Below are 144,179 nucleotides of genomic sequence, written 5' to 3' on the forward strand. Positions count from 1 at the left end.
TGATAAGTGCATCCTTCGGGAGCACTAGACTGATGTGTGTATCCTTCGGGAGCACTAGACTGATATGTGCATCCTTCGGGAGCACTAGACTGATATGTGCATCCTTCGGGAGCACTAGACTGATGCGTGCATCCTTCGGGAGCACTAGACTGATATGTGCATCCTTCGGGAGCACTAAACTGATGTGTGTATCCTTCGGGAGCACTAGACTGATATGTGCATCCTTCGGGAGCACTAGACTGATATGTGCATCCTTCGGGAGCACTAGACTGATGCGTGTGTCCTTCGGGAGCACTAGACTGATATGTGCATCCTTCGGGGGCACTAGACTGATATGTGCATCCTTCGGGAGCACTAGACTGATGTGTGTATCCTTCGGGAGCACTAGACTGATATGTGCATCCTTCGGGAGCACTAGACTGATATGTGCATCCTTCGGGAGCACTAGACTGATGCGTGCATCCTTCGGGAGCACTAGACTGATATGTGCATCCTTCGGGAGCACTAGACTGATGTGTGCGTTCTACGGGATCACTAGACTGTTATGTAGGGTACCCCCGAATAGGAAGTTAACTGTTGACCCCTAACGGGCCCAGTAGTGGGTCCCTTACTGGGTATGTTTATACTCACCCTTTTCTCTTCCTTAACTTTTCAGGTAAGGGCACAGCGAGGGGCAGACCGACGAGAGGCAGGAAGGACGCGTGAAGGCCATATGGACGCGTCTGGTTTTCTTATCGCTTCCGCTATGTATTTTGTCAGAATATTTGACTTGTGCTTTGGAAACTAATGACTTGAGTTTTGTTGAGACTTTTTATGATTTATTTAAAATAGGGCTCGAAACTGTCTTTTTGTAATGTTTCTAATGCTTTTAATGACTCGTAACTGGTCCGATTTAAATTTTATGTTGAATGGTCGAGTTTTGGTATTTGGTAGTGACCTTAGCTTAGTCCGAAAAGTTGGGTCGTTACAGTTGGTATCAGAGCCTAAGTTTTAGGTTCTGTAGACTGGCTTATAATGTGAGTCTGTGTTTTGTGTCCTTATGGCTGAAACGATCCTTGCCGCTCGTCAGGTACGCTCCCATGAAAGTATATGTATAACTCTACATGCATTACCTTACATAAGTTAAACTGCAAATTCAATTACCATTTATGTCTAAAGGGATCGTTGGTGGTTGTTAGGGAAATGCCGCCAAGGAGAGGTGCACGTAGGGGTGGCCGAGGAGGCCGAGGAAGGGGAGCAGGACGCGTTCAACCTGAGGTGCAGCCTGTAGCCCAAGCCCCTGACCCGGCTGCGCCAGTTACTCATGCGGACCTAGCCGCCATGGAGCAGAGGTTTAGAGATTTGATTATGCAGATGCGGGAGCAGCAGAAGCCTGCCTCGCCAACTCCGGCGCCAGCTCCAGCGCCAGCTCCAGCACCAGCTCCTGCTCCAGCTCCGGCCCCAGTACCAGTGGCGCCCCAGTTTGTGCCGGATCAGTTGTCAGCAGAGGCTAAGCACCTGAGGGATTTCAGGAAGTATAATCCCACGACGTTCGATGGGTCTTTGGAGGACCCCACCAGGGCTCAGATGTGGTTATCGTCCTTGGAGACCATATTCCGTTACATGAAATGCCCTGAGGATCAGAAAGTTCAGTGTGCTGTTTTTATGTTGACTGACAGAGGTACTGCATGGTGGGAGATTACAGAGAGAATGCTAGGTGGTGATGTGAGTCAGATCACGTGGCAGCAGTTTAAGGAGAGTTTCTATGCGAAATTCTTCTCTGCTAGTTTGAGAGACGCCAAGCGGCAGGAGTTCCTGAACTTAGAGCAGGGTGACCTGACAGTGGAGCAGTACGATGCGGAGTTTGACATGTTGTCCCGCTTCGCTCCCGAGATGATAGCGACCGAGACGGCCAGAGCTGATAAGTTTGTTAGAGGCCTCCGACTGGACATTCAGGGTTTGGTCCGAGCTTTCCGACCCGCTACTCATGCCGATGCACTGCGCCTGGCAGTGGATCTCAGTTTACAGGAGAGGGCTAACTCATCTAAGACCGCTGGTAGAGGTTCGACATCGGGACAGAAGAGGAAGGCTGAGCAGCAGCCTGTTCCAGTGCCACAGCGGAATTTCAGATCAGGTGGTGAGTTTCGCCGCTTCCAGCAGAAACCTTTTGAGGCAGGGGAGGCTGCCAGAGGGAAGCCGTTGTGTACCACTTGTGGGAAACACCATCTGGGCCGTTGCTTATTCGGGACCAGGACTTGCTTTAAGTGCAGGCAAGAGGGTCATACAGCTGATAGATGCCCGTTGAGACTCACGGGGAACGCGCAGAATCAGGGAGCAGGCGCTCCACATCAGGGTAGAGTCTTTGCTACCAACAAGACTGAGGCTAAGAAGGTAGGCACGGTAGTGACAGGTACGCTCCCAGTGTTGGGGCATTACGCCTTAGTTTTGTTTGATTCGGGTTCGTCGCATTCTTTTATCTCGTCCACATTTGTGTTGCATGCCCGCTTAGAGGTAGAGCCCTTACACCATGTTCTATCAGTATCTACTCCTTCCGGGGAGTGTATGTTGTCGAAGGAAAAGGTGAAAACATGTCAGATTGAGATAGCAGGCCATGTGATTGAGGTAACACTGTTAGTTCTGGATATGCTCGACTTTGATGTAATTCTGGGTATGGATTGGTTAGCCGCTAACCACGCCAGCATAGATTGTTCCCGTAAGGAGGTAACGTTTAACCCTCCCTCGAGGGCCAGTTTTAAATTTAAAGGAGAAGGGTCAAGGTCGTTGCCTCAGGTAATCTCAGCCATCAGGGCCAGTAAACTGCTCAGTCAGGGTACTTGGGGTATCTTAGCGAGCGTGGTGGATACTAGAGAGGCCGATGTATCCCTGTCATCAGAACCAGTAGTGAGGGACTATCCGGATGTCTTTCCTGAGGAACTTCCAGGGTTACCTCCGCACAGGGAGGTTGAGTTTGCCATAGAGTTGGAGCCGGGCACGGTTCCTATATCCAGGGCCCCTTACAGAATGGCCCCCGCAGAACTGAAAGAACTGAAGGTACAGTTACAGGAATTGCTTGATAAGGGATTCATTCGACCGAGCGTGTCACCTTGGGGTGCGCCAGTTTTATTTGTTAAGAAGAAGGATGGATCGATGCGTCTATGCATTGACTATAGGGAGTTGAACAAGGTAACCGTAAAGAACAGATATCCCTTGCCCAGGATTGACGATCTATTCGACCAGTTACAAGGAGCCACAGTATTCTCTAAAATTGATCTTCGGTCGGGATACCATCAGCTGAGGATTAAGGATGAGGATGTACCGAAGACAGCATTTCGTTCCAGGTATGGACACTACGAGTTTGTTGTGATGTCTTTTGGTTTGACGAATGCTCCGGCAGTGTTTATGGACTTGATGAACAGAGTGTTTAGGGAGTTCCTAGATACTTTTGTGATCGTGTTTATCGACGATATCTTGATATACTCCAAGACGGAGGCCGAACATGAGAAGCATTTACGTATGGTTTTGCAAACACTTCGGGATAATAAGTTGTATGCAAAGTTCTCGAAATGCGAGTTTTGGCTGAAGCAGGTGTCCTTTCTGGGTCACGTGGTTTCTAAGGCTGGGGTCTCTGTGGATCCAGCTAAGATAGAGGCAGTCACCGGTTGGACCCGACCTTCCACTGTTAGTGAGGTTCGTAGCTTTCTGGGTTTAGCAGGTTATTATCGACGGTTTGTTGAGAACTTTTCTCGTATAGCTACTCCTCTCACTCAGTTGACCAGGAAGGGAGCTCCTTTTGTTTGGAGCAAGGCATGTGAGGACAGTTTCCAGAACCTTAAACAGAAGCTAGTTACCGCACCGGTTCTCACTGTACCTGATGGTTCTGGCAGTTTTGTGATTTATAGTGATGCTTCCAAGAAGGGTTTGGGTTGTGTTTTGATGCAGCAGGGTAAGGTGGTCGCTTATGCGTCCCGTCAGTTGAAGAGTCATGAGCAGAACTACCCTACACATGATCTAGAGTTGGCAGCAGTGGTTTTTGCTTTGAAAATATGGAGGCATTACTTATATGGTGAAAAGATACAGATATTCACGGATCATAAGAGCTTGAAATACTTCTTTACTCAGAAAGAATTGAATATGAGACAGCGAAGGTGGCTTGAGTTAGTGAAGGATTACGATTGTGAGATACTGTATCATCCAGGCAAGGTGAATGTGGTAGCTGATGCTCTTAGTAGAAAGGTATCACATCCGGCAGCACTTATTACCCGACAGGCCCCATTGCATCGGGATCTCGAGCGGGCTGAGATTGCAGTGTCAGTGGGGGCAGTTACTATGCAGTTGGCCCAGTTGATAGTACAGCCGACTTTGAGGCAAAGGATCATTGATGCTCAGAGTAACGATCCTTATCTGGTTGAGAAACGTGGCCTAACAGAGGCAGGGCAAGCGGTTGAGTTCTCATTATCCTCTGATGGTGGACTTTTGTTTGAGAGACGCCTCTGTGTGCCGTCAGATAGTGCGATTAAGACAGAATTATTATCTGAGGCTCATAGTTCCCCATTTTCCATGCACCCAGGTAGTACGAAGATGTATCAGGACCTGAAGCGGGTTTATTGGTGGCGTAACATGAAGAGGGAGGTAGCAGAATTTGTTAGTAGATGCTTGGTGTGTCAGCAGGTTAAGGCACCAAGGCAGAAGCCAGCGGGTTTATTACAACCCTTGAGCATACCGGAATGGAAGTGGGAAAACGTGTCCATGGATTTCATTACAGGACTGCCGAGGACTCTGAGGGGTTTTACAGTGATTTGGGTTGTGGTAGACAGGCTTACCAAGTCAGCACACTTTGTTCCGGGTAAATCCACCTATACTGCTAGTAAGTGGGCACAGTTGTACATGTCCGAGATAGTGAGGTTGCATGGGGTGCCAGTGTCGATTGTTTCTGATAGAGATGCCCGTTTCACTTCCAAATTCTGGAAGGGTTTGCAGACTGTTATGGGCACGAGGTTGGACTTTAGTACGGCTTTCCATCCACAGACTGACGGTCAGACTGAGCGTCTGAACCAGGTTTTAGAGGATATGTTGCGAGCGTGTGCATTGGAATTTCCAGGTAGCTGGGACTCCCACTTACATTTGATGGAATTTGCTTATAATAACAGTTATCAGGCTACTATCGGCATGGCACCATTTGAGGCCTTGTACGGCAAATGTTGTAGATCCCCGGTTTGCTGGGGTGAAGTGGGCGAGCAAAGATTGATGGGTCCTGAGTTAGTTCAGTCTACTAACGAACCAATACAGAAGATTAGATCACGCATGCATACCGCTCAGAGTAGGCAGAAGAGTTATGCAGATGTGAGGCGGAAGGATCTTGAGTTTGAGGTAGGGGACAAGGTGTTCTTAAAGGTAGCACCTATGAGAGGCGTCGTGCGTTTTGAAAGGAGGGGAAAGCTGAGTCCCCGTTTTGTTGGGCCGTTTGAGATTCTGGAGTGGATTGGCCCTGTAGCCTATCGCTTGGCGTTACCACCATCACTCTCGACAGTTCATGATGTGTTTCATGTTTCTATGTTGAGGAAGTACGTGCCAGATCCATCCCATGTAGTGGATTACGAGCCACTGGAGATTGATGAAAACTTGAGCTATACTGAACAACCTGTTGAGGTGCTTGCTAGAGAGGTGAAAACGTTGAGGAATAAAGAAATCCCTCTGGTTAAAGTCTTATGGCGGAATCACCGGATAGAAGAGGCTACGTGGGAGCGTGAAGATGACATGAGGTCCCGTTATCCCGAACTGTTCGAGGAATAAAACTTTCGAGGACGAAAGTTCCCTAAGGGGGGAAGAATGTAACGCCCCAAAATTTTCGAGGTAAACTCTTACCGCCTTATTTAATTTTTAGGGGATTTTAAATTTTGGGATTAATTTCTGAAATTCTCGAAGTTATTAGTTGTAAATTATATGATAATAATATAATAGTAACTATATTATTATTATTATTGTTATTATAATCTTTATATATATAAATTAATATTAATATTATCTTCTGTTTATTTTATTAATCTTATTATTATTATTAATTAATTAGGTAAAAGTTAATACATATATATATATATATAATATTTTATTTATTATTATTATTAATTAGGATTATTAAAAGTTAATATATATATATATACATTTAATAATATTTTAATTATTATTATTATTATTTTAAAATGTTATTATTATTATTAAATTCTTAATTTAATATATATATATATATATAAAAAAAAAGGAGAAGGGAAACCCTACCGCGCAGCCCCATCCATTTCGTTTTCTTCCGTGCGCCGCCGCTCACCCCTTCAACTTTTCTCCTTCATTTTTCCGGCAGCTTCCTTCTTCTTCTTCTTCTTCTTCTTCTCTTCGGCTTCTTCACCCGACGAACACAGACGCCATCCGTACGCCTTCGACGACCGTCCATTTTTCTCCATCCGCACCTCACCGACGGGAAGCCACAGCGACAGTCGTCCCCGACCATTCTTCTTCTGGGTTCCGCGTGCACTGCCAGCCATCGGCCGTCTCTGCCTCGGTGGTTTTGCGTCGGCTGTCGTCATCCCAGCATCGACGTAAGGGCAAGCCATTCTGCCATCGCCGCCGCGTGTGCCGCCGCCGGGTAGTGTGGAAATTAAACCGGCTCCAAACCGGCTGAGTGAGCCGAGCCGAATGAGCCGGGCGAGCTGAGCCGCGAGCCGAGCCGAGCCGAGAACCAAGCCGAGCCGAGCCGAGCCGAGAACCAAGCCGAGCCGAGCTGAGCCGAGTCGAGCCGAGCCGAGGACCAAGCCGAGTTAAGCCGAGCCGAGCCGAGCCGAGCTGAGCCGAGACCAAGCCGAGCCGAGCCGAGTTGAGCCGAGCTGTGAGCCGAGGCCAAGCCGAGCCGAGCCGAGAGTGAGCCGAGCCGTGAGCCGAGGCCAAGCCGAGTCGAGCCGAGCCACCTAAGCCTCCCTTCCTCCACTTCGGGTCACGGTGAGTCTTCGGTAAGGATTTGTCATTCGTAGGGGATTTTGCAAATAGAAGTAGTATACAAGCAATTGGGGCATTCTTGTGCTCCCTAAAACCCACTAGTAGCAAAAATATCATAAAGCTCAGTAGTGGAGCAACATTTCTTTGGTCAATATGGAATGAGAGAAACAACAGAACATTTGAGGAAAAAACAAAATTTGACCATCAACATATTGGAAGATATATCTAATTTTATCGGATTGTGGTCATGTAGAAACAAATTACTCTCAAATTAAAATTTGATTCAAATATCCCTAAACTTACAAGCTTTCGTTAAATAAGTTGTCTATATTGGACTTCACTCTAACCCCTTTCTTCGAACCTATACCACTTTTATAATATTCATATATTAGGAGTTCAATGTAAAACATCTTGATTCGAAGATGGATAAACACATAGATGTTTGTGGTTTCTTGCTAAAAAAAAGGTAGTAGATGAATGCTTTTGCTCCTAAGAAAATTTGGAAAAATAATTTTAAAAAAGGAATAATTTCACCAAACTTATTATAAACCATAAGGTTCTCCAAAAATTGTTATTTTTATTCATCTCCAAAAGCATCCTAAATGGATCCTTCTATTCATCTATTACATGAAGTGATTTTTGTTTATTCAGAGAATTTACATAAATAAAAGAAAATACAAAGTATGTACATTCTTCTATATAAAAAATATTGGAGGACATATATTACTTTTATATTATTCAAAAAGTATCCCTTAACACACTCAAATATTCACACGAGGAATCGTTTTCTTCATTCATTCTTTTTCGGCGACTTCATCATCTTTTTCCTTTATTTTTTTTCTGATCTTAGTTCATTTTTTTTTTTTTTTTGGTGGCATGGTCTCTACTTGATGATAACAGCGGCAATATCTCTCCACATCCATCACCAGCGGGCAAGTATTCCCATAGACAGTGTTTTCACATCACTAATAGAAATTGATATCTTTATGTTCAGTTTCTATCACTTAGGGCAAACGGTACCTACCTACTGGTTCTCAAAGATTAAACTCAAGACAAAGTTCCTCTTAGATGCCCCGAGATGAAAAACATAAAGGTGTACATAAGTCGGGTTTAAATATCATCTTCATCGTTTTTGACAAAAAAATTTAAAGCTTATTTATCTTCCTCATATTGGAGAATATCAAGATCGTTTAAATATCATTTTGATATGATCTAAATGATCGTTTACCATTGTCAACACAATCATTTAAATTTGAAGCCATTTTCTCATCGTTTAAGAAAAACTACATGATCGTTTTGATATGATCTAAATGATCGCTTACCATAGTAACCATGATCATTTAGCATGGTCAACATGAGTATGTTGCCAAGTATGAAAAGAAAAAATCGCGATTGATTTGGGTGATTTAGGTTTTCATGGGCTTTTTTGGTATTTCATCCTCTATTTTGGACTTCTACATAATGGGTTAAAATTTTGCTATGTGATGTAAATATTTTGCGTAATTATTCAATTTTTAAAAAATCCCTATTTATTTTTACATATGTTTCTTTTTTTCTAGTTAATAACATAAGTGAGTAAAAGATGTTTTTTTAAGTACATTAAAAGGTAATCTACCCTAAATAAATTTGTTTTTAACTGAAGTTGTGTTTATAGTAACTTTATTTATATTAAATGCTATATTTATATGGAGTTAATACGTAATAGATGAAAATCGTATGAAAAATGATTGCGTTAAAATTTTAATATGCAAATTTTAGGTAACTATCAAACTAAAATATTTGAAAAGTGAAAAAAAGAAAGATATTAAACATAGATATGAACGCACTCATATCCCAAACCCAGAAAAATCAATTGACATGGAGTATGATAATAATCACACATACTTTGTGGTTCAAATATACCCCTATCCTAAATTGTACTACACCATAAAGTTTCCAACTTTGTCTATTTACCTCCCATGAATTTCTTTGTTGAACTTATATATAGAATAAGATTATAAAAGTATAAGGTAAAAGAAACATTTTATTGAGTTTGACAATAAGTATTATGTCATTTTTTATATGGTCCCAAAGAAACTAACAAGTTAGTCCTTTTAACTTTTAAGACTTATTGCATGTCTGATTAAATAAGTTTAAAATTTTAGATGCATAGTAGAGACTTATATACCTAAGTATAAGGTGACCAAATATATCTTATATATTTGATATACTTTAGCTTGATATACCACTCATACATACTTGATATACTACTAATGTACACTTGATACACTACTGATATCCACTTTGATACACTTGATACAGTTGTTTGATATACACTTGATACCTTTCTACACTACTACAATTTTGAAGTTTCTTGGCACACACAAAATTTGATGTAACAACCCAACTTTTTCAAAATTAAGCTGAGGTCATTACTTAACCAAAACAAGTTTTCAAAAGTTAAAAATAATGCAAAAACCTATAATTTTATTGAATAAAATATAAATTTAAAACAATCTAAGAAAACCAATGCTTGACAATCCAAATAAAATAAAACTACTAAGAAAACATGCTTTGGGCCTTATCTAACTTTATAGAAAAATATAAAGTGTGTAAACTTTTAAAAAAAGAAACATCTATCAGTCATGACATGAGCAATCATCAAAACTCTAAAAACATGAAAAACAAAACATGAAAGCATTTAGCAGAAGCATGTGCACATATCCTCATATGGCATATCACGGGTCCTTTTTATCGTCTGCCAACTTGCCCTTGCCCTTACCTTTGCCTAGAAAATTAAACATAGAAAATGGTGAGCATATAAATATACCTAGTAAGGGACCCACAACTAATACTGCTAAATAAATTGTTAACTTTCTATTAGGCGGTACCCTAAGTCATATCAATTTTATGATCCCATATGAAGACAAATCAATAATAAAGTGAACTTAAAGGTACACTTACCAATTAAACAATCATCAGTATCAGTCTAAAGAGATGATGATCTTAGGGGACATCGTACATACAGGGTACAGTACTTGTCCCGTCTCGCCCCAAATGTCACTTTCTACGGTCAGATGAGGGACATGCCTCCTAGCCACTCGTAACATATCTCATCGTGAGATCATGCGATAAACAGCTAGTAAGTAGAACAACTTACTCCAACTTGTTTTATCGCAAGGCCTTCGTCTTGAACCTTAGAGGCTTAACTCAACACAGTGGAAAAATCTACAACCTTTAGACTTACACCATCACTTAGCAGTCTTGTCACAACAAAGAAGTTCTTTGTTAAGTAGTAAGTACAAACAGTAAGAAACTAAATAAATATAACTTCTCTTTTTATTAACTTTACATAGGGTTTAAGCTGAACGGTTGCATTCCTTTTCTCCTTAAGAACAAAAATTAAAACTGAGTTCTGATCCACTTTTCTTCTTCTACCGCCCAATTCTTCTCCTTGTGGCGAAATATTTAAAGGTGTAAAGACCTCATTTTCATCCTTTTCCTCGGTCCTAGCAACCATTTTAGGGACAATCGTCATGGCTTCCTTTCCCTAGCTCAGTTTCTTCACACTCATCGTGTTGAGCCTCTTCAACCTTAACGCGTCGGATGTCCTTCCTTCAATCTGAGCAAGAGCCTCTGGCGTTACCCACTGACTCCTTCAACGTGAGGTAAGATGACATGGCTTGGACACCGTACAAGTTTTCGTAACAATCCTCTTTTCCCTCATTTACTTGGCTTTTACGCCTAACCTTCATTCCTTACTCGGCCTCAACACCTAACAAGTTGGGGAGGAAAAACTTAAAACGTAAGTCAAAGACTTAGTGAGTGATGGGTTTAGGAAAACCTTTTTAGGAATACAATAGATTCAATAGTGACAATACCATAATAACAACAATGCCAATGTCCATAACATTAAGCTTTATAAACACAAGCTTTTTATCGAATAAAACACAACCCAACAATTAAAACAATTTCACAGGATTCAAGTTGTTAAAGCAACCACGACTCATCATCGGGACTTGGGATCCTTCCATCGCCTGGACCTAGGATTCACACTTATCAATGTCTTGCGATCTACCTAGGATTACCACCACCGTCTTGCAACATTCAATCTCATCTCAGACCTAGTGTTCACTTTCACCAGCATTTACTCTCCTAGACCTGAGATTCATGTTCTCCAGCGTCTTACGTCAAACCTAAGATTTTCACCAGCATCTCGTGATATATCAGTTATCATTACTCGTCAGAACACCAACATCACGTGAGAGCCGTTAGCTCAACATATCACTTTCAACACATAACACACAGATATGATACAACAAGTATCAATGAAAAGATTACAAAAGAATGTTATCATGCAACATTCATAAGATACTTGTCTGTCTATCAAGTTCATAAATTCCAATGCTTATGTGATAAAAAAAATATGCATTTATTTAGAAGGATATGAAATCATTTACAACTATTTGTTTTATAAAGATAATTCACAACAACACTTAGCCTCAACTCTTTCTTCCACCTTCCTCTTCTTGCCTCATGGTTTCCTTCAGTAAACTTTTCACCTTCAGTAAACTTTTCAAGACTCCAAAATTTACTCTTAACAACTCAGTAGAATGTTTAGTAAATGTCTTCCCTTTTTCCATCCAATCTTCGGTCTTATTTATAGTGACCTTTCACATCCAAGGATCATTTCCCTAGTGTACACGTGTCAACTTTTCATTTCGCTACGTTCTGCAGCTAACCTAAATTTGACTTATCTCCTTGGAAATCCAAACTTCTTTAAGTTTTCTGACTTTTTGCTCGGAAAACATCAGACTTTACTCTTCCTTAGAGGGTCATCCAATCATTTCAACAGAACACCTACTTCATCGCCATACTCTTAGATGTAGGTACTTTTTCCCCTACTACTACTCCAATCGCCTAGCCCTTGGCATTAAACATAACTTCTTCGCCAGAAGCCTCAACGCATTACCTAATTCCACGCAATGGCTCTTAAACAAATACTTCTTTTCGCATCACCATTTCTCCAATCGCATCCTTCTTTGCAAAATGATTCTCGCTACACTTGGTCGAAACAACTTATCTTATGGAGTTTGTCTTCAACAGAACTCCCTTTTAGATTCAGGGTCTCACAGCATTAGCTTAATAACTTAAACTAATAGCTACCATAACTCCAAATGCCTATTGCAATCAAACTCAGTACAAGAATGACATAAACATAATATGCATAAATCATCCGACAATCAGCATAATTATACATTCGGTCAAGTAAGACTTGCCAACACAATATTCTCAATTTCAGTCAAACCATTACATAATCCTATCAATGCATTTTAATTTCATGCATATTTAGTCAGACAATTCATATAGTACAACTTCAATCTTAAATCGAAGATCCGATAATAGAAATCCCTTACCTCAATTTATAATTAAACTCCTTTGAAAAACAATTCTCAAATTCAACCTATACATAACCAAAGTTAAATTAATAATTTTGCCAACAAGATTACCAATTTAATTTACCTTAGGTTTAGCACCAACAACAACAACATGTAATAAGGACTTATTTAACGCTACAGAAAAACTTGATTTGAAAAGCATATGGAGCAACAAACAATTCATTTAAATTTAACAAATAATATATTTGGGATAAGTACAAAGAGAGTTCTTGCAAAATCAAGGTCACTCCATGCATCCATGTGAGGTCACTCCATGCATCCATGTGGAGGCATGACCGCTTAAGACACTTAACACATATCTTCTCATGAGATAACACGTTGAACACCTAGTAAATGAAATAAACATAACAATCATTCTAAACATGTAATCAGGACTTATTTAACGCTACAGAAAATCTTGATTTGAAAAGCATATGGAGCAACTGACAATTCATTTAAATTTAACAAATATTACATTTGAGATAAGTACAAAGAGAGTTTTTGGAAAATAGAAATATACAAGTTGTTTCCCAAAAACAAACATTTTCTCTTCTCGCATAACTCTACATCTCACGTTTAAAGATTAGCAATAAGATGATGTGACACAATTATGGCACAGTAGGCGATTAAGACAACAAGTTAAACGCTGGATGTTCTTCATTACCTGGGGGAAAATAAAATAAAACATTTGAAGATTTGACAAAAGAGTCTAGTGAGTGGGGTCACCAGTAAATTTAATAAATAAATTCTCGCCATAACGCATTACAAAGTTCTTTTCACAATACCACGTGATATAAATAAGTATGCGTTTTAATAGAAATGTGAGTTCAAATTAGAAGATCATAATTAGAAGATCATTTCGCTACGTTAGCCAATTTACACGTTTAAATCTTATTAGCAAGTATTTATAAATCTCATAGAAACCTTTCCCTTGCAAAATCATTTCATCATAATCCATATCGCATAAGAAGAATATTTTCACATTATGCGTTTTGTATAACATAACGCAAAATCACTAAATTTCGTCTATTGTACCCTCCTTAGCTTAAGTGTCAACACACTATCATTGCCGAGTTGCAGCTCTGCGGAGTAATCTCAATGTATACATCAATTTTCATTAATTTCATTACTCATAATGTGTCTTCCAATGCTAGATCACACAGCAAGCAAAGGCCATCTTATACCATATCATAAAGCAAGTATAAGATATCTCATACCAGATCACATAGCAAGTATGAGCCATCATATTCCAAATCACACAACAAGAATAGAGCATCCCAAATCAGATCACGAAGCAACTGTGAGGTATCTCATCGTTTAGGGTACTAAAATTATTTCACAACAATAATCCAAATTCATTTTCAATTATGACTCATTTGCAAGCCAAGTCCATTTTCAAAATTTGAAAAAAAAACATAATAATAATTATTAAACTCAACGGTTCAAAAGTGAAATATTCAAGGATTTAAATGCAGTGGAAATTCATTTAGTTGGCAAACATTTTAAAGAGAACCACTCACAATCAGGTAAACGTCTTCTCGTTCGAGCTCTTAGCCGAAACCTTGTCGAATTTGAACTCGTGGCGGCTTTGAAATTCTTTGCAAACTTCTTCAATTCTCCTAAGTAAACACCAAATAAAATAATCCCTTAAGCTTGTCAGACTTCTCTTATATAGGCTTTTTTAGTGAGATTTTTCATGTTATAATGATTACCTCTACCCGACGGTGAGGTCATCCAATATCAAGACTCCATGTGGCTACTGGCACTTCCTTATCCTAAACAAAGTGGGCGACAAGGTCAAATCAGAATGTCGACCTTAATGCATAAGAATGACGTCAATTACCTCGTGGTGAAAGAAGCTCACATCGTCTTACATCTCAACGCGTAGCTCTTTCTTAACGCATAGCTAGAACGCCTTACACAGTTTGCCTTGTAACACTTCCTATTGCAAAATCTAATCACATACCGTAAATGCAGCCAATCTTTGTCGCGTGCGACCTTAACGAGTAGTTTTGCAATGCAATCAGGGTCTCACAATTATGAACATTTGTTCGTGAGGGATTATTCTTTGATTTGTACGAGTGAGAGTGGCCTAATTGTCGATTCAATAGGCCTATCATTTTAGGGACAAGACTGAGTGGGGAGCTAGAAACATAATCGCACAATATGATATTCACTCTTTCCTAACTTTAAGATAAGTAGATGAGTGTTCCCTTAAATGGTATCTTCTGAACTTGAACAAATGACCTTACCCTCTCTATGGCAAGAGAGGTGTTTCTGTTTATTGGTTGGACCATAAACATGTAGTTCATTAAAGGAGCATTGATATTAAGGACTAAGAAGTAACCTAGAGGTAAAATTATAATTTGACCCAATTGGTGTTCGGACACCTATGAAGGACTAATTTATTTTTATTAGTCTATATACGTGGACACCAAAATATATTTGCAATGACAAGAGTTTAATTGTGAGTTTTTAGTGGAGTGTGTATACATAGTTAACGAATATTGATAATGGGTTAATGAATTTAGCCAACTAATCTCATATCATTGTAGCTTCTGGTCGGTAGGTTCATTAGGTCTCATTCCTAGCTCATTAAGACTAATGAGGTTAATATATATTGAATGTAATTTGAAATGTTCAAATTTACTTAGAAAATTAATATAATGTATGATGATACATTATAATATAAGTCATACATTATAATATAAAGTTTATATTTTAATTAAAATTTATTATATAAATTTAATTTTGGGATATGATTCAAAATTAATTTATGAAAAAATAAAATATTTGAATAAATTCAAATGTTAATTTAAAGTGAATTAAATTAAGGTTACTTTACATAAATATAACAAAACCCAAAAATATTTGCAGTCCATATAACAAAAAACATAAAGCCCATGAAGTCGGTAAAATATTTTCATAATTTCTAGGTTTGCCCTTGCGTCACTTCTCTTTCTTATTTAGAATTTCTTCTTTTTCAGATTTCTTCATCTCCTCTTTCAGATTTTCTTTCTTCTATTTTTAAATGATTTATTCTTTTTTTTTTTAAATCTTCTATTTCATCTTTATCATTTTCGACAAGATTTTTTTAAGGTACTTCATCTTCTTCATATTCAAGAATATGAAAATCGTTTAAATATCATTTTGACATGATCTAAACGATTGTTTACCATTGTCGACACGATCGTTTAAATTGGAAGCTCTTTTCTCATTGTTTAAAAAGAACTACACAATTGTGTTGATATGACCTAAATGATTGTTTATCATGGTCAACAAGATAGTTAATTTAGATTTAAAATCATTTTTTCCATTGTTTAACAAAAACTACATAATAGTGTGGATATGATTTAAACGATCGCTTACCATAGCCCAACATGATCATTGTTTAACATGGTCAAAAAGAACTATACGATCGTGTATCATGACCTAAACAATCGTAGATCATTTATTTAGACTATAGTACATGATCATTTAGAAGAAGATTACTCATGCGTGCGTGTAATCGATTAATTGCGTGTTGATTGGGATACTTTTGTATTTCTCACTGTGTGTCTATGAGCTTTTTTCCATTTTTGAAAATTTTCTATATAGTGTAAATAATTTACCAGTTTGTTATATTTTTGAAAAGCCCCCATTAAATTAATATTAAAATTGTAGGTTAAAGTTTAATGCATATATGACACATTAAAATTATAGGTTATGAGAGAGATATAATTGAATATGATTGAAACATGAACTAAATTAGATGTTAATATTTAATTTAATAATAGTTTAGTTCAATTATATTTAATTAAATTTGATTTAATTAAGTCAACTAATTAAAACTATAGGTTACGTGAGAGATATTTTTTTAAATATGATTTAAATGAAATATTAATTAATAAGATTTAATTAAGAGTTTTATTCAAAAATATAATAAACCAGTTAAATATTTTTCACTGTATAGAACAATTCTAAAAACGGAAAAAGTTCACAGGCCCACAATTGAAAATACTGAAAATGCCCTAGTCAACACTCGATTTATCAGCCACATGCGCATGAGTAATCTTTTTCTAAATGATCGTGTACTACAGTTTTAATGAATAGTCTACGATCGTTTAGGTCCTGATACACAATCATATAGTTCTTTTTAACAATTGGAAGAAGCTTCAATTTTAAACGATCATATTGACCATGCTAAACGATCGTGTTGACTATGGTAAGCAATCGTTTAGATCATATCCACACGAATGTATAGTTCTTTTTAGACGATGGAAAAATGACTTTAAATGTAAACGATTGTGTTGATTATATGGTAAGCGATTGTTTAGATCATGTCAACACAATCATTCAAACGATGGGAAGAAGACTTTAAATTTAAATGATTGTGTTGACTATTGTAAACAATTATGTTGACAATAGTAAACGATCATTTAGATCATGTCAAAATAATATTTAAACGATCTTAATATTCTCGAATGTGAGGAATATGAAGTAGCTTCAAAGATCTAGTCGAAAACGATAAAGATGAAATAAGAGTTTTAAATAGAAGAATAAATCGTTTTGATAAATGAAAGAAAGAAAAATTTGGAAGATGAGATTGAAAAAATTTGTAAGAGAAAATGAATAAATCTCAAAGGAGAAGAAGAAAGAGAAAAGAGAAGTGATAAGTCATCCACACATATCTTCCCACAATATTCAATGGAATTTATGAAAATACTATACCGACTTCATAGATTTTTGCTTTTTGGTACACGGACCGTAAATATTTTTGTATTTTATTATATTTATTAAAGTTAATTTTTAAATAAATAGACTAAAAATAATTGGATAGGTTTTACTATAATCTGTACATAGTTTTTATTTTATTTTATTTTATTTCATAACCATTCATCTTTATTTATTATTATTACTAGTGTTAATCAAACTAAATGGTTCAATAATCCATAATTATCTCTATGCCACAATCCAACTAAATAAAGTTGTTTTTTTTTTTTTTTTAACTATTAGTATCTTTTATTTTTCAACAAAATGATTCTGACTTTTCATTAAATTCTTATCAAGCTTATCAAAATACTCAACCTTATCATTTAAATTGAAAATGCACATGGAACCTTTTGCTAATCAAGTTTTTTCAAAAAAAATTTAAACTCAAACATTCAATTAAAACGTTCTCTACCTGTAAATTTTATCATTTTGTTTGATTAAGCATGCTCTCTATTATATGAAGTTTTGGATGAGAGAGAAAATTACGTAAGCAAGAAAGTTAAATAGAAAAGGTTACCTCTTTCCAAATTAATGGACCCGAGACATGCTATGAACAAGCTTAGAAGAGATGCCAACGAAGATTGCAAGAATCAAGACCAGCAATTAACATGATTTTTTTATCATTTTTCAATGTGATTTATTTTTTTTTCCAAAATACAAATTCACCCTCAATACACATGGTAGGTGACAAGAGTAATTTTGTTGTCGACACTCTACAAATTCACCCTCATTTTTAACTTTCTTTCACCACCTCACACAATATTGTAAAGACAATTAATTGCCAAATTCTAAGAATCTCATCCTAAAAATGACGAAGGAGCACTAAGGTCCACATTTGTTCATCCATGTGTCTGCACTTTCAAAACCACTTGTAATTTTAGGTGAACTTTTCATCCACTTCAAATATTGCAACTTTGTTCAATTTTGGACAAAACATGTTATTCCAACCATATTGTACGCGTTGAGATAACTATGATTCATCTATATAAATATAGATCATGATCACAATATAGTTGTTAGGATAACATGTTAGTTTTATGTATCTTTATAATGACACACTATATTATCTACACATTCACTTTAATTGTACATGATTTTCATTTAGAATTTATTTTTCTCAAAAAAATTTATCTATCAACATTTATGTTATTATATTCAAAGGATTTTCATTTTTTTTTTTTTTTTGAAGATTATATATGTTATTGTATTCAAATGTTTGAGTATTTGTTATTAGTAGCTGTGTTACAAGCCCCAAGACTTAATTTTCATAGTCTAGCCAAATAATATGTGGTAAATTATATCACATGCAATACGAACAAAGATAAGGTGGACAAAAGAAATAATAATAAAATAACCCACTAGAAAAAGACAAAAACATGGTAACATGTTTATGGCCTAATAAATTTGATTCTCCAAGTTTAAAAATTATAATCTATACTTAAAAAAAAAAAGTTGCAGTGAATTATTCATTGAAATGTCAATACAAGTATAACTCAAATGAGATACGAATGAATTAAAAATAGAAAGTATAAAATTTTAAACAGAGACAAGACACACTAAGTAGAATATTACCATTCAATTATATATATAATAAATCAATTGAATTTTGAAAACTTTAAAATTAGCGAAAGACGAACTATTTAGACAAAAAAATATTGAAGGTTAGATAAGAAGTAGAATTGTAAAAGTTTGAATATTATCCCACCGTAACATATTGGCCTATATAAGAGAATGACACGTAATAGTGGTGCATGAGAATTGATGTGCCTTCCCGTATGTGAACAGAAAAAAGAAAAAAAAAAAAAAAGCAACATCCCATTTCGCTCTCCGCCATAGGCATTAGGAACAGCAAAGCCCACTGAGCTCACATCGTTCAATCCGCTCTGCTTCCTTCCGTTTCTCTTCATACTCCCAAAAGCCAAAAGCTCTGCCCCTCCTCCTGATCTCTCATTCCCTCTGGTCCTTGTCTTCTATACATCTCTCCACTTCCTTCTCTCTCTCTCCCCTAACCAATTTTGATTAGGATGGAAAATTTTGCGCTCCAATCTGTCTCCACTACCACTTCTTTTTCCCCCCATTCTCCCACTTCTCGAATTTCTCTCCTCCATCGCTCTAAACCCATTTCCCATTCCCTTTCCTTTCCCTCTTCCCTTCATCTTTCTCGCTCTATTTCGCTATTTCAATCCACCCCACCAATCTCTCAATCCCCTTTTCTCAGTTCTCGATCTTCCCTTTTCAATCCCCTCTTCAATCCCAAATTGCGTCGAGCTTTTCCAATGCGAACCAGTGCCTCTCAATCACCGGATAATCAACCATTGCCACCGACCCCACCTCCCCGACAAGGTGCTAAGCCAATCCCTTTTTTGATTTCTATAGCTATTGGCCTCATTGTTCGATTTGCTGTCCCGAAACCGGTTGAGGTTTCTGCTCAAGCGTGGCAGTTGCTCTCAATTTTCCTATCGACTATTGCTGGACTTGTTCTGAGTCCCTTGCCGGTTGGTGCTTGGGCGTTTCTTGGCTTGACTGTTACCGTGGTTACTAAGACTTTGACGTTCGCTGCTGCTTTTAATGCTTTCACCAGTGAGGTGATTTGGTTGATTGTCATTTCCTTCTTTTTCGCTCGTGGGTTTGTGAAAACTGGGTTGGGTGATCGAATTGCGACGTATTTTGTTAAATGGATGGGGAAGAGTACACTTGGTTTGTCTTATGGTTTGACGATTAGTGAGGCTTTGATTGCTCCTGCTATGCCGAGCACTACGGCCAGGGCTGGGGGTGTGTTTTTGCCTATTATTAAATCTTTGTCGCTTGCTGCTGATAGTAAACCGAACCACCCATCGTCTAGAAAAATCGGTGCTTACCTTATTCAGTCTCAGTTTCAGGTTTGTTGCTATGTTTTTGCATGCTCGGCCTTTAGCTGCTCTTTTCCATTATCTTTCTTGTTTTGTGTACAATGAGCTTACCATGTCAAATCTTCACCTGCTAATCTTGAACTTTTGAAATTAGCAAGTCACCATGTTTTGTTAGCATTATGTTTATGAATTTTGTATAATTTAATGCACCTTAATTTTTGAAGGATATAAACTTGGGAGAAAACAGGGGAGATATCTACACCTCACTATGGTCTAGCCTTTTTACTCTCCTCTCTTCGGCTATTAGTTCCAATTGGAGAACGTTTTAGGAGTTTGCTTTACTACTTTTCATGTCATTCATCTCATCAAAAGGAGAAAATAACGTGGCATAAGACTTCTCTCTGTGAAGTTTATTTAGCTACTTGTCAGGAAGTGATTCCAAGTGGAGCCTCCCTAACTAAAATTTTCCTTTGATCACAATCTTCATTTTAATTGTTGATGATGCACTACCGCAATTCTGGTTCGGGTGGAAGTGTGAAATCCCATTAAAGTTTGTATTTTTAGCTTTATGTAGTAAGTGGTTTTTTTTTTTTTTTTTTTTGCCACCACTCTTCGTGGAACTACAAAAAAGTTCTAGAGCTTCAATTTATCTAATCATTTTTTGTCTTGTGTTGTTTGAAAGGAAGAGGAACTTTTTATACAGCAAAATAATATTTTCAGTAACTTTTTAGAAACGCATACTTTTATTGTCATCTTAAATGGTGTAAATAATATACTCTACTCCTTACGGACATTATAGTTTAGACAACCTTTTCCCTTTGATTTAATTGAATGATCCCCCCCCCCCCCCCCCCCCCCCATTGTTGAATCAGTTAAAACTTGAAAGAAAATGCTCGTTCATGTTCCTTTCATGCTAGATTCAGAAGCCTCAGTAGCTTAACTTCTGATTATTTTAGTTATGTGTTCATTTGATATAAAATGGCTTATGCTGCCATCTGGTTGCATATATGACCATCTTGTTGTTGAACATTTTTCTACGATTATCAGTTTGCATAATTTGAATTCTCCGTAAATATTAGCTTTAATGACAAACTAGGAAACATGTTGATAAAAGCTTTCATGCTTGGGATCTCCAACATTTTGGAGCCCTATAGAGAAACTTTTAGGTTTTCAATAATGGCATCTGGTGATACACTCGGTAACTAACTACTGTCCTCTTATTTCTTGGTGACAGTGTGCTGGTAACTCTAGTGCCCTATTCCTAACTGCTGCTGCTCAAAACTTGTTGTGCCTTAAATTGGCTGAGGAACTTGGTGTTCAAATATCTAGCCCTTGGCTTACTTGGGCCAAATTTGCTTGTGCGCCAGCAATCATTGGTATCTTAGTAACTCCAGCAATTCTATACAAGCTGTTTCCTCCAGAAACCAAGGACACACCGGAGGCCCCAGCCATGGCTACAAGAAAATTGGAGGCTATGGGTCCTGTCACTAAAAATGAATGGATCATGGTCGGTACAATGCTTATTGCAGTCTCTTTATGGATTGCTGGGTATGTAGTATTACTTGCAATGAAGTAATATTTTTTTGATAATCATATACATCTTTGTTCAAATGATGTGATGATGTGTTTAGATAAGAATGTGTAAATAATTAAATGCTTTCTCATTGATCTACATTCGTCCAGTGGTATTTTCATTGCTTTGTCAGTTCCCTGCCCCTTGTCTGGAATAAAACCATTTTCTCATGAGATTCCCGATCTTACTAGGTTGGTATTGGTTAAAGCATTAGCATAACATCGGAAGCTGAAAGTTATATTAGAAAATTTGACTGTGCTTGAGAGTTACAGCAAAGCAACTGCTAATGAATGTTTCATATGTTACTTTTGTAAAGTATACTGTTAAACAGATTTCACCCACCGGTTGGAACTAAGCTTTGTCTGTCTACTTTCAGGGAGGCCCTTAAAATACCTAGTGTTGTAGCTGCAATGATTGGATTGTCAATACTCCTTACACTGGGAGTCCTAAACTGGGATGACTGCTTATCCGAAAAGTCAGCCTGGGATACATTAGCTTGGTTCGCCGTCCTGGTAGGCATGGCTGGCCAATTGACAAGTCTTGGTCTAGTGGGCTGGATGTCAAATTGTGTGGCCAGTTTGCTGAAGTCTCTTTCTCTCAGCTGGCCTGCGGCATTTGCTATTCTTCAGGCATCTTACTTCTTCGTTCACTACCTCTTTGCTAGCCAAACTGGTCATGTTGGTGCTTTGTACTCAGCATTCCTTGCGATGCACTTGGCTGCCAAGGTACCGGGTGTGTTGGCTGCTTTGGCCTTGGCTTACAACACAAATCTCTTTGGCGCTCTGACTCATTACAGCAGCGGTCAAGCTGCTGTATACTATGGAGGTATGTGCTTCTATTTTATAACTCGTTTTCATTGAATTCAGAAAATGATCCATTTGATCTCGACATCAACTGACTTATTTGTCTGTTCATTACAACAGCGGGTTACGTCGATCTACCAGATGTGTTCAAAATCGGTTTCGTGATGGCCCTCATAAACGGTTTTATCTGGACGGTGGTTGGTTGTATTTGGTGGAAGATTCTAGGTCTATATTGAACTATGAAATCTTGAAACCATCAAGTGCTTTATTTTATTGTACATGCCCTGTCTTCGGGCGCCACTGAGAGTCCAATAGCAAATTTGTTTGTCTCCTCTCCCTCCCTCTCGTTACTGATGGTGGCATTGGTTAGGATTTAGATTAAATTTTGCCTTGTCTAACCATTTCAAATAGTGCAGAAGGGAATTTGATGGTGAATGAGATCCATAATTTGGTGGAAACCAATCTGAAAATATGAGTTTTTGAATTTTTTTCTGTACTGTGTTCTTGATGTCTGTTTGTGTTCTCATTGTTTTACTTAAAGTTGGCTACGATTTCAGTTTTGGTTCCGAAAATTAATTCGTTTTTTGTATGTAACCGATGGATGGAGTGGTAATCATCACGTGGTTATTCTTAAAGTTAATCCCTTTTAATCTAGGTAACTTTCATGCAGTTGTGTTTTAAAATAATTCTGCTGGTAAATACTACTTTCAAATTACAAAAACCATTCGTGAAGTATGGTGTGAAAGTAAAGATTGATAAGTAAGGATATAATTGAGGTACTACAAAGACAAGAGGGTTGAGGCAAGAGAATGATGTACCCTGAATATGAGATTCTTAGATGACAGATTGTTCAACAAAAATCATTTTTACACTACCTAAAGTTTAAACGGGTAATTCTTAAAGCTTTGAGGTCTAAGTTTAAAGGGGTAATTTTTGCCATTTACTCTTTTAGAATTCACTCAACCTTATAACTTGCAAAGTTTTCCATATTTCATTTCAAATTCCCAGCTAAAATATTGGGACTTACCAAACTTATTTGTTAATCTGTATCTAATTGATTAAACTATATTATTTTCAATACAAAAGTAAACAATTTTTAGATAAATTTCAGTTCAATCCGTTTAAATTTGATCCTTAAATTAATTTTAGTCATTGCACAAACTTTTACCTACTTTTCTAATCTGCAATAATTTTTTTCCTTGAAAAACAAACTATTTAAGAATATTTTAAAACTAATTTGACTAGTAGTAAAAATATAAATTTTAAGAATCTGGGCATAATCAAAATTTAAAATGTCAATATGGATCAAAATGTTGAGATCTCAATTTTACATGAACATCGTAGAATTTCGGTCGATATCAAAGATTATTTTTGGAAAAGCAAACTATAATAATAAATAAATATCGGACAATATTAAACATAGTTTAAATGTTTACTGTTGGTAATAAATTCGTTGGGAGTTGCAACAACAAACAGAAAAACCAAAAACCAAAGTAAACCAAAACAACCAACCCATTGGTTTGGATTTTAGTATGAAATTGGACATATTACGTATTGGGGAGAAAACCTAAAATAATTTATTTGAAAAGGCCAAACACAACCAGGACTCTAAATATATCTTTAAAAATAAACTATAACCTATTAATTATTAGGGTGCATCTACAAATGGTTGTTTAAAAAAATACCGATTATTATATTGTATGTACTCTTGTTATTTAGTTGTAAAAAAAAAAAAAAAAACAATGTCAATACCCCCAAGTTTAATTTGAAAATAACAAAAAGGTCTCATTAAAAAACAAAAGCAATAATACAAAAATAAAATGGAAGGAAAACATAGATGGATCTACGCAAGGGCTAGTAGGGACACGTGTCCCCCTCAAAATTATAGATTTTTACATTTTAATATTAATTTTGAAGTAATAACTTATTTCCATATTATACAATGTGGTTATACTTCCACTTTTTCAACATTCAGGTTGTGCCTTTATTGGCGTATATAGTAAACAAGATGGTTGTGTGGTTCATTGTCTTGAAACACATGAGATTTTGTGTTTGAATCATTTAACCGTGTTAATTTTCATATTATTGACAATAATGTAATTTTAATACCAATGAAAAATTACTAAAATGTGAATTTTTTAAATTAATTAATTGATATTAACCCTAAGCATTGGAAGTGTATATGCAGTGAAAAAACAAGCTTAAAATTTAAGGGACTGTTTGGGAGGAGGTTTAACACTGTGGGGTTAGGTTATGTTAATCCTAACCCCCGTTTGGACGTAGGGTTATGGAAACCCTAGTTTTAGGGTTTCCATAACATGGGTTGTGCCCTCAAAATCTTCCATTCTGTCTGCCGATTTGTCTCCCTCGTGGTTCTCCTTCAACCCATGTTAACCCATCTCATTCAACCCGTGCTCCCATTTGATCCCTCCTTCCCCTTCGATTCCGATTTCAATTCTTCTTTCTTCTTCTTCTTCTTCTTTCTCCTTATTTTCCTTCGGTTCCGATTTCACTTCCTTTTGGTTGCGGTTTGGTCTTCGATTTCGATTTCGATTCCAATTCTGATTTATGAGGAGAAGGCATGTGACTTGCTCGGGGAACTGATTAATGGCGGCGATTCGAGTATCAGTCAAATTTTTTATTGTAATGTTAACCCCACTTCTCAAAGGTTCGGCACAATTTACTCTCAATTTTTCTGAAATTCTTTAGAATATAAATCATGTTCTTATGAATTTGGAGGGAACAGGAAGTTTAACCATAATAAGTTGTCTTAACGTGGTTTCTAAAACAAATTAACAGGTTATTTTATGGAAAGGTTTCAAATAGCTCCTGCTTTTTCTATTACAGATGAAAAATAGAGGAAATTGTAGGAAGTTTTCCCCTGCCATTGCTGGGCTTAAGCATTTGACGGACCTTTATTTGCATTACAACTCGTTGTTTGGAGATATTCCTAGAGAGATTGCTAACTTGACTCTGCTTTCTGGTTTGTATTTGAATGTTAATAATTTTTCTGGGGAGATTCCTTCTGAGATTCCTTCTGAGCTTGCAAGGTTTGCTTTGCTTTTGCTTCAGCTTTTGATTTTCACATAGACTTTTGTTTCTCATGCGAGTGTTTTTGGGGGTTGTTGTTTTGTTTACTAAAGTTCTTATGAGGCTTTGAAATGGAGTTTCACAACTTTTACTTTTACATATGCATGAGTTGTGGGTGCCATTAAAAATTCAAGGGATGATTCTTTTTCTTGTTTCCCCGGTTCTTTTTGCATATGGGTCATGGTATTAACTTCAGTTTTTTTATTTTTGTTGAAAATGTGTTTGTTTTTCTTTGATCTAGAGTGGTATAGTCCTTTTGATTTCAAGAGGTTCCGATGTTTCTTGAATTTAATGGGAAGCTTGTGATTTCTTTGATTCAGGTTTCACTCTATTTTCTCATGTATGCATTGTTTTGTTCTTCATTTTCAGTTTTGCCTTTCTTATAATCAGCTCAGTGGAAGCATACCTACACAGCTTTCATCTCTGAAGAAGCTTATTGTTATTGTTCTCCAATCTAATCAGTTAACTGGTACAATCTCTGCAAGCTTGGGATGTTTGGACTTGTTAGTGAGACTAGACTTGAGCTCCAATCATCTGTTTGGTTTCGTTCCTTGAAGGCTCGTTGATGTGCCTTTGCTTGAAGTTCTTGATGTTCGAAACAATACCCTCTCTGGCAATGTACCTCCTGGTACCAATTGATCTTTAAACCATTTTATAAGGAAGATGTACTTCTTATTTTTTGTGTTCTGTTCATTTTTGTTTTCTTTTACATGAAGCTAACTAGAACATTGTTTTGCTTTTGTGTTGGATGTGATGAAGCTTTGAAGATACTAAATGAAGGATTCTTGTATGCTAACAACTTGGGATTGTGTGGTGTTGGGTTTCCATTTCATCCTTTTTGTTTATAAGAAATTCACATATATTGGTCATTTATATGTATTTTTCAATGGTCATAAGTGCTACAATATTTTAACTCTAGATACAATTAATTAAACAATCTTTACTCAAACACTTTAACTCATGTCGTTTAGTTGTGAATGAGTAAAAATATTGTTCTAAAAACTTCTATTTTTATTTTTAAAAATTTAATTGGACGTCTAAAATACTTGGTAGAAATTGGTTATAATAAATATTTATGTTATTCAACCACATTCAATAATATACTGTTTTGGTTAAAAATAAGTAATTTTAAAAAATTGGCGTTTAAGTGGTACATTGTAACTAATTTAATTCATAATGTTCCACTATCTTCAATTCGGTTTACGAGTGTTTTGTATGATTTGTACGATGTGTGTTACATTTCTAACAAATTGATGTAGGATGAACTCGAAAATAAAATAAAAAATACGCAATATTACGTTTTTATATTTTTAAAATGCCTTGGAAAAAAATTGCACACATATGTAAAAAGAATTGTTGGGAAATTGATGGTATTAATTTACTAATTCAATAAAAGTGAAAGTGGTCGTGGACGTTGGTGAAGGTAAGACAAACTGTTACAGCAAATTTTCGATGCCTTCGGAATAAAATAATATACAACTAATTTTTTTTTTTTACATTTATAAAATGAATTGAAAAAAAAATTTAAAAATCATAACGCTACTAGGTATATATGTTCAAAATACGGGGACATCGCTGATTACAAAGAGAAAATAATTAATTTATCTTTCTAAAAAATAAATTTTAATAAATTTTTCACAATATGTTCAGAAATTAGTTCCAAATTGGACAATTGTCTTTACTAATTTAATAACATTGCACATACAATAAATTATTTGCAATAAGACGGGTTGATCGTAAAAAAGTATGCAATAAGAATTTTTTTATCATATTTACAATCTCATTTAAAAAATATTATATTACATAAAAAAAATTATTAACCTAACCCATATAATACTTTCCCCAAAAAAAATCTATCATAAATTTCATATAAACCTATCCACCTAACCCTTCCTCCAAACACATCTTATCATAAATTTCCCATAAAACTACTCACCTAACTCTTCCCCAAAACACATCTTATCATAAAATCTTCATAACCCTTCCCAGATAACCCTTCCCCCAAACACCTCTTATCATAAAACTACATTTCTGAACCCTTCCCCCAAACAAGGGTTATGATAAAACTAGGTTTATCATAACACTAGTTTTATCATAACACTAATCCTTCCATAAATCAACCTTTCCCCCAAACGCACCCTAAAAATTTTGAACCTTAGAGACCCAATGGAAACAAAAGCGTGTAAAAGTGTAACATTTTGTAAGTAGAAGCATTTTTTTTTTTACCTTAGTATACAATATGTCCCCTAACTTAGATTTCTGGATTCGCTACTTAAGGAAAATAAAAAAAAACTAAAAAAAAGATTAATTTTCATAAATTTTCAAAATAACAAAACACCAAATTATTTAGGTCCATGTAACAAAACTCATAAAGTTAGTATTTTTTTAATATTTCAGATTTACCCTTCCGTCTTTCTTCTCCTCCTGCGATTTTTTTCATCAATTTCTTTTATGGTCTTCCTCTTCGCTGTGATTTCTTTCCTTGTCTTTCTTTCTTTTTCTCTTCTTTTTTTCCGTTGCAATTTTTTTACATCGTCTTTTTTAGAAATCGTAGACTAGGTTCACATTTTTATTATTTACTATCCCATGAAAAAAAAATAAGAAATTAGTTATTATTTACTATCCCATGAAAAAAAAAACTCTATAATTATATTTCGATGGATAAATTAAGTTTTAGTAACTCTGTGCTGTTCCCCCACCATCTAAAGCGTAGACTAAGTAGAGTAAATACTATGTTTTTTTCATCTATAAATTATATCATTAGAACTCCACCATTTGAGTAGGATAACATCAATACTCATATTTGTTAGATGGGGACTACAACTTTATAACTATGTAAAATAGAAAAGTACACAGTACTTTAAACATTCAAACAAATTGCAAAAATAACAAATAACAAAAACAACATCTGGAATTTGTAAGAAATACATGGTATTCGTAGCCAATTGATACAAGGTTGATTTGTGCACCAAAACTCCCTCAATCCTAAACTTTCATCTTTCACCCACTTATATCTGCTCCAGCTAATTTTTAATACCCATCCAAATTGTTCTTCCTTACTTACATCTGCTGCTACTAATTTGACTTATTCTAAATTTCCAAGAGATTTATGATGTTAGAATGAAGATGTGAGGTCCTTATCGCTTTTAACCTTATGCAATAAGATTTTACGCGGCAAGAGTAGCATAGGCAATGAGACATCTATGCAAGAAACTATTATGCATGTTGAGTTACCTCACCTGGAAGTAGTGACGTCATCCTCGTGGAAGAAAGTCGGCGGCGGTTGATTTAACTTTACCACCCAACCCAAATTCAGGATAAGAAAATGACAGTGACATGTAGCGTTCTGACATTAGCTAATTCTCACTGTCAAGTAGAAGTTATCATTTTTGTATGAGAAGTGTCATCGGAAAGGCTTATTAATTAGACATTAGCTAATTCTCACTGTCAGGTAGAAGTCATCATTTCCGCATGAGAAGTGTCATCGGAAAGGCTTATTAATTATAAGAAGTCTGGCTATTTTGAAGCTACTTTTACTCTGAGCTTACTTAAGAAAGATTTGAGAGAATTTCAAGATTTTCATAGATTCTTAACGTGTTTGAATCCAACAAGAAGTTGCAAGAAAGAGTAAGGAAGTTCTCGACTAAAGAGTTAGGCGAGGGAGCTCATTGATTGTGAGTGGCTCTTCCTAAAAATGTTTTCAAAAATAAAAGGGATTTCTAATGTGTTTAAATCCTTAAATGTATTTCAATGGAAACTCTGAGTTATATGATTTCTCTTATGCTTTCTCATTTTTTAAAATGCATGTGATTTGTAAATGAATGGGATTTAACATAATTGAATGATGAAATGAAATGAGATGATCTTATGTACCCTACGCGATGAGATTCCTCACACTTGCTGTGTGTTCTGGTGTGAGATGTCTCATACTTACTGTTTGATCTGGTATGTGATGCTTTATCCTTGCTGTGTGATCTAGGATAAGATGATCTATTTTTGTTGCGTGATCTGGAATTTTAAACCCCGGATCTTAGAAAAACTTAAGTCCTTTGAAGTGATTGACAGATTAAGTGTTGAATGGAGTTAAGGTTAAAAAGTGTCATAAATTAAAAGGTGTGTCATGGTTATTAGAAAAAAGGAAAATTTTGGCTAAGTGTTGAGGCTTAAAGACTAGGTGTTTGGAGGTTACTTTGTTGGTATGTAGGCAGCCAAAGAAAGGAAATAACCTCTATAGAAGTTATTGTTTTGTGCATGTTTAGGCGACCAAGAACTTATGGATGGGGATTACTCGAGAAGAACCTCCAAATGAGCCAAACATGAGTATGTACTTGGTTGGGAGAGGAAAGCTTGTCAATTAGAGGTTATTGATGTTAAGAGACTATACGCGAGAAGGCTAGGAAGCCTGGTGGGCGCGCAACCTTGCACGCAAAAAAGATGTATAGCTTGCGGCCATGCTTGGAGGTTGGCAAGGCATTTTAGGATTGTTACTAAACATTAGGCATTTTAGTTAGGTGAGATGATGAAAAGGTGGAGCCGGTAAAGTGCTTTTCAAGTGTCTTCTACATGCTTAAGTTAAATTTTAGCATGTAGGTGGTGTCAATAAAGGTTCATGCGAGGTTCAATATAAATAGGTAACTTCAAAGGAATTTTTCTCCCAAAATACTAGTGTGTTTTAGCTGAAAATACTCTTAAAAGATCAAAAATTGAGTCTAGTTTCAAGGCTATGGTTTTTTGATGAATTTAAGCAAAGGAGGTTTGAGTTTGAGTTTAAGAAAGTGAGGAATGTCAGTTTTTGAAGGAATCTGAACAAGGTGAACTTCCAGAAGGCTATAGAAAACATCCTTTGCAATTAGAAGCTAAACTTTTAAGGTAAGCAAGCTAAGCCATTTTAAGCAACATTGTAGAATAAAGTTTCCATAAAAGAGTTGTGGATTTTTTTTTAGGTATGATTTTCTAAAGTGGGGTTATGTTTCTAGACAAAAAATGAGTTTATGGACAAACGTGGAGGCTAGCCGAGTGACAAGTTGTGCTAAGCAAGATGTGCGTGAGTGTTAAGTTCTTAGAGGTTTGTGACGCGTTAAGGTTGGTGCTGGATGCATAGCGTGTGCGTAAGGGAGGCAACATGTAAAGCGCGCGGCATGCCTTTGCACCAGGTTAGCACGTGGGCAACCCAGCGCGTATGGCCAAGGCTCTGCGCCCATCCCTGTGCACCAGCATGTGTCAGAAGGTGTTTTTAGCGCCTTTTTGGCGATTTTTGGAAGTTTCAAGTAAATTTTTTGTATTTTCTCGGTCAAAGGGAATTAAATGGATTATTTGACCATTATTTCAAGTCAAGAAAAGATCGGACAAATCTTTAGACTAAGGACTTAAGCTTGTATCTATGAGTAAAAAATAAATTTATTAAAATGATTTCAAGCATGTTTTTAAGCTATTATTTATGAATGATTTGAATTCAATGATTAAAAGATTAATGAATAGTTTTCAAAGCATGTGATTTCATTAATGTATTTATTTAAGCATATTGTTTATTTGGAAATGTTTATGGCATACTTGAAATTAAGTTTAGCAAGGTATTGTGAGATTTAAAGGCTCTCTATGAAAAAAGATTCTTATAGAGGTCTAAAGTTATGGTTTTATAATTGTTTTCTCATAACCAAAATATCTCAAAATAGCCCTTAATGTGGTAGGACAAGGGGGCACTAAGGACAGGTAAGGACACTTATCTGTAAGAACAAGTTAGGGACATCTACCTCGTAGGAACAAGGATTGAGGATGACCATCTTTGAAATTTATGGACGAGCTGATATTGAGTAACCTCTACCATCTCGTTCGAGTAGATACTTGAGATTCGAGCAGGAAAAACAAAGATATAAGTTATTGTTTCTTAAATGTTTCTGAAGTTTAAGCTTTCACGATATTGTTCATCATTTACTGTTTCAAAGGATTTATGATATATTGCTTCTATAAAGTTTACAAAAGTTATTTTAGAAAAACACCACTCATTAGGCTCGTTTAGCTCGCACTCTTCAAAATATTTTTTCACTTTCTAGGTAAAGATTGTGTTCTTGGAGCCTAAGTCATTGCTATCTGTCTGTTGGAGGATTTTGTTTAAAGATCGTATGTGTCTTGTTGTATTGTACTTATGTTAAGTTGGTCTTTTGTGGTATTAGAGTTAGGTTTGGAAAGGTTGGTTTTGGGGTTGTGTTTATGTAAATTAAGTTAAGTTTTGTCTGTATAAAACTTATATACAGTTTGTTTAAAGAAAAGAGTTTTACCCAGTTGTCTTTTTTAATTATTATTTTAGCTTCCGCTTGTGTTTCACTTAAGGGTTAAATTTTAAGGGTCAGTCGGTGTCGTTCTTGAAGGGAGCGATATCAATTGGCTTCACGTACATTTTGGGCTGAATAAATAGGTGCTCGGGGTGGGGTGTGATAGGAATAGAATGTCTCTGGTATGGGATGCCCTCTGCTTGCTTTGTGATCTGGCATTGGAATACGCATTATACGTGATGGAATTGATGGGAACTTGCTGAATGCATTGAGATTACTCAATTTAGTTGCAACTTGACTTACGTTATGATGATATCATGAATTTGATAAAATGTGTTCTATGCGATATGAACTTTTATGCATGATTTACAAGGAAATAATTTCCATACTATTTATTAATGTTTAATGATGATATTTGAATTGGGTTGAATCGCCTAATGCATTGAAATGATTGGTTTTAGACTCAATGTTTTATTATTGAAACTCACCTTATTTATCGCGTGATTTGGTGAAATAGTTTATAACACTTTAAGGCTGATTTGATTTATTAAGCGTATCGATAAAAGACCTCAGTCACTAAACGTTTTTGTTTAATCTTTCAAATATTTTGTTTTATTCCCCCCTTCCCCACCAAGTAGCGAAGGACATCCAGCATTGAACATGCAGCCTTGATTTCCTGTTGTGCCATAATCAGAAAGCATCACTCGATAGTGGTTATTGTCAACTCGCATAGCATGTAGAAGCTAGATGACAAGAGTCCAATTGTGTTTTGAGTCTGTGTCTAGTCTCCTTTGAAGGAACCATGTACTAAGTGTTAAATGTACTTTGTTATTGAAAATCAATGAACTTTTGCTATTTCAATTGAAGTTCTCATTTTGCATTTAACTGGGTGGTTGCGTTTATTCCGCTTACTAGGCATTCTGTATAGCATCTCGTGGAGAGATTCGCATAAAATGTTTATGCGGTCACGTGCCCACTTGGTCTCGCATAGAGTGACATTAAGGCGAGGCGTGACTAATAGTTGCACTCTTCTCACTGTAGATATATTTACGTGTCAGTGGATATTGACTAATAACAACAAGTTAGTCCTTTACGAATGTCTGTAATATCAACCGAGCCAAGTTACTGTTTTACCCCTATGTTACTTCTTAGTTCTTAAATACTAGTGCTCCTCCAATTAACAAACTGTTTGTGGTCCAATCAATAAACAGAAATCCTTATCATTTTATAGAGAGGATATAGTCCTTTGTTCAAGTCCTAGAGGCACCATTTAAGGGAACACTCATCTACTTACCCTAAAGTTGGGAAATAGTGAATTCCATCCTATGTGATTATATTTCTAGCTCCCCACTCGGTTTTGGTCTCAAAATAGTTAGCATATTAAGTCAGCAATCTAGCCACTCTCACCCGTACAAATCAAAGGAAAACTCCTCGCGAATAGGAGTTCATAATTCACTCAAGTTTAAGACTAAATTGTCTAGGACATGCTATTGAAATAGAAACCTAACTAATCAACGAAATATCTAGTGGTTACTATTTCGTGGTCCAATCTTACGCAAACTCATTGTATATGATACCCTCATTCATATGTCACCTACACGAACACGTTGGATCATTGCGTTTGTATCAAATACAAAGTGGGTTGTATCCATAGTGTTACTAGAATAAGGTACCCAACCTTATCACTATACTAGACTCTTTAACTTGTATATCAAACATTAATCCTACTGGACGCGTATTGTAAACCCTAATTTCTTGTTTTGTGTACTATTATATCGCTTTAACCTTTTTTATGTACACCTCACTAGCTTTAGGAGAAGTGGGAGATTGTTGGGGTTGATACCCTAAATCTCGTGGTATTGTAGTTTGTAATTGTATTGTACAAACGTTTTATTTATCTAATAAAATAAAGTGTTTATTTTATTTGACACTTAGTTGAATCAACCCACAAAACCAATTAATTAACATCCAAGGTTATCTTTTGTATCCTAAACATGTATGTAAAGACATACAAGAGGATCATTGAAACGACTAAACTTTTCAGACTAAGCTAAGGTCATTACTTTACTACCAAGGCACGTCATCAAAACAAAAAATCATTTCTTAAATCCTGTTTAAATTCAAATAATGTCCAAAACTATAGAAAAACTGTCTTCGAGCCCTATTTAAAACAAATTTCAAACGTTCATAATCTTCTAGGAAACCATCAAAACAAAACAAAACAAAACAAATAAATATCCTAAACTTGACTCATTTTCAATCCTAAAAAATAATTTAAGATAACAAAAAAGAACATCTGGCGGAAGCTTTAAAATAGACTTCCCATATGGCATATGGCATTCACGAATCCATCTTGCCCCTCGCTGATCTGTCTCGCATGTTACCGTTACTTGAAAAAGTTAAACATGAAAGGGTGAGTATAAAATATATCCAGTAAGGGACCCGCTACTGGTTCCGTTAGAGGTAATAATGGTTAGCTTCCTATTAAGGGGTACCCTACATCATAACAATCTAGTGATCCCGTTGGATGCACACATTAATCAGTCTAGTGATCCCATCGGATACATATATCAGTCTAGTGATTCTGTTGAATACACATATCAGTCTAGTGATCCCGAAGGATACATAACATGTGGTGATACCGTAGGACACCATGTCTGCAAGGTACACTACCCCATAGATAAAGCTAATAGTTATCCCTCAGTCCATTCTAAATAGTCCATGACAGTTACATCTAGAAGATACATTCCAAACTAATAATTCAATTTCTACGCATAACCAGTCAATAGTCTAAGTTCAATCAACAGTCTAAGTGCAGTCAACAGTCTAAGTTCAGACAACAATACCGTTCCACAGTATATCTATCTAAACTATACATCACAGGCACACCATCTAACTCTAATCCATAGTCCAAACCATTAATATGCAACTATTCCTGACAGGCAAAGTATCTACATTTAGTCAATAGCACCACTCATCAATATGTATAGATATATATAAACTAAACATAGTAATCCAGGCATCTAAACTCAATCAACGACACAACCCATCAATATAACTAACTACACATAGCAGTCATGATGTCTATACTCAGTCGAATGCATAACTTAGCAGTACGTTTTTTATCTATATACAAACATTTAAGCAGTGCAGTCATTATATTAACTATCATGTTAATCAATACGTGTCAATCTAAAAATTGAGTCCAGTAGTAGAAGTCCCTTACCTTACACTTAGCTAGATCCTTGCTTAAAAGAAGTCCAATGAACCAACCTAATATAACATAAGGATTCAAGCAAAAATATCAAATATTTTCTTAAACCAATCCTTTCATCTAAAATGCTTCAAAGCAACATTCACAAGCTTACCCAAGTAAATGGAGAATCAAACTCTAACCAAACTTGCTATTGAAGGGATGAAAACCCTTTACAGCGGAAGAATTATAGAAATCCAATTTTAATTGGAACCTTAAAAAATACCAATATATTGGCAAAAAATACAAAAACAATTTTTATGGTTAAACATGCTTTGAAGAGAAATACTGAGAAGAAGAACTTACTCTTATTGACGACTCTAAATCTACCAAACACCAACTTGAGGCACCACCACTTGAAAACCTTCAATTTTTCTTTACGGAGAAAATTTATTTCAGAGAGAATGAAGCGTCTCAGTCTTCGCAGAACTCACCCCTATTTTGTTACGCAAAGTACTCCCACTTCTTGTGGAGTGTACATACAGTTAACAAAGATTGATTAATGTGGTTAATGAGTTTAGCAAATTAATCTCATATCGTTGGAGCTTCCGATTTGTAGGTCCATTAGGTTATTTTCTTAGCTCGTAAAGAGTATTAAGGTTGTTATTTCTTGAATGTAATTTGAAATGCTTAAGTTTACTTACCAAATTAATATAATGTAGAAAGCATGCTCTTTTCCTTTCTTCTCCTCTTGTGTCAACAATGTCCACAACGACCTTTCCTATGCAGCAATGTACTTCTCGACTACTAAAGTATCTTACACTAGGGGCTCAAGCAAGTATTTCTTTATTCTACCGAAGGTATTCTAGCAAGTGTATCCCACTCAAAAATTTCTCCTTTTCTTATCAACTTTGAAAATGTTGACATCGACCAACTAAGTTAGAAATAAACCTCAAAATGTAAGCCACTTGTCCCTGGAGACGTTTTAGCTCAAGCAAATTATTTGGCCTTGGCATCTGATAACTTGTAGAAATACAAGTTATTTTAGCCTTTTAAGTAGAATAATGAAGTAATATTGCGATATAAAGGAGAATAATGCATAGCAAAGCATGCAAAATAAGAACTATATGATCTACAAGTTCCAAAAGACAAAATGCTTATTTATCATGGTTTTTTTTAACACAAGATTATACCAAAAAGTGGTGAAAAGGTAAATGAATAAGCTATCTTGGGCAATCGTTGCTCACGTCAACCAACTAGGCAATATACAAAAAGATACCTTGTGATATGAATTGCTAAAAGACAAGCTAGTTGGTGAGATTGTCAACAGAAAGGATGAAGTGATATCTTTGGCGTTGCATGGCAGTGTCTAGAACTCAGAGGAATTAATGGAACATCATAGCCATGTGAAATCCCATCAAGAAACGCTTATAAATAGAGAGCAATTCCTTCATTTTGTAGTGTGTGATACCCCTTGAAAGAGCTTCTACTCCATCCCTAAAACCTTTCTTCTTTGTGCTTTAGGTGAAAGCTTAGAGTGAGAGTTGTAAAGAACACCACTTTCTATTCCCATAATTTGTTAATAGATATAAATGGAGCCAAGAAATAAAATAAATTGTATTTTGCGGCTTAACACATTTTCTTTCTTTACAATTTTTAATTTCTACTTTTGTTGTATTGATAGTATGAACTCCATGGCCGACAGGCCTAAAGCTTTTAATGTTATTGCAATCTCATTTTAGCTTCATTCTTCCATCTCTTTACTTATTGCACACTTTAGAATTTTACATTACGAATGAAACAAATAAATAGTTAGTTCCTTGAAAAATCTGGAAGTTTTTAATGTTTATCTTGTTCAATCAGAGATTCATTCAACGTCTAGTTCTATTGAAGAGAATGAATTAGGTATTGGGAGTTAACTACTCGAAAGAGAAAGTTATTGAGACATCAGTAAGCAGGCATAGAAAAGATTTTACAAATAAAATCAATCCTACAAATTTCTCCTTAACATACATATCAGACATGCTAGTGTGTATGGCATCAAGGCGTTGAGAGGTTGCTTGCCTTAATTAAAGGATGAAATATAAACACTACAACCTGAAAGGTTTAGATATGAATGTTGTAATGATTTCAGTATTTGTATACCAGCATGCAAGCAAGTATGATAAAAGTACTGAGAGGTTGCCTGCCTTAATTTGGAATTTGTTACATAATTTATATTGCCTCAAAGGAATTGCAATCTCTCCATGCATCGCGTAGTATTGTAAAAAGCATTCCTTCAATATTCTTTGTTAGAAGGAGAATTAGTTTAACAACATGCATCATTTTTCACATCCATTCCCTTTCACTGCACATTAATAGTGTACATAATATTTAGATTTAAATAGGTGATACTGTGAATATAATTTACTATATATATACCGCATGAGACTCCGATAGGCGTTATGATCCAAGATTACTTAGGAATCTCCATTTTGACCTTGACTTACCCAAGAAACCTCTTTTTTTTTGCTTACACTTAAGCAACAGAGAGGAAAACTTATACGCACATGATCCATCAATAGAGTTAAGCAATGAATAATATTAAGGTTGTCTCTTTTATCACATGATCTTCGTTTTGATGCCTAGCTTAGTCACAAATTTAGAACCACATTACCACACCTATGATAGAACTAAAACACGTTGTACATATAAACAAGCAACCTCTTCTGGATGACATTGATCTTGAATTGGTCTATCTCAATCCCTTGGTACCTTACAATGAAACTAAGAAATGTTTTTAAGGTCACGTTGAATTCGCACTTAAGGAGGTTCATACTTAGCTGATACTTTCGTAAGCGATCAAACACAATGCTTAAAAATTTCAATTGATCTTATCATCATGGACTTGACCACGAGATCATCAAGATAACACTCAATATATTTATGCAGTATATCATCAAACACTTTTTGCGTAGCACGTTAATAAGTGGTACCAACATTCTTCAACTCGAACGATATCACCTTATAACAATATATCCCTTTTGGAGTCCGAAAAGTGATCATTTCTTCATATGAAAGAGCCATCCGTATTTGGTTATATCTAGACGACCAATCCTTAAAAGATAAAGCCCCATGCCCAGTAGTCCTATCAACCATGTTTTCAGTGATGGGCAACAAAAACTCATCTTTTGAACATGTGTTATTAAGATCATGAAAGTCTACATATACAAGAAATTTTCTAGGGACAATGTTCGCTATCCACGTTCGATATTTGACCTCACGAGTGAATCCTACCTCAATCAATTTGTTGGCTTCAACCTCAATTTGGTGAATTGGTGTTAGGATTTGGAGCCAAAACTCCAAGCCCAAAATTTTAACCCAAAACATTTGCCTTTTATTTAACCCAAAGGCCTAATTCATTATTTAATAAACTAAGTAAAATGTTGCTATTGGTAAATTTGGAGGTGAATTATTTGAAAAGAAAAGAATCTAGTTGGTACCATGAAGGTGGCTTATTAAAGATTGAAATTACGGTGGTGGAATTCGGAAAAGAAGTATGCTTCTTGAATTTTTCTTCAAGCTCAATGTGTCACACCCCTTCTCGAATCACCTACTCTCGACCCAAGAGAGGTGTGAAGTCAACTAATATTGTTCTCCTTCTGAATGACACCAGCCGACCCTTAAGCACTAACCTTTATTATAATAAAATGCAAGCAGAAGTAAATAAAACAACTTTAAATAAAACTGCAGTGCATCCTCTTTATGAAAGAACACTTTAATACAAGTCTTACACAGATATTTACAAAACCCGTATATACATGAAAACAAACGCTAATTCCCAATCGACTCCAACGTAAGTCTAACATAATTTAAAGACCAACCATACATAATTTCGAAACAACAAGACACATACAAAAGAAATGACAAAACCCTTCAGCAGACAGGCATCGGCGAATCAGGCTCCGAGAACACGACCTCTACCTAGAAAGTGGAAAATATTTTGGAAAGTATGAGCTAAATGAGTCTAGTGAGTGATTAGGTTTTAAAACAACAATTCAAAAATATTTAAACAATAATCATAACGATACCATAAATAAATTAGCTTAGCAAACATTTAGAAAACAGTACTCAAGTACAGGTTTTTTCTCGTCTACAACCCAAGAATCTACTCCTCAGGAAATGATAGAACTAATCAATACCAAGTCCAAACCTCAGAGATGGGCATCCCCAACTTTGTTCCTCGTAATTAGGCATCCCTAACTTTATTCCTCAGAGATAAATGTTCTTACCTCTATTCCTTGGACCCTTAATCTACCCCATAGGGTTATTTTGAAATAACTTGGATTAGAAAAAACATTTATAAAATCATAAGCTTTGCAAATAATATCTGAATATATTAAAGAATCTTTTGCATAAAGTAAACCATAAACCATAACCTTGACTTTTCAAACTTGTTTTTCCTTGAAAGCTATAAACATTTCTTAGTAGGTAACTTAAACATGTTTCAGAAATCAATCATAAATCAGGTAACTTAAACATTTAGCTCAAATCATACTGTAAATAATAGCTTTGTAAAACATAATTCGAAACCACTCTAATAATTCATTTTTCACTCACAAATACAAGCTTAGGTCCCTAGTCTATAAATTTGTTTGATCTCTTCTTGACCTAAAATAATGGTCATTAAATCCAATTAATTTCCTTGCCAAAATGACCCAAAAACATCCTTTGACATAGGTTGGCGCACAGGCATGAGCGACTCAGCCAAGTCTGGTCACATGCTAACCTCAAGCATAGATTATGCCACATACCTCACTCGGTTGCATGCCTGGCACTTCATGCGCGTCCTTGCACGTATGGTTGTCACGCACCTTCTTGGTCTTTCGCGCCTTGCTTTATTCCTATTCTTTCATGCAGGTCATGCCATGTGTCAAGGGCATACTTGTCCAAGATATTATTTATCTATGGTCGTATGCCCGAATTCCCCTAAACCGCTTTATCTTTATGTCTTGAAAGTAGTTTAGGTTAATTCTTTCGTTTTCGTGTCGCCGAGCCACAGTGTGACATTTCGGCTTTTTCATATGCAAGCCTGCCAAGGCCAAAAATCTCAATCTGTATTATAGGGGGTACATGAGTAGTCGCACCCCCACCGAGCCTTGTCGCACTCTTTGCAAACTAAGCTTTTTCTTTGCAACTGACAGTCTTCAATGCTCACTTTTATGATGTTTTCAACAATTTATTTTCTCTCTCACGTTTTATAAAACCATTTTCTCAAGAACGTGAAGGGAGGCTACGTCATACCGCGAGTTTGTCCGCGGATTTCGAATTTTGAACGGCTGACTTATTGATCGAGCTAAACAAGTGACGCACAATCGTGTTGAGAAGTTACGATTGTGACACCATTCACCCCCTGCCCGCTTGCCAAGCAACTACTCACTGACCTTTTTTTATCCAACACTTACACCCAGCTTGCCTTCTCTTGCTTATCACTCGGCCAGCCTCCAACACTACCCAGAAGCTATTTTTCATCCAAAACAATAACCCAACTTTGAAAATTAATAACTAAAAATCCATAAGTTCTTTGATAAAACTTCCTTCTACAAAGTTGCTTAGAATTGTCTTGAATTTCTTACTTCAACATTACAACTCAAAATTTCAAGAGATGCATCCTGTGGCTTTTCAAAAACTGAACACTACTTAGTTTGCTCCGAAAAATGACCTTTCTCGCTTTCTAAAGTCCAAACTTACTCTTCCTCACCTCACCTTTAACCGGCATACCTAATCTGAAAACTAAACTCAAAATGTGAACTTTTGCAAAAAAACGCACAAGTAGTTTATGAGCAATCTTCTTCTGAAGTTACCTATTTATAGTGAGTCTTCCATGTTAACCTTTTAACACCTCTTGCTTACCTAAAAATTGGATTATACATGCAGGGCCACCTGTAAAACACTTGACCAACTTGCCTTGAACTTTCTATAGCCTTACAAACTCGAACAACTAAGACTCCACGCTCGTGTTTCAACCCAAAACGCCATGCTAACCTCTTTTCAAATGGTTGCATGCCCTTTCTCACGTCCAGCCTCTCACACTGCCACCATACTTAGGCCTTCTTTCAACTGCACTTGAGCCTCAATGACCTCTCAAGATTTGTGCCTTCTCACCTAAGTGCAAGTTGGCCGCCTATAACACTTTTTTAGAGGTTTACACGCCTAAAGCCACATGCACATGCCTTGGCTGCCTATGACACTTCCTTAGAGGTTCTCAACTTCTAATTGGACGCATACCTATGCCCATCTCGTCTATCATGGACTTGGCCAAAAGTTTCTCTTTTTCAACCTAAAAAACTCAAACTCATCTTAACAACTTTAATTTTGTTTTGTTTTTCTTCTTTCAAATAACCAAGACATATAAGGACCTTCTTTGAGTTACTTCTCAATCTTAATTCTAACCCAAACCTAGCTTTCCAAACTACTAAAAGAGTCAAGTTTTTCCTAGGGTTCGTATTTACACGACGTGTCAAGCCTATTATCTGTATGGTGCATGTACACATTTTATATACATGTGTGCTTTGCAAGAAGGAAATGGTATTCAAGAATTGTAAGGAGTTTTTCTTTACTTTAAATATTTTGTTTAGTTTGTTGTTTCATGTAGCAATAAGTAAAGAAAATATAGTGTGTATTTTTCTTTTTAGGTCGAGGGTTTCTCTTATTTTATTCCAAGATACCAAGTTGTGGTATTTAGATTCAAATAGCTTTTGTTGGGCTATTTGGGAAGAGAGATTTGTCAGCTTTGATTTGGGTTTCTTTCAACCTCTATCACAGTAGAACATGCAGTTGTAGAAGACTGAATGTAGTCTCGAGTTTAGGGCAAACTAGTATAATTTTCGGTACCATTCTCCTTTTTCCCTACACTTTATTGTTTACAATTTTATGATCCAATTGCTTATTTGGTTTGAAGCTATAAAGTGGAAGTTTGAGATATAATTTAGTTTGTTCCGCATGTATTTACATCTCGTGTAAGTTCCCAACGAGTGTTATAAGAGCTATTTAGTTGTGGAGTCATGAGAACAAGAGCCAAAAAGTTTCAAGGGTATCATGAAATTAAATTTGATAAGACAAATTTTGGATATTGGAAGATACAATTAAGGATTTTTTTTATTTTACCTACAAAAAAATGCACAAGGCATTGAAGAAGAGACCGAAAGGAAGGACAAGTGAACAATGGATAACCTAAAATGAAAAGACTATTGGAATTTATGTCCTAGAACTCATAGTTTGTAGTTTAAAATTATATTCTATTCAATAAGGTGATTATTGAGGACTTATTAGTGAAAATTGAATACTATAATCTTGAGTAAACTTGAACTTTACATAAACATGGATCAAGTTCAAGTATACAGCCTAACGATCTATAGTGTATGAATAAGGTTAAGCGCCTTATTTTAGGACACTATGATTGCGGTCCGCTTTGTAGTTAGTACAAACGATGTGATCCTTAATCACTCATGTGGAGACATGAAAGTAGAGGCATCCTATGTAAAGAATTTACATAAGAGTGAAATCATGAAATAGTCACTTTTATGTTATAACACCGTTGACTGTATAAAACTGACTATTTCAATTATTGATGACCTAGATAACTTAATATTAATTATGAGCTAACTATGAACTTCTGTTCACATGGAATTATCCTTAGATCTGCATAGGTGAAGACAGCTCAACAGCACTGGCCCAATAAGCTTCCCATTTTAAGGGCAAGATGCTTGATTCGTTACGTGATTACAACTTAATTTAATTCATGATTATGTCATGTTTGGCTTTACTTATGTGACTGGAGTCAGAGACTAGGCTAGGGTCATGCGATAAAAGGGACTCAATCCTACCTATGTGCTGCTAACTTCTTTAATTCAGCGTCTGAGTACAAGTTTTCCTCTCTCTTATTCAAGTGTAAGTGAAGAGAAAGGTTTCCTGGGTAAGCCAAGGTCGAACATAAGGAATTGGCGATCCTAATGGGTTAATCATGCGCTCTAAACTTATGTGGTATCTATACAGTATATTGATATATGCAGCATATTTTTATTCTATGTATTTACACTAAGTACAAAGGAGCAGGAAGATGGAGATGGTGATGACATGAAATGAAGTATGAACTTAGGTATTAGGCAATGAGATGTAGAAATATTTAAATAATTAAGTGTAAGCCAAGTGTAATTAATGCGTCGAGGCGAAAGAAAGCATTTATTAACTTAGGATTTAAGGCTTGCATCATCTTAGTGCTTTCGTCATACTTGCTCATCTTTTGGGATCCAAATACTTAAAGTTAAAAGATGATGTGTATCTATTCTTTCTGAATTAATTATAAGCAACTATCCTATATTAAGGCGAGCAACCTCTCAATGCCTTCACCGCACAAACTTGCATTTTCAATATGTATGCTAAGGATAAGCTCGCCGACAGGATTGCATTGCTACAACCCTTTTGCTGCTTGATTTAAGTTATCATGCTTCAAGTGACAATCAGTTAACACTTTATCTTTTCTCTGGAATAAGAGAAGGCATTAATGGTCGCATTTAAGTGAACAAGACAAATAACGCAAACATCTAGATTCCCTAACATTGACTACACCTTACATTATTTACCCATAATCACTTAAACTTAAATGAAATGGCAAGATAAGAAAATGGGAGAATTAAAGTAGAAATGCATTGTATTCACAACTAAATCTTTGAGTCTTTCGGCCATGAAGTTTTCATTACAAACACATAAAGAAATTACAAATTGAAATATAAGGAAATGAGGCAAGCCGCTGAGTATGATTTCTCATACTCATTGGCTCTGAATTTTTCCTTTTACACCGAGGGGAAGCAAAAGTGGATCTCTCTCTCTATTCTAATTAAGCTCTCACCTAAAACAAAGAGCTTGATGTCTGGTGATATTCGCATATTATCCTCTTCTTAAAGATGTAGCATCTATTTATAAGTGAGGTGTGATATGACATAACATTGTCTGGCTCATTAATTCTCTGATAAAACTGCTTTGTGCAGCATACGTCCTTTTCATCCTTTTCTGACATTTGCGCCAACCATTTTTGTGTGCTAGTGCTTCAGAACGCCTACCTTCATTCTTGTGATCAAAGCATGTTTAGATTATTTGTAGGCATCTTTTCAAATAAGCAAAAACTTTGGGTAAATTTTATATGGTTAACTTATTAAAGAAAACCAATATTTCCAGCTTTCAACCCTAAGTCACACCTCTAATTTCCATCTCTCTCTCAATTTCTTCGCTTATCGGGTCCCACAACTCGATTCTAAGTCCAAAGAATAGTAGGTCAACTCTAATGGTGGTCCTAGATTCGTGTTTGTAAGGAGATTACGAGGATCGAAAAGCTTCAAAGATATGGTTTTTTCCTTAACCCTAATTTCACTTAATTAGGGTAGTGATGCATGTTAATTTCTAAATGTTTTAGATGCATTTAGGGTAACATTATTTGTAATACTGTGCGCATGCCTACCGCTTTCCATCAGAGATAGTTGCTATCATTAGATCTGTATGTCAAAAGATGTTGTCAGTCTTGTAGCCAACAAGACAAGTGCAGAGAAATTGATGGAGACGTTTACAAATAGGTACAAGAAACCATCTTCTAATAGTAAGGATTATCTCCTTAAGAAATATTTCAATATGAAAATGGATAAGGATGTTTCTGTTAGTTCTTATATTAACGAGGTTGCTATTTTAATTGATCGGTTCAAATCTGTTAAGATAGAATTTATTGATGAAGTACGTGTTACTCAATTGTTAATGCCTTTCCACAATAGTTGGGAAACCATGAAAATGATAGTGTCTAACTCAGTTGGGGGTAACACATTGAAGTTTTCAAGGGTGTGTGATTTGGCCATAATTGAAAAAATTCATAGAAAGAGTACTAGTAAAGAATTTGTTGTGGGTTTAGCTTTAATAATAAATAAGGGTAAAAACAAGAAATATTTTGAAAATGACGGGTTAAGTAACAATAAGAAAAAGTGAAATAATATGAATAAGGAGATAGAATATTTTTACTGTCACAAAAAAGGTCACTTCAGGAGTCTATGAGAGGATTTGAAAAGAAAACAGGATGTAAATATAGTTGAACTTGATGAAGCTATTGATGTTGTATGTGTATATGTTGGGAGTAACATGGAAAGTAGTAGCCACTCATTTAAATGGACAGTAGATAGTGCAGCTCCAATCCACATAGATTCAAATAGGAGTTTATCCATGTCACATCCCCTTTCTAGCACCGTCTCTAGCTACTAAAAGAGGGGTGAAGCCAGCATATGTTGATTCTTTCTGACGACACATAATGACTAGCTAAACTGAAACAAAATTCAAATTCCTACTTAAACACATAATCATAAGCTTTTATAGTGATATATAGTAATGCATTATATACAACAATACAATTTCTAGTTTACAGATACTTTATTACAACATACAACTCCACTAAATACATAACACATAAGTCCACCGTGGACGATGACTACCTGAACCTACTGGGCAAATTGGACCTCTAGAAGCAATGTCAAAACCATACTCTCCTAAATTCCCAATAAAAAAGGAGGGATAGAATCTGCAACATGTTTATAGAAAAAAAAATAATTCTTGAGGGGAGGCCAAAGTTGTAATGTAATAAACATATTTATTCACGAAATTGCATTAATATTGGCCATGGTTTCATCTAAAGGAAAAAAAAACACACAATGTTGATCTCGATCTCAACAAAAACATCATCCATCAAATTCAACTTCAATGAGGGGGAATGAGAGGGAGTTATTACTAGATCACTCCCACTCAATCGCACGTTAAATCCTCCAAGTACGCTTCAAGCCTCTACAACCAAGCAAAGTCCAACATCAATTTCCGTGCCCCAGTTGAAACCAAGGGGACCTCAACTCAAGCCACCCAATGAGTTCAGCAGCAGCGATACTGTTAATATTGTTGAACATTAAGGAGGTTATGATTTTTTTAATGAAGATCAGACACGTTATGAATCTAAGCATAATAGATCGCTCAAACCATTAGAAAAGAAAAAACAGATTTCATATTGTAATGCTAATTCGGATAATCGATGACATCCATTAATCTAAAATACACGATACAAGAGACCAAAAAACCATCCCATTTTGGTTAAGCAGTTAGAATAAGCAAAGGATCGGTTCGCAACTGTATTAATATCACATTGGCAATGCCAACACTAACTATTCGAAAACCTTATGAGAAGAACGAGCTAAGAACCCAAAAGGATCAACTAATTCAATACATACTACTGTTCAACAAGATTCAGAGGTCTATTCGTTTAACCCTCTCATTTGCAACAAATCGAGGAGCTTCAGATAAACATTGCCAGTTCTGGTCGGCTGTACACATTGTTTTCTCCATCCTCTAATGCTGGATAAGATGCAACAAGAGCATCCTGAGCACCAATGTACAGTGAGTTGTAGATTTTCCAGTATACTTCTCGAACTTTCCGAGCTGGGTGGAAAAGCCCCTGCAGGCAGTAGTTGAGCACAACGGCTGCACCCAATGCCACCCTCATTCCTTCGATGGCTTCCATCACAGCGTTTATGACATGTGGTGATGTTTCAAAAATGTTTGGCCATACGTAGTTCAGCAAGTGGACTAAGGCATCCTCACAACCTAAACCGGCTACCCCTAGAGCCATATGTTTCACAGCAGAGGCTGCAGTTTGTCTGTGGACCAAATCTCGGTCCATAAGAGCATCCTCAAGCAATGGCGTCACAGCATATATATAATCCTTTCCCATTTCACCAATGTACTCAAAAAGGAAAGAGAGAGACTTCAACACGCCGTTTTGCACATTAAGCTCTGGCACACGATACTCGTTCATCAATGCAGGTAGAACAGTGAATGGAGAACAGGTTTCTGCAACTATAGCAATGGCAACAGTAGTGCAAACACGATTCTGACGCTCCTGCACTTTTAGATTGTTCAACAATGTTGCCAAAACATCTTGCGGCCCAATGGCTTTCGCAATATAACCAAAAGTGTTCACAGTAGCTCGACGGATACCCTTCTTGTGAGCTTTAAGCATCTCAAGCAACTCAAAGCAGATCCTCATCCATTCTCTTGCTGGAACAAATTCAGCACCACGATCAGCAATACGACCAACAAGGTCGATGCAGTTCTCTTGCACTTTCTCATGTCTGTTCTTCAAAATTGGTGTTAATCTAGGAAGCAAATCCTTGATAGGAGGTGTCATCTTTGTCATACCAATAACATTAACTATAGCCTTGAGAGCTCCCAAAATTGAACCCAGGACTTCCGGGTATTCTTCTCCCAAATATTCATACAAGACAACGCCAAGATGGCCCATGAGCTGTTCCTCTTGGCACTGTTTCATAACAACTGCAATCCTTGAAATAAGATCTGCTGCTTGCTGTCTCACCTTCGCACTCTTGTTATTCAATCGCCACTTTATGGTACCACAAATCTGAGGAAGATACGGTTTTACTCTCTGCCCAAGAGAGTTGACAACTGCGCCAAACCCATTAAGCATCACGTTAGCATCATCGCTGGTCTGCTCTTGGAAGGCATAAAGAATACCATCAATCAATAGCTCTTCTAACCTAGCATCGATATCAGATGCACCCAGGTTTGCAACAACTTTCTCAATTGTTTCCATAACCATTCTTCTATAAGGTTCACTTTCATCCTTGAGATCTTCAACAACTCTACCTACGATATCAGCAACGCCTACTTTATTTGCTATCTCAACAGTTGTGTCCACAAGTTGCTTGTAATTTCTTCGATCTAATGCCATTCTGCGAACCCAGAAATTCCTAAAGAATTCAGGCAGAATATCATTGCGGATATAATCAGCCTCTACTCCCTCAGTACTCACACACTGCTTAACCACTTTGAGAACAATCTTTTTCATTTCTTCATCGGGTGACTGGAACTCTCGAATCAGAATGTACATCACTTCCTTTGTATAGTAGCAGGCATACAACGCATCCATCAAAGGAATAATAAAACCAATCGCCTTCAGGAAAGCAGCCAAAACCTTACCACAAAACCTTACCACGGTGTGATCTAATACCCTTCCACAGTGGCTTCAAGACTGAATCAAAGCTTTCAATACCATATGGGGCTGCAGCCTCAGCAAGAGCAGCTAAAGACAATGCAGTAATTGTCCTCACCTTCTGGTTCTCATCATTAAGACCGTGTTCTATAATTTCTACAAGAGACCTAAGATGTGGTAGCACTGCACAACCAATGAGAATAGCAATCTGCTGAACAATCTTAATTCCAGTATGCCGTGCTTGCCATGATTTTTTACTCTGACACACAGCTTTTAAAAATGGAAGAAGAGCAGGAATTCCTAGGGCAGAAGCAACGACACTGAAAGCCCTTGCAGTGGTATTCCTAACGTACTCATCAATGTTGTCAATATCTGGACGCATTGCAGCAATCATAGTAGCCAAACCAGCTGCCTTACTAAGATTGGATATAATTTCTCTACCTTCTACACGTGCATAGTAATCTTCGTCAATCAACAATGGCTCAATCACAACAAGAATTTTGTGCACATAGGGGCGAACCAATTCATCCAATTTATAAAGCACTCTGTCAATAACCTTAACCAGAAGATGCCTCTCCTGGTCCTCCAGCGTAGGCTGCATAAGGAGTGGCAGAATGCGGTTAAACAATGGGCCTGCACCAAACTCACGAGCTTTATCAGTAAGCTGCCTTAAAGCCGTTTTCCTCTGAGGAGGTGTTCCATTCTTAACCTTGAGCAAGAGCTTCATAATCTTCCGCTCTTTCTGTTCTTCTGGAGACAATTCCTCTTCATCTTCCTCATTCAACAATGCCCCAAAGTATTGGTAATCCTCAGGCTTCATGAATGGCAAGCCACCAGGTGCTTCCTTTGGAACATCAAACTGCTGGCCACGATTCTCCTCTGGGATGGCATAAAGAGGAGTTCCCATTGGAGTAGGTGTGGCGAGTAACTTCCTTGCAGGTGTTCGAATTGGAACATAGGAAGCAGGAGGGTCCAGAATCTTATATCCCTCTTGTGGAAACATGGCATCAAGTTCTTCATCAGTCAACGGGCGGTTCCTCTCCTCAATATCTCTCTCCCACCTCATCAAATTATACTGCTCAGGGGTCATCGGGCCACGCAAATTGATAGCCCCAGGTGTTGGAGTAGCCAGCTCAACCCCTCCAACAGGAGTTACACCGGGAGTAAATGCAGCAGCAGGGGTTGCTCCAGGCATAGGAGTGGCACTTCCCATTGTTGCTGGGGTCTCATCCCATCGCGATCGCTGCCTCTTTGGAGTAGGTGTAGCCATCCCTGCAAGTTTAGGAGTTGCATCCCAAGTCATTCCAGCGGGTGTTGCACCAGGCGTAACACCGCCTGCTGGAGTTGCATCCAAATCAGCCAACCTCCCAGGAGTTGGGGTCTCATCCCACCTATTTCTTCTCCCCACACCGGGAGTGGCATCCCCAACTCGGCCTGGTGTAGCATCCCACCTTCCGGGTGTTGTATCTGGCAAATCCCAGTCTGAGGTCTTTGCTTTTTTTGCTCCACCATCATCCTGCGATTGATCCCACCTATTCCTCCTCTTCTGAGGAGCTGCAGCAGATGCAACTGACTCCTTCGGTTTCTCTCCCGATGCCTTAGCGGCTTCCTCTTCCTCCTTCTTCTTAGCTATAGCCCTTAACGTCTCCTCTCTCTCCCTCTTCAACGCCTCCTCTCTCATCACCTCTGCATAAGTCCTCACAGAGGGATCCGGCGTCTTCTCACCCGCAGCAAACGCATCATGGCGCTCAGGTGAAATCACCCTATTCAACCTACGTTTCCTATAATCATCCTCTCTATCAATAATCCTCTGCGGCTTCTTATAACCCAAATCATCATCTTCATCCACACCTCTGGGCATCTCCTTTAACAGAGACTTCGGGGCCGTATAGGATGCCAACTTCCGACCAACCACGTTAACTTGGGATTCAAGATTCTCATCATCCTCATTAACGGGGATGGAGGTGACATAACCCGCTTTATCATTACCACCATAAAGATCAGTATCGAAGGTCACTGAATTGAGAGAAGCCAACTGCTGCTCCATCTTCCTCCTTTCCTCCTGGGTCTTGGCAATCTCTAAATCCATGACTTAGGTTTCTCAAGAATTGAAAGCCCCAGAAATCGGAAATTGGAATTCGGCAAAGGTGTTGGGTGGATTGGACTATAAGGATTTCAGTAAGAAAGATCAAATAAATTAAGATTGCGAAAATGGAGAAAATAAAAGAGACAGAAGGCAAAGGAAGGTAGAGAAACGAACTGACCTGAATCAAAGTGGCGAAATTAGAATGGCCAAACCCTTTGTTCCTCTTCTTCGCCTTCTTCCTGTAGGCAGTGAAATTAGAAAATAAGATAATATGAATTTTTAGGGCTTGGAGGTTAGGAGAAAAGCGTTGCGAAAAATCTCTCCCACGAATGCTCTTCGACATTTATGGATGTAGTAAACCGACTCCAACTGATCGTTTAAATGGGCCGGGTCTAACTTTCCGGGTTTTATTATTATTATTATTATTTATAATAAACTAGTGGTGCATTCTATATGTGTTTAATAATTTTAAATAATTCCAGTAAATTTGTTCAACATACTTGTTTGTTAATAGATGCATCAAAACTTGCATAATTGTTCGTTGATATGTTGATAGATGAAAAAAAAAATTGCATTAATTTTTTTTTTCTTTTGAAAAAGAAAAAAAAAATTGTTGTTTTCCTGTTAGAGTCATTTAAAATTCATTTTAATTATATTGATGTTTTCGATTTATTCTATAAAAGAAAAGTAAAAGTTTGACAAATGTTTATTATTATTATTATTATTATTATTATTATTATTATTATTATTATTATTATTATTATTATTATTATTATTATTATTATTATTATTATTATTATTATTATTATTATTATTATTATTATTATTATTATTATTATTATTATTATTATTATTATTATTATTATTATTATTATTATTATTATTATTATTATTATTATTATTATTATTATTATTATTATTATTATTATTATTATTATTATTATTATTATTATTATTATTATTATTATTATTATTATTATTATTATTATTATTATTATTATTATTATTATTATTATTATTATTATTATTATTATTATTATTATTATTATTATTATTATTATTATTATTATTATTATTACTATTATTACTATTATTACTATTATTACTATTATTAGGAAAACTTTCATAAATGTAACAAAACATTTTCAGCCGTATAACAAAACTCATAAAGTTAGCAATTTTTTAAATATTCCAAGTTTGCTCTTTTATCTTTCTTCTCTTTCTCGCGATTTTTTTCATTGTTTTCCTCTTGTGATTTCTTTCATCGTTTTTCTTATTTTTTTTGTTGCGATTTCTTTCCATCGTCTTTTTCTTTTTCTCTTCTTTTTTTTTCTGCTGCGATTTCTTTTCATCATCTTTCTTCTTTTCTAATTTCTTTTACATCATTTAATTTTTCCATCGTATTCAAAAAATAGCAAAATCTAAAAGATTGTGTATAAAGAATCTTGAAAAAAAAATCATTTAGATTGGAGTAGACAAATGTAAACGATTATGTAAAAAAAGTAAACGGTTGTGTAAAAAAATAAAAGATTGTATATGAAAAATCTTGAAAAAAATCATTTAGATTGGAGTAGTTAAATGTAAACGATCGTGAAAAAAAAAAAGTAAACGTTCGTGTAGAAAAAATAAAATATCGTGTATAAAGAATTTTGAAAAAAAATCATTTAGATTGAAGTAGTCAAATGTAAACGATCGTGTAAAAAAATAAATTATCGTTTAGATTTCTCTAAACGATCATGTACCAAAAGAATTAAAAAAATTGTGTGCCAGATTTTGGGAAAAAAATCGTTTAGATTTGGACGATCGTGTAACCAAATTTAAATGTAACCAAATTAAACGATCGTGTAACAAAATTAAACGATAGAATTGAAAAGATAAATTGTAGTCATATCTAAACGATCGCGTACCAAACAATAACCAAATCTAAACAATCGCAAATATATTACGCACGCGTTGTCGACGGCGTGGTTGACGGGGTATTTTTTGTATTTTACACGGTGGATCTCTGGGTTTTTTCCGTTTTCGGAATTGTTCTATACAGTGTAAAATACTTTGCCGCTTTGTTATATTTTTGAAAAGACCCCATATTATATTATTATTATTATTATTTGTGTTTAATACTTAACAAACATTCATTATTATTTTTTAAAAATATCAAGGTTTACTTTCTATGCTTAAAATATCATTCAAGATATATTAACATTCACTTATAAACTATAGGACTTTACAATATCCACAATGTACTGTTATAAAACATGGAATGTAATCATATAAATCTAAGAACTTAGAAACTAATAGATGAAGAAAAACAAATTAGGAGATAAAACAAATTTGCCGTAGAAAAGAAAATGCAAAAATTAGCGTTTATATATTGTGTAGGAGACATTTAATAAGTAGCGAAAACTTTTAACTTTTGAAAAACTTTTAAATTCTATTATTAATTTTAATTAAATATAAATTATTAAAATTATTATGAATTAATAAGAAATATCATTATTAATTATTAAACATATGGAGTACCTTATTTGTCACAAAAGAAAACTTATTGTTGCTATTAGAAGTAGGGTTCTGCCGACACAGACGACATCGTGGTCAGAAATAAAAAATGCTTCGAGAAAAGCTACGCTGACACAAAAGCGGACGTCGACAAGTGTGTTGTGAGTGACGCATCGCGAAAGGCAACATCGACGCAGAAACGAGACAGTATCGGCAAAGGGGTAATGTTGTCGCATGATTTGCAGACATGGTCAACACGTTGACAGTGGGGTAATGTCGACAATTAGTCACAGCGTCGCAAATAGGGTACTACAGACGTCTGGCCAACACATTGGCAATAATGTGTCGTCATGTACGTCGGCATACATAAACCACCGATGTGACGTCGACATACCTTATGACGATGCCACATCGACAGAGGCACTCATTCTCAATGCATTTATTGGGTCGAGAAAACCTTTTTCTAATATTTTTAAATTTTTTATTATTTAATTTTTTTTGCTTTTGGAAGCAAATTTGATTTAAATTCATTCAAATACTAAAAACAATTGACGTAAATTTAATAAAATACCATAAGAAATTTATATTAAAATTAATTCAAACATATCAAAAAGATGCGTTCATAGTTCTGAAAGTACATGAATAATGAAAATTAAAAACAGAAAACTAAAAACATAATCTAAGCATCATTTAGAAAGTTTCTTATGCCTTCGAACCTACAATGACATAAAATTAAGTTAAGTATATATCACCAATAAGAAATTAAAGAACATAATGGTTTTGACATTGCAGATTCTATCTCTAGAATTTAATCATGATTCTCTCTCGGCTAGATGCTTACGTTTGATTTGACGGTGATCAACTCCAAAAGTTGGGGAATCTTCTAGCTCTTGGGAGAATTCTCTCGAACTTCTCTATTTATAGAATTCCCTTTTATGAACTTGGGTCTGGTTCGGTCCATTGACCATATCTTTGTAAACTTTAGTTTCATGATTATACAATAAACTCTAACATTGTATATAACGATAAATGCCAAGATCTTTGAACTAGATAACTTTACAAATTAAAATTAGTTAAAGAACAACTACATGTAAACTTTAGTTTCATGTTATACAATAAACTCTAACATTGTATATAACAATAAATGTCAAGATCTTTGAACTAGATAACTTTACAAATTAAAATTAGTTAAAGAACAATATACCTTGATCCATGAATAATCTTCTTGAGGAATTGTGTTTCTCTCACTTGCCTTTCTTTTAAACTTAATTTAAGTTTCTTAATGGGAAGAATAAACTAGTTAATGAAGCCAGAGGACCAATCCCTAAAGTTCTATTTATAGACATCATCCATCATGTGTTAAATTAGGTCATTATTTTTTAACCTAATGGGCCTAATAAAATAATAAGCCCAAAAGGGATAAATAATAGATAATGCAATTGGGCCACATTAATGATAATATTATATTTAAGAATAAATCTAACATTCTCTCATTTGGCCCATTGACATTATTTACCATATACATTCATAGACATAATCCGCAAAATTAAACTTTATAACATATCGTGTCAAGTCAAAGAAACTAATAAAGGATCATGGCGGTCATACATCATTGCATTAACATACTCCCTTCCATGTATCACTGAAATAGTTCTTCTATTAACATGATTATAATAAAGATAATCAATAATGGTCCAACAATAAGTGTCTTTACCAAAGACGATGTCCTGTTTGGTTTACATAATTCTTTTATGTATATACTAATCATAAGAACAGAACCATAAGATAAAATCAGAAACAATAAATAAATGAGCTCAAAGTATCAAATAACATAATCTTGATCTCAATGATGATATCTACTGATGCCCATACGTACAATGTGATCATTAAACGTCTTTGGTGGCAATCATTTGGTCAGTGGATCCGCAATCATAAGTTTAGTGCTAATGTGTTTAATTGACACCCTCTGTTTCTGAACTTCTTCTTTAACGGCAAAGTATTTTAATTCCATATGTTTAGCACCTTTAGAATACTTGTCGTTTTTTTAAAAGAAAACTGCTGCAGAATTATCACAATAAATTCTCAGCGGCTTGGCAATACTGTTGACAATTCCAAGTCCTGAGATAAAGTTCCGCAGCCATAAACCATGAACTGTAGCCTCAAGCATGCTACAAATTCAGCTTCCATAATGGATGCAGCAATAATAGACTGCTTTGCACTTTTCCATGAAATTGCTCCTTCAGCTAACAGGAACAAATAGCCAAAAGTGGATTTTCTTGTATCCACACATCCGACAAATCTGAATCTGAATATCCAATCACCTCAAGATGATCAGATCTCTTGTAAGTAAGCATATAATCCTTTGTTTCTTGCAGATACCTTAAAACTTTCTTTGCAGCTTTCCAATGATCCATTCCTGGATTACTTTGATACCTGCCTAACATACCCACAGCAAAACTGATGTCTGGTCTAGTGCAAGTTTATGCATACAATAAGCTTCCAACAATAGATGCATAATGAATAGTTTCCATCTGATTTTGTTCCAATTCATTTTTTTGGACATTGCATGAGACTAAATTTATCTCCCTTCTAAATTGGAACTACACTTGAGAGCATTTGTCCATCTTAAATTTCTCTAAAACTTTATTAATATAGGCCTTTTGAGACAATCCTAACAATCCATAAGTTCGGTTAGGAAATATTTCAATTCCAACCACATAGGATGTCTCACCCATATCTTTCATTTCAAAGTTTTTAGAAAGAAATTTTTTGGTTTGACATAATAAACCAAAGTCATTTGTAGCAAGCAAGATGTCATCAACATATAGAACAAGAATTATAAACTTACTCCAACTGATCTTTAGGTATATACATCGATCAATGATGTTTTCTTTAAAACCAAAAGATGTGATGGTATCATTAAACTTAAGATACAACTGTCTGAAAGCTTGTTTGAGTCCATATATTGACCTCTTTAATTTACACACCATATGTTTCTTTCCTTCAACCATAAAACCTTCTGGTTGATCCATGAACACTTATTCATCTAAATTTCCATTTAGAAAGGCAGTTTTCACATCCATTTGATGAAGCTCTAAATCATAATTAGCTACCAAAGTCATAATAATTCTTAATGAGTCCTTTTTCGAGACAGGAGAAAATGTCTCTTTGTAGTCAATGACATCTTTCTGAGTATAACCTTTGCAACAAGTCTAGCCTTGTATCGTTCAATATTGCCATTTGAGTCACGTTTGGTCTTAAAGACCCATTTACACCCAACTCTTTTACTTTCTTTAGGCAATTCTACAAGATCCCAGACTTCATTATCATTCATAGATTTTAACTCTTCTTTCATGGCATCTAACCATTTGGTAGACTTATCTCCTTTAACGACCTGTGAAAACGAAACTGGATCATTATCAATGCTTAAGTCAAATTCTGACTCATGCAAATAAACCAAATAGTCATCAGAAATAGCGGATCTTCTTGATCTTACAGATCTTTTTAATTCTATTTCTTGTGGTCCCTCAGTTACAAGTTCATTTGTTACAATATCATATGTGGTGTTTGACCATTAATTTGTTGTTCTTGTGGATTGTTAACAGAGTCAACAACTATAGGAATAACAACTTGAGAAGAAGTTATAGATGAAGGAATTTCCACCCTAACTTCTTGAATTTCCACCCTAACTTCTTGAATTTCCACTTTTCGCGGTTCCAAACTCCCACTAATTATGTCATTCTCAATGAACCTTACATTTCCAGTTTCAACTATTCTCGTACTGTGGTTAAGACAATAAAATGTATACCCTTTTGATTTTTCTGGATAACCAATGAAGAAACCACTGGTTGTTCTTGAATCCAGTTTCTTTTCATGTGGATTATAAATTCTTACTTCCGCTTGACAACCCCAAACATGTAGGTGTCTTAAACTAGATTTTCTTTCTGTCCACAGTTCAAAAAGTGTCTTTGGAACTGACTTACTAGGAACCCTGTTTAATAAATATTGAGCGGTTCTTAATGCATACATCCACAAGGACAAATGTAAAGATGAATTAATTAACATGCTTCTAACCATATTCATTAATGTACGATTTCGCCTTTCTGCAACACCATTTTGTTGTGGTGTTCTTGGAATTGTGTATTGAGCACATATGCCATGGCTTTCTAGGAATTTAGCGAATGGACCGGGGCATTGTCCATTCTCGTCATATTTTCCATAATACTCACCACCTCTATCAGATCTTAAGATTTTCACCTTTCTATCTAATTGCCTTTCAACTTCATTTATAAATACTTTTAAGGTATCTATTGCTTGAGATTTCTCATGCAATAAATAGATATAACCATAACGTGAGAAATCAACAATAAAGGTGATAAAATACTTTTCTCCACCAAAAGATGGAACATCAAAAGGCCCACAAATATCAGTATGTATAATTTCAAGAAGTTGTGAGCTTCTTGTGGCTTCTTTATTAACTGTGTGTTTTGTTTGTTTTCCTTTAATACAATCCACACAAATTCCAAGGTCAGTAAAATCCAAATCTGGAAGAATTTCATTCTTTATCAATCTTTTAATTCTTTCTTTGGATATGTGACCTAAACGTTTAGGCCACAAGTAAGCTGACGATTCATTAGTTTGACCACGTTTAGTACCAACATTATGATGCTTAACAAACGCTCAGCAAAAACATTATCAAGCTTTAATTTATATAAACCATCACAAAGAATACCAGAACCAATAAAAATGTTCTATTTTAATAAACTAAAACACTCATTCCCAAATTTAAAGTAATAATCTAAAGTATCAAGCTTTGATAAGGAAATCAAATTACGAGAAATAGAAGGAACATAAAAGGTATCAAAAAGGTTTAAATGATGTCCAGTATCTAAAGTTAAACGATAGGTTCCCACAGCTTCAACTGGAACTTTGACTCTGTTTCCCATAAAAATAAATCTCTCATTTGGGTTTGTGGTTCGGGTCGTAAGGAATCCCTGCATCATATTGGAAACATGAATGGTACAACCAGAATCAATCCACCATGTATTATAAGAAACTTCAGTTAAGTTTGATTCGAAACATACTAAAGCATTATGCTTACCTTTATTCTCAAACCATGCCTTATGTTTTAGACAATTTTTCTGATAGTGTCCTGGTTTGTTGCAAAAACGACACTTAACCTTAATTTGTCCCTTTTTGTGGATTGGGCCAGATGACTGTTTTACCTTTAATTGTCCATGATTGCCCTTGCCATTCTTTTTTCCAGGTTTCTTTCCAGCTCCTTTGTGACCCATGAGATTGACAGAGTGAATTATTGGTTTCTTAAGTCTCGCTTCCTCTTGAATGAGCATACTTTGTAATTCATGCACATTCCATTTATCTTTCAGAGTGTTATAGTTCATGTGAAATGGACCATACTCTGAAGGTAAGGAATTAAGAATAAACGTTACCAAAAAATTCTCATTAACTTCCATTCCCATGGTCTTTAACCTTGCTGCCAAATTTGTCATTTCAAGGATATGCTCATGTATGGTACGAGAACCATCAAACTTGATGTTGGTTAAAGTACTCATAAGTGTTCCAGCAAGTGACTTGTCAGCCGACTCTGACTGAGAACATTTTTCCACAGATTTCATAAATTCCTTAACATCTTCAATGTTCTTAATTGTGGACTTAATATTGTTTGCTACAGTCATTCACATAAACATTAAGCTCAATCTATTTGATCTTTCTCAAGCTTTGTAGAAGATTTATCCTCATCACTGCTAGCAGAAGTAATTGCAGCAGGTTTCTCACTTAAAAGTGCTAAATCAAGATCCAAAACTCTAAGATGGAATCGGATTTGTTTGCACCAATCAGAGAAATTGAGTCCATTAAACTTTATTATAGATGTAGCATGCGAATAAAGAGAAATAGGAGCAGATGCTGCAATTACAAAATAAATATGCTTATACATCATTGCTTTGAGAAATAAACTTAAAGATATTGACATATGTTCAGATAATATTAAATAACCATTAATTTATACATTGAAGTTCTTCTTTGGAAGGCACAACAATGTACAACATTTACACTTAACTGATGCTGGATTTAGTTTCATATAATTGGTAATTTAAATGCTCAAATTAGATACATTAGTTATCTTTGGATATACTAACAATATCTAACCAAACACCTCAATTAACTACAATAAGATTCAAAATTATAAAACTGCTAATTACCTTTGGGCAAATTAAATGTTCTATAATAATGAAAATTAATATACTCACGACAAATCATTAATGTTTTATAATATTTCTCATTCATTAGCATCAAATAGATATGAGTAATTGAATCAATCTTAATTTGATGTCTAAAGATCTACCAATTTGGCCACTTTGGTGACTAACAAATTGTTCATAACATAGACATCACGATAAAACAATAATTCCAATTAACCATAATAAGTTTCAAAATTATAAAACTATTAATTACCTTTGGGCAATTTAAAAGTTTTATAATAATGAAAATCAATATACTCATAATAACATCTTTATTTTTCATAATATAAAATAATTCATCATCATCACATAAATAGGAGCAATTGAGTTTAACCTTAATTTGATATCTATTGAACTTACTAATTTGGCCACTTTGGTGACTAACAAATTATTCATAATATAGATATCATATTAAAATAATCACAAATAATTATTTTCTTAATTTGCAAAACACTATCAATAGAATATCTATAAAACTTACTAATTTGGTCACTTTGGTGACTAACAAATTATTCCTAATATATAGATATCAAACAACATAATTCCAAGTGATTTACCTCATAATTTACGGTTAGATACAAGAATTTCATCAAAAATTCATACATTCATACATTATCCTCCAAAAATTTAATTGTATAATTTAAATTTTAGAGATAAATGGATACTTTAAACATAACACATAAAATATAATTAACACATGATGATCAATTTCAACATAAACTAAATATATGTAATATTTCGAAAATCATTAAAATCTAAAATTTAATTAGATTTATGATGAATTAGATTTTTGACCGGATCACAATATTTATTAGATTTTAATTCCTTTAATTATGGATTAGAATATTAATTTAATTCATTAAACTTTATAAATAAAACCTTGAAATTGATATGAAAAAAAAAACGGCCTTCTTGATTCCTTTAATTAGGTATGTACATTAGATTTTTAAAAATACTTTAATTACTTACTGATTCTTGTTAAAAAAAAAAAAAAGTTTAATTGCTTAATCAAAATTGAAAGAAAACGGAAGATCATGACTGGCGGTAAGATGCGCAAGATTTAACCTTCTATATTTTATTTCGTTCTTCCGTCTTCCAATAAAATCAAAATCACAATCAATAATAAAAAAAAAATTAATTCATGATAATGGATAATTAAGGGATCTTAATTTAAATTTAAGAGAAAGCATGCAGCGGAAACATTAAAATAAATCATTAATCATCCATGTAAAATTACAAGTTTTCAATGATCAAGGCTCTGATACCACATGAAAACTTTAGTTTCATGGTTATACAATAAACCCTAACATTGTATATAACGATAAATGTCAAGATCTTTGAACTAAATAACTTTAGGAATTAAAATTAGTTAAAGAACAACTACATGTAAACTTTAGTTTCATGATTATACAATAAACCCTAACATTGTATATAACGATAAATGTCAAGATCTTTGAACTAGATAACTTTACAAATTAAAATTAGTTAAAGAACAACATATCTTGATCCATGAATAATCTTCTTGAGGAATTGTGTTTCTCTCACTTGCCTTCCTTTTCGACTTAATTTAAGTTTCTTGATGGGAAGAATAAACTAGTTAATGAAGCAGTGAGAGACCAATTCCTAAGGTTCTATTTATAGACATCACTCGTCGTGGTGTTAAATTAGGGATTATCTTTTAACCTAATTGGTCTAAGAAAATAATAAGCCCAATAGAGATAAATAATAGATAATGCAATTGGGCCACATTAATGATAATATTATATTTAAGAATAAATCTAACAATCTTTAGTCCCAAATACTTTAGCAAATTAATTGGTTCCAAAATTTCTTATTCAACAGTGTCATTTGTAATTATTTTCTATTTTTTTTTATATCCATGAGTGTTCGGGCCATCTCGACTAATCTAATGTTGCCTGATCCTATAACATTGCTTGAAAATTAATTCTTCAAATACCATGGATTTAATTTTCTAAAAATATTTTAACTAATTGATGTCTTTTTGTAGGCTAAGTTTTTTTTCTTTCTTTTTCTCTATTGTCTTTATATTCTTTAAATATTTTTCTCAACTGAGTTTTTTTTCTAAAAAAGAAAAGAAAAAGAAAGTTGAGTGTGAATTAATGATTTATTTATTATTATTACTATAATTTGAGTGGAAAAGTAATTGAAGTTGATAAATGTTATAGTTAGTTCTAATTTGTACAACATGGATCTCCACGTGAATTAATTGAATATCGGAATTATTCTTACGGAAAATTATTACAATTTATGTTCTTATTGGTTGTGTAATATGAGTTCGTTCTTTTACTTTTAACTTCTAATCCTTTGAAGTGATGTAATTATTTATAGCAATTAACTTTAAAATATTTACGCATATAACCCAACATAAAAGAACCACAAAAAAAAAATATATATAATTATACATTTAGTTATTATTACTCATTTCAATTAAACAATGTTAAGCTACTAAATAATTGCTTTCACCAAACTAATGGACTAATCATTATTTAACTTAAGAAAGGAAAGCCTATTTTTAATAGATAATAGTAAAAATTAAATATAATTACAAACTTTTCTTCAACTTTACATTTTGTATCTATTTATTCCTTAAAAAAATTTAAGTTTTGTTTAGACAAATTATACAACTACCTAAACTAAATTGAAATTAGACCCAATTTAACTTTTAGGAATTTATTAACACTTATATCAAATTCATAAAAGCAAATACACAATTAAAATACGCATCTTTTAAAAAAATATAACAAAACAGTAAAGTATTTACAATAAATAGAACAATTTCGAAAAAAGAAAAAGTCCAAAGCATTAACCACGCCGTCAACAACGCACGCTTAATATATTTGCGATCGTATAGATTTAGTTATTATTTGGTATGCGATCGTTTAGATATAACTATAATTTATCTTTTCAATTATATCTTTAATTTTGTTGCATGATCGTTTAATTTGGTTATACAATCGTTTAGATTTGACGATCCAAATCTAAATGATTTTTTTTCAAAATTTGGTATTCGATTTTTTTTAATTCTTTTGGTACACGATCGTTTATATTTTTCTAAACCATAATTATTTTTTTTACACGACTGTTTACATTTGACTATTTCGATCTAAATAATTTTTTTTCAAGTTTCTTTATACACCGATCTTTTATTTTTTCTACACAATCGTTTACATTTGGCTACTCCAATCTAAATGATTTTTTTCAAAATTCTTTATACACGATCTTTTATTTTTTTTACACGATCGTTTACTTTTTTTTACACGATCGTTTACTTTTTTTTACACGATCGTTTACTTTTTTTTACACGATCGTTTACTTTTTTTTACACTATCGTTTACATTTGGCTACTCCAATTTAAATGATTTTTTCCAAGACTCGTTATATACGATCTTTTATTTTTTTTACACAATCGTTTACTTTGTTTACACGATTGTTTACATTTGGCTACTTCAATTTAAATGATTTTTTTTTCAAAATTCTTTATATACGATTTTTTAAATTTTGCTACTTTTTGTATACGGTCGTTTAGATTTGGTTACCTAAATTTAAACGACGTAAAAAAAAGAGGAAAAGAAGAAATACGATGAAAAAAATTAAAGTGAAAAAAGAAAGAGAAAAAAAAAAAGAAATACGATTGAAAGATTAAATGACGTAAAAAAAGAATCAGAAAAGAAGAAAAATGATGGAAAGAAATCACAGCAGAAAAAATGACGAAGAAAAGAAGAAATACAATGGAAAGAAATTGTGCAGCAGAAAAAATAAAAGGAAAAGAAGAATGATGATGAAAGAAATCGCAAGAGGAAGACGATGAAAGAAATCGCCAGAAAGAGAAGAAAGATGGAAGGACAAAACTGTAATATTTAAAAAATGGCTAACTTTATGGACTTTGTTACATTAGCCGTAAATAGCCATATCGACTATCGAAAATGTATACAGCGTAAATATTTTGCTGTTTTATTATATTTTTTAGAAGACTTCTAAAATATAATAGTAGAGGCTAAATACAAGATTTTATTGAATTTAAAAAAAAAATAAAACTAAAGTAATCTCAACCGTATGAACCAAAAAGACAATAAAAAAACAAAATAAAATTACAAAAATAAATAAAAATGACAAAGACAGTGAGGGTAAAGTTTTGTTATTTAACTTAAATATTTTGATTTATTTTGATATATTTAACATCGTGCATAAATTAAATAAGTTAATTTATATTAAAAAGAACAAAACTTAGACTTGTTAATTGTCATTTAGTAGTATAGATAACGATCAATCTTATAAATAAGAATGTGCAAGAAAAAAACAAACAATACAAACTAATATACACATATAATTCATGGGAGACTTTCTTAAATGTAACAACACCATACTACTTATGGCTTGTGTAACAAATTTCATATATCCATTTTTTAAATTTTTTAGATTTGTCTTTCTATTTTTCCTCTTTTCATGGCGATTTCTTTACTCATTTTTCTTCTACGATTTCTTCCATCGTCTTTCTTCTTTCCTAATTCTTTTTTTACGCCGTTTAATCTTTACATCATATTTCTTCTTTTCCTCTTTCTTTTTTAGCTGTGATTTCTGAATTTTGAAAAAAAAATCACTTAGATTGGAGTAGCCAAATGTAAAAGATCGTGTAAAAAAGTAAACGATTGTGTAAATAAAATAAAAGATCGTGTATAAAGAATCTTGAAAAAAATCATTTAGATTGGAGTAGCCAAATGTAAATGATCGTATAAAAAAAGTATACGATCGTGTAGAAAAAATAAAAGATCGTGTATAAACAATCTTGAAAAAAAATCATTTAGATTATAATAGCCAAATGTAAACGATCGTGTAAAAAATAAACAATCGTGTACAAAAGAATTAAAAAAATCGTGTATCAAATTTTGAAAAAAATTGTTTAGATTTGGATAAATGATGTAACTATTGAACAATAAATTTCTCTATAAAGACATCTACCATTCATTTAGGGGACTTTGGATTGAAAAGAAGAATCGAAGTTGTGAAAAATTGAAGACAAAAACTTCTGAAGACTCTCAAGACGTGCAAGTTATCATTAACCTCGAAATCATCATTCTTAAAGATCGAACTTCGAAATCATCCTTCTTAAAGATCGAAGACTAGAAAGATCAAACTTTCCTTGAGAAATCATCCTTCTTAAAAATCGAAGACTTGAAAGATCAAACTTTCCTTGAATTCCAGAAGATTGAAGCTCGAATTGACTTATAATTACAACTTCTTGAAGATCGAAGACCACGAAGTTCTAAATTTTATTTTTTTTGTATTCGAGAGAAAGAATCAGAGGAGTAAATATTAGAGATTGTATCCATAACACCATATATCAATCAATATACAAAGTTCGATTCCACGAATTAATTTTTGTATTTTTATGCAGTGGGCCTCTGGGCTTTTTCCGTTTTCGGAATTGTTGTATATAATTGGAGGGTATGTTATATTTATTTATATTATTTATAATATATTTTAATATTTTAATGTTATATTTGATGGATTTTTATATTACGATTGTGTTGCGTTTTCAGGACAATAAGGAAATAATAAAAAGGAAAATGTGTAAAATATAGGACCCGGTTTGAACCCGAAGTTACTGTAACTCCCTTTGAGAGAAAGGGGAGAGATAGAGATAGAGAGAGAGAAAGAAAGGAAAGAAACGAAGGGGCGGTGGACGGAGGAGGGAGGAGAAGCCATGGAACACGACGACATCGACATGATTGGCTCCGACACAAACGACGCTGTGGTTCCTTTCCTTTTCCTTATCTTTCAATTTCATTCCCTATTCATCTTCTCCTTCTTCCTCTTCCTCTTCCTCTTCCTCTTCCTCTTCCTCTTCTTCTTCCTTTAAAAACCCTAATTTCTCCCCTCCCTTTTCTTCCTCTTTCAGGAGTTGGATGACATGAAGAAGCGGTTAAAGGACATGGAAGATGAAGCTGCTGCTCTACGTGAGATGCAGGCCAAGGTCGAGAAGGAAATGAGTTCTGTACAAGGTGTTGCTTTCGGGTCTACCCCCTATTACTTTTCTCTTTTTCCGCACTATCTCCTTTGCGTATGGAATCCATCTTATTTACTGAAATCTTGAATTTCTAACTTCAGTTTTGTGCTGGAATTGTTTTCTTTTTATTTGTTTATTTATTTATTATTATTCTGAATGTCGTCTTTTGATCCAATGCAACTCGAAAATGTTAAGGAAATGTCTACATTTTGGAAGAAAAGCGCATTTGGATCTCATGCGAAAAACTGGACCTTGTACTTGAGTTGCCTATTGTTGCAATTCGTTTAACTTTGAGTGATTAGGAGAAGTTTGCTAGTTTCTATTGTGCTGCCTTTTGCTGTTTGATGAAAAAGATTACCTTAGTTGTGCCTCTGCGTCAATTATGGTGACTTCATCTCTCGTACAAAAGAAGTTCTATCAGTCTGTTACCGTTAAACATTTGTCCACTTTTTGTACTATCAGATCCTGCAAGTGCTGCTGCAAGTCAAGCAAATAGGGAGGAGGTGGATTCACGGTCAGTTTTTGTTGGCAATGTACGATCTCTTTATCCTTGACCAAATATTACATTCTTTTTTCATATTTATCCAGTCGCTTGCTTTCGTCACACAATTAGTTTGATTTGTTGGGTGAAGGGACTCTCTCTGTTCATGTTAAATTCTTGAACAATATCAGCTATGTTGTTGTCCAGAGACTTAACTTATCTGGAGGCTATATGTTTCCGTTTAATTAATAACTAAATGTTTCTTATTTATATACAACAATGACAATGAAAGGCTTTTTTTTTTTTTTTTTTTTTTTTTGCTTGTGCTTTGTTGGCATAGAGAGCCGAATTCCAGTTCTTGTACTTTCTTTTGTAAAATAAACTCTTGTGCAGTTAATTTTAAATTTGTTTACTAAAATCCAGCCCTCCATTTATCAATCTTTAATAGCTTGTGGAGGAAAGCACATGGAGTGGCATTAGTTTGAACCTTTGCCCATTTTCTTAGTTCCATTGTTTGAAATAACTTCAGCATTATGTCCTAATAGTTTGCACTACCTCCTAATTTTACTCAATTTGTTATTTATATTTAATTCCTCCATCATGAAGGGAACCTTAGGTGGCTCTTCTTTAGCTTTTTCTTTTACTAATCTTCGGCCTTTTCTTTTGCTCCGTGAATTTTGTATGATGAACGGGGCAATCTTATTATTGATGTATTTATCAACCTTTCTATATTTTGAATTGATTGGAGTTATTAGTAACTGCTAACTGGAGGTAAATGGCACTACTTGCTGAAGAGATGTATTCCTCGTTAAATAATAGAGATAGCTTTTTGAGCATGGTTTTCAGTTTTCTTTTAGAGATAATTTATTGATTCTTGACATGGATTAGGATTGCACTGTCTAACTTTCAATGTGGTCATAAGGATTTATTAAATTTCAGTTAGATATGATTTGTTCCTTTTGATTCATATCATTCATGGCTTGGGAAGAGGTTGTGTTATGCTTTCTATTTTGAGGATGTTGAAGTGGTTGGATGCATTGAATTGTTAGGAGGGATCATTTGGCTATTATATACTGTCATGCTTCTTAAGAACATTGAAAAGTATAAACAACTATTAGGAATATTTTCTCGATAGATTATTCTGTACAATGCAGATGGTTACATTTTGAATTTTATAACCCATTTCTGCACTGTGCTTGAAATTTTAGTATATGTTGGTGTTTTTAGCCTGATTTGACTTCCGTCTTTGACTGCAATTACAGGTTAGGCTTACTTCATCAGGTTTTCTGATTACGTATTGCTGAAGTCGGATATTCTCTGATATGTTATAAAGATAGCTATCTAGTATATTAAAAAAAAGTGTCTTGTCCCAAAAGAAAAAACAGATTAAAAAAATGATAAAATCATGAAGGATAAGGTGTATCATTTTCAAGAGGTTAACAGTTTTGCTTGAATTTCTTTAAGAGTGATGGGAGAGAATTGGTGAGATCAGTTAACAAGAGAAAGTATGCCTAAATGTCTAGTAGTGCATGCCCTCTGTGGGCTCAGAGTTGGTCAATCTAACATGTCTCAAGTTTGAAGCCATGTCAGTAATGTGGGAAAGGAGTTATTAGAAAAAACAGAGGGAGAAAGAGGAAAAAATTCACCAGCATAGAAAAGGGTATGTGTGACTATGGATAAGGTCAGCAGAAGTTTTTCTGGCTTGCTTGATTGAACTGGAATGGAGAGGGCTGCAAGTTTTGAAGGGAAGTAATGTGCATTCACAACTAAGGAAGACTAGCTGTTGCTCTGAGGTATGTAATTGTCTTTGTGTTGAAGCCAGCATTTGTGACCACTGTTCGAGGATTGTTTAAGTGATTTACAGTCTATGGTGAGAGACCTCCAAATATCTCTGATTTTCCTCTCTTCCTTCCTTAATCCATCAAGGAAAGGAAAAAACTTAAATAGAGAAGCTTTTATGCCTATTTCTACTTGTGGGAAAGTTTCATTCTTTTTTTACCTTCGTAAATAGCCCCCCATTCAGTCAATTTTAGCTTTAAAGTTTTAGATTCATCAAAAACACCATGTTCGTATAGGTTATAAAATTAATACCTTGATATAAATTAGAGAAATCCTAAATAACTACTGATAAACTATTCAAAATCTAACCAACCAACCCAAAGTACTGCTCAGAAAAAGTCTGGAAACCCACCAAATGAAAAGACATTCCTGCTCAGCAATTAGCAATTATAAATGGTGTTTTTCTCCAATCACAAGGCCCCGCACTTCAACCTTCAAATTTGAACTTGTGGATGAAATTAAAATTTAAAAATTAAATTGGAGTCATTCAGTTAAGTTCCGGGCATAATATTGTTCTTCTGTTGTTTTAGTAGGAGAATCCCCCCCCCCCCCCCCCCCCCCCCCCCCCCCCCCCCCCCCCCCCCCACCCACCGACCGGGCGTGGGTCAAAAGAACTATTAGTCATCTAGGTTCTTCAAATATGGTGAAATTTCTCGTGAATGTCCGCATTTGGAATTAGAAAGGGACCTATTATTGTGAAAGGTTGGGGAAATGACCGTTTCCTTGATTAATTCAATTTTTTTCCTAGTTTATTACAGGGTGATGTACCATCACAATGATTATGAAAATGCTTGCCTTATTTTATCGATTAAAATATTTGTGAGATTTATATTGTACTGATGTTGATATAATTAATAAGTTAACTGATAGATATGGACTGTGCAAGCTCTCTTTTATTGGTTTTTCTTGTGGTATGACAAATGTTTTGAGCTGCATTTGGAACAGGTTGACTACTCATGTACCCCAGAAGAAGTACAGCAACATTTTCAGTCATGCGGAACTGTAAACAGAATCACTATTCGCACTGATAAGTTTGGGCAACCGAAGGGTTATGCATATGTTGAATTTGTTGAGCCAGAAGCTGTTCAAGAGGCTCTCCTTCTGAATGAATCGGAACTGCATGGTCGGCAGCTTAAGGTTAACATAATCTTTAGATATCTTGATTATTGTGAGCTTATATATTACTTGATTAAAAAGAAAAAAAAATCTTTATATATTACTTGTTTAGTGTGCATTTAAGATTCTAGTGAATTATGGTCAATTTTTTTTGGAAGAATTGAATTTTTAAGCATGTTGCAGGTAACTGCCAAGAGGACAAACATTCCTGGGATGAAGCAGTATCGTCCACGTCGATCCAATCCATTTATGGGTGCACGATCCAGGAGTCCATATGTTGCTCCTTATTTCTTCTCACCATATGGATACGGGTATGATTGGTGAATAAAAATTTCTGATGCAAACCGCTTGAATCTCTTGCTCTCATCATAGTCATTTTAGCATAGTTCTATCTGTTGCAGGAAAGTCCCGAGGTTCAGAATGCCAACGCGTTACGGCCCCTACTATTGAATGTTAATTTTGTATTTGGGCATTGTTGAATTAGAGATATCGCACTTAAATGTGTCTGCTGCCCTTTTTTCTTTCTTTATGATGGAAATTGATGTTTGGATATAATTTCAAGAGATCTTTTCTGTTTAAAAAGAAAGTGTGTGAGCAAGCACAATGCAGGTTTGATCACTTTAAGCTCGACCATTCGCAAGCATCACTGCATAGAAAGCTTCTCTGGACTTCGGTGCTGGTAAGTTTTCAAGACCTAAGTATTCATTTTGGAATTGTGCATGTTGTTCGAAGCTAAAAATAGAATCCAATACATTTTCTGGTATCAAACCGTTTATACAATTAGTGCTTGCTATTTTGATTTGATTCTAATGCATGGATTTATTTATTTGGCTTTGTTTGCCCCCATCTGCTCTATGTCATTTGTATAAGTTGTTTTGGCTTCAAGAACAATAATCAACTACCAAAGTCTCATATATATATTTATATATATTATATATATACACACACATACATACATACTTTTTTTTTTTTTTTCCTAATCGGTTTTTAACTCTGTATTTGTGTAATGTTTGCAATTGTCTCGATTCATAGATTGTATACTTTGACTTGTGGTTCTTTATTTATATGATATTGAAAAAGAAAATAAGGGTTCTCGGCTTCGGGGGTTTCATTTCATTTGTGCAAAGCGACCCTAGATTCTAAAAGTATGATTTGATCCTGAAATTTTCACCCCGTATGCTGGTATTCCAAAATGTTGAATATCTATAGTTTTTGTTTCTGTATTTTTTAGTTATTGTAACATATTTTAATTAATTTCTTGAACATCCAATATGTATTCAAGGATATATTCAATTTGACTCGTTAAGCGGATTTGTTCCGCTCTGTTAAGTTTTAAAGGTGGTTTTGCTTTACGTTATAGTTCCGATAAAGTAATATTCTAACAATTTTCAAGTACTTTCATTCTAATGATTTGGTTTCTAGCTTTTCTAAATTGATCATAAACCACCTTCTATGTAGTTCATTTTCTTGGTTTTTTTTCTCTAGAATTTTTTTTTAAAATCTTAAATCTAGTTGTAGAATACCAAAAGAATAAAACCTTTACTACTCAAGTTATTCTCAATAAACACATCAAGTGACACGGAGTTTGTTATTATAGTTCGATTCATTAGTGGATTTAGCATAGGTTTAGGTTTGAACTAACCTAACTTTTAACGATACATATAGAAAAAATGCCAATGATGGTAGTTAGTTAATTTTCTGCTGCCTTGATATGTTCAGTGTTGATTGGCAAAATTTCTGAATTTGGCAGTGGTCTTAGGTTATTATAGTGTTTATAACCATGCTTGGTTATAATAATTTGTGTTTGAAATTTGAATTGATTGAAAAGTATAAAATAGTGTTTATTGTGACTTCTAAAATTATAAAATTTTATAAGTTCATTGCCATTTTTGATGATTTTTTTTCATCCTATTTTCTGTAGAGATGGGTAAAAGTTATCCTTAACCATTGATGAAATGGTATATTAGTTGATCTTAAAACAATCAGAGTGAAAGAAACTTCAGTCATAGTTTAACTAGATTATCTCCCTATCTTTTTCAAAAGCTGACCATGAAAAATAGTAAGTTTAGAATGCTGGCTTTTGCATCCATTTTTTAAATGCATTGTGCCCCACCAAATTTAAAACCAATGAGATTCCATAAAACCTTTATTACATATCTAATGATTACCTTAAAATCAGATATATACCCTCTTCTTTTTTTAATCCCACATATGTCAAATTCCTCACCTCCCTCTCCTGTCCCATCATTGCCTTAACTTTATTCCCATTACCAAACACTCCTAAATTCTCCACTTTGGATAAAGCAACACAAAGAAAAATACAACATAATTATTGCAGCTTCTTTCCTTCCTTTTGTTTTTAAAATTCCTTTCTTTTTTTTCTTTAAATAAAGTTTACATTATTCATTGTTTCTCCTTCTCCCTTCTCTTTTTTCTTTTTTCTTTTATCTCTTTTCCTCCATTTTTCAAAATGCGAATTTACAAATCACCACAACCTAAACGACAACGTTTCATCCATCTAGCCAACCATTCGGCAACCAAGCCCATTTTCGTGGATCACATTTCTGACACATTTTATGTATTATATATTTACAAAGCAAAAAGAAGAGCACAGATAAGAGTCTCCACTGCCACGTGTCGTCCTCGTCTGCCACGTCACACCAACGTCTTACATGCAGACGACTTCGGGTCCCACATTGCCGGTAGTAGAAACTTCCGTCCATTGACGCCGTAGGCATTGAAACTAGCTCCGGTCACCTTGTCAACCAGAACCTTACCTGGGTAACCCGGATACGCTCCGGACCCGAATAACCCGGTGCAAGCAGAAACAGCTTCTAGCGGCGCCGTCGGTGGTCCCTGATAGTACCCGTCGTTGAAAGGGTTCGTCACAGTTCCTGCAAGTACGGTGGCCAAATTGATGATCATTCCATCAACACCAACATCGCCGTTAGGGGCGATCAACGGCGGCGTCTGAGGACCGTAAATAGGCTGATGGAACGGCCAAGCACAGTACCCAGGACATTGAGATTCTGAGTTTCCAACCCACACATATGCCGTTCTTGCCCTGCTCCGACCCACCGAAACCGAGCCATGAGTCCCGCACCGGCTTCGGCAGAATCCATCTACGGCCACATCCTTCGCCGTCAGCACTAAGTTCACCGAATTCAACTGGTTCACCTTCATCGCTAAAGCTCTAAGATGCAGGTTGTTCAGATTTTTCCCCAAAGTGTAAGACTCGTGAAGTATCTGTTTTCCGACTACAAGATTGGAGGTCCCGCCTTTGTAATTCTCGGTCGTCTTCCACCAGAGAGAGGCGGATGGTGGGGGAGCTCGAGAATAGGTTAAAGATTGAATGAAATCGAGGATTAGAGAGCGCTGTGAGGATGTGAATTGGCCGTACCAAATAAAGTTGATGGTGATATTGCCTTTGAGAAGAGAACCCTTGTGGTACTCGAGAGTTAAGGGCTGTTGCTGGAGGAGGGCTGCCAGTTTGCGGCCGAGAGCAGGGTCGGGGGAGGAAAAGAAGAAAAAGAGAGTGAAAGAGAGAGTGGCAAGATAGTGAATAGAAGAAGGCATGATGAGGAAAAGGAGGAGGAGGGGGATAGAGTGAGGATTTTTTGAATTTCGGAAGAAGGGAAAGGGGTGTTGGTAATTTATAGTGGGAGGGATTTGGATATGAACAAAGGAGACAGCTGTATGGGGAACACATGCGTCACCTTCATGGAGACACGTGTATAGAGGGTATTGGGTGGAGAGGTTAGTCAAAAAGAAGGTTGCCAGGCTGTGACGGGGAGAACTTGGAGGACGTTTTGTGGAAGGCGTGTGACGACGGGGAGTTTTCTTTTTTCTTTCTTTTTTTTACAAAAAGTCATATGCGCGTGACTCTCACGTGGCCGCTAGGTAAAATCTTCCTCTTCCTCTTCCTATATATATACACACTGTGTGTACATAATGCTGGTTTGAAATTATACTTAACAATTTATCAAAAGTAAAGTAAGGAGGATGAATAGATAAATATTAAGTCTGAATAAACAAAAAAAAAAAAAAAAAAAAAATAATAATAAAATTGAACTTTACTCTTCCTTAAAATTCGAACCTATTGAAACCTGAAATGGAGACAGGTTTGGCTATTTTTCCGTCTCTTTGTATTACTTCCTATCATATTCTCTTTTTCATCCTATATTCAAAGCAAACACATATATGAATAGAGCAGTGTCGTCCTTAGAATTCAAATATTAAGAAAATAAATTAAAAAGAGTTAAAAAGTGGAATAAGGAAAGGGGAAGCAGTGTTCCCCAAAAAGGTCAAAGGGGGTGGGGGGGGTAGCGTATAAGGGACGGACGACCATGAGGCAGCACTCCCTATTATTACTAATATGATATCTTATATTAATACATAACCTATTATTTTAATTCAATCCATCTATCTAATCTAATATTCAATATTTCTTCTCACTACCCTTCCCATCCAAATATGAGCTTTGTTGTTCCACCACATTTCATCTTAAATAGGCGATAGATCAAAAGGATTGTCAACCAATATTTAATATTTAATATTTAATATTTGATATTAATGTAAATAGTAGAATAGAAAACCGAAAGTTGAAGATCGAGTTGAGATAGGGAGAGAAGAATGGAGTATGGGGGGATGTTGGAGGGGTTTTGGTAAGGTACGTACACTGACAAAGGATTACTTTCATTAGTTTTAAGTCACGCGTGAAACGCAGCACCACCCGCTCCCTCCCTTCTCCTTTATTTTATCATTTCTTATTTAATTTTTGTCTTCTTGTGGTATCCCTACATATCCTTTAGGGTACTCTTTTCCCTACGGACGTCAGACCCTCCCTTCTCTCTCACTCCTTCTATTCTGCCTTTCTTTTCTTTTCTTTTCTTTTCTTTTTTAACATTTTAAATATCCATCCCATTAAACATTTTGGACGTATCCATAAAATAAATATGGAAATACGTACCTATCTATTCAATATATTTACTCCTTCATCCCAAATTTTAGACATGGATAAACACACACGATTTCACGTGAATATCAAAATTTGCTACTTAACCACCCTCCCTTTAATGCCTTGGGTTACATTCTCAAAATGTGAGGAAGTTAAAAAGATAAAGACTTTCAAAATATGATTCAAGTTACTTCGTTTAAACTTGTATTTATAAAAGAAAATTTGATTTAGAGATTCTCGATCAATCTTGTCCTACGATTGTTGGTTTGCCCTTAGACTTCATCAACTCCATTTTTTTTTTGTAAGTCCACTTCAATCTTTAGTTGTTACTTCCAACCTGCATATCATGCTTTCTATTGACTTTGTCATCTCTAAAGGTGAATTACATCTTTTGGTTTACAATCGCCTATAACAATATGAATTAATGTATAACATTTATTATATACGAGTTTTAGGACATAATAACCAACAATATTCACTTGTCTGATGATCATCAAAATTTTCTACTACTGATTTTAATATCTTATGAGCCTCAGTTTTTCCTTAGGATGTCTTCTTTCCCCATTGGCAATTGGCAACAAACTATGAAATGTGAATTATATGCTATGGAGAATAATAATACATGGTCGGTTGTTCCTCTTCCCTCGGGTCAAAACTTCACTGGATGCAAGTGAATATAGCAAATTAAGCATCATTTTGATGGATCAATACTAAGCATTATAAGGTTAAGTTAGTTGCAAAAAGATACAATCAACAAAAAGGTATGGACTTGCCCCTTAACTATAAACACAACTTGTTGCCCATTAGGGGAAGCACTTAATTTGTTGTTTTCAGAAGTCTATGTATGGTCTCAAATAGACTACTAAGCAGTGGTTCAATAAGCCCTCCAATGCATTGTTCTCCTTAGTTTTAAACCATCCAAATCTAGTTATCATCTCTTTATTTGAGAATCTAATTCCACTTTTATGGCCTTGCTTGTTTACGTTGATAACATTACATTGGCAGGTGCTTTAATTGAAATCATTAATGATCTTAAAACTTATTTGAATACTGCATTTAAATTAAAGGATCTAGGGGAACCTTTGTTATTTCTTGAGACTTAAATTTGTACGTTCTTTTCAAGATATTTTTCTATTTCAACGATATTATGTTTTGTAGATTCTTGAAGAATACTGATATTTTGGATTGTAAACCTTTAAATTGTTCTAATTTGCAATTATCTGTTGGTGATGGTTCTTTATTGTAAGATCCCACTATTTATCATTGTTATTGAGAAGCTTTTATATCTCACAATCTCCATACCCGATACTATTTTTTTTCTTCACTAGCTTAGTCAATATGCTTCTCAGCCTCGTCAATGTCATCTTTGACGTTGGGCATCACCTTTTTTGATACTTGAAAGGTTCTCTAGGTTAGAGGATATTTCTTCATTCTTGTACTAACTTTCAGCTTATGGCTTACTCAGACTCTGGCTGGGCATTCTGTGTGCATTCTCGTAAGTCCATAATTGACTTTTGTGTAGTTGATTCTCTTATATCTTAGAAGGCTAAGAAACAAACGATTGTCACTAGTCCTTTAGCTGAAACCGAATACATGGATTTTCCTACTACTACTTATGAACTTATTTGGATCTCACAATTACTTAGTGAGTCACAAATTTCATTATCTTATCTTTCTCTATTTTTTTATCAAGTTGCTTTGCATATTGCTAGCAGCCCTATGTTTCATGAAAGAACTAAACTTATAGAATTAAATTGTCATTTTGTTCGAGAAAAGATTGTTACAGGCACTGTAAAGCTTCTTGGGAAATTGCCAAAAATAGGTTAAAAAAAGAGATTTAAATGAATTTTGGGACAAGTTTTCAAAAGAAAGACTTTTAGGACAATTTGGGTGTGAATAGACAAAAATGCCCTTCCTTTCCTTTCCCTCTTCCACGTTGCTTTCCCTTCTCTCCACCATCGATTCGTTCTCTTTCGCGTATAGTTCCGTTTCCCTTCTCTTTTCTTTCGTGTAGAACACCTGAACCTACTCCGGCCATCGTCACTTGCCCATCGTCACTTGCCCATCGTCGCTTGCCCATCGTCGCTTGCCCATCGTCGTTTGCCCTTCGTCGCTTGCCCTTCGTCGCTTGCCCTTCGTCGGTCGTTGTCCAGTGCATTTCGTCGCTCCTATTCGGACCATTCAATCAACTTCGAGCGTCTTATTTAGGTGAGTTTCATGTATAACCGATTTTCAATTTATCTGCTGTAAGTAAATGTTTGTTAGGGTATTTGGTGCTATTTTCATCCGTAATTGTCTGGTTTTTGGAATTGGACTTATTTGCCGTAAATTAGTTTAGTCAAATTTTGGTTTTAGGTTCTTAGAAAGTTCAATGTTCAATGGCTAGTGAAAAATGAATTGAACTAGAGGATGAGGATTTAGTTGGATCAAATAGAGGAGGAGTAAGCAATAGGAATAGAAGGAATTAAGGTTTTTTTTTTTTTATCTCGCATTTTTTTTTATCTCGCACCTATCTCGCACGTATCTCGCACGTTCCAAACTTTCACTATTTATTTCAAAATCAACTTGGTACACCTCCTAATCCATTTAGAGCTATTCTTTGCATGTTTAGTAACTCTCTTAGGCCCTCATGCTTTATCTCGCACGTATCTCGCACGTATCTCGCACACATCTCGCACGTTCCGAACTTTCACTATTTATTTCAAAATCAACTTGGTACACCTCCTAATCCATTTAGAGCTATTCTTTGCATGTTTAGTAACTCTCTTAGGCCCTCATGCTTTATCTCGCACGTATCTCGCACACATCTCGCACGTTCCGAACTTTCACTATTTATTTCAAAATCAACTTGGTACACCTCCTAATCCATTTAGAGCTATTCTTTGCATGTTTAGTAACTCTCTTAGGCCCTCATGCTTTATCTCGCACGTATCTCGCACACATCTCGCACGTATCTCGCACACATCTCGCACACATCTCGCACACATCTCGCACGTTCCAAACTTCCACTATTTATTTCAAAATCAAATTGGTACACCTCCTAATTCATTTCTTTACATCTTGCACGCATTTTGTAGGTTCTTAAGTTCAAATCAATTTTTTAAGATACAAAAGTACTTAAGGTAGTTTAAGGATGGCACATGTTCGGATTTTAGTGCGTCACGGTGGTGAATGGGATGAGGGACGAAGAAAATATGAAGGAGGAGTGTTAAAAGGCATTGTTGTCCCTAAAGAAATAACACACAAAGATTTACAGTCTGAACTATATGACCTTGCAGAAGTTGACCCTACAAAGTTCGACATAAAGATAAGATGTATATATGAGATCAAAGGGGAAAAGGAAGCTCCTCCATTTGAGTTAAGCAATGACCGTGATTTGAAGTTTTATATTCTTAGTGAAAATCCATTGGAGGTCCCCCTATACCTATCGTTTGAGCCTACAAGCAATCGAAGCATGAAAGTGTTAAACAAAGATTACAATTCAGTATCTGGGAGCAACCAAGTTCAAAATTTAAACCCTCATCCTCCTCCAATTGGAATGGATAGATTAGATGAGAATGAAGTTGATATTGGTGAAGTTGAGGGTGGCTTGTGTCATAACATGATAGGGACCAATTCGGCTATATGGGAATCATATGAGTCATATCATTCAATAGATGATACTTTTACATTGGAGTCAGTTGAGATGTACAATGAATTGTTTGACATCCCAGAACAAAGAGATGCTCCTACAAAAGATTGCAAAGGAAAAGGTAAAGTTGACTACAGGTCCTCTAGTCGGAAGTTGAAGACAAAAGGAAGTGGCTGGTCGGAAGAAAGCTCTACAAGTGAAGAGTTGGATGTAGGACAAATATTTTTTTGCAAGAGAGATTTGTCAATGAGATTAAGTGTGTTGGCAATGAAAATTTTTTTTCAGTTTGTAGTAAAAAAGTCTACAAAAGAGGTTCTTTTCGTTAGATGCATCGACAACAAGTGTGGTTGGAGATTGCGAGCGGTTAGACTGAAGGATTCAAATATATTCAAGATTAAAAAGTATGTGAAAGTTCATTCATGTTCTCTTGAGTTTTTGAATCGTGACCATAGGCAAGCAAAATCTTGGGTTGTTGGAGAATTAATAAAGTCCAAATTCAAGGGGCCCGGTCGCATATACAAACCACGTGATATCATAGAAGACATGAGGCAAGACTATGGCATAAATATGAGTTATGAGAAAGCATGGCGTGCCAGAGAAAATGCATATGAACGAGTGCGAGGGTCTCCTGAAGAGTCATATAATCTTTTGCGTAGATATGGTGAAGCACTCAAATTTACAAATTCAGGTACAATATTTCACATGGAACTCGAAGATGATCGTTTCTTTAAATATCTTTTTATGGCTGTTGGTGCATGTGTTAGAGGATTCTTAAATTGCATTAGACCGGTCATAGTCATGGACGGAACATTTCTTAAGAAAAAATATCGGGGTCAGTTGATAGTGGCCGTTTGTTTAGATGGTAACAATCAGATCTATCCTCTAGCCTTTGGAGTAGTTGATAGAGAAACAGATGACTCAATACAGTGGTTCTTAGAAAAATTGAAAGGTGCAATAGGGGAGGTGCCTAATCTAGGCTTTGTGACAGATCGGAAAACATGCTTCGCCAAGGGTATTTCATCAGTTTTCCCATCTGCATTCCACGGCCTTTGTGTCCAACATTTGAGTCAAAATTTGCATGATAAATATAAGAATGACACGGTTGCTACTTTGTTTTATAATGCATCGAGAACATATCGTGAATCAACGTTTGTTGAAGCGTGGAGACATCTTCTTTCATTTCCTAATGGTTCAGGGAAATATTTAAATGATGTTGGAATAGCACGATGGTCTCGTGTTCACTGCCCAGGAAGACGGTATAACATGATGACAACAAATATAGCGGAGTCCATGAATTCTATACTGAAAGAACCTAGAGATTTGCCTATTGCTTCATTCCTTGAAAATGTTCGAGCTTTGCTACAACGTTGGTTTTGGGAGCGTCGAGAAGAAGGCATTAAAGTGACGTCTACATTGACCAAATGGGCAGAGTTAGTTATTCAAAAGAAACAAGAAGGAGCTTTGACAATGAAGGTCAACCCAATTGACTGTTACCAATTTCATGTCAAAGATTTAGATAAGGAGGAGGTCGTAAACCTTCAGACTAAAGAATGCACTTGCAAGGAGTTTCAAGCTGAGCAACTACCATGCTCACATGCCATTGCTGCAGCACGGGTTCGTAATATAAATGTTTATAGTTTATGTGCTAATTATTACACTAATGAATGTTTGTTGGCTGCATATGCGGAGGCCGTCTACCCAGTTGGGAATCAGTCAGATTGGAAGACAAGCGAAGACTACGTACATATGACTGTTTTACCTCCAAAAGTAGTCAAAAGAGTTGGTCGACCGAAGAAAAAGGGGATTCCAAGTGTTGGTGAAGCTCCGAAATTGCATAAGTGTGGTCGGTGTAAACAAATAGGTCACAACAGATTAACGTGTACCAATCCAATTTCATATACCGACAAGTCGAGCATACAAGATTAGAAATTTCCCTACCAATGTACTAAGTATTACACTAATTAATGAATGTTTGTTAATGATGTGTTTTCTTAATGATTTGTCCCAACATTCTTACTTTCTGTGCTTCCAAATGGATGAAGAAGACGAAAATAACGATTGACTTATTCATTTAAGAACACAAACACTGGTTTTATGATCGTTTAAAAATAACTAAATGTTCGTTTAAAAATATCTAAACGATCGTTTAAAAATAACTAAACAATCGGTTAAGAACAACCAAACGATCGTTTGAAAACAACTAAACGATAGGTTAAACAAAACTAAACGATCGATTGGTCGAACAAAACTAAACGATCGTTTAAAACAACCAATCGATCGTTGGAAAACAACTAAACGATCAGTGAAACAAAACTAAACGATTGGTCAAACAAAACTAAACGATCGTTTAAAACAACCAATCGATACCTTGAAATTAACTAAACGATCAGTTAAACAAAACTAAACGATTGGTCGAACAAAACTAAACGATCGTTTAAAACAACCAATCGATCGTTTGAAATTAACTAAACGATCGACTATAAAAAACTAAACGATCGTTTACATAAACTAAACGATCTTTTGAAACAACGAAAGACACCCGCGAATTGTTTACAACCGCGATTCAACATTTCAAAAAAAGTATGCGAATTTACAATATTGCCCCTTTGGTAAAAACAACCGATATATATATACGTTCCGCCTTCTCACTTTTCGTTTTTCGTCACTACGCAATACACAACCGCTACTCGATCGTTTTTCGTCGCAGTCCATTGTTCTCTCAGACCATTTTTGTCTCAGTCCATAGTTTTCGTCAACGTTAAAAGGTATTTTCCCGAACTTTTCCTACTATAACGTTACACTTTTCCTTTGTTTATATTTCAAACGTTTCAACTTCTGTCTTCAAAAACTATCATTGTGTTCTTATATTATTATTGTGAAGCGTTTAGGGTTTCGGGTTCGACTTCTGTCTTCAATATATTATATTCATTTCAGGATGGCTGTACCTAGCGAAAAGTATTTCCTTGCCACTGTGTCATGCCAAGTGCACAAGATCGGCAGTCTTATTAAGGATAAACTGACCAAGGACCAGCTGCAAATGTTCGAAAAAACAATTTTTGGTCCATTGCTGAATGTGAACATGGTATTCAACGGCCAGTTGATCCATCATTTCTTGCTGAGGCAGATACCTGAAGACGGTAACGCAGATGGAATCTGTTTCTCGGTTTTAGGGAAGAACGTCCGTTTTACCCAAAAGGAATTCAACATCATAACTGGATTGTGGCCAACAAACAATCCATTGGAGAAAGATTGCGATAGCAAGCGACTACAAAGTCTTCTATTCGGATCAGAAAATAAGAAAGTAATAACATGCTTGGAAATTGAGGAAATTTTCAAGAATTTTGAGTTTACAAATGATGACGATGCTGTGAAGGTCGCCTTGGCCGTCTTTATAGAAACTGTGATGGTCGGGAAGGATAAGAAAACACAGTTTGACATGGATATTTTGGGAAGAGTTGATGATGAAGAAGCATTTAAAAGCTTCGATTGGTCAACTTTCTTCTACACTCGTCTGCTCAACAGTTTAAAGACAAGTCTCCAAGGCAAAAAAGAAGCATACGAGCTGAAGAAGACACGAAGTTCCAAAGCAGTGTCATACTATAACATCAAAGGCTACGTCCTTGCTTTTCAGGTGATTTTTATTTCTTCATACACTTTAAGTAAATGCCAATTGAACATCAAAATTTAACATATTTGTTTAAATGTTGTAGGTGTGGGCTTATGAAGTACTCTCAACCGCAAATGAGCACCTGGCCACAAGAAACAGTAAGGGATTAATCCCTAGGATATTGAGATGGAATTGTACACAAGCTCCATCTTACAAAATGCTGCAGAATAACATATTCGACAACAAAAATGTAAGTAAAACCTGTCAGTCATCGTTTAATATAATTACACAATCCAATAATACAATTACATTGCAGACTGTTGTTCAACCTAAACTCAAGATGTCAACCCAAGAGAAGGCTTTCATGGAGAGTCGAATTTGAGGGGATGATAACATGCAAATGGAGGAGGATGAATCCATTGGAGCAATGAACAACAAATCATTGGAGCAATCAGACTCATCTCCACAAAGAGAACAACTGTCACCCCAAAGGGAACAAAGTCAAACAGTGGCTGAGGAGTCTGAAATGCATCCAATCACCAAGAAGAAACATTTCAGATCAAAGAAGTCCAATGACAAAGAAGAACGAAGTCATTCAAAATCCTACAAGAAACTGAAGAAGGAAATAAAAGAAGTTCGTAAGGATTTATCCACACTGACTTCTATAGTCTGTAGGATGGATGACACAATCACAAAGCAGTCATTGGAGCTGTATGAAATGAAGCAGATGCTGGAGAGATTGGTCCAGGTAAAATTTGTTTTCATCATACATTAGATAAACGATCGTATAACTTTGATAGACGATCGTTTATCAAAGTTACTCGATCGTTTAACTTCGATAGACGATCGTTTATCAAAGTTACGCGATCGTTTACTTTTATATACACGATGGTTTAACAATACATTATTTTTTTAATTTTATGTTCGTTTTTATTTGTTTGTTAGAATCAAACTGAAAATCAAGGGAATGATCATACTGATCAGAATGACAATGAGTATGTTGTTCAAGAACAACATACTCAACAACAACCTACTGAAGAACAACATACTGAACATCAAGAGGAAACCCAAAGGTTAACATTTCATTCATTGTTTACTAGTTTATAAATACCTAACAATTGTATTTTTTTTTCTTATTCTCATGTTTTTTCTCATTTTGTTTAGGGAACATCAAGAGGAACGTGGTAGTGATATAAGCATAGACGGTAGGGATGCAGACTTGCTAATGACTATAAGAGATATATCGGATAGTCTAAGTCATCAAATTCAGAAAGAATCAGACCTGCCACAGATGATTACTACCCTTCCATATGTGAGCCAACCTCTTGCACTTTGTGAATTGGCTCCAATGGATCAAACTGTACAAATTGTAAATGAAGAATCTCAACTGGTATGTATACACAACAAATTTGTAGTCGTTTGAATGAATAGTTTGTTACTTGTTTAATACGATTACATTGCAGGAAACAACAAAAAAACAGGTTGAGATGAAAAAAAATGATGAAGCAGTTACTTTGGTTGAAAAAGAACCAGTAACTGTGCCTGATAAAGATGTGGAAGAAAAACCAATAAAGAGAAGAAAGCTATGTAAAATAGCAAATAAAGAGGTGCAACATGAAGATGAACAAGGTAATCCACCCACAACATCTGCTCAGATCATATCAGTATCTACAACACCTGTCCCAGATGTGGAAATCAGAGAAGTAGATCCATATAATCCGATGTGGAAAGTGGATCCAAAATTATGGAAGGAATACTTGCAATGGAAAAGATCAAGAAAAACAACCCATGAAGAAAGGAAAGTAGTCTCCACAACCAGAAAGAAAGACTTTTTCAGACAGCTTGAAGAAAACACATGGGTACATGGAGACGTAAGTACTCTTCCCAAACGATCGCTTATATTTGATAGACGATCGCTTCTATTAACTAAACGATCGCTTCTATTAACTAAACGATCGTTAAGTTAATATTACACGATCGCTTACTACGTAAACGATCACATGTACATTTCTTATGCGATCGCTTATCCTCTCCTTTCATTCATTAAACGATCGTTTATTTTTTCTTTGTAGACATTGGATTTGCTATTAGCCCACTTGCAGAATAAAATGTTGCATCTCAAGCACCATTGCAAGCGTTCTTTTAGAATATTACATTCCTCTTTTCTGGTAAGTTGTTATTCTTTAATTTTTTTTTTGTATACAAGTTAAACTGCATCATTATATTCTGATTAAATTTTGACTTGTTCTTGAAGACTGGAATCAATAAACCAGACTGCATTGTTTGGAACCACATTTTTGATACTCATCTGGTGACACCAGATAATACGAAAGCTGAATGGACAGACCCAACAGCACACCTAACTATATGGACAGAAAAAGATGTCGAATACTATTTCAACACTGCTGTTGGTGATTACAACGACATACCAGGGTGGGGAGATGTCAACTACGTGATTACCTGCATCAACATAAAAGAACACTGGTTGGCTATTGCAGCTGATATGAGAAAATGCAGGATCTACGTGTTCGACTCAATGCCAAATTATGTTGAGCAGAAACTTGTTGATGAAGCTCTTCAAATGCCTGCACGATGCATTGCCTCACTCGCGATTGCAATTGGAGTCAACCTCCATTCAGATCGTTTCACATATGGCCCTTGGCCAATACGCAGATCGAAGGCCACATTACAGAAAGGGCGTTCATTGGATTGTGGAATTTTCTGTACCAAATTTGTTGAATGCCTTGTAACTGCTAGTGACCTTGGTTGTCTAACTGTGCCAAACATGAAACTGTTTAGACAACAATATGTGCTGGAACTTTGGGCCAATAAATACTTTTGCTAAATAAAAAAATATATATTCGTTCTTGTACTTTTCAGTTAATATTTGTATTCGTTTATATAATTTTTTTATGTAATTTTTATAGAGAGAATAACATATTATAATTTTAAAGTTTGTTATAAAATAAATACTTTGTGATATTTTCAATTAAACGCGACCAAAATTGAGAAAGAATATTTGAGTTAATATTTGTATTCGTTTAGATACATATCACAAAATATTCGTGTAGAGAAATACTCATCGCGCACATATGTATAAACGATCTTCTTAATAAACGATGTCTAAACGATCTTCTTAATAAACGTCAAAATATTAAGCGATCGTTTAGTAAAGTCTAAACGATCGTTTGGTAAAGTCTAAACGATCGTTTGGTAAGTGTAAACGATCTTCTTAATAAACGATGTCTAAACGATCTTCTTAATAAACGTCAAAATATTAAGCGATCGTTTAGTAAAGTCTAAACGATCGTTTGGTAAAGTCTAAACGATCGTTTGGTACAGTCTAAACGATCGTTTGGTAAAGTCTAAACGATATTCTTAAAATCATAAAAAAATTCAGCGATCGTTTAGCTACAAGTAGTTTTGCAACATAGAGAATAATCGATACTACTAATTGAAATGTCAATTGATACTAATTGAAATGCAACATACACAATAATCGAACAGCCAATTGATACTTGTGATTTATGTTAATATTTCAATACATAGGAGTGTTGGTCCATAATTGAAATGCTAATTGTTTTCTAAAGTATGACATGTTTTCTTGACATAATGTATCTAAACCAACACCAGCAACTATGTACTCAAAATACTTAATTGCGAATACGCCACAATCACAATTATTTCGTTGAAGTGGAATTGAGTCAACAATGACAACTGGCCAAGGTTCCTTGTATGTCGATGATCTACCTCTCCTATCAAAGAAGCCAGTACTATCTAACAACTTTGGCACCAACTGTCGAATGGGCAGTAATATGTTTGTCATCTCTTCGGCAGTTGTAAGTGACGGAAGCGAATCCCATACCTTCACTTGACAACTTACCAAATCCAAGCATAATAGAACCCAATGGTTGCCATGGACATTGAATGGAGAGTAAACGTAATCAACACTTGCCCAAGGATCTTGGAAGTCCACTTTTGACCCGACAACATAGTCAACCAACCTATACTCTTCGTCCCAGTCAAACGGGCGATTCTCTTTAATACATTCTTTGTATAGGGGCCACTTCGAAACTAAAATGCGCTGCAAAGAAAAACATAAAAACGCAAATATCAGACCGAAAGACAAATATCAAACGCAAATACATACATAAAGTAACGAGACGATTACAAACCATAAAGATTGTGTCTGCAGTTGTGAAGTTCTGAGAAGAAGGTATCCCGGCTGCCTTAATCTTCAAGCGAATGAAAAGAAAAAGTGCATCCAAATGCTAATACAAACAAAAGTAAGCAGTAAATGTATAGAACCATAACAATGATAAAATTATAATTGCATAAATGATAAGATAATCCCATACCTCATCCGACAACCACCGGCGACACATAAACAAGTCTCTGAAAAAAGCCTTCGATTTTTTCCCATGAAAGGTTTCACGCAGCTCATCGTCTGTACGCTTGTCTGTAATCCAAACTCGAAGTCTATCTAAATGGACGTCAAGTATTTTGTGCATAGGATCATAAACAATTGCTTCAGACTCAGAGGTGCTGGTGGTTGATGTCAGAGACCGTTTAGGTAGAGTTGTGAATGGGGTTGATAGGTAAACACTTGCACGCTTCCTACGGGCGGGCCGAACGTGTGGTCGTTGAGTGAGAAATGGTTCTATCTCTATGACGTCCTCATCGTCAACGACATCTATTGGCTCCTCTAAACCAATATCAACCTTCTTCTCCAACACATCTTCGTCACCCTATGGAAGCTCATAATGCATTAGTGTATATAATGATAGAAATTAAACATCAATATTAGCATGAACATGGAACCAAACCTTCTTTTTAACTTCAATGTGTTCATCCTCCTTTGGCATCCTCAACCAATTAGGGGTACCGCCTGTGTCAACATCTTCGGTCTTAGCATTATCCACATCTTTACTTTCTAATGTATGATCTACTAAGCCTTCGGACACCTTGTGGTCCCCTTCGTCACCCTATGGAACCTCAAAATGAATTAGCGAGAACATGGTTACCAAATATGAAACAACTAACGTGAATACACTTAACAGTTTCATTCCTAACCTTTCTTTGAAGTCCAATGTGCTTCAATATGGTTGACATCAGGCCCTTCAATTCGTCAATATCGGATTTTATAGTATTAAGTTGCCCTTCAACAACCGCTACTCGATCTTGGAGATTTCGAATAGCCTTTTTCATCTTAATCTTGGACTTCTGTTTCTTACTCTTTTTCAACTCATCTTCATCGTTAACAACTTCTCGTACTCTTTTTGAACCACCATTCTTCGACTGAATAATGGTAGATGAGCGGAAGTTTTCAAAAAGTTCACCTGAAGCAATTTTCAATTGCTCCTCTTCAGGTGTCATCTCAATGACCGCCTTAATTATAAACTGCAAATAGAAAAAGGCAAATGTATTTAGGACAAAGAAATAAGCACAAAATCACGCGATCCTTAAGTAAGTTACTATTGCTTGCTACTTACCATTGGCGAGTCAAACACCTGGCTTATAGTTTGGGACTTTGGTGATTGTTGGCACACCCACCTCAGCATTCGTGGTATGGCATGATCGTTTACTTTATCTACACCACATCCAATGATGGTTGGTATAGACTCATATGCCCAAACCTATTCCACATTTGACAAACAAGTTTAGAAAGTGCCACAAGATATATATAGATATATAAACAAGTGGTTATACAATCGTTTGAAAACAACTATACGATCATTTAACATAACTAAACGATCGTTAAAAAAAAACTATACGATCGTTTAACATAACTAAACGATCGTTAAAACAACAACTAAGCGATCGTTTAAAAGAACTAAACGATCGTTTAAATAACTAAACGATCGTTTAAAATAACTAAACGATCGTTTAAAATAACTAAACGATCGTTTCAAATAACTAAACGATCTTTTTAAAGTTTTGAAGTAAGAAGTAAGAAGTCACATACCTGTAATGCATGCGGAAATCCATTGATAGTATATTTTTTTGTCTGTGTTGATTTCTTCTTTCCCTTGGCATATTGCTTGTCCAAGGCTCTTTTCAATGCACTTAGCGTGCGTACAAAAACAATCCGACCCCAATCATAATTATTAAATGAATTCCAATCATCAGCAATCTTCAAAAAACCAATGTCCACTTTGGTTCGCCTATCTTTTCCCAACAAAGATATCTCTATAAAGTAGACTAAAGCTAATTTGACGATATCATCGTCATCACCCTTGTATTCCAAAAATATATCTTCTAAGTCGCTAACGTAAACACAGTCCTTGTCTTTGAAAAACTTCTCCAACAGTCGACTATTCCCACCCAACTGAATATAGTCCTCTTTAGGACCCCATAGTCCAGTTACGATGTTAAACTCTCTCCTACCGAAAGTACAAACAACGCCCCCTAGTAAGAAACTTATAGAATCATTTCCTTCATCTTCCACCTCCCTTAACAGTAAGTAGTGGATGAGTGGCCCATTAAAGACAATATTTAGGTCCAAAAAGTGCCCAAACTTTGTTTTCCTAAATAAGGCTAATTGATCGGGTTTGAGTTTGGCCTTAATATTATGTGTTGTCTTTTCCAAATGAGACAAACAGCTTACTAGGGAATAAAAATGATGGGAAGGATTAATCTTGTAGAAGGGTCCGTCGGTCGATGTTGAAGTCGATGTCATGATTCAAGCCAAGAAAAAGCAAATTCCAGCAAATATATTGAAAATGGGTTACAGATAAAACTCACTGAAATAAGAGAACACACTCAAAGTTGATTCTTAGGTTCGAAAAGGAGAAGCGACGAAATGCACTGGAGGACCGACGACAGACGAACAGTCGGAGTATCTTCGAAGAGCAGAGCGGGAAATTTCAAAAGCCAAAGAAAGGAGATGTTTTTTTTTTTACTTCAGGTGTTCTATGCGAAAGAGAAGGGAAAGCGAACGTGGGTAGGCGAAACAATCAATAGAGAGCGATAGAAATTTAATGAAGGGCATTTTTGTCTATTCACACCCAAATTGTCCTAAAAGTCTTTCTTTTGAAAACTTGTCCCAAAATTCATTTAAATCTCTTTTTTTAACCTATTTTTGGCAATTTCCCAAGCTTCTTCCGTTTGGTCTCGCCAACAACTTGTAGATATTTTAAACAATGTGAAAAATGGTGTGAGATAATCAAATAAACTTTTAGTTAATTCTAAAGTAAATAACTATTGTAATAGCTAAAAGGACGGCAGAAGAGAATAACACAAGAAACTTTGGTAACCTAGTTCGGCCAATGTTGTCTATGTCTAGGGAGTTGCGCACGGTCCTGATGAGTAATATTATAATGATTCACACTTAGTCAATATACATCGATACAACATATGATCTCTATTCAACTATATAACTAATTAACATGCTCATTAGCTTCAGACTTCAGGCTCCCCCTGAATGCATGAGTAATCATTCTCAATGATGTCTTACTTTAGGCTCCCCTGAATGCATGGGTGAATCTCTTTGACGATGTCTTCATCCTCTACTGAAGTTTACTGTGACAACTTGAATCACGTTTCGTCGTTTTCCTTACTCGTCATTACAATAGTCTTAGATCAATGCGTCGATACCACAGATAGATAATCACACTACCTTCTTTCGCTTATAGTTATTACAATACAGATTCGACTAATAGCTCTAAAAAGCTTTCTTCGTTCGTCATTCGTACCAGAACCCACAAGTTTCGTAGTGTATATATAAATTTTCTCAAGGATAATCTCTAAAAGATAATAATATAAAATTCCTAAAATAAAGGAGGATCTTTTTATCTTTTTGGAATTAGATAACTCATTAATAAAAGATAATCTTGTAAAAACTTTTTGACAAAATCCCAACAAGCTCCCCCTTTTGTCAAAAAAAGGAAATTTCTTTTCAAGTTCAAGTCAATGCATCTCAGAGACTTCTCATAAAGCAACAGTCAGCGAATGTCCATATTCAACCTCATAACAATACAACAGACCAACATAATCATCATTTCATTTCTTTACCTTGTAACCAGTATTCAAAACAACATTTGAGCTGCATAGCTTCAGCAGAAACAACAACATAAACAACTTCAAGATATTGGTCTGCAACAGACTTCAAAACAACATCTAAACTACACAGCTTCAACAGAAACAACAACATAAACAACTTCAGGATATCAACATTCAACATTCAGCAACACAATCATCATTTAGAGTTAGGATATCAGCGTTCAAATGAACTAGAAGACTTGAGAAGAAACAAGGTAGAAGGATAATGCTTTCAAATTGAATGTTCAGTAATACCCACACCATTTCAAGCATAACACTTCAATACATAACCACTCTACCAAGCATAACACTTCAATACATATCCACTATATCAAATCTTCGAGATCTTCTTTAAAAGATCTGATAAAAGATTCTGATTTATGAGGAAGATCTTTTATCTTTTATCTTTTAAAACAAATATCCTTTTAACTTATTTTTTTAAATAATCTTTAAATAATAAAAGAATCTCATTAATTCATTTTGACAAAAATCTCAATAAACTCCCCCTTTTCGTCAAAAAGAGAAAAATTATTTTTATGTTCAAACCGATGCCCCGTAATAAACTATCATCAATAGGAAGTCAAATAATAGATATAAAACCATCTTGAGATGCAGAGATTTCCAGAAGCATATATCAACAAGAACTCAACAAATGCCATCAAACTGACAATAGTCAAAACTGAAGCCATTACAAAAGTTAAAACATACATCACCAGAAACAACATCACTAGAAGCATCAAAGCATAGGGCACATCATAGAAACAAAATATACTGCTATTTTGACCCAAAAAAGAATAAGCACATCTACCACAAACTCCTTAATCCATCAAAAACAAAATTTTAGCTTCTCCTTTAAGTGGCCCATCAAAATCAACTTTTTGCACACAACTCTTCTCCCCCATAAAAGAATATGTCTACTCTTGAGATTGATCAGCTGTACTGGAAGCATGCAACGAAGGAAACTAGTTTGTAAAGTCAATCTTATGGAGTACGACATATTTAACACTAAGGGATACAACGGAAATCTCATTCACCGGCCAAACTGACAATGTTCCTTGAGATAAGACAGAAGCCAAATCATCAATAGATAGATGCGAAGACTGATAGCTTGCCACCACAATGATTCCCAAAAATCCATGATACTCAAACATGAGTGTTGTTCATCTGATACATTCACTTCATCAACATTGCGTCTGCTTTTCTTTAGATAAATGACATGAATGATTATTATTTGATAGTAGTTATCAATCTGTCTGGTGCCACTCATAAGAACATTTTTATTAATATCAGTCACAATGCATTCTTCCTTGCTAAAATTAACAGTATAGCCTTGATCACATAGTTGATTGATACTAATTAGATTTTCCTTGAGCTCTTCAACATATCGTACATCATTTAGACATGGTAGATTATATTTTTCAATATTTCCTTTTGCAAGGATTCTTCCTTTTGCACCATCTCCAAGCATAACATGTCCAAATGTACACTCTTTTAGTTTAGAAAAGAAGGATCTATTTCCAGTCATGTGTCTAGAACAACCACTATCAAGATACCAAACATCAGTTGAAGATTGAACTGTTGTAAAGACAATATTACATTTACCCGAATTCTTGACTTTCCATTCCTTATAACTTCTCTTGCCTCTTTAAGTAAATGAGTTTCGTTTGTGTTTCTGTGAGTGATAAGTAGCTTTCTGATATTGGAATTTATACCTTTGTAAAGCATAACAAAAAGGACGAATATGACCTTTTTTACCACAGTAATGGCATAACCAGTTATTTGTTTTTGTGGAAGAGCTAATAGCTTTTGTTTTAACTGGTTGATCAGATTTGATCCTTACAGTAGCATGAACAAATTTTATCTCACTTGCTTGACTAGTGCTCTTTACTGATAAATCAAAACCAAGACCATATTTGTTGGAACTAGACTGTCCTGAATTCAGTATTTGATCTAGATTTTCAGTTCTTGAATTTAACATTTTGACTGACTTCATAGTCTGATAATACTCTGTCTGGATCTCCCTTAATTTTTGTTTTAAGGAAGATATAACTGATAATAGTCGTTCATTTTCTTCCATAAGATTCTGTATTTTTTCTTTCTGCACTACTCTAGCTTCTGAATGTTCTTTCCATTTAATCTTCAATTATTCAAAAGGATAGGTTCTCTTCACTTTCTTCTTCAAAATCTTCAACTTCATCTTTAGATAAAATACTAAAAAAGGCTTTAGTACATTCACCTTCTTCATCGCTTTCGTCTATATGAATCAAATAATGTAGCACTAAAACTTTTCTTCTGTCTTCTCATAAAATTAGAGCATTCAACTTGATAATGACCATACCCTTCACATTCTCTGCACTTTAAAGATCTGCATATTTTGACATTAGGTTTATCAAAATGCTTTCTTCTAAAGTTGCTCTGATATCTGCTGTTGGAGCCATAATTTGTGCCATCTAAAACTGAAAGATGAGTTGTACTAGAAGAACCTTCGTTGATTATCTCCATTGTTGACCTACATTCCCAGATCGACGTCATCGAAGACTCCATGAACCAGCGTCAACCCACTTTGATACCAATTGAAAAACAGTGTGAGATAATCAAATAAACCTTTAGTTAATTTTAAAGTAAATAACTATTATAATAGTTATTATGATTCACACTTAGTCAATATACATCGATACAGTATATGATCTCTGTTCAACTATATGACTAATTAACATGCTCATTAGCTTCAGACTTCAGACTCCCCCTGAATGGATGGGTGAATCTCTTCGATAATGTCTTCATCCTCTACTGGAGTTTATTGTGACCACTTGAATCACGCTTCGTCGTTTTCCTTACTTATCATCACAATCATCTTAGATCAACTCGTCGATACCACAGATAAATAATCACACTACCTTCTTCCACTCATAGTTATTGCAATACAGATTCGACTAACAACTCCAAAAAGCTTTTTTCGTTCGTTAGTCGTACCAGAACTCACAAGTTCCATAGTGTATATATATATTTTCTCGAGGATAATCTAAAAAATATAATAATATAAGCTTCCTGAAACAAAGGAGGATTTTTTTTTTGATCTTTTTGGAATTAAATAGCTCATTGATAAAAGATAATCTCATAATATATTTTGACAAAATCTGAAGACAATGCCTTTTAATTCAAAGTTGAGTTATTTTATTATCGAAGATGGGTGTGATTGACATTGACTCATCATCTGGGAGAGGAGTACTAAAAGAATTGTTGTATTTTCCTTATTAAGGATGTTACCGTTGTAATTTAGTTTTTCTATATTTTATTTGGTATATACCATTCATTGTAAACTTGATTTATTTATTTGATTAAGTTATATTTTGATTGTTCATTGAGAATTGCTTTAAGAAATTCACGTGCAACGATTTTAAAGTTTCATGAATAATAATACACATGTTTTTAGGAAGAAGGAAATTAGAATATTAAATATGTAACTAAAAATATAGGGGTAAACTTGTAGAACAAACTAACTAGTGAAGGTAAGTAAAGTATTATGGATAAAGTAAAGTAAAATAAGAACAAATGAAAAGAATAACTTTGAGTAAAATTAGGAAAAAAAGAAAGAAAGAAAAAAAAAACTGTTAAAATAAAATAGACAAAAAGTGAACCTTAAATTTATAGAAATTGGTGGTAGGGAGTTGTAAAAATTTAGTTGAGAGTTTAATTAAAATTAGAGGAGAGAAGGTACTGGTTGGTAGCGTAGAGTGTGGGAGGGTCCAGAGGCAATTAAAATGGAGGCGCAATGGTTGACCCATCAAGCCTTATTGCATTTGCAACCCAAGTGGATGGAGCGGCTCACACTCCCCTTTCTCAGATAAACCCCAACTTTTGGCTTCTCTAATCTCTATTGTAGGGGCGGTGCCGGCCCATTATGTGAGTGCCCCTATCTCATTATTTATTCCCTTTTCTTAAATCCACGTTTCTTATTATTATTCTTATTCTTATCTTTTCTTTATTATTTATTATCAGAGGGCAAAACGTGGAATTTGAGTTTTTAACTGCTCCCTTACTATGCATATGCCCCTTTCCCTTTACTCTCCGCTATCTATCAATATCATCATACCATTCTTTGACATTTCAACGCTTTTTATTAATTTTAAATCTAACCTAAATCAATATTTTTATTAATTAAATATATAAATAATACATATTGAGTTCGAGTAGAATTAAATCAACCTTCATCGCAACATCCTCAATCTTTACTTCGCAATCCCTACACAATAGTTCTACTACAACTACTTCACCCGAATGCGTGCTAATCAATAAATTCACTCACTAAGGATTTTACCCTATGATCCAAGAACTTAGCATGCAATAGACAAATAAAAGAATGGGTAGCTCTAGAGTCAAATAACGCAAAAGTAGATGAGTTACAAATCACCAAAGAACCTGAAATCAAGTGAGGACTACTTCTAGTCTCACTCTGAGTCATAGCACAAACTTTTCCTTGTGACTTAGGCCTTATCAGCCTTCTTCGAACTGCTTGCACTTATCAGCTTCATCAAGCACGAAGGCTAAAGCTTATTTAGCTTGTTTAATAAAACTTTTCTCATATTCATCGATGGACATGTCGCCTTGTATTAAATTCATAAATTCTTTCCTCTTCGCATCACAAAAAGATCGTGGGCAGAACTTGTCCTTAAACCCCCTTTAGAACTCCTCCCACGTTATAGAGTTCACCTCGTTAGCTCTCGCCGCGTAAAGGGTCCACCAATCATCTGCACTATCTTGCAACAAGAATGTTGCTAGTTTCACATTTCTTTCCTTGGGGTAATCCATCAACCAATGCATTTTTCCATGAGACTTAAGTGAGGCCTGATCCGGAAGAAGGGAGTTCTGTTGAAGAGGAGCCCTGCTGAGAAGTAATTTTTGGCTATCTAAATAAGAAGCATTCTGTGAAGAAGAATGAAATTGAGGGAAAGATGATGCGAGGAGAAAATGCTTGCGATAAGTCCTCAATGTGTTAAGGCAAGGCGACGCGATATGACTAGCTGACAAGGAAGAAGCATGCGTTTAATGCGAAGAGCTATGTAGTAACGCGGGGAGAAGTGCTCGCACCTGAGAATGGTTGCGATGAGGTAGGCGTTCTGTTGAAAAGTTAAACGTCCGTATGAGGTGACTCGACAACTCTCTAAGAAAAAGTAAATGTTTTGAGGCTTCTCGAGAAGAGAGTCAAGCGATAAAAGAATTGAGCACTCCAAGAAGATAAGATTAATGTTTCAAGGGAAATGTCTAATCACGAATGACAGCTGGCAACATGTTGAACTTAGATTGGTTGCATGGTCTGATGAGTTGCAACTTAACACGTGTAAAGCATGGAAATGACCCACCCATATGAAAGGTCACTATAAATAGTAGAGGTGCAAACGGGTTGGGTTGGAAGACATTCTCAACCCAATCCATATTTTCGGGTTGGTTGAGTTGCTAACCCGAATAATCCTAATTAAGTTTCCAACCCAACCTGTTAAATATGGGTTAGGTTAGGTTGGGTTGTTGGGTTGTATTATTATTATTATTATTATTTTGTTTTTAAATTTTAATATTTGTAAATGGAAATCATCAAGCATAAATCAAATATGTTTCATATCAAGTCAAGCAAAAAAAAAAAAAAAACTCTCGGAACTCATAAGATTGTTTAACATTTATTAATTAAATAAATAATAAATAAATAATATATATTATATTATATTATATTATATTATATTATATTATATTATATTATATTAATTTGGGTCGGGTTGGGTTGACCCGAATTTTTTCAACACTCCAACCCAACACCCGACCCAACCCGAAAAAATCAAAATTTTCAACCCAACCCAACCCATATAATATGGGTTGGGTAGTCCGAATTATCAGGTTACTCGGGTTATTCTTACACCCCTAATAAATAAGACCAACAATACCGAAAGAAAAGGGCAGAATATGCTAAACGTTTTGATACTTTGTAAGAGAAAGTGTTGAGTGTTGAAAGGCCGGTTGAGGAAAATCACTAGGCAAGAAGAGAAAGTAGAAAGTAAAAAAGGGAAAGAATTGATGCTAAGTATTTGTGTGTGATCCTTGTAAATAAATGAATGATCTTTTAATGAAAGAAATGTCTTGTGAATGATTGTAATTTTTATAATCTTATATTTGATGATTATTGCTTAAAACTGTTACTAATGTGCTACGATGTGTAGTATGAAAAGCTTTTGAGTTAATACTCTTTGATTATTGATCATGATGATTGTATAATGTGTGGTGTGGTATGACCTATCACAAGATGCTGGTGAAAATACCAGGTTTAACGCGAGACGCTGATAGAAGTGAATCCCAGGTCTAAGCAGGTAAATGCTGGTGAAAGTGAATCCTAGGTCTATTGCGAGACACTGGTGAAAGTGAATCCCAAGTCTAGGAGATGAGACACTGATGAAGTGAATTTCAAGTTAATGTGATTAGATGAGGATGAGAGAATTCCAAGTCCCAACGTTAAGTGGTGATTATCTTGATAAATGAAACACGTGGAGTTTATTGTGATTGTTGCGATTATGATTCGATGCGATGAGAATTTATGATTCTGAAAATAAGATTGCTGTTATTATTGAAAATGCTGTATTCCCAAAAGGTATTTCCTAAACTCGTCACTCACTAAGTCTTTAACTTACATTTTAGTTTTTCCTTCTCAGGTTGTCAGGCGTTAGAGCTAAGTAAATAATGGATTTTAGGCGTAGAAGCCAATTAAAAAAAAGGTAAGGTGGGTTGTTATGTAAACTTGTGCTGTGGGCAAGTTGTGTCATTCTATCTTGCGTTTGAAGAGTTTGTAGGTAATTTTTATACTCATGAATGCTGAGGGCTGCAGCTCAATTTTGAAGAGAGGTCGAGTGATGCATCACAGTTCTATGAGACTAAAGACGATGAGTGAAAGAGCTGGGCCAAGCATGAAGAGTTTAAAAGTCTAAGTCTTAAGTTTTGTTGTAATCTTTAAGCTTGAATTTCTTTTTGTAATTGGATGTAAAGTGTTGAGTTAATAAAGAGAAGAAGTTACATTTTTTCGCTACATTATCAATCGTGTTTATCGTCTAGTAGTTGAAAAGTTAATTTGAGCTAAGTGTTGAGGACTAGGCAATTGAACTAAGTCTAAAAGTTGTTATTTTGATACAATAAAGGCCTTTAAAGTATGAAGTAAGGACTTTGCGATGAGACAAGTTTAAGAAGTTATTCTACTTACTAGGCGTTCAACGTGTCATCTCATGGAGAGGTACGCGATGGGTGTTTAGGCAGCACGTCCCTATTTGGTCGCATAGAGTGGCAGTTGGGGCAGGGTGTGACAACTTAACCATTTTTTTACATCAACCGGATTAATGGTTCCTATGAAGGTTGTTGCCCGCAATGCCTTTAACCTCTCAATGATGAACCTTATATCTAATTTCGGAGGAAAGCGATCTTCCCCCCTCACCCCTTGTCTCTTATGGGTTGCTAAATATTTCATCAGATACTTGCGCTCTATTGGTACTCTCTATAGCTAGAACATTTGTTGTTACTTGCCTGACTCACCTTGGCCTTCCTCGAGGTTTCATAATTCCTATAACACATCAATACATTAGATTTCCATACTAGCATGACCCTATGTGCATGACTCTCATCAAGATTCTTCCTAAGAACTTATGCTCTAATACCAACTTATTACACCTCGCTCCAAAATGTTATATGCTATGAAGTTGAGATGTGATCATCTAAACATTCTACACGAGGTTCACCGCGAAGAACACGTTGAATGCCTAGTGAGGGAATTAAGGACAATACAAGAAATTCAACACAGAAAGTGAGCGACTGAAAGACATAAACTTCATTAATAATTCGATGACAGAGTACATTCAATACATTACACGATTTTCATTACAAGACCATTTAACATCACTTAACACAACACTTGAACTTTTCCCAACTAGTTACTATATGCTATGCGAGTTGACAGTGACCACTACCAGGTGATGCGTTCAAAAGGGTCACAATAGGCGATCAAGGTTGCAAGCTCAACACTAGATGTCCTTTGCTACCTGGGGGGGGGGGGGGATAAAACAAACATTTGAAAGGTTAGACAAAAAACGTCCAGTGAGTGAGATCTTTTTATCAACACTTTTGATGTATCAAAATTTTACCTTAAAGCATTATAAGTTATTTCGCCAAATCATGCGATACAAATCGTGTGAGTTGTAATAGTAAATCAGTAAGTCTAAAACCAATCATTTCAATGCTTTAGGCAACTCAACACTAACCAAATCCCATTGTCAACATTTACAAATTACATGGAGATCATTCATGACTCATGCATGAAGTTCACTTCGCATATAACACGTTTATTCGACTCATCGTATCATCGTCATACAAAATTATTTTTTATAGTTAATTACATCTTTGTACCTTTCCTCAGTTAAAGCGTTTACCACACTCTTTTGCTGAGTTGCACTATGTAGAGTAGTCTCAATGCATTCAGCTAGTCCCATCAATTCCATCACGCATAATTCGTTTTCCAATGCCAGATTACATAACAAGCAAAGGGCATCTCATACTAGATCACACAAGTATGAGACATCCCATTCAAGATCACACAAAATGCATAGAGCATTCTATTCAAGATCACACAACAAGGATAAGGTGTAATGTTGCTTAAGGTACAAGGATCATCTTATTTCCACTGTAGCAAATTCACACATTCTTTAGAAATCATTATTTCTAATGATAAGTCTAATAATGACATTTCCAACATGCAATAAAAGACTCAGAAAAATGCTTTCAAAACACTCATTCTACTAAAAATACTTCTCTTGTTTTCATAATAGACTCAGACATTCTAAGAGTCATAAAAGATCATGTGCTTTATGGTTTCAAAAGAATATGCTTATATAAAGGATTTTAAACGCACTTTTAGAAATCCTTTTTATATTATGGGAAAACATTTGGGTAAGAGGAATCACTCACAATCACGATCAACTAGCTCATCCACCTATTTTTTACCGAAAGAGTTTTCTTGTATTTTCTTGCACTCTCTGTCGGATGCTGTCATGTCTTGAATCTCTGAACTCCTCAGAAATATTCTAACTTTTCTCTTAAGGGAGCTTAGGATGAAAAACAATTCCAAAATGACCGTAATTTCTCTATTTATAGGCCTTTCTGGTGAAGTTTTCTATGTGGGAATGATTACTTCTGTCGGCGGTGAGGAGTGGTGCAATACTAAAACACCAAGTGTCTATGCCATATCCTTATCTTGTATTCGGATTTGGGCGACGAGGTCAAATCAATTGCCAATTTCCTCAAGTGAGCAATGACATCAATTCTTCTTGGTGAGGTCAAATCATTGTAGGTATCAACTTGTTCGAAGATGACATTTGGGGCGATGAGATGGACAAAATGTTCTTTTTTTATTTTTTGTGTAATTTTTTTAAACAAACAATCTGTACTTGTTCGAATAGTAAGACACTTTTTTTGTTGGAATTATGTTCTAATTTTATAAATGATAATTAGGTATTTCAATGCATTTATTAATTTTGTGTTTGTTCTGTTTGAAAACTTTATTGAATTTAAATCAAATCAGAACTAAAAAAAGTATCATAGGATAAAACAAAATTGTACATGGTAAGTAATTCCCGACGCCCTTCATTTCAATGTTGGGACATCTTTTCTCGATGTATTTTGGTATATATGGCGACGCTTTTATGTGTTGGGAGACCCACTATTTCTTGTAGTGACATTACTTAGATTTGTAAGTGGAAGCTCCTTTAATTTATAAACCCCTACCTTAAGTTATGGTTTTGGACCTGGAGGGGTACCAATGTTTTAAAGAGGTGAGGGATGATATTTCCACATTTTTCACCCATATGTTTTTCCTTAATTAATTATTCTTTGGTTTCTTGTGAACGGTTTTGTGAACCAAATCCTATAAAAGTTCTTCTGGCCTACTTTCCAAATGTGTAATACTAGAATTACCTTCTTTTTCATTTTATTATGTTTTCGAGTTCTTTTGTTTTACTCTATTTTTCAAGCGCAATTAGAAGGTAGTAGTATTTGGATCGATTTTCAATGCAAATTTGATTAAGACAAACAAGATCTGAGTTGTTTTATCATAGGGGCACCTTGGCAATTTTTTGAACTGCTTGCACAATAAGTAGAGCTACAAAACATCTTAAAGAGAGTGGAATATGGGACAAGGACTCAACTATTTACAAGCTTATGCTTAAAGTTTTATTTGTCGTTATTGTTTTGATTTTTGCTGCCATTTTTGTGTAGTTGTTCCAAAAGTTTTTGTTTTCATTTGCTATGATTGGCTTTTGTTTTTGTTCCAGTTCTTAAAGAAGTTGTTTAAACAAAAATCCTTTCAAAACGATGTTTTGGAAACAAAAGCTTTCGTGTGGATAAAATCTTTCCATAAAATTAATTCTGTTGGTCATTGTTTGGACGAGAGGAAGACAATTAAAAAAAATAAAAAAGGGGAATTCCTGGAAATAGCAAATATAAGGATAGAAAAAAGAAAAATAGCAAACTGTTATATTATTTTGATTTATGACAAAATTAACTAAATAAAAAAAAAAAATAGTATATTGTACCTACAATCCCTAAAAATATGTCATTAGTTACAATCCTTAAAGATATGGCAAAACCGTGTGTTGGATATTTTCTTTTTCAATTTTTTTTACTGAACATACCTTTTACAAAGGGTAATTCCTTACAGATGAATAGAGTGTATTTGTATAGGTCAAAAAACAAACAAAATATCACAGAGTATAGTATATTTGTAAACACATTCACTTTTGGTAAATCTTAACTAAACCAAAAAATATTTTCTCGTTGCAGCAGAAGATTTCACCAACATCCTAAAGATATGGCTTTAGTTTCAACACCCCTAATTATTAGGATTTAAATCAATTAATTCATAATTTTTATATTTCATATTATTTATCAAAAATTTATTAAATGATATATATTACAAAATTTTTAATAACAATTTGAATCTACAATTTATATCATCCCCTAAAATCGTCAATTTGAATTCAAATTTTACCTCATATCCCTAAAATAACACAAGGATAAATTCAACTATTTCACATTTTTTATTCTTCAAACTATTTATCAAAAAATAGACATAAATTCACTAGTAGAAAAATGGCCTACGATGACAATTAAATGCTGTCATTAAAAGCTTTCGTGACAGTTTTTTGCAGTCATTGATGCGGCAGTCATGAAAAGTATTTTATGACAGTTCTCCAAAACTGTCACGAAATGTGGTTTTTCATGACATAGAATAAATGTCACGAATTCAATATCTTATGACAGAGTATAACTGTCATTATTTATTTTCGATGACAGTTAATAGCTATCATTGTTTATATTTTATGACACCGGATAACTGTCATTGTTTACATTTTATGACAGCAAATAACTGTCATTGTTAATATTGTATGACAGATATTAAATGTCATTATTTATCTTTTATGACACTTATTAACTGTCATCATTTCACTTTCCATGACATTAATTAACTGTCAATATTACTTTTTCGATGACAGTTTTTTTTACATTTAAATGTCATAATTTTCTTTTTAGTCATTGTTTTTCTTACACTATTTTTTATTGAATACTGTTTTCACGTTGCCCTGCCATTACACATATCATTACACAGACGAATATGATCACATATGGAAAGAAACGATGGACGCTTTAATATAAAGAAATATACACTTTATAATATCGCTTTAAGTATTGGTACATATATGGTTTATTACGAACAAGCTATCTAAATAACTACATTTAAACCAGAAATTTTCCTACCAAACCTACAAAAATGCCTATACATCAATGAATTGCTGCAAATATGACTTCGTTGCTCCAATAGATTCTGGCAAAACCTAGTAAGAAAATAAAAGGAAACAAAATTGATTCAACAATACAGCACATTCACTTCAACAACACAACACATACACACTTCAACAATAGTAACTTCTAAGCTTGGCAGTAAATTATTCTTTTCTATAATTTCTAAGCTTGGTATTGGAAATGTAGAGGGTATTCAAATGGAAAGTCTTACATATATGCATCTTAAATATGACTATCTTAAATATGATCTTTCTCTCTTTGTAAGACGCCAGGAGATACAAAAAGTGGAAAATAACAAGACAAAGAAACGATAATATACATCCCTACATTTAGTCATTTAAATGATAAAAAGGAAAAGAACTTCCTAGTTTCTACCTGAACAGTATTTCTTGTGTCGTGTGGCAAACAAGGCAAAAAACTGATTGTTCAGTTTTAAGTCGATAAATTCCTCGGCATGGACTAATGCTTAGAAGAGAACTCCATTTCATAATAGCTAAAACAAAAAAGTCTCCCCAAGTATACAACGGTATGGCAACACATTGAAACTGAAACATGAACATGACCACATGCTTGTCACTATTAACTATAAATTCGGTGCAATCATCATTTCAATGGTTGAAGAACCGAATAAAGACAGACCACTAGAACTAAATACTAGTTTTCTAAGGCATGCCAGGATTCATCAGATCATATTCTACTGAGTATACTATCTATGAGCTCTCTATTATATTATCAATACAAAGCACAAAAACGCCAACAATGATCGGTTTAAAATCCATTTAAAGCCAACCCTTTGATGTAAAACAACAGAAAATTAGCACTGCAGTAAATCAGCACAATAGTTGGGCACTTTTAACCATTAGTCACATCCATAAAATATTTTACTTGTGTAAATGAAATATTTTACAGCTCAAATATTTCCAGATCTAGAAGGAGTGAAACTAACCTTACCATAGCGAGGAGGTCCTTTCGAAAGAACTCCATGAGGAGGCTTTATTCCTATTCCTACTTTGTCAAGCACTTCAGGGTTTTTCAAGTATCTTGAACCAACTAAACAGGAAAATAATAAAAGGGTAAATCTACATATCATTAGAACTAATTTAGAATAATTTACATATCACCAACACAATTTAGAACTAATTCTCCTTGTTCAACTTTATAGTCCAATACATAAGTTGAATAACATCTCTTAAAGTACACTTACCTGAAGAAGATTAATATAAGATTTTCCTTTACGCCCAGCAAACAAGCTTTTCGACTAGAATTCAACAATATTATCGACTACAAAAAATTTCTATGCCAAACTATCAAGTCCTAAGATAACCATCCCAACATAAAAGAAATTGAATCTACGAAAGGAAAAGATCGTTTAAAGAAAAGGATTTGATAGCCTCAATCGCTTCATCAGAGCTGTCCAGCTGCTTCATCACTACAGCCATGTCTTTCAGTGCACTATCCACTCGATCACCGACATTTATCACCGCCCAAATAGAGAAACAGTCCTACTTGGATCTTTTTCTATCAACTGCAGAAGCAAAAATGGCCAAATACACTAAGTTCTTGAAGCCAAAGAAAAATAGTTTTTAAAAACTTGTTTTTTATTTTGGAATTTGCTAAGTGTAACTCTTTCACTTACAAAAATGGAGGAAATGGCTAGCTTCTCACTATGTCTAAAAAGAATACTTTCCTTCTCTTCTTCATCAGCATCAAGCAAAACCTCATTTTAAATATCACTACAAAAGGATAGACAATCCATTTTCTTTGCAGAGAAAATAGAGAAAAGATATAGAGAATACAACATGAAGTAGTATGTGCTTGCATTTGGTGATCTAACTAAGCAATATAAAAATAACCGACCTGGAAGAACATTAAAGTCATAAAAAAAGGTACATTCAGCGAGAGATTAAGTCAATCCAGATGATACATGAGAAATTAGATAATGCTAAATAATCCCAATGCACATAATCCAAACTAACGAATCCATACTTATTTGATGAAAATTAATTCATCCCAATATAAAAACAACAGACCTAGTTAGTACTAACAAATCCATACTTATTTGATGAAAATTGTCATTACCAACAATCCCAATGCACATTATCAAATTCTTCGGTGAACAATTGCAGCAGGCCAACTAGATACCTATACTGGAATTCAAATTCACAATCACCAACCATTATAGATCATACTGAAAGGTCAAACCAAAAGCATTGAGAAAATCAATGAAAGAAATTAAATAACATATGACAATTCTAAAACATACCTTCTTGGAGGAGATATAAAGTTATCAGAAACCCAAAACTTCATTAACAAAATTGAAAACACCCAGTAGAAAACCCCTAGATCCGAGCAGTGGAAACATGAACGAGCTAAACAAAATTCATCCTTGGAAACAGACAAAGTCGTAATTTAGAAAATTGCCCCGTTCAAAGAAATGCTGCTTGTGTACTGAAAAAGATACTTGACAATTGTAAATTAGAGAGTAAATTAGACTGTTAGAACAGAACTTGGCTTTACCTTGCCTAAAAAAGGATGCAATTGCCAATATGAACACCAGAAACTCTAGAGGCTTGAAGATTGCCTGTTTCATCTTTGAATACAGATAAAATTCTGAAGTTCAAATGAATAGTGTATATTCATTTCTAGAGATGCTGCTTATATTGAGAGTAACTCAAGCTTTCTTACACTATCTTCCTAACACAATACCCACTTGCAAATGCAATGTGCAATTTTATGTTCCTCTTTCTAGCGATGTATTTTTTGAGATTTATCTATACTCTTTTTTTTATGGGTGTCAGAAATTGCAAAAATTGTGTTTGTGTAGGTGAAACAGAAGAAAAGCACATGTTTGGTATAACAATGTGGCAATGCAAAATACCTAAAATTCCTGTGGAAGTCAAGAAAATCGTATACACATAATGCATCCAAAATTTCACATTCTAAACTTAAACTTTCGTTAGATATATCAATGAAAATTTCTAACAAGTGACTGTCCAGCCCAATACCTGAAATACACAGGACATTTACTATGACAAAATTCTAATAACAGATTACAAGACCAATGAATCTAACGCAAGCTAACTTACTTTCATAACTTCAAGCAATAATAGTCCAAATCTTGATACACCGACAGCAAATATAGTAGAAGGTCAGAGATTGTCAACTAAAACTTGACTCATATTATTAAAATTAGTCACTCAAGAAAAGGTAAGAGAGAATTGAACTTACGAGTTCACTAGAGCAATAACCAAATAATAATTATTAATACCATTTGAAGGCAACACATTTAGATAGAGATAATTCATTTAGCAAACAGATCGTTGAGCCCCATATACATGTGACCTACAATATACTCATGGGACAGCAAATCAAAACACAGAAGATTTACACCAAAGACTAAATCTAGAGACAGAAACAACACTTTAAAAGTTAAAAATTAAAAACACAATAATCAAGCGAATCCCTCTTAAGCCCTTTCCCCTCTAATCCCTCTTAGAAACTACAGCTTTAATCAACTAAAATTGCTTTGAAAATTTACCAAATGACTCGATTAGTGAGATAGGGTGGGAAGGGTTGAGAACTCACCGGTTGTTGGCAGAAGATTGGGCGGACGTTGATGCGTGGGAGGAGGCGAAACAGTTGGCCGACGTTGAACCGTCGGCGGAAGACACACGGTCAGCAGAAGACGGACGGTCGGCGGAAGTCCGTCCAACCACAGGCAGAAGAGAAATCGAATGTGGGCGATGGCAAATCGGGGCAGACAGCAAATTGGGGCGGAAGAATATCAGGCAGGAAGATAAACTGGGCGCAAGAAAATCGGACGTGGAGAAAGAATATCGGGGCGGAAGAATTGGACGCCGGACGTCGAAGAAGGCGATTAGTTTGGGAAGGAGATGATATGTTGAGGAAGAAGCGGCTGCAAATGGAAGAGATTGAAAAATTAGGGATTTCTAATTTTTAATCAATTAATTTAATAGATTTGGGGATTTTTATTTTAATAAATTATTTTAATAAAACCTAGAATCTTTTATGACGGTAAATAACTGTCACGAAAAAGGATTGAGATTGGGGTTTTTGGAGCTCTTTCGTGGAGATGCAGAGAGAAAGGAGATAAGAAAATATATAATTAATAATATATTTTATTATTTATATTTAATGACAGTTAAAATTTGTCATAGATTTATGACAGTTTTTAACTGTCATAAATTCTTCAAATCCAAAAAATTCTGCCTTTTCCCGCCAAAAACGCGCATTTTAACCTTTTATGACAGTTTTTTCTAATTTCCTTTTAATTTTGGATAAATGAACTGTCATAGTAGACCAAATTTCTTGTAGTGATTATACATAATACATAATTGATATTTATTAACCTTTTGAGTTCAAAAATATATATCTCTTCCTAAAATAGTTAGTTTTAATCTCAATTTTTAACCTTATTTTTAAATCTAATTTTTACGCTTTAATTTTAAGTAGTTAGTTTGAATCCCTAAAATTATGGTAAAGATACCAAACTTAAATTTGAGTTAGATTATCATCCCTAAAATAATGCTAAAACAACAAACTTCATTTACAACATTTTCATTCCTAAATTTTGTTGATTTAAAATAATTTTATAAATAATACATAATATGCAATTGTTCCTTTGAATTCAAATTTTATACATTATCCCTAAAATGATGCAAATATATCTACAAGATTGTGGGGTTTGTTATATTTTAAACAATTTATTAAATGACCTTAAATATGCCTCAATGGTATTTTTGTAATTAATTGAATCTTATTCTTAAGAGAATCATCGACTTCTCTCCTTCCATGAATTTTACCGATTTGAAAGACAATGTCTGAAAAGTTCGAAGTGGGACGAGATCTATATAAAATCGAATTTTCAAATCCTGCGCGAATTGGTAGAGGTTCTCTCTAATCAACCTACTCTCAATTGTAAATTCCTCCGGCACAACGACATTCCTAGACTTTGCTTTTTCAACGATCTCCTTCATGAAAGATGCGTATTGCCCACCAAAGATGCGTACTCTCCTCCTCTGTTTCTACTCTTTGTCAACGTCGACTTGTTTCCTATTCAAAGCTTTCATTTACCAGAAGGAGTAAACGAGCTTGAGTTCTGGGTTTTGTCCCAAATGTGCTGAAGCATGTTTTCAAACCAAAAACTAGCCGACGGCAGCGGCGACAAGATCATCGAGGAAATCAAGAGATGGGTTGTTGGGATTGAAGGATTGGAGGATGGTGAGGGAGTGATTTGAGAAGGGTTTAGAGAGGAAGAAATCAGGGGGAAGAAGGAGCAAGACGAAAATCCCAAAGTTTTTGGTCAGAGGAGCTAACAAGAAAAAAATCCAAAGACTTTGAAAAATTTGAAGGAGATGAGCTGGAAGCTCCAATAGTTTCTGCAAGATGAAAGTTTGATTTTGATATGTTAATTATGTGTTGGGAGTTTGATTTTAATTATAGGGTATTTGTAGTTTCTTGAATAATTGTATTTAAGATTCAATTTTTTCAGTTAGATAGGGGTATTTAGGACATTATTCCACCATTAGTTTTCCATATTTTTTTTATTTTGATATTTTATTAATTTAAATAAAAATTTGTCATTTATGTAAAGTAAACCTTTTATTTTGTTATTTTTGTTGTCAGTCTAATAAAAAAGCATAACGGCCTGGTATCTTAAATTTTTCTTGTAAAAGAAGGGGGTGGGAAACTAACTCATATTAACGTATTAAATTAATAATGAAATAAAAAAAAAAAAAAAAGAAAAAAGAAAACCAAAGCCATCTTAGCTTGTAATTGGTATAACATAAGTGATCTCGAATCCAAAAAATGAAAAATAATTAAATTATGCAACGACTTGTATGAGGAGGAAGGTGGATGAGGAAAGAAGCATGAAAGAGTGCATGCATGAGTATTTAATATAAACCAACCCGTCATTTTCATTTTTGGTCAAATCTTTATTTATGAGATAACCCCACCTATTCAATTTTTATTTTCCTTTCATTTTCCCCGGAACAATTCTCAAAAACAAATGAGAGATCTATTTATTAAATGTTAAAGGTTTGTGGCAGTAAACATGTAGGAGTGTTAATTACATTTTCGGGTATTCACTTACACATATTGATATTTAAATAAATAAACAAAAGTTGAAGGCGAACCATATTGAAGTTGAAAGATAAACTAAAGAATTATAATTGAAGAGTACAGTCTCAAAATATTTGTATAAAAAAAAATAAAAATGATGAAACTTTATTTCCTTTAATATTTGTTAATCTAGCTCATAGAAATAAATAGGTTGCACATGTATATTTGTTCAGCTTGTTGTTGTTACTATTGCTATTATTATTATTATTATTATTATGGCAAAATGAGGTTGATTTGACAATAATTAATGTTGTTGGAAGATAATGGTGTATGCAATTCGTGGTTAGTAGGCCTGTTTTGGTATTTCAATTTAATTAAATCGATCAAACCGACAATATCAATCAATTTATTTAGAATCTCTAATAATTAACTCTTTAATCAAAGCAAAGAAAATTTGCACTTTTATTTGCTTCTTATATTTAAAAAGTACTGGATCTCCATATTATATAAACCAAAAATAGGATACATAAATGCAAAATAATCCTTTAAATCTCATAATCCTTTTCTTCAAACATCTCAAATCAAATCAATAAATAAAAGTTTTTTGAACGCAAAATATAAAAAGAAAAGAATTTATGAAATAATAAGATTGAGCTTAAAAAGAAACAGACATCAATTAGCATTGGCACATCATTTCACGTGGGAAATGGGTGATGTTTAATGTCATGATTGAATCAAATAATACAAATACAAATGGTTAATTAAATGGACACCGTGATGAGGTAGCTAGAAGAGCTAAAAAGGGGATGAATGGTGTGAGAGGCAAAGATTGCCGACACAGAATACCACAAATCTTTGACTTCTAAATTATGTAATCTCTTAAAACTCTAACACTTTACCTAATTTTTTTTTTTTTTTATAAATAAATAATTTAGGTTTTGTTTTGTTTTGTTTTGTTTTGTTTTGTTTTGTACCAGATTTTGAATGAATAAATTATGGATGAATGCCTGCACGTCCTACTCAGGAACCTATTCTTTTTGGCCTCTTATTTTCACACCTACTTTTGCCTTTCCATTTCTTTTTTTTGGCCTTTTGTCCTTCCTTTTTTGGGGTTTACTTCCTTCTTCTGCCTCTTCAATCTTTACCCATTTCTATCCTCTTTCCGTTTTTTTTATTTATATTTTTGTGTGGATTTACTTACCAAAAATAATAAATATTATATCAATAAATAAAATAAGTTATATTTATCATTTTGTACAGTAGTATTATGGTATTATTTTATAAGCATGCAAATAAAACTAAATAATATACCACATACCAGTTAATATAGCAAGAATCAATGGACAAACACTAATTATGAGAGACAGTTTAATTTGTTTGAGGTTTTTCCATTTCTTTCATCATCTGCTATACCTTTTCTTGAAGAATTATTAAAAACAATCAACATTGTTAACAAAGCTGGGTTACTGGTATTTTGTTTTAGTATTAAAAACTATATTATTTCTTATTTAAGAAATAGCTAATGTAATTGTGTAATCGTTGAGTTTAGGAGGGAGACATGAATGAATCGATATCGTCAAATTTGAATGAGTCGGATCCTGATGACATGAAAGTAAGGTTAAAAAAACCTTAAAAGAATTAAAAAAAAATTACTACTTATATCAACGCACCTTTTTTCTTTTTTTTTTTTTTGGCTCGATTATAAGAACTTCAAAGTTAAACGTGCTTAGCTTGGAGCAATTATATGTTGGGTGACCTCCTGGAAATTTTCCTACAATGCATGTGAGTGAGGATATGTCTTGGATTTGAATTTCGAATTATGGACCTGGGCATTACAAATTGTCTATGATTATTTCAATATATCCTTGTATAGCTTTTCGTAATTGTTCGTATTTCATAAATCTAATAATTTTACTTATAGCTATAATAAATATGAATGTAGTTAAACTATCCCTAATGGTTATGAATTCAAGGAGAGTAGGTTTGGTTTGAACCCTCTAATTTCTTCAAATGAATAAAGCATGGTTTAACTTAAAAATTAGGAACACATCATCAATAATATAAAGGACAAAAACCTGATAAGTACTTACCACAAGTTAGACTACTATTCCATCAGACCTAAACTTTCAAAAAGAAAAAAAGAAAGAGAAAAAAAAAGAAAGATAAGAAAGTAGATGATCTTTATAAGAAGAGAAACCAAACTTTGATTCCCATAATTAAGAAAAAAACTAAAGTCATTAGCTTTTAAACATTATATTTGTTTTAAGCAAAATCCCCTTCCCCTTCTTCTCTACCTGTTTATGCTTCCTAACTCTTTTACATATAAGAATTTGAATACATCATATATACCAACTCTTTTTTATCTCAAAAATATTTGAAGAAGAAAATATTAAAATATAAAGGTTATTCTCACTTTAATTTCTGAGTGGACTGCACTTATTAATTGCGTAGCTAATTGGTTATAATATATTTAAGCTCAAACCCATTTGGGGATAATTTCCAAACAATAATTTTCATATTTTTATTGACTATTGAGGAAAATAAAAAAGATGAAAAAGCGTAGGATAATGGAGGGACAAGAGTGTGAGAAAGTCTAAAAAGATGGTAAAAATGGTTCAAATGTCTGAATTGATGACCAGTATATATATATATATATATAGATATAATGCACATTATTAATTAGTGCTACACACATTGCCCACTGGGGGATCATAACAAAGCTTGATTTTCAGTCCACCAATTTTGACCCCTTTTTTGTTTAGCACTTTTGACTTTTGAGTGACCAAAATACTCAGTTTGACAAACACAACTTTTTTACTTTTCCTAAAAATATATATATATATATATATATATATAAAACTCAATTATCAAGGGGTTGATGTGGAAGTAATATAACCCATCCTCCCATGGCTTTAAGCACCTTTTGTGTCTAATCAGGTATTGATCAACATCTTAAATCAATGTACCTATTAATTACAAAATAAAATTATTATGGTTGAATTTGACATCATTTTTCTTTTCTTATTTTGTAGAGAAGTAATACAAATAATTTTTTCATTATATGTTTTTTAAAATTTATTAGATATAAGATTAAAAGTTTATACCGATATTTAAAATAATTAAATAATTTAAAGATAAATTATTAGAGTCAAAATTAAAAATTTAGGAGTTTATCGATTAATGTTTTTGAAACTTAAAAGGACATAAACTTGTAATGGAATCTTCACGTAAATGTAACATTATATTAAATGCATTTTTGTTTCTTTTGCAAAGGTAATATTGTTTTTTTTCTTTTTTTTCTTTTTTTTTTCAGAAATCGAACACAGTTCACATCGATTTTTTACAAAGAAAATTTAACTTTTGAAAATGAACTTTGTTTTATTGATTTGTAATATAAGTATTACGGTCTTTAATTTTTATTCTCTAATGCTTTCGATCTTTAAGTTGGTCGATCAACTTTTGAACTTAATAATCTTTTACGGGGATCGACCTTTGGATTTATTAATTTTCTTTAAGGACGGGCCTTTGTGACTTGTTGATCCTTTTTAAGATCAATTTTCAATTGGTAGATAGTGAAGAGACAATCAACTTGTTGAAGCCTTTGAATTTTTTAGCAGATCAATCTTCAATTTGTAGATGGTGAAAAGTCGATCAATTTGTTGAAGCTAAGCCTTCAAATTTGTGAGAAGATTAATCTTCAGTTTATAGATGATGAAGAGTCGATCAACTTTTTGAAGCCTTCAAATATGTGAGGAGATCAATCTTCAATTTTGTAGATTATGAAGATATAATCAATTTGTTGAAGAAGAGACAATATATTTGTTCAAAAAAAATGCTTAAATTGTTGAAGAATATGCAAATCTATTCGTTGGAGAAGAGGTGCTCAATTTGTCAAAAGACGGGGAGTTCTATTCGTTGGAGAAGAGATGTTCAATTTGTTGAATTTGATAGAATCTATTCGTTAAAAGAGATGCTTAATTTGTTGAAGGTAGAATATCACTTTGTTGAATTCTATGAATTCCGATTTTTAGATCTCTACAATAATTTATAACGACCTAACTCTTTATACTAAACTGAAATCATTACCTTGAATAAAACTTTTGACACTTTCTTGAAAAGAGAAAAACTAAATCTTTATTAAAAAAAAATTTCAAACAATTGTTCATAAAACAAAATTTAGCAAAATCTGTGAAATACCACGAAAATGTGTTGTAGCTGATTGTAACGACTCAACTCCTTATACTGAGCTGAAGTCATTACTAAATGTAAATACCATAATTTAAGTCATAAAATTTGGTTAAAATGAATAAAACCTCGGAATTTTATAAAAAAAAACCAAATCAGGGTAATGTGCGAAATAGTAAATAAGAAAAAAAATAAAACTCAAGTACTAATGTTTAAAACGGGGTGTAAGCGGAAGCAGAAATCCCTATGGCTCGCCATGGTCACTTCTGGTCGCTCGCCAGCTTGCCCTTGCCCCTACCTCGACCTCTACCTGAAAAACATGACATGGAGAGAGTGAGTATAAAATACTCCGTAAGGGACCCACTACTAGTCCCACTAGGTACCTGTTAACTTCCTATTAGAGTCCTGAAAAGGGTACCCAATAACTGGCACGTTCCTGAACACGTGCAACATGCGCTCCTGTAGGAACGAAAATCTGGTCTTCGGTGTCCCGAGGGAGCACCTAGGACATACTGGTCTGTAGCAAACCCGGAGGAAACACTAAGACAATCGGGCTGTGAGGATCCCGTCGAATCACTCGAATCATATCTATATCCATGTTAGATTGGCGTCCCGTCGGACTACGCAATCCTAAATAGGTGGTGATCCCGAAGGACACCCATGCAGGTACGACTCTAATAGGCTAAGCTAACAGGTACCCCTAACCATAGCATACACATACATAACATTACCATGTAATCATATCAGTCAAGTCATCATCTCACATCTCATCACAATATCCAACATACAGTCATAATAAGCCACGTCATCACATTATACCATGCCATCATATCAAACCATATTATCAGTCACATCATGCTCTCATTAATTTACATGTGTTATACAGTCTAGTCCTCAACGTGCATAGCTGGAAGTGTATGCGGTCTCATGATTCTAGTCGTAGAGCTAGTAGTAGAAATCTCTTACCTGGAGATTTGGTCGACTAGTCCTAACAGCAAGAAAAATGTGCTTTCTAAGCAGCGGGGCCCTAAATGGTTAGGAACAACAATTAACAACCTAACCTTCATGGAAAAGAAGTCCAAGAGTCGTTCGAAGCAACTTACCCAAGATCAAGGTTGCACTAATTCCCTTTAAGTCGAGAAATCCCACGTTCCAACTCCACTTGGTCCAACCGACCCTTTCAGAAAAATAATTTAATTTAACCCAAAATTAAATTATTTAAAACCAAAATTACTCTTCGTTGGGTATGCCAAAAACCCAACCAACTTACCACAAACTTACCAAGGACACGTGGGGGAAAGGACCAAAGAACTAGGTGGCTCCAAAAAGGCTTGGCGGCTCGGCTGGAAAAGCAGGGATCGGCTCAGCTTGGGCACAGCCTCGGCTCGGGCGTAGGTGCTGCGTGCGTGCGGCTCAGCTTGCGGCAGAAGGGAGGCGCGGTTTGGCTTGCGGGTGCACGCGGTGCGGCTTGACGCTCGGGCGTGGCTTGATGTTTGGGTCGAGTGGCGGCGCGAAACGGCTGCGCGGGTCGGGTTTCGGGTCAAAGGTGCAGCGTCTCTGTTCGGGTCGGGAATGTGGATCAGCTGCGACAGAAGGCGTGACTCGGGTCGCAAAGGGGTGATACGGATCGAGTTTCCGACTTGGGCGACGGCGTGCAGGTGGAGGAGACGCGGCGCTCGGCAGGTGTTTCGTTTGGACGCGGGGCAGAGATGCGATCGGGTCACGCGACGAGGTGCGGCGCACGGCTTCCGGATTCGGCGGCTGGCGGCGCGGGCGGCGGCTTCGATGGATGTTGGTCGGCTCGGCTGCTCTGTGACGACGTCGACGGCGGCAACTGGTGGAGGAGGAAGAGGCAGCGACGGATTTTAAGGCTAGGGTTTTTTTCTTCTTGGTGAAGGTGATGGTGCATTAATTGCACCTCCCAATGCCCCATTTAAATAAAATAAAACCTTTTATTTTATTTTATTTGCTTTAATTTAATGTTTTACCCCTTTTCCCCAAAAATCTCAATTCCAACCAATCACATACATCCCTTCTTTTCCTTTTTCTTTTACCAAATAATATTTCACCATTAACTTTAACCAAATCAATTTTCTCTCTCCTCCACCCAACTATCTTTAATATTCACCAAATAACTTTACCAAATTTATTTTTCAAATAAAACTATTATTAACCAATTCAAAATAATTATAACTTTAAACCTTAATTAATCACAAGGTCAAAATAATCAAGTTCCTCAAATAAATTCGAAATTTCCATATCCACACTTAAGATAATAATAAAAAGGAAATCAAATTTGTTGGGGTGTTACACTGATTTAAACAAATTTTAAAGAAAATAAAAATAAATAAGTAAAGATTAAAATTTTAAATAAAATGTTTAAAATGAAAAAAATACTGAAAAACAAATAATGAAAAACAGAAGCAAGACTAATTCTGATCCCCCTATGACATGTCACGACCCTCATGTTGCTCGCCAGCTTTCCATTTCCTCAACGTTTCACTATAAGAATACGGAGTATTCCCGACGACACAAATCGTCGGCGAAAACAGTAAAGCGCGACAACGAAAGTACTTCCAACATAGACTTATCCATCGACAAGAACATCGGGAGTAGTGCCTTGGGGCAGCTTTGTCCAACACATCCAATGGACGATGTCGGCGTAGACTTATCCCAGACGCAGACCATGTCGATGCGTAGACAACATCGGTATGTAGTGGACTACGCCCGACGTCATCTACGTGCACAGGGAAAGGGCAATGTCGACACTTTGTTAGGGAAAAGTTTCCCCCAACGTAATCTACGTACGTTGAGGAAACACATGACCCCGATGTATTTATACGTCGAGATAAACTTATTTGTTATTATTTTATTTTTTTACTTTTTTTATCATGAGATATTGTTTTCGGTTCTGCTTCAGAAGGCCAGAAACAAAATTTGTAACAAATTATTAAAGTTAAAAAAAGTTCAATTTATAAAACAAATTACAAAACGTGTATAACAAAAATTACAATTGAACTGTTCAAATCGTTCAAAATAATTACACTAAAAGGAAAAAAAAACTACACCCATCTCCTAACACATAGTCGCAGACACCAAAATAAAGAATGTCAAACCTACAACTTACATAAAAATACATTTAGATATATATCACAAACGAGAACTTAAAAAAATTAAATGTTTAAAAATACATACCCCAAGTGTTCACGGTTTTCTCTATGCCTGACTCATATCCTCGATCATCTTTCTCATCGTCTCTTCCATTTATTGTGCATGTTCTGTCATTTTTCGGTCACACTCCTCCTCCTTCAGTTGTTGTTCTTCAATTCGACAGTTAGCGGTTTCGAGGCTAGCCTTTAGTTCGCTAACCTCTTCCAAGTGTGCCTGTTGGTCATAAAAGTAGGAAGAACTGGAAGCAGAACTCTTCCAGCACTTGGACTTGGGGCCCTAACCAAGATTTTTTTGGTAGCTCGGTCATCTACCTAAAACAGTCCTACATATCTCGTCCCGAGAGAGTGGTTGAGAACCTTCTGAAGTGGGATGAGACTAGAGTTCCAGCTTTCGACTCGACACAATACAAGTTGTAAGTTGTGAGATTATCAGAAATAAAATAGAAAGTGAACAATACAGGTGTTTTATAAAAAGTTTTCATAAACTTACGTGCGCATCCGTCGTTGCTTGTGTAATGAACTCACCAGTCCTATTGGCGTGTGTTTATCGAAATAACTCGACACAGTCTACCGGATGATTGCGTTCTACGGTGAGCTCATGTTATCGTTGAAGGAACGACTTGGATCCGCTCCTGTGGTTGTAAGGTTGCTTCGCTCTAGCAGCCTTGTTCCTTGATTGCTCTTACATTCAAACAATCAAAATGTTATATCTAAACAACAAAAATGAAGTCTTGTGAAATCAAATTAAAGTAGATGATATAAATCACTTGAAATTGTCAAGTCAGGTAATGATTAAAAAGAAGGTGCCAATCTTGACACTTAAAAACTGTCATAAATTCTTCAAATCCGAAAAATTTCGTCTTTTCCCGTCAAAAACACGCTTTCTTTGTATTTATAATAGTATTTTCACACTCCAACCTCAAGTTGGCCATACCCAACTGTCATAGAAACTCATATTTCTTGTAGTGGATATTATAAGTTTTTATATTTATATGTAATAATAACATTTTTTTATTCATTTGTTAATAGGGGGCAAGGAAACAATCATCAAGATATATGATGACAAATTCGAATGAGTTGCTTGAACCTGTTTCAAACTTGAAGACTTGTTGATGTTTAAGTAATTTTGATTACAAGTTTATTATTTTTATTTTATTAATGATGTTGAACAAATTTTGTACCAAGTTGTTGATACATTTTGATTTTGTTAAATGTTATAATATTAGTGATTGTTGGTATCTTGCAGAAATTGTTGTATAGTTGTATGTATGTGGATTTTTCATATTTTTGATGTTTCTGTAATTTAACGTTTGATTAGATGAGGTCGCATATATTGGAGGGTTTAAATGACCCAATATATATATACATACATATATATATACATACATATATATATACATACATATATATATACATACATATATATATACATACATACATACATATATATATATATATATTGTTGCGACGTGATCGTGACGCGGAGTGATCGATGTCCTCATTCATTTAATCTTTAATAAACAATTTGCTTTAATTTCTTTAAATACGACCTGAAATTTTAAATTGTTTTTAAGTAATACTACGGTTGAATAAATTACTATTTTTCCTTTTAAAATAAAAATTATAATGAATTAATAAAGATATAAAAATAAGGAAGAAGAAAGAAAAAGACCACATCTTTTTTAAAATACGAACATAATTTGGTAAAAACTTTAGATTCAAAATTTAATTGAAATAAATTTTAAATCAAATATCGTCCTTAAATTGATTTTTTCCAAAATGGAATCTTTATATATAAAGTTTAAATAATTTTTAAAATATTTTTATATTAAAAAATATTTAATTTAATATTAAATGGTCTGATTTGATTTTGTTTGGTTCTTTTTATAAATTTAATAAAATTTGTCATTTTAAAAATGGATAGAAATAGTTTAGATATAGATAGACTAGTTTTAAAATAAAATATTTAAAAAAGTGAGAAAAAGTAAAATAACAAAAACAAACAAATGACATTAAATAGTAAAATTTTAAAAAGTAAAAATGTTAAATAGAAAGACTAAATATATAAACTAATTACAATTAGTGTTTAATTAAAATTAATTTTCTAAATAAAATAAATTTAAAAATAATATATTTTTTTAAGATCATTAAATTAATTAAAAATAAATGACATTTGATAAATAAAAGAGTAAAATTTAGAAGAAGGAGAGAGGAGAAGGAGGATTATGGAAAATTTGAAGATGACTTAAGAAGAAGGAGAAAGAAGAAATGAGGATTATGATAACCCTAAAACAAGGGTTATGATAACTCTTCTCCAAACAAGGGCTGGGTTAACCAACCCAAATAGTAATAATCTTTAGGCCAAACGGCCGCTTCAAGAATGTTAATGTTAGTTTTAATTGTGATCTACATCTTTTTTAGTCAAGATGTGTATGATAAACACACCGTAAGTTTTCTCTTTTTTTTTTTTTTTTCCTTTTTTACGGATCAATTTTGCTGTAAAAATAAAACTAAAATAAAACAAAAGTAAAAGTGTGTCAGTGAACATTAACGTGTAATTAACTACTTTAATGCTATTTTATGAAGTCTAATCTATAACCAGTTCTAATTAAATAAAAACGAAAAGAGAGGCTTTTGAAATTTGGAAAGAGAGAGGCGAGCGGTCACGCATTTATGCTTGAAAATAAAAGAAATAATCATAATCATAATAATAATAATAATAATAATAATAATAATAATAATAATTGTAATTGTAATTATAATTATAATGTGATGAATATTTTGAAAAAAATATATTTTGACATATTCATTTTGACAAACTCATTATATTGTAGGATAGTGACCTAATATATATCCACTTATCAACAACCATCTTTTCAATTATATATATATATATATATATATATATATATATATATATAATATAATAAGTATAATACGTAGCATCCACAAATCCAATAGTTTTACGGTAAATTCACTTTTAGTTTTACTTTTTAATGTATATAATTATAAAAGATACACCATCTTCTACTACTTTTTAAATTAATTATATTTAAATTTAGTGAAATTAAAATATGCACAAAACGTAAATAGTTTTTCATTTACCCATTATTTTTTAAATTAATTATATTTAAGTTTAGTGGAATTAAAATATCTAGAATGTGAAAAGTTGGAATGCAGATAGTTTTCATTTACATTTTAAAGATTAATTAAAAATTAAATATCTTATTAATTCTAATTAACAACACAAATTTAAAGACTTAAAAGTAGAAAAGTTTATGTAACATTTTTTTTCTATTATATAAAAGACTTTTTTTGATTTTTTTACCATTGTTGTTATTGAAAAATTTTGATCCATCAAATGAATTGTGTAATTGGACAAGATTGGTATGTCGATCATCTAGTAAAAATATTATACATGTTGAAATAGCAATGAGTGATCATGCAGGAAAACAAGTTTTTATTCCATGAATACCATTAAGCCCACCAAATGACAATGGATATCCATTCAAGTTCAAGTGAAAACAATTCTCAATTCATTTATATCTTGCAATGAAAATTAACAAAGCACAAGGACAAACAATTTTTAATGTTGGAATATATCTTCCTGAAAAATGTATTTTCTCATAGACAACTTTACGTTAAACTATCTAGAGGAATTTCAATGAATACAACAAAAGTTTGGATTAAGTTCATAGGTGACAATAAATTAGCTTCAAATTGTACAAAAAATATTTTTTTTATAAGAAAATCCTTTTTTTGATACATTCAAATCTTACATTTGAATTTCATATTTTAAGTTTAACACAACCTAAATATATGCATGTAATATTTTACTATAATCTAAAGCTACATAAAACTATATATTATTTATTAATATTAATATGTGTGGTGTTGCACGAGTGGCAAGCGTTAATGGAGGTGTCGCGTTCTAACTTAGCTTATGCTCTCACGAAGATACCAAAGATAGAATAAATGTCAGTTTTTGTGGCCATTGATGAATTTAATTCAATTACGTCCTATACATTACATTGCCAATTAATAAGGTATACAAATCAAAATTAAAGTATACATTTATTTTGTAACCACTACAATCTTGCTGTCCTCCTACTTAGTTTGTCTTAGGCCATAGCTAACCCATAAATCCATGAATCAAGCTGTTCATGAATCATACATATATATATATATATATATAAATCCACCAATACCTATATTGTTCATTTCTCATTATTCATCTTCTCAACCACACACCTAATTCTAGGCTACTTGGTATTGTTATAGGTTTATCAAATTCTATTTTTCAAACTACATTTTAACTTTAATTTCTAATATTTATTATTTTAAACTAAAATTTTGGGATTACGCATTAACCTTCCCTTTTTAACCATTTTTTACGCCTTCTTTAATCTTTAATACAATCGTAGATTACGAAGTGGTGAAATATGGTCATCATCAAGTGTTTTGTCGTCACTCATATGTTTTCTAACAAATCTCCTAGGAAGTCAACCAAAGGCAACCGATGTATAAGATTAATTTTAGAGTATCGAAAAGAAGGTAGCATAGGTAATCAATTTGAATTGATTGATTCATCCCCTCTTCATTAACTCATAATATGCTCTCAATGATGTGTAACCAAATATAATTGAAGAAGGAATTGTACAGGTTGATATCTTAGTCATGAGCGTGGAATAGGTGGTTTGATGGATAAATTCATTTTAAATTTGGCCTACTTGGGGAGAAGGACCTATTCAACACACTATCGATGTGTCCAATTTCAACTACAATTTAATGATATAATTGGTACTTGGAAGACAATAATCCACACATTGACTCCTTTATTATTTATGTTTATATATCCACATTTACATAAACTTTCTTTTGCTTTTTCAAAATTACATTTTATTTTTCTCTCCCAATAATTGAGATCAACTTGTGATATGACATTCAATAATAATTTCTTTTTAACAAGGAAAGTATAGGTTAAACAAAAATTATAAAGTCTAACGCAACATTTGTTGAAGGAATTTGAAATAAACTTAGTTTTTGGTTTGAATGTGAAAGTTGTAGAGTGAGTATAGGTTAAGTACGTAAGTGTGTTTGTGGAACAAGAGATGAAGGTAAAATTGATCATTCTAAAAAGAAAATATTGAAAAGTGTGAGAGAGGGTGTGAGATGGCATCGAAATGTTATGGAAAAACCGGAAAGAATTGCCTTCTCAAAACCACCCTTTTAAATTGATGACATAAAGTCAAAACATCACTTTCTCTTTTCTTTTTGTTATTTTTAAGGAAAACTTAAAAGATGAGTCGGAGGCAGCTGCCATACACTCAACACTAATGATATGCCACCTCAGATCATTCAACTTATCTTCACATGAGTCAGAGTTATATTATCAATAAGATAAATTACCTCATCACATGTACAAAAACGAAAAAGACAAAAAAAACTTTGTGTTACTCATTAACCATATTCTTATTGTTGTGGAACTAAAAACACAATATTTTCATTTAAAAGATATGAACATTAGTTGAAATTAATCCTATGTAGTAACCACACCTCTAAATAGATCCTTCCACAAGAATTCAACAAGAGCATAGATCGGGTAAGGTAGAAATTATAATATTTTTAGGTTGGTATAACTATTTCTTCTTCAATAATTTAGCCAAAAAAATTCATTTCAAAATGCTTTCAAATAACTATTGAGTTTTAGATAAACTACACTTTTAGTCTATACCAACCCATCATAATTACTTTTTAATACTTATTTTTCTTTAAATCCTCAATTAGATAGTGTTAGCTGAATTTTAAAATGGCATGAAAATTTTGATTATTTGCAATATTGCTGCCCATTTATTTCCCTTCATTCTCTTTAATTCTCTTAATTTGGTTTATGGCTATAAATTCAATTGTCTCTGATTATTGATAACTGTTTGTTTTTTTATTTAAACAAGGGGTGTTCTTTAAACCTAAATTATATATTTTTATAAAGATTTAAAAGATTATTGAAAAATAGATTTTTTTTCTTTCAATATACTATTTCAAATCATATGCATATAACTATAATTGTTGATTGGGGAAGGGTACCATTAAAAAGAAAAAGAAAAAGAAAAAGAAAAACACTATGAAGTGCTATTTGAAAATGGTGTTATAGTAAACTAATTATAAAATTATCTGACAATTGATTGAGATTATTTTAGTTGCAATGTTTTGACATTGTGACAAATGCAAATGCATGGCTAATTTGTTGGCCCAAGTTTGCGTTCTGAGATGAATGAAGATTAAAACAAAATTTCAATTTCAATAATGGGTTGGCCCAATATATATGGCCTCGACTCCATCAACCTGATCCACCTATCAAATTTTGGCTTTCTACCCATATAGCTTAAATAACTTAAATAAATAAAGACTTTAAATGAAGAGTTATTATAATGGAGAACAGTTTTATCCATAATAATTAAGCACTTAGCAAACTTTGTAAAAAAGTTCAAATATAGTAAAATGGATTTTTATCATTCATACTTTAACAAATTTTGCTATTGTTATCGTATTTTTAGCAATTAGGTATTTATTAGGATACGATCTTAGCAATTATGTATTAGAATATATTTTCCTTTGATTGCTTTCTTTGATGTGTATATTTACCTTAACTTGTACCTTGTAATAAATATAAAATACAGATATACTCAATAAAATCACTTGGTATCAAAGCCCTAAAAAATTAGGGTTTGAATGCAATTTTTTCAAGAAAATATCCTGATGTCCCTTGTAAGCTCGTTTGTCTTTCCTTATATAATCACGTCTGCCATTCGTCGATGATCATCTCCGACGTTGTCTGCTGCAAACCTCTCCCGTTCGGCGTCATTCCAAATCAAGATCCACACTTTTATTCAACGTCGCAAAACTCGTTCTTGTCCTCGATCCACATTCAACCCAGAAACCTGAAAATTTTTCTCGTATGACGTCACAAAACCCACACTCAAATCTCTGCCGCTCTTTATTTTAGATCTTCGACGACGTTGTTCTAAGTCTCTCCCGCCTTGTTTTTTGTTTTTTGTTTTTTTTCTATTCGCAGATCTCCTCCACTGTAAATTTCTTCCATTGTTCCAGATCACCGTGCTTGTGTTCCATTTAAGATTTTCGTTATGGTCTTCTGTTCCAACGGAGATCACTAGACAGCCACAACTCTCTTTTTTTTTATTTCTTTTTTGCAGATCCGCCGCTTAGATCTGATTAGAATCCATTTTTTATTTATGTGTTGAGGAAAAAAAAAACGATATTGCTCGTCCTTTTAGCATCATTCTTGATGGCTTAAATTACATTACCTAGGCTCATCAATTGAGGAATTTTTTTATCAGTCGAAAGTTATGGTGCATTGTTACTGGAGATATCATCGAGTTATCATCCAACTCGTAAAAACACTTCTCTAGTGACTCCAATGACGAATATCAATAAGGAGACCTCTGAGAATGATGATGCAGAATCAATTGAAGTTACTATTCAAGACACTACTACAAAGGATGTCAAATATAATGAACGCCATGAGGACTTGGATAGCAAAAATCATCAAAATCATCACTTGATTGGATAACACTTCTATTATGACTATTCATACTCAATATTATCCACAAGTTTTCAATCTATTGGCCTTGCTCACTATTACCAGCTACATTCTCGACTTGTTAGTCTAAAACAGGAGGTCAGATAATCTGGAAATGAATATCTTGCTCCTCAGTTACACTAGGCAAAAAATCATTTTCGATAATATATATTCAACTTATAAAAGTCCGCATGGGACTCCGCCTAGAGTATGGATCGGTTTATACTACTCTGTTACATCTCACAACTCTCTGCCATCTCTAGGTGTTATTGCACTACAAGAAAATGGAGAATTCCCGACGCCGAAAAGCACGTCGGCATAAAGAACGTCGGGAATAAGGGCTTTCCCGACGCCCTCAACAACGCGTCGGGAGAGGCGTCGGGAAAACCACCTTTCCCGACGCACCATGAAGGCGTCGGCAAAAATACATCGGGAAAAGGGGTTTTTCCCGACGCTGTGAAGAGTGCGTCGGGAGCGGCGTCGGGAAAACCTTTTTTCCCGACGCAACATGAAGGCGTCGGCAAAAAGTAAATCGGGAAAAGGGGTTTTTCCCGACGCCGTGAACAGTGCGTCGGGAGCGGCGTCGGGAATAGGGGTTTTTCCCGACGCCGCGTTAAACGTCGGGAAAAGGGGTTTAATGAGCGTCGGGAATTCCTCTTTTCCCGACGCATTTTGAGGGATTTCCCGACGCCACGTCACTGCGTCGGGAAATCCCCTTTAAATTCGTTTCAGTTCTGTATTCACAGAACCGAAGCCGAGAGGAGAGGAGAAAAAGAAAGGAGAAGAAGAAGAACGTCGCCCGACCGTGCTTTCCTTTTGTTCCGCCGCCGTCCGTCGCCGACCGCCTCGCCGTTGTTCCTCGTCGCCGTCTGCCACTTTTGGTAAGTGAAATATGTAAATTTATTCAGTTTTTTTAGGGTTTTTTTTGATAAAAATTAGTTTAGGGTTTGTTTGTTTTTTTGTTTTTTTTTTGTTTCAAAGTTAAAAAAATGTATGTATTATTGAAATTGTTTAAAGTTCTTTTTTGTTTTTGTTTTAGTTTTGCTTTAGTTAATTAGTTTTAGGATTAGTTTTAGAATTTAGATTTTGAAATAGTGTTAGGATATAGATTTTGAATTAGTTTTAGGTTTTAGTGTTGAATTTGAATTTGAAGTGGTTTTAGGACTTAAGATTGACGTTGAGATTGAAGTTGAAATTGAATTTGAGATTGATAAAAAATTTGAATGTGTAGAGATTTTTGAGGTTATATTGAATTGGGGGGGGGGGGGTGTTTATTGAATTTGAGATTGTGATTTAGGATCTCCAATTACTTAGTCGTTTGAACTTTGAGAAATACCTAATAAACTTTTAATTTTGTGTTTATACAAAATGTTTAACATTCTTCAATCTTATATACGGATGGTTTTAATGGGTCTACTCAACATATTTCTTTTTTGAATATGCTTAAGTCTATACCGAGATGTCTTGATCTGATAGAAATTCTATGGGGAAGATTATCTTGTGTACAGTGGTCGTGTAATTATTATGAAATGGAATTACTACTTATCTGGGGAGAGGGAGGTTTAAGTTAAATTGAAAATGTTTGTTTTCTATGTCCATAGCCATTATGTCATATCGACCATCAAATTTTATGGAGACGGACGATATGTTCCTCCAGTTTGAGGACGATTTAGATAATAACATCGCGGGAGGGTCATCATCTGTGGGCGACAATACGGGTGAGTCTAAGAATTTTCTTCATTTTAACTTACAAATATTTCATGTTCTTTTTTCTAACATTATATGTTATTGTCTATTTATTGAGCAGAGTCTTCTTCTCAACAAACGACTCCGACTCCTAGGAGACGTGCGCAGTCTCGACTCTTGGAGTTAGAGCGCCACGTTGCAATAAATGGGCGCATTCCGATGACGATCGCCCCTGGAGCGGAGAAGCCTATTTCTCCACACGCCGTTCGCTTCAGCCAGGCGATAGGCGTGTGCGTGCGAAAGACATTTCCCGTCCGCTGTCTTAAGTGGACGGACGTTGGGAGAGAATACATTGAGGTCGTCAAGGGCGACCTCCAGGTAATTAAATGCACTACACATTTATATATGATTTCATTTGAAACATATCTAACTTTAGCCAATCTAATGTGTTATGTTTGTAATGTGCAGCGATTCTTTGTGCTTGATTTCAATGATCAAGCAATGAACAGGTTTGTTGAGCATCAGATGCTCACGACCTTTAAAGAGTTCCGGGCCGACTGTCATAAACATTTCAAAAAGTACAGCGACCCGGAGGAGGCTCGTGCCAACCCACCAAACGCATTGGTTGGACGTGATGAGGATTGGCACTTCCTCTGCGACCATTATATCAGCCGTGCATTCCAGGTATTTGTCATGATTAATTATGATAACAAGTTTTTATATGTATAAGAAATAAACAATATAATTGTTTTAATGCAGGAGCAATCACGGACAAACAAGGCTGCTAGACAGAAGCAGCCTTACAATCATAGTAGCGGGTCCAAGTCGTTTCTACAACGACAGCATGAGCTCGCTGAAAGAAGAGGGCAGCCGGTCGATCGTGTGGAATTGTTCCGGGAAACACACGTTCGAGCTGGGACATTCGTGTCGCAAGCCGCCGAGGATGCGCATGTAAGTTATACCCTTATTAATTATCCACTTTTATTATATATTTTTGCGCGTTACCTAACATAATTTTTAAATTTGTTGCAGAATCAAATGCTGGAACTCCAATCCCAGCCTATCCCAGAGGGTAGTCAGCCACTCTCTGAGGATGAGATATGCGATCAGGTGTTGGGTAGACGACCAGGCTACTCAAAAGGCCTTGGTTGGGGACCCAAGCCGAAGGCCCGCAGAACGGCAAGTGCAAGCAGTTCGTCGACATCTTGTTCGCAGTCCACACAAAAAGAGATTGAATTACAAGCTAAACTTCATGAAGCTTTGGAACGGATTGAAGTACAAGATAGAAATCACCAAGCATTAGCTTCACAAGTGGAAGCTATGAAAAAGATGATTGAAGACCTAACTCGTGCACAACAGGGACCACCACATGATCCCTAGCTTCATTATGTTTATGTTTTTTCTATATTGAGAACTATATTTTGTTGTAGTCAACTTATTCGTATTATTAATTTTAATTCTATTTTTTTAATTTGTGTTTGTATATTTATTAATTTATTTTAATTTAATCCAAAACGTCGCGAAATTTTTTTGAGCAATCCGAACATCATTGTGAATGTTTGAGCAAAATATTATAAGGAAAAAAGTAAAAATAAAATATTTTTAAAAATATATAAAAAAATATTTCCCGACGTTCATTACGTCGGGAAAAAAAACGTCGGGAAAGGCTTTCCCGACGCCGGAATATGCGTCGGCATAGACGGCGTCGGGAATAAGGCTTTCCCGACGCCGTCATGCCGACGCATATTCCGGCGTCGGGAAAGCCTTTCCCGACGCGGCTTTGGTACGGCGTCGGGAAAGCCTCTCGCGACGCATTTCTCCCGACGTGCTTCCCGACGCCGTTTTGTACGTCGGGATATCCTTTTCCGACGTACTTTGCATTTTCGCCGACGTATTTCTGCGTCGGGAGTGCCCCCGTTTCTTGTAGTGTTGTTCAGAAAATTTTATTCGAGGAGAAAAGAATTAGCATTATCTCCCCTTTGTCATCCAACACTGCTCTTGCAGCTACTCCTTCTTGATCTGCAAATGAGTTCACCTTCTACAAAAATTGTAAACTTCATGGCCATAAGTTTGCTAACTATCCTACCATTGAATGCATGTATTGTCATAAACGAGGTCACATCTTGGAGAACTGTCCTACTCTCCTACCCACCCTCCTGGACATTTACATAAATCCAAGGTCTCTTCTAAATTTGGTTCTTCATATGTTGTTGCTGCTGCCACCCTATCTAATATTACCACACCTTTGAGTTTCTAATTAAGTTATCTTCATGACTTATTGAAACAGGTGATCTTGTCCAACTCTACTGCTCTTGCAGGAGCAGTCACCCTAGGTACTTCTTGGCTCCTTGACTCGGCTTGTTGTAATCATATGACGTATGACATTTCTTTGTTGTCCTCTTCTATTCTTGTTCACTCCCTCCCTCCAATCCACTCTACTGATGGTAATCACATGTCTATTTCTCACACTGGTACTACCAATACACCCATCACAAACCTTTCTAACATATATCCTTCAACCTAGCTTTTATTGGCCCATTATGTGATCTCGATCTAACCATTATCTTTTCTTCTCATGGTTGTTAGGTTTAGGATCTTTAGATGGGGTAGGTGATGGGTACGGAATGGAAGGTGGGATAATTATTCGAGCTCACATCTCTCTAGCACTCTTTTGTGTTTTCATCCATCTTTGCACCGGTAACTCAAAATGCTATATGTTAGTGGCACCTTTGCCTTGGTCATGCTTCTTTTGATAAACTTCGTAATTTAGTTTCTATTGACACTTTGAATAATGTCTCTAAATTTAGTCTGTTTGATTATTTAAATTGCAAACTTGCAAAACAACCTGCTTTATCATTTACTACTTCTACATCATTATGTGATACACCATTTGGCCTAGTTCATTTTGATATTTGGTGTCCTGCTCCCCTTTACTATTATTAATAGGTGCAGATACTTTGTTTTATTTATTGATGACCATTCTTGTTTTACTTGGATTTACTTTCTTAAACATCGTTCTTTCTTATTTCAAATCTACATTAATTTTGCGAAAATTGTTCACACTCAATTCTCTTGCAAAACTCTCTGCACATATAATGCAATGGAATATAAGGACTCTCAACTTCTTTCCTTCCTTGCCCAACAGGGCACTCTGATTCAAACACTCTTGTCTTTACATCTCACTACAAAATGGTAGGGCAAAACGCAAACATCGCCATATTTTAGACTCTGTTCGTGCTCAACTTCGCTCTGCTTCTTGTCCTGGAAACTTTTGTTGAGAGGCTACCCTCACTTCTGTTTATGTCATTAATCACCTTTCTTCTCAGATCATCCACAATGTTTCTCCCTTTGAACGTCTCTATGGTACTCCCTCCTCTTACTCTAATCTTAAAGTCTTTGGTTGTGTATGTTTTGTGTTATTACATCCTCATGGACATATCAAACTTGAACTACCTCTTGCTCGTTTGTGTTGTTTCTTAGGATATTGTATTGAATATAAAAGTTTTCGTTGTTGAGATCCCATCTCACAACGCTTACGTATATCTCGCCATGTCACTTTTTGGGAACATCACATGTTTTCTAGTCTTTCTTCATTCCATGCCTCTCTATCTAGGTACCTATTCTTTACTAATCCTCTACTGATCTCTTCCCCACTTCTGAATTATCACATGACACTGCACCTTATTCTTTTCCCATCTCTTAGCTCACCTAATCAAATCCTATCTCAATGCCCTTAGATCTACCATGTGCCCCTTATGCAGAACCTGAATTTGCACCTGTTCGTCACTCCTCCGAGATAAGAGGAACTCCTCTTTACCTCGAAGACTACCATTTTTTTTCCTGTTATTTCTTTGGTTAAAACTTTCTCTTATAAGGCAACCAATACTAATCCCTTACGGCAACTAGTAATGCATGAGAAACTTAAAGCCTTGAAAAGACTAATACTTGGGACTATGTTGACTTACCTTCTGGAAAGAAACCTATTGGTTGCAAATGAATTTATAAAATCAAAACTTGATCTAATGGATCTATTAAACGTTACAAAACACATCTTGTGGACAAAGGATATTCTAAAAAATATGGCATTGATTACAAAAAAACATTTGCTCAAGTAACTTGAATGACGCCTGTGCACAGTCTTTTAGCGATTGTAGTTGCAAAATAGTGGCCCCTCCTTCAAATGGATGTGAAAATGCATTTCTCAATGGCACCCTATCTAAAGAAGTCTATATGAAATCGCTACCTAGTATTGCTATGCCCCTAAAAAAGTGTGTGTACTTCGTCGTGCACTTTATGGTCTCAAACATGCTCCACAAGCTTGGTTTTCAATGTTCAATTCTACTATTACTTAACTTGGGTTTACTTTCAGCACTCACGATTCTACATTATTTACTCGCTAGAAATCTCATGGCATTGTTATCCTAGTTTTATATGTTGATGACATGATTTGCAAAATTACCTGGAAAAGCACTTTGAGATAAAAGATTTAGGCACCCTCAGTTATTTTCTTGGTCTTGAGATATCTTTCTTGCCTAATGAATACTACCTATCTTAAGCAAAATATGCCCCTGATCTTTCGAGTACTCAATCTGGAATCACTGATTCTGCCACATCCTCGACACCACTAGATCCAAATGTGAACCTCACTTCTTTTGATGGCGTTCCTTTTAATGATTCTGCTCTATATCGAGAACTTGTTGGCAGCCTGATTTACTTAACTATGACCTGCCTAGATATTGCGTATGCAGTTCACATTGTTAATCAATGTATGGCTGCTTCCCGTACCATTCACTTCACTACTGTTCTTTCTATTCTACGCTATGTTAAAGACACTCTAGGTCATGGACTATAGTTCTAATCTCAGTCTTCTTTAGTTCTCTTTAGATTCTCTGATGCTAATTGGACAAGTGATCCTACTGATAGAAGATCCACCACTGGTTATTGTTTCTATTTTGGTGATGTTCTCATCTCTTGGCGACAAGAAACAAGCTGTTGTTTCTCGTTGCATCACAGAGTCTGAATAATTGTGCTTTAGTGGACGCCACTTCAGAATTAATATGGCTATGTTGGCTTCTTACTGATATGGGGGCCCTGCAACAATCACCCATTATTCTTGATTGTGATAACTGCAGTGTCATTCAAATTGCTCATAATGATGTCTTTCATAAACGAACAAAGCACATTGAGAAAGATTGCCACTTTGTTCGCCATCATCTTTAGAGCAACACTTTCAAACTTCAATCCTTCTCCACCACCGACCAACTAGTCGATATCTTTACCAAATCCCTCCATTCTCCTTGCTTCATCAACTTCTTCACAAATTGAAGATGGTCTCTACTCTACTAACTTGAGTTTAAGGGAGGGTGTTACTGTATATTTAGCAATTATGTATTTATTAGGATACAATCTTAATAGTTATGTATTAGGATATATTTTCCTTTTATTGTTTTCTTTGGTGTGTATATTTACCTCAACTTGTACCTTGTAATAAACATGAAATACAAGTATACTCAATAAAATCACTGATATATTTGTAATTTTTTAAAAAAATGTTGCTATATATGCTAATACTTTAAATCTAGTTGCTATATTTATAGTCATCTTTTAAATAAAGGAGCATTTTCAAATATAGCAAAATGATCCAAAATATTTACAAAATATAACAAACATTCATATTCTATCGATGTTAGACATCAATAGACTTTTATTAGTGTCTATCATTGCATTTAATAGACATTGATAGACTTCTATAAGTGTTTTTAGTAATAGAATATGATATTTTGTTATATTTTGTAAATATTTCAGCAGTTTTACTATTTTCGATACTTTTCGTTAAATAAATAACTCTAATTACACAAATATCTAAAATTTCTTACCTTTTTACCTCAATATTCTAATGAGCTATTAATATTACACAAAAGTCTTATCCAATTTACTTTTTCCAACCATATTCATTTTTTTTAAAAAAAGGTATAACAATATTGATAAAAAAAAAGACATGAAAGAAAAGTTATGGAACTTCCCCAAACTGGTCTTCTTTTCAAAACCTATGCAAATAAAGAAAATTTCTTCAAATATTAAAAATTGTTGCTCTAATAAATAAAAACAAAATATGGTAAAAAGCTTTGTCAAAAAAAGGAAAGAAGATATATTTAATATATACAACACTGTATATTTGAATTTTGAAAAGTAAACCATGGTATATTTCATAAGTTAAATGAATTCCAACCAAAATTAATAAATAGCAAATACAAAGTCAGAATTTGAAATGATGTTGATAAGGAAAGAGCTAAGTATTTCAATAACTCAGTGATAAGAATAATGTAATTAATGGTATTTCAAAAAATAAAATCCTTATAAAATCTATAGTATGTATGTAAGTTTCAATGGGGAAAAACTTTTTTCTCTCCTGTTTAGTTCTATGTTTCAAATCATTCTTTGGTTTTATGGTAAATTTATTTTTAATTTTATTTTTTGTAATATATATAATTATAAAAGACACACCCTCTCTCACTACCTTTTCAATTAATTCTCCTCAAGTTTAGTAGAATTAAAGTATGCGCAATGTGAAAAGTTGAATGCAAATGATTTTTCATTTATCCACTACTTTTTTACTTAATTATACCTAAGTTTAGTGAAATTAAAGTATAGGCTGTGAAGAGTTAAAATCCAAATAGTTTTTCATTTACATTTTAGAAATTTGTTACAAATTAAATATCTTATCAATTCCAATTAACAATACAAATTTAAAGACTTGAAAGTTGAAAAGTTTATATAACATTTTTTTTGTACTACATAAAAGACTTCCTTGATTTTTCTACCAAAGTTGTTATTGAAAAATTTGGATCCATCCAATGGATTGTGTAATGGGACAAGATAGGTACGTCGATCATTTAGCAAAAATATTATACATGCTGAAATAACAATGAGTGATAATGTAGGAAAACAAGTTTTTTCTTCCACGAATACCATTAAGCCCACCAAATGACAATGGATATCCATTCTCAAGTTCAAGAGAAAACAGTTTCCCATTCATTTATTCTTTGCAATGACAATTAAGAAAGCATAAGTACAAACAATTCCTAATGTTGGAATATATCTTTCTGAAATATGTGTTTTCTTATGGATACCTTTATGTTGCACTATCTAGAGAAATTTCAATAAAGACAACAAAAGTTTGGATCAGGCCTATAGATGACAATAAGTTACCTTCAATTTGTACAACAAAAATATTGTTTATAAAGAAATCATTTTTTTGATATATGTAAGTCTTACATTTAAAATCTTATACTTTGATCTAATTATCATAACTTCTTCCCATGTACATCTAATTCTATTACATTTTGAATTTCATGTACCTTTAAATTTAGCACAACCTAAACATATACGTGCAATGTTTACTATAATCTAAAGCTACACATTATATCTTTTACTAGTTAATAGTAAAAGAACTATGTATTTTTCTTTTCAAACATTACACAATAATAAAAGATAAATTTTCTTAAATATAATAAACGGATAAAATACTTACGGTCCGTGTAACAAATTAAAAACCCCATAAAATTGGTCATTTTGTTAAATATTCCAAGTTTGGCCTGCCCTTTTATTGTCTTTTTTCTCCTCTTTCTATGTGATTTTTTTTCTTTCCATCGTCTTTTTCTCTTCCTCTTTTTTTTTTTCAAACTGTTATTTGGTTCAAGATTGTGTAGTAAATATAAACGATCTTGAAAAAACATATTGTACAAAAAATAACCAAATCTAAACAATTGTGTACCAAATAATCTTAAAAAAATCGTTAAGATTTGAGTAACCAAATCTAAATGATCGTGTAAAAAAAAACGATCGAGTAGCCAAATCTAAATGATCGTGTACCAAAAGAATCTTAAAAAAAATAGTTTAGCCAAATCTAAATGATCCTGTAGCTAAATCTAAAAGTCGTGTAACAAAAGAATCTTGAAAAAGATCGTTTAGATTTGGCTACCCAAATCTAAAGGATCAAATCTAAATGATTGGATATCAAATCTAAACGATCGTGTAACCAAATGAAACAATACAGAGAGACTTGAAAAAAATCATACTATGTATTTTTATTTTAAAACATTACTGAATAATAAAAGAGAAATTTTTATAAATATAACAAAAGAGTAAAATATTTATAGCTCAGGTAACAAAATGAAAAAGTCCACAAAGTTGACCATTTTTTAAAAATATTCCAAGTTTACCCTTCTTTTTTATCGTTTTTCTTCTCCTCTTCTTGTGTGATTTTTTTCCTTCCTATCACCTTTCTTCTCTTCCCCTTTTTTTTTCTAAGCTGTTATTTGGTTCAAGATCGTGTATCAAATATAAAAGATCTATTTTTTTTCAATATGTTATTTGGTTGTTCAAGATCATGTAGTAAATATAAAAGATCTTGAAAAAAAACGTCGTTTAGATTTGGGTAGCCAAATCTAAATAATTATGTACCAAATAATTTTTAAAAAATTGTTTAGATCTGGGTAGCCAAATCTAAATGATCGTGTACAAAAAAAAAATCGTGTAGTCAAATGTAAATGATAGTGTACCAAAAGAATTTTGAATAAAATCGTTTAACCAAATCTAAACAATCGTGCAGCTAAATATAAACGATTGTGTACCAAAAAATCTTTTAAAAAAATCGTTTAGATTTGGCTACTTAAATCTAAATAATCGTGTATAAAAGCTAAACGATTGTGTAACCAAATTAAATGATCGTGGACATAGAATCTTAAAAAAAATCGTTTTAATTTGGCTATCCAAATCTAAACGATTGTGTACCAAACAATAGTCAAATCTAAACGATCGTGTACCAAATATATTACCCTTGTTGTTGATAGTGTGGTTGACAGAGTATTTTTTGGTATTTTTTATTATGGGTTTGTGGGCTTTTTCCGTAAGAGATTTTGAGACCCACACTGAAATAAAAAGGTCAATTTTAAAAATAAGAAGTTAAGTAAAAGGGTGGAGGATGGTTGGTCGCTAAAGTAAGTGCCTTGAAAAGGAAATCCCAGGCCAACTTTGAGTAATCTAGGGTTGTGGCAAACCGAAATGAAGGATAGAAAGGTTTTAGAGTTGAATCTCGGGTAGTTATGTGGGACAGAAGTTTAAATCTAGGACAAATCTCAGTGTTGGTTCGATCGCGATGAAGGAATAAATACTTAAGAAGTGTAGTCTTGGGCTATCTCGGGGTCGAGTTCGATCGAGATTGAACGTAGAGAAGCAAGTCCAAGGAGATCTTGGGCCATTTCGACGACAATTCTAGCTGAGATTGAAGGTAAACGAGGAAATGCGAAGGATCTCGGGGCTATCTTGAAGCTGTGCTGGCCGAGAATGGAGTTAGGAAAGGGTATAATTGGTGAACTTGGGATGATCTTAGACCTATTCTGGTTGAGAGCATTATAATTTATCTGTTCAGTGAAGTTGGAATCTAGGTGTCATGACATGAAAAATACTTAGAATTTAAGGAAGCAAGAGGTAGAAAGTTACAAAGAACTCAAGGAATGATTAATCTATTTTGGAGATTACTATAAATAGGAAAAAAGGTAGAAGAAAAGGAGGTTATTCTGAGATTATACAAAGAGAAGGAATTGAGTGTTGTGCTATCGAGAAGCTTTTAGGCGAGAAGTTCCATTTTGAGTTGCAAGGCATTCTAAACAAAAAGAGATACTTCCTACAGTGAGTGATTTTCTAGAAAGATTCCAAATATCTAAAGCTTTCCTTTCTAAATCTCATGTTTCATGTATAATGTGTTATATATACGTTTATGTTTTATAAAAGCGTGATTTATGAAGAAAGCTTTATTTTATGTTTTCATGTTAAAGTTCATGCTATTGGTCGTATGCTATGATTGAGAGTAAACCATTAGTCTTAGTCCTATCAATGAGTTGATTATTATGTGTACATAATGAGTAAAGACATGTAGAAAAGGCCTACATGACAGAGTAAAGTTGGCAAATGCATAAAAGATGTGTATTGTGCTTAATGGGCTAAGCAACTGGAAATGAATGAAGAAATTCTCCAGGGGATGCTGTTGATGAAAAAGTCATCACAGTAGGCTATGTATGTTGTTGATGAAAAGGTCATCACAGTAGTCTGTACGTGGGAATGGTTTATGGTCCAAGCGAAAGGAATAGTGAAATGCTAATGTATGAATTCTGTTTTATTGAAATGTGGACTTGAAAGCCAGTTTATGAAATGAAAATAAATTTATTGATTGAATTGTATCCCCAAAAGGTTTTTAAAACTATCATTCACTAAGAATTTGACTTACGTTTTAAGTTTTCCTTTGTCTAGGGTATCGGGCATTGAGACTAGGTTAAGAAAGCAATGCGAACAAGCAAGGTGTTTAAAGTTTGAAAGTTTTTGAGGGCGTTTAAGTTTAATTGTTATAGTTGTTGAATTTAAGAAACATGTGAATTGTATATTTGGAATGTCTGATTTAAAGTTAATAAAGAGTTGTGTTTGTTGCGTTTCCGTTACTTATGTTAGGTTTTGAATCACATAATTGTTTAAGTTCAAAGACTCAAGTCACGTCGCGTACCGCATTGCATATTTAAGGACAAATGAGGGGTGGAACTTGAAAGTGATACCAGTGATACGCTAATAGCAATCCTTTTTTTCTCTTTCACCACAGTTTTTAAATTTGTATCACTAGCCTTGAGCTCAAGAGATTGTACCGTAATAGCTTTCGTCTTTTTTACCATCTTTTTTAAAACTTTTTCCTAAAACCATCAAAATTTTCAAAGCATAAGTGAATGTGAACTTCACTTTAATAAACAATTAATATTGTAACTTTACTTTAGAAGTAAACATTTTACCTTCTCCTGGACTTTATTTTTGGAGCAACTATCATGCTCAGATGTTAGCATATTTTGAACTTGCTCTTCCAATTCTTGAATGCGTATAAAGATTGCTTCGTTTTCATCAATGATTTGTTTCATTGTATCCACTTTTTTGACATTCTTGATTTTTGTTTGTGAAAATAAACGGTAGGTGTAGTGAAACCACCTACACCACATACTCAACCACCATATTTTGGACTATTCAAAACTTGAGTCAATGTATCATTAGGCGATTCATGTTTTTTTGGAGAGTGGATCTACATTGTTGTTCATAATCTCATCCTAAAATGGGTTAAATATGATAAGTAATATGTAAAAAATATATTCATGTGATTAGATCCAAATGTAACATTGAGAATTGTACTATTTGATTGGCTACTTTTTGTACATTGTCGTTAATGTATTCTCCATTTTTTTTCCTGATCATTTCTTCACAGATTAGCTCGTCTAAAATTTTGTTTGTTTGAAGGACCCTTTTTCTACATATCATTAAGCACACAATAGTTAAATTTAAGAATATCTGTAAAATGCTTCAAACAAGGATGGCATATAGAAGTATATATTTGTATTGGAAAATCTAAATCTGATGACGTTTTCTACACTCAGCTCAAACTCATTAGATAATCCACTCTTAGTCATACATGATTTATCCAAACTTATAATATGCTAATCTTGGAGCTACAAAAAAAATTGACAATATTTCGAAATTAGGTAACTTATGCAACTTATAAATATTGTACGAAACAGGTATTTCTATAGAACTTAACAACTTTAACTCATGAAAACTCATAATAAGTGCATAAGTATCACCCATTCAACATTTTGAACGATGTTGGTATTTCTATAAAACTAAGTACTTGTGACCTAAACTATGCTCAAAGTTACGTAAGAGTTAGTAACACTCATTGAACAATTAGCTACTTAATTCCAAATCAAGAGAACAATAACCATCATGTTAACAAAGGAAAAGGCAAAATAAAATTGAAAGATAAAACTTAACGTGTGATTAATTAATTAGGCAATTGAGCTTAGATTTCTATTTAATACCTACCAAGTGAAATCTCATAATGTTCCATATTTTCTAATTAAGAGTACTCATGTGAAATCCCATGTGAAATACAATAATGTTATAAAATTTCTAATTAAGAGTACTCAAGTGAAATCTCTCAATTCTTATTGAGAAATAACTAAAATTTTAGAGAATAGGTAAGATTCGTACCTTCAAAGGAGTTAGAATTTGGCACCTAAAAGTGAAATCGACGTCAGCAAAATCAAGCAATGGAGGGGCATATGGAGTCGCTGACGTTAAAGATCTTTGTGAATGGGAGATGACAAACATCGACAAAAAACCAGGCAACAGAAGATGTAGATGGAAGAAGTCGAAAATGTCTATAAACTTTGTCCCACTTGCTGCCTTCTCTTTGGCAATATTGCCTGGTTCTGGATCTTTCCGTAGGAAGTTAGAAAGTGAAAAAGTTGAAAATAAAGAGGTTGTGTAAGATAATGTTGAATGAGTGTGGGGATTGAGGGTGATACCCGGGAACGACGATAAGGAAAGGAGAGGGACGACGACGAGGAGAGGAGAGGGACAACAAAATCTATAGAAACGAAGCATTGGGAATTGTCATGGCCTGCTCCAATTCCTCAACTCAAGCATTTACCATAGTGTTTTGGCAAGTTGTAGCTATGCAAAGTAATCTCAATGCATTTAGCAAGTTCCATCAATTCCACTATGCATAACGCATATTCCAATGCCAGATCACACAGTTAACAAAGGACATCTCATACTAGATCACGCAACAAGTATGAGACATCTTATTCAAGATCACACAATATGAATAGGGCATTCTAGTCCAGATCATACAACAAGAATAAAACATCTTATCCTAGATTACAAATCAAGAATAAGGCATCACATACTAGGTCACACAACAAGTTTGAGACATTCTTATCGTATAAAATACAAAAAACATCTCATTTCAAACTTTATTAGATCTTATGCATTCTTCATAATACATCATTTCAATTCATAATAAGTCCAATTCATTTATAGGTCATATGCATTTTAAGAATTGGAAAGCATAAGAGAAATCATATAGTTCATGGTCTTAATAGAAATACATTTAAGGGTTCAAATATATTTTAGAAATCCTTTTCATTTAAGAAATATTTTTATAAGAAGAAGAGCCAATCACAGTTACAATCAACTAGCTCTTCCGCCTAGCCTCCTCGGCCAAGAGCTTCCTTGCATTTCTTTGTAATCCTCACTGGGATCAAGCTTGTTTTGAGTCTCTAAAGTCTTAGATATTTTCTTAGTTATTTCCTCATAAATCTTAGGGTAAAAGCAACTTCAAAATGCATTAAATTTCTATATTTATAAGTTTCTCTTGTGAGTTTTCCTATTTTGGAATGGTTGGCTTTGTCGGCGGCAAAGAAGTGGTCTAATCTCTAAAGGCAACATATCTTTATCCATTCCTTATCCTAAATTTGGATTAGGTAGCAAGATTATATAAATGGTCGACTTTCTGACACAAAAGTCACGTTACTACTTGTTGGTAATATAGCTCAAATTGTCCAACTGTTTGTCGTATAACCCCTTTGCATAGAGACCTTCAGTCGCATAACCCTTTCGCGAATCGTAAGTTACTCTCATGAGTCTTTTTGTGTAGTGTTCTTACTGTAGGACCTTCGTCGTGCACCAGTAGCACGCGATTAGGGCCTCAGAACTACTACCTCATTATTGAAATTTCGTCCTCAAAATTCTGTAAGTTGTTGCAAATAGCTGTGGGTACTTTGCTTTCATCAGTTCCTTATCTCTCAAGTGGCTGCCTCAATGCTATTGTTGTTCCACAGGATTTTGAACATGTGAATCACCTTTGCTCTCAACACTTGCTCTTTTTTGTCTAGTATGCATAGAGGCCTTTCTTTGTAAATTAGGTTCTTAGGGGTTGATCTTTCTTATATGCAAGGAGTCTACCATATACTTCCTCAACATGGAAACGTGGAAGAAATTATGGATTCTAGATAATTTCGCGGGTAACCTTAACTTATAGGTCACTGGTCCCACGCATTCTAGAATCTCATAGGGTCTTATATATCGTGGACTTAGTTTTCCTTTCCTTCCAAATCTGACTACTCCCTTCTATGTTGATAGTTTCAAGAAAATTTTATTTCCCACGTCGAATTCTAGTGCCCTGCGACAATTGTACGCGTAACTCTTTTGCCTATCCAATTCCAATCCTAAATTTTTCATAGGTAAATTTATTTGTAACATTTTTTGTTCCTTTATTATTTTAAATTATTACTATTTGAGATTTTTTTAACTATATTATTGTGGAAAAAGAATGTTACAACCAACACTCCCCATAAGTGTTTGTTGCTAGATTAGGTTGGTATAGGAGAAGTCATTGTTGAAGGTAGATGGTCTTCCAATGATCCATTAACTCTTGTTCACCATGTACCTCTTGGCTCAAACGCAGTTTGAGTGTGGGTTGATATAGTGAAAATACCAAATTCTTTTTTATGGAGACCTATCTTTGACGTTATTGTTATTGACGATGTTGTGGGCACTACTGTAGCATGACCAATGGATAAAGTCAAACTACGTAAGAAATTTTATTTACTCTGTAAATTAAATATTTATTTAGTTCCTTAACTAATTCACTCTTAGAGTTAGATAATGATATTTTTTTAAATTTTTTATTAGGTAATTGACATGTGGAAAAAATATTGGAGCAACACATGTATATATGAGAGCTACAATTTAAACATTTTTTTTTATCTTATCAAATTTTTGGGACCATATATATGCAATCATTTTATTTGAATTAAGCATTTACAACTTGTTCTAATAGTTAAGGACTTTGTTGGAACATAGTGTTGGTGATTATTTCAAACCTTTGGAATGAATATAATGCGCTAAGTTATAACACTATAATGTTGGGTATTTACAAGTTTTTTTTCGGATGAATAATGCGCTAATAAAAATAAAAGACTTTCAATAACATATCTAAAATCACTATATAGTCTTTTATAATATTTTTTTATTGCTATAAAAACTTTTTGACGGTACTTTTTCAATACCTTAACATTGAATTAAAGCTCTCATATACCAAAACATTGAATTAAAGCTCTTATATATCAATTTTTTATACTGTTATTAGTAGCTTTACAAAAACCACTAATAAGTCAAGGACTTTTTGCTACGACAACATTCATAAAATGCTACAAAAAAAAAAAAAAAATTTATAGCGTTTTTCAATGTTATTAAAAAGCTATAGAAATGTTTTGATAACGCTTTCCAAACGTAATAAAAACATTACAAAATATCTTTTATAGCATTTTTCTAATGTTATTAAAAAAACTATTGAAACATTTTGATAGCGATTTTCCAACGCAATAAAAACCACTATCAAAATTTCAATAGCATTTTTTTCCACGTTATAAAAAGCCTTTATAGCATCATATATGTGCTATCACTTGGGGACATTTTATAGCGTTTTGCATAGCGTTGCAAAAATGCTATGGAAAGTCATTTTCATAACATGGGCTATGACAACATTTCGAAAACAATATCGAAAAACAACGATAGCGTTTTTCTGATGCTATCATAATTGATATTTCTTCTAGTGATTAGTACGTTCTACTATTATTGATCGACACATGGTATAGACTGGATGGTAAATATGTGTGAGCTTAGTATGACCGCACGATTCATGGTTGATTTGAACATGTGTGAGCTATTCTCTGCCACATATTTACCATTAGTTTATTGTGTTTGTCTTGGATATCAGGTTTGAGGAGATTTCAAAATGATTTATAACTATTTTACATTATATGTTCGAGGAACTTTATTCATGACTTTACTATCTGTTGTGTTTATATATTATATATAAACACAAATAGATAGTTTATTGTGTTTATATATTATCTATTGAAAGTGTGTTTTGGAAGTTATTTTATTTATATAAACTTGTTGCTCGTTAGACATCGAGCTCCTTGTCAAAGACGTGTTTTAGATATTTTCTTTCGATGTTTACTTTCGAAGTAAATAAACCAAAGATTTGTTTGATATTGACTTTACTTTCAATGTTTTCTTTCCCCCTTCGCCCAGGTAATAGTCAAGTTTCAAGTATTCATTGAATACCCCGTCACTAATTATGGTCCCTTTATGCGCTACAAGAAATTTGTTATTCAGTGACAAATTTTTAGTGACGTAACTAATTTTTGTCATTAAAATGTCATTTATTACGATGAAAAAAAAGAAAAAACATTTCACAAAAGATTATTATTAGCGACACGTTTTAAATATGCGTTACTAAAAGAAATAACAACACAATAATAATAATGTCACTAAAGATTAAATAGTTTTAGCAACAAAAATACATGTTGGTACAAGTTGATCAAAATTTTCCCATTTTCATTACCCCCACCTTTTCATTAAGAAAATTTTAATTAAGAAACTCTTTCCCTCTACCCATTACCCAACCCGGAAATCGCACCAAGCCCTAAAAACATCTCCATCTCTACCTCCTCCTCTCCTTCACCGGCGAACCACGCTTCTGCATGAACCACCAACTGAAGAACGGGCGATGGCGAACCACGCTTCTGTGAACCACCACTCTGAACGATTCTGCATGGTCGACGACCTCGAACGTCCATCGTCGATGCTACCGGCAACCTTCGTTGGGGTTGGGGCGCTTCACAGCAAGGTTAATTTACCTCTTTCGGCCTCCTGTGGTTTACAAATTTGTTCCTTCCTTGATTATGATATTGCTGGATAGGTTTGTATTGTTAGAAAATCAAAATCATATCAATAAGGATGCAAAGTTTTATGATATGAAATGACATGGCTTTATCCATAGGATAAAGCAAATCCATTGGCAACAGTTCTCAGTGCTGCTATGCTTCTAAAGTATGGCCTCGGTGAAGAAAATGCTGCCACAAGAATTGAGGCTGTAGTTTTGGATACACTAGGCAGAGGATTTAGAATTGATGACATATACTTGGCTGGATGTGTACGTATTCCTTCTCTCTTTCTCTCTTATTAGTCTTTGGATACTTCGTCCAGTAGTGATCAAATGACTTGAACCAATATATTTTAAATATCATGAAAATGAATAATGTAACTAGTTTTTGTCCCTATATTGATCAAATCGAGCTGGTTTTAGGGTTCAAATTACATCCATTATATGATCAAATGTATTGTGGAGTTAGGATGATCTGTTTCACTGCCAATTTTGATAACTATCCTTAGTACTTCCTCTTTTTGGTCATCATTCTAATGATCTTCTTGACTGCATAGAAACGAGTCGGATGCGAAGAGATGGGTGAGGAACTATTAAAGTCTATAAAGTCCCATATACTTGCTACAGTTTGAGTCGAACGTGGGCGATGGATTCTTTTTTCGCCTCTTAGCGTTGGTTTGCAAATGCGCTTTCATGTCAGTGTCCAACCTTCCTCTTTACAGTTATTCTTTTGCATCTGTATGAACCAGTTGAGTTTAAGGTCTTCTTTTTACCTTGGAACTATAAATAACTGTCATCTTAGGTTGTAACATTCTGACATTTTTGACAATAGGAAAATAAAATTATTTGTCCGGCCAATTTGCTGCTTCTTTCCCAATTTTTCATTCACATTGACTTAATTTGAAACAAAAAGGTTCAGAGTCAGAATGACAGAATCAAGGAATGAAGTGGATCATTTAGATTGCATAAGATGTATGTGATTAGTTTGGAAAAGTTTAACTTGACAACGTTGGGTGTCTTGAAGTTGCTTTAGTTTCTTAAGCTTAAACTTAACTTGACAACGTTGCAGGCAAAGGAGGATGGGCTATCTTCTATGAACCTTAAGAAAGAAGAGAAGTGGATTCCCTTATTAGGGATACGATTGATAAGGTCCTAATTCTTCGATTTGGGTGGTGTTCTGATTCAGTTTTTCTCCTTCTTGATAATATTATGTGTAACCAAGTCCTACTATTTCTAACATCCTCGAATTTTGTTTCTTTCTTCCACGGTTGATATGCTTTTTCAAAATTGATTATTTTCTTTTTCCATGTGTTTCATTCTTTTTCAATGGTTTAGCTTGCTAAGTGCGCACGAGAAGTATCCAAGTTTGCTTCAATAACATTAGTTGATATTGATTTAGAAGAAATGCAGGTTTATGTCAAGTACTTTGACATAACTCTTATACCGTCAGCTATTTTCTTCTTCAATGCCCATCATATGAAGATGGATTCAGGGTTAGTTTTATCCTGTTGGTCTTAGTTAATTCATTGCTTGATTTTTGTTTAAATATGTCTAGCATGGTTATAGAACTTTGCATGTGGATGTGGTCCATCTGTATGGCCTTAGCTACTTGGTTTGTGCAGTAGATTAGAATGATGTTATGGAGTGTCGTTATGATATTGTTGATTATTGTAGACATGCCCCCTAATCATTGTTTGAGTTTTCAATTTGGACACCCCCTCATTCTTTCAACTTTATTAGTTTGATGTAAAGTGTCGGAGTAGAGTAGTATATGCAAACATGATATATTCATTATTGTGATGATTTTTGTCCTTGATGTAGACATGCCTTCCCCCCTCCTCCTCATTGTTTGAGGATGTTTGAGATTTCATCTTAGACATGCCCTCCCCTTGTCATGATTGTTTTAGAATGTTTGGGTTTCATCTGTTTGAGTAGTGTCATAATGCTTTAAAACCGTTTATTGAGTTCAATGGTAATGAATTTGTTGCTTTTGATGTAGACATGCCCTCTTTCCTTATTATGAAGTTTGTTGCTTTTGATTTAGACATGTTTCCCCTTCTCATTCTTTTATAAAGAGTTTGAGTTTTAACCATTTGAGTATGTCATATTTAAAGTGTCTAAGTTTCATTTTTTGCTTACATGTTTTACTTATTTATTCTGTTATGTTGCATTTCAGATTTGACGCACAAATGGACTTCAGATGAATATAAAAAGAGTTTTTGATTTGTATCTTATAATTTTTTGTTATGCACATACTTTTGGTCCAAGACTTGTAGGAATTTTTTGTTGTGCACAATACTTTTGGTTTCTAGGTGTAACTTTTTGATGTAACTTCATGGTTATAACTTGGAACTAACTTTGGATATCCATTTACTAGATGTAACTTCGTACTTATAACTTAGGTTGAAATTGCTTGAACTATTTATGAAGATATTGAAGTTTCTTGACCTATATTTCTTGTGATGAAGTTGGTGTTATTGCATGTTGCTTAGTGATAAGTTTTAAAAATTATCATGTTTGACATTTTATAACAGGTTTATATAATTAACCAATTGGATATTATATTTTTATGTAATAAAATTATTTTATTGGCGCTTTCAATAACGTCGCAAAAGCATTGCTTTTTTTAAAAAACAAAAACTGTAGAACTTTTCAGTGGCACACTTTAATACGTCATAAAAGCTATTTGTAATGGTCACAAAGTAACCTTCAGGAACAATAAAGTTTGTCACTAAAACATCATCTTTATTGGCATATTCAAAACGTCACTAGAGAAAATAAATAGTAACATAACTTATGTTACCAAAAGTTAGCCTTTAGTAATGCACAAACATCACAAAGTATCTTTTGCGACACAAACTCTTACGTCACTAAAACTTTAACCGATGCAGAATTAGCAACAGGCCTATGCGACGAATGACTATTCGTCGCTAATACTTTTAGCGACATGTTTTTGCCTTTTAATGACGTTTTATGTGCACAATTGAAAACACAATTTCTTGTAGTGATCTTTGTACGTGTATACATAATTTTTGTGTGTATCATGAGAATATAGTTAGGGGTAGTGAGGGCCATGTCAAAGACATGTTTGAGATATGTATTGTTGAATTGTAGTTCTTTTGTAACTATTCCCCAGATTTTATATAACTCTAATTTGGGGCTCCAAATGATGAGGAGTGTGTGGTGAGACACACCTAGTATTAATTGAGTTGAATAAGACAGAAGTGCAGTTTTCTTCTCTTTTAAAGTTTGGCTAGTTCATATTTTAGGGAAAACGTTGTCGAAATTTGTACAAAACTTTATGAGAGTATTTATTGGTCTTTTACTTAAGATGAGAACGTTTTCAAAGAGTGGATTCATGCTTCGATCTAGGATAGATGGGTAATCTGGAACGGGACAAGACACTATTTCTTTTTCCAATTTTCTTAACATATTTAATTCTCAGAATTCATGAAATCTAGAGTGTTTTAGTTCGGTTCTCTTTCGTAGCATGTTAATTTAACTTTCAGTCTATTTTTTGGTTTAAGGTTGACTTGGTTTGATCTTTGTTGTTTCTAACACTCACTTTTCTTAAAAATATGTTGAAAAACACTAGCAAACACATCAAATCTAATAAAAAGAATCCTAATTCAAAGGTAAAAATCATGCACTTAGGTGCGTATCTTTAACAGTAGAGTTTAGGGACAAATTTTGTGGGAGAAAACCTTTGTTGGCCTTCAGAAAGCATTGAAAGACAAGGTGGGACTACAAGCGGAAGTCCAAGAAGAAGAAAGGATTATGTTATCACTTATACTTTCCTGGGCTTCTTCCTTGCCTTCCAGATACATAATGTCTCAAATACGGTTCAAGATTCTCTATCTCAGCGCTGCTTCATATGCATTCAATAAAGTGTGTGATTCTTTTGGTGTTCCTCTTACAAGACTAAACATGCCATGCCTTATCATAACTGATATTAACATCATAATCTTGTCGCATGTTCTCCATAATATATCACTGTTTCGCAGCTCGAACTACCCCAAACTTTTCTTTAATAAGTTGACCAATTACAAATTCACTTTCTTGCTGATGATTGTGATTAAAAGTCTTAGTGGTGCATGTGCATAAGCTTAGTTATATACTTGTCGATCTTGAATATATTATAGCCCTACAAAAAAGTTTCTTTGCATGACGTCTCACAAGGTACACTTACAACATTCTCAATAGCCTCATTGCCATGAAGCACATCACCAACAATGTCATTCTCAAAAATAGATTCACGATCACTCTTTTAGGTAGAATAATGTTGGAACCTATTCGAATTCCAAGGGTTGAAAGATTCATTACCCATAGGGGTAGTCGATGGAAAAAAATATCTAGCTTGTCGTTAACATCTCATGCTAGTGTGGGTTTAGGTTCAATAACTTGATCCTAAAAAATTGAATTATTGTTTATTTCCTCGACACTAACGAATATAGGCACCTGTTGCAATCCATTTCA

At 34.4% G+C, this 144,179-nt stretch overlaps 8 protein-coding genes and 1 long non-coding RNA gene across 67 annotated transcripts; 6 read left to right on the forward strand and 3 right to left on the reverse strand.

The window, feature by feature from the left end:
• Positions 1-18,953: 18,953 nt before the first annotated feature.
• Positions 18,954-22,846, forward strand: LOC103501156 (dicarboxylate transporter 2.1, chloroplastic). The gene is made up of 4 exons (XM_008464655.3): positions 18,954-20,008; positions 21,213-21,526; positions 21,928-22,376; positions 22,475-22,846. Exons 1-4 carry the CDS (start codon positions 19,154-19,156, stop codon positions 22,588-22,590), a joined length of 1,734 nt encoding a protein of 577 aa, XP_008462877.1. The 5' UTR covers positions 18,954-19,153; the 3' UTR covers positions 22,591-22,846.
• A 1,758-nt stretch (positions 22,847-24,604) lies between these two features.
• On the forward strand, positions 24,605-26,243 carry LOC103501155 (uncharacterized). Its single transcript, XR_540233.3, has 3 exons — positions 24,605-25,022; positions 25,202-25,404; positions 25,814-26,243. It is a non-coding gene; the product is annotated as an uncharacterized LOC103501155 (long non-coding RNA).
• Positions 26,244-45,942: 19,699 nt separating this feature from the next.
• LOC103501154 (uncharacterized) lies at positions 45,943-50,399 on the reverse strand. Its single transcript, XM_008464654.3, is given in 3 exon segments — positions 45,943-47,954; positions 47,956-50,130; positions 50,231-50,399. Coding segments are annotated over 2 exon segments (3,801 nt in total). The 5' UTR covers positions 50,056-50,130; positions 50,231-50,399; the 3' UTR covers positions 45,943-46,253.
• Positions 50,400-64,388: 13,989 nt separating this feature from the next.
• Positions 64,389-69,095, forward strand: LOC103501153 (polyadenylate-binding protein 2-like). 4 transcript variants are annotated; one of them, XM_008464653.3, is made up of 6 exons: positions 64,389-64,581; positions 64,726-64,828; positions 65,296-65,366; positions 68,099-68,290; positions 68,453-68,580; positions 68,671-69,095. In XM_008464653.3, the coding sequence occupies exons 1-6, from the start codon at positions 64,531-64,533 to the stop codon at positions 68,717-68,719; spliced, it is 594 nt and encodes a 197-aa protein (XP_008462875.1). In that variant the 5' UTR covers positions 64,389-64,530; the 3' UTR covers positions 68,720-69,095. The 4 variants fall into 4 exon arrangements, with proteins under 4 accessions (XP_008462875.1, XP_050943696.1, XP_008462873.1 ...); XM_051087739.1 differs by having other exon boundaries at positions 64,405-64,578; positions 68,656-69,095; XM_008464651.3 differs by having other exon boundaries at positions 64,407-64,581; positions 68,656-69,095.
• Positions 69,096-70,588: 1,493 nt separating this feature from the next.
• LOC103501152 (protein EXORDIUM-like 2) lies at positions 70,589-72,318 on the reverse strand. Its single transcript, XM_008464650.3, has one exon. The coding sequence runs from the start codon at positions 71,843-71,845 to the stop codon at positions 70,925-70,927; it is 921 nt and encodes a 306-aa protein (XP_008462872.2). The 5' UTR covers positions 71,846-72,318; the 3' UTR covers positions 70,589-70,924.
• A 7,486-nt stretch (positions 72,319-79,804) lies between these two features.
• LOC127150317 (uncharacterized) lies at positions 79,805-83,336 on the forward strand. The gene is made up of 7 exons (XM_051087738.1): positions 79,805-80,488; positions 80,568-81,212; positions 81,410-81,537; positions 81,629-81,854; positions 81,928-82,335; positions 82,537-82,632; positions 82,719-83,336. Exons 2-7 carry the CDS (start codon positions 80,859-80,861, stop codon positions 83,307-83,309), a joined length of 1,803 nt encoding a protein of 600 aa, XP_050943695.1. The 5' UTR covers positions 79,805-80,488; positions 80,568-80,858; the 3' UTR covers positions 83,310-83,336.
• A 16,867-nt stretch (positions 83,337-100,203) lies between these two features.
• On the reverse strand, positions 100,204-104,332 carry LOC127150354 (uncharacterized). Of its 38 annotated transcripts, none has more exons than XR_007822675.1 (7): positions 103,964-104,330; positions 102,896-103,720; positions 102,642-102,763; positions 102,015-102,520; positions 101,583-101,903; positions 101,330-101,428; positions 100,204-100,410 (listed from the first exon to the last, which is right to left on the reverse strand). XR_007822675.1 is itself a non-coding variant. In XM_051088051.1 (6 exons), exons 3-6 carry the CDS (start codon positions 102,474-102,476, stop codon positions 100,299-100,301), a joined length of 405 nt encoding a protein of 134 aa, XP_050944008.1. In that variant the 5' UTR covers positions 102,477-102,520; positions 102,642-103,720; positions 103,964-104,332; the 3' UTR covers positions 100,204-100,298. The 38 variants fall into 38 exon arrangements, 2 of the variants coding, with proteins under 2 accessions (XP_050944008.1, XP_050944007.1); XR_007822676.1 differs by having other exon boundaries at positions 101,325-101,903; positions 102,015-102,111; positions 102,458-102,525; XR_007822679.1 differs by having other exon boundaries at positions 101,325-101,903; positions 102,015-102,111; positions 102,458-102,525; positions 102,896-102,959; positions 103,964-104,329.
• A 16,195-nt stretch (positions 104,333-120,527) lies between these two features.
• LOC127150251 (uncharacterized) lies at positions 120,528-124,571 on the forward strand. Of its 2 annotated transcripts, none has more exons than XM_051087615.1 (6): positions 120,528-122,295; positions 123,016-123,132; positions 123,222-123,478; positions 123,569-123,784; positions 123,860-124,051; positions 124,133-124,571. In XM_051087615.1, the coding sequence occupies exons 2-6, from the start codon at positions 123,021-123,023 to the stop codon at positions 124,478-124,480; spliced, it is 1,125 nt and encodes a 374-aa protein (XP_050943572.1). In that variant the 5' UTR covers positions 120,528-122,295; positions 123,016-123,020; the 3' UTR covers positions 124,481-124,571. The 2 variants fall into 2 exon arrangements, with proteins under 2 accessions (XP_050943572.1, XP_050943573.1); XM_051087616.1 differs by having other exon boundaries at positions 122,131-122,295; positions 124,160-124,571.
• A 14,796-nt stretch (positions 124,572-139,367) lies between these two features.
• LOC103501151 (3-isopropylmalate dehydrogenase 1, chloroplastic-like) lies at positions 139,368-142,154 on the forward strand. Of its 18 annotated transcripts, none has more exons than XR_007822439.1 (6): positions 139,370-139,667; positions 139,821-139,973; positions 140,261-140,675; positions 140,773-140,852; positions 141,039-141,196; positions 141,880-142,154. XR_007822439.1 is itself a non-coding variant. In XM_008464647.2 (4 exons), the coding sequence occupies exons 1-4, from the start codon at positions 139,548-139,550 to the stop codon at positions 141,905-141,907; spliced, it is 384 nt and encodes a 127-aa protein (XP_008462869.1). In that variant the 5' UTR covers positions 139,376-139,547; the 3' UTR covers positions 141,908-142,154. The 18 variants fall into 18 exon arrangements, 2 of the variants coding, with proteins under 2 accessions (XP_008462869.1, XP_008462870.1); XR_007822440.1 differs by having other exon boundaries at positions 141,114-141,196; XR_540230.3 differs by having other exon boundaries at positions 139,374-139,667; positions 140,261-140,398.
• The last annotated feature ends 2,025 nt before the right edge of the window (positions 142,155-144,179 follow it).

The sequence above is a fragment of the Cucumis melo genome, chromosome 7 (assembly GCF_025177605.1).
Source record: "Cucumis melo cultivar AY chromosome 7, USDA_Cmelo_AY_1.0, whole genome shotgun sequence".
NCBI lineage: Eukaryota > Viridiplantae > Streptophyta > Magnoliopsida > Cucurbitales > Cucurbitaceae > Cucumis > Cucumis melo.

What these genes read in the sequence shown, in the direction of transcription:
- LOC103501156 (XM_008464655.3), top strand. Translation starts at nt 19,154, where the DNA reads ATGGAAAATTTTGCGCTCCAATCTGTCTCCACTACCACTTCTTTTTCC. An exon ending in TTATTCAGTCTCAGTTTCAG is followed by an intron (nt 20,009 to 21,212) that starts GTTTGTTGCTAT and finishes TCTTGGTGACAG; the next exon opens with TGTGCTGGTAACTCTAGTGC. An exon ending in GTCTCTTTATGGATTGCTGG is followed by an intron (nt 21,527 to 21,927) that starts GTATGTAGTATT and finishes GTCTACTTTCAG; the next exon opens with GGAGGCCCTTAAAATACCTA.
- LOC103501153 (XM_008464651.3), top strand. Translation starts at nt 64,531, where the DNA reads ATGGAACACGACGACATCGACATGATTGGCTCCGACACAAACGACGCT. An exon ending in GGAAATGAGTTCTGTACAAG is followed by an intron (nt 64,829 to 65,295) that starts GTGTTGCTTTCG and finishes TTGTACTATCAG; the next exon opens with ATCCTGCAAGTGCTGCTGCA. An exon ending in TGCATGGTCGGCAGCTTAAG is followed by an intron (nt 68,291 to 68,452) that starts GTTAACATAATC and finishes AGCATGTTGCAG; the next exon opens with GTAACTGCCAAGAGGACAAA.
- LOC103501152 (XM_008464650.3), bottom strand. Translation starts at nt 71,845, where the DNA reads ATGCCTTCTTCTATTCACTATCTTGCCACTCTCTCTTTCACTCTCTTT.
- LOC127150317 (XM_051087738.1), top strand. Translation starts at nt 80,859, where the DNA reads ATGCAAATGGAGGAGGATGAATCCATTGGAGCAATGAACAACAAATCA. An exon ending in CATCAAGAGGAAACCCAAAG is followed by an intron (nt 81,538 to 81,628) that starts GTTAACATTTCA and finishes CATTTTGTTTAG; the next exon opens with GGAACATCAAGAGGAACGTG. An exon ending in TAAATGAAGAATCTCAACTG is followed by an intron (nt 81,855 to 81,927) that starts GTATGTATACAC and finishes ATTACATTGCAG; the next exon opens with GAAACAACAAAAAAACAGGT.
- LOC127150354 (XM_051088051.1), bottom strand. An exon ending in GACCTCCTCGCTATGGTAAG is followed by an intron (nt 100,924 to 101,324) that starts GTTAGTTTCACT and finishes TTCATGTTTCAG; the next exon opens with TTTCAATGTGTTGCCATACC. An exon ending in ACACAAGAAATACTGTTCAG is followed by an intron (nt 100,411 to 100,753) that starts GTAGAAACTAGG and finishes TTTTCTTACTAG; the next exon opens with GTTTTGCCAGAATCTATTGG.
- LOC127150251 (XM_051087615.1), top strand. Translation starts at nt 123,021, where the DNA reads ATGTCATATCGACCATCAAATTTTATGGAGACGGACGATATGTTCCTC. An exon ending in ATCTGTGGGCGACAATACGG is followed by an intron (nt 123,133 to 123,221) that starts GTGAGTCTAAGA and finishes TTTATTGAGCAG; the next exon opens with AGTCTTCTTCTCAACAAACG. An exon ending in AAGCCGCCGAGGATGCGCAT is followed by an intron (nt 124,052 to 124,132) that starts GTAAGTTATACC and finishes AATTTGTTGCAG; the next exon opens with AATCAAATGCTGGAACTCCA.
- LOC103501151 (XM_008464647.2), top strand. Translation starts at nt 139,548, where the DNA reads ATGGCGAACCACGCTTCTGTGAACCACCACTCTGAACGATTCTGCATG. An exon ending in TTGGGGCGCTTCACAGCAAG is followed by an intron (nt 139,668 to 139,820) that starts GTTAATTTACCT and finishes CTTTATCCATAG; the next exon opens with GATAAAGCAAATCCATTGGC. An exon ending in CATATGAAGATGGATTCAGG is followed by an intron (nt 141,197 to 141,879) that starts GTTAGTTTTATC and finishes GTTGCATTTCAG; the next exon opens with ATTTGACGCACAAATGGACT.